The following is a 120,998-nucleotide window of genomic DNA, read 5'->3' on the forward strand; positions in this document are numbered from 1 at the left end:
AGTGTGATACGGTGGAGGGGCCCTTTACTTTGGGTTCTGTGGCCCCAGCGTCACAGTTCTGACTGCCTGAAATTGCAGAAATTTGTATGCATGTTTTTCTGGGAAAGGGTTTTTTTCCGTAGCTTTCACCAGATTCTCAGAGGGATCTGACTGCCCAAAAGGGTAAGAATCTCTGGTCAAGAGGAAAAAAAAGAGCATTGAACCAATATCTACAATAGTATAGTTCTGCCACACTATATAGTTTATAAATATTTATAATCCATTCTCCATTGCAGCCTTTAAGAAGACCAAAAACCATCTCCATTTTACATTGAGAAAATACCCAGAGCAAGAGGAATCTAGCTTTCCTGGGTCCTGGTCCATTTTCTGCCTGCCTCTTGTCAAAAGCTAGACCAAATGAAGTACTGTGGCATTTTGATAATAACCTGATAGTTGTAGCACCTCCCCCGCCCACCCGGACCTCAGGCCTCCCCACCAGCTGCTAGTCTTTACTTGATTTGTTTTTAGTTTCCTGAAACCTTCCTTAACATCTCTAAGTCTTTTGTTTTGTCTTGTTGAAACCAAAGCTTCAAAGACAAGATGATTGACTAGTGATTGGTTTGAACCTTTCATGAGACCCTCTAACCTGTTTTCCACCACATAGACATTGCAAAACAATCTTTAATTACTACAACTTTGGGTTTATTTCATTGAAATTAATTTGTTGCAGTTGAAGAGCATTACACTGGGATCTAGCGGATGTGGTATAATCTTGGGCAGATTATTTTCTCTTGTCACTCACAGAGTCCTCTCTGGGGATTGGTGGGGGATACATAGGAATGAGCCAACCTTTTTATTTTTTATTTAAATTTAATTTTTTTTATTTTGTTTTTTCAGTGTTCTAAAATTCATTGTTTGTGTACCACACTCAGTGCTCTACGCAGTATGACCCAACTTTTTAAAACCACATTTACCCCTGCCTATCTCTCCAACTAAGAAGGTAACTCTCTCATTATTTCCCCTCTCCACCCAATCATAGTCAGGGGTAGGCCATCTTTGATTTAGCAGTTGTGTGTGTTAAGACCCTCAGGTGTGCTGCAGTTGGAAAAGGTCGAGGGCTATTCTCCCAAAGCTCCCTCTTAGCTCTTCTAGCTTAACTTACTTAAAGCTCATCAAGCCTAAGTTACCCAGAGGCCAGGGTAAGAGCTGCAGATATTAACCCCCCAGTGTGTATTGGAGGATAGAGGTCACCTGGTGCTCTGAAGGCCATTGGAGATATCAGCGTACATGATTTCTTAGCTATTGGTCAAGAATCTCTATGTTTTAGTCCCTTCTTCTCATAGACCCCTGTAATGTGGAGGCCCTCCCCGGTGCAGTACAAATGTCGGCCTTCCTTGCCTGCTCTCAACACACTGTTGTTGATAAAATGCAAGAAATTGTCACAGTTAGCGAGGCTATAAAACTCAGGGACAAGAGCCAGCTCATTCTTATCATGATATCACGGCCACAGTACCTGGTTCATAGAAGCTGTTCAATCCATTTATACCCAGCAGATGACTGAATAAACAGATGAATTTGAGGGGACTTACAGCCAAAAAACTTTTCTGTTGACTTTAGCATATCCTAGTTGCTAAGTGCAAAAACAGATGGAGGAACTTCCTGGAGATCTTTCTGGGTAGCAAGAAGTGAATGGTTAAGAAACCTACAGCTGCTTTGGGATTTGATTGTGACTACCCACTTAAATTTTAACTCTCTGTAGCAAAATAAATCCGGTAGTACACTCTCTGAATGAGAATTATGCTGGAGTAATTTTTAAGTTTAATCAGAATGTTTGGGTAATGACCCATTCCATTTCTTATTTTCTGATCCACCTTTGCTTGGTTCCATTGTTGGAAAGCTCTTTAACATGAGCCCATTTTCCTGCCCAAGTAAACTTTATTTTCTTTTAAAGATTTTATTTGTTTATTTGACAGACAGAGATTACAAGTAGACAGAGAGGCAGGCAGAGAGAGAGAGGGGGAAGCAGGCTCCCTGCTGAGCAGAGAGCCCGATGCGGGACTCGATCCCAGGACCCTGGGATCATGACCCGAGCCAAGCCACCCAGGCGCCCCCAAGTAAACTTTAGTGAAAACTTTGTTACGATTTCATATTTTACAGGGTCTCAGGATTTTATCACAAAACAAATACATGGTGTATTATGGATATACTAATAGAAGACTGAGGAGATCAAGATGAAACTTGCACTCACCCTTATAAGTAGGTAGAGTAGATGGTAACCCACATGGTTTGATGTGAGAAGTCTCCTTTTTCCAGAAATAGCTCCCCTCAGGATTGTTCCAGTGCTTGAAATTCTACCATTTAGACTCTTTGGATTAAGGAATCCCCTGTGTTCAAGAATCCCCTTTCCAAAGGTAAATACTCAAAAGAGAGCTAGCTCACTATCAATCCAAATGACATCACTGGATGATAAAAGATCATGGTCACTAGACAAAAACAGGTCACAGAACCGCTGCCTTTTAAAATCAGGCGGGGGGTGGGGTGGTTGGTTGGGGAGTGTTCCTGGAGGGCCCAGTCCGTTGAACGTCCAACTCTTGATTTCAGCTCAGGTCATGAGCTCAGGGTCCTGAGATTGAGCCCCACATCCGGGCTCTGCGCTCAGCAGGGTGTCTGCTTGAAGATACTCTCCCTCTCCCCCCCCCCACTCAACCTACATTCCCTCAAATAAATAAAGAAAATCTGTAAAAAAAAAAAAAGTAAATAAAGTGGTAGCAAGGGTAGAGGTAAATCCTGAGCAATGAATGGGTGGGTTCCTGGGTGATGCAGAGCTGAGTGGATCACTGAGCTAGTAGGTACATGAGAATCCTGGGTGTTTGGAAACTAAGATGCCAGATGGCCTGGAAGGGCACTGAAAGGAGAGATCCCAAGATACCACTTCAGATTAACCCTACTTACTTCCCAGCCTTACCCAGCTAAGGTTTTTGCATGAGCAGCATGTACTCTATATTTTTAAATCTGGGCTTTCCCCTCCATTCCTGTTTGATTTTAGCTCAGCTTCCAGGCTATTGAGATCATTTTGAGTCCTACAACCTAGTAATCATTCTCCTCAGAAGGAAGGCATCCACACATTTGTTAAGTGTCCCTTCTGTGTTTTTATCTAAGTCACTAGCTCTTAATCTTGGATTCAGGGAATCTGTAATTTACCTAAAACTGTATAAGACACTTTGTGTATATAAGTGGTTTTCCTATGGAAAGGGGTCCAGAGTTTTCAACAGATTTTCAAGGTGATCCATGACCTTCAAAAAAAAGTTGAAAACCGCTAAATCCACTATTCATTAGTATTTTGACCAAAGCAATGCTGATAAGGACAGAGTTGTGTAAGATCACCAAGAGTGACTTCCTGCTCAGCACCAGTCCATCAGAAATTTGGGAGGTACAGCTATTGACTATTACATATTGGTCTCTTGTAATTCGCCTCTATTATAAAGGCAGAAGAGAAAAGTGAATTCTAGCTACTTTGATGTTCTGGTAATGGAGATTTTTACACTGCTGGTGTTTAGCTTTTAATCTTTAAATAATAGATCATTCTCAAAACCTTCATCATTTTGCTTACTGGACCCATCAGACACTGTGTATCATAATATATTTAATGTGAATGGAATTATAGATGCTTCAAAAAATCCCTATGATTCATTGAAAATTGACACATCAAAGAAAATACCTAAGTAAAAGCTTGTTACTTCTCTTCATGGCTCCACATAAGTGTAAATTAAATGTTAAGTTCTATCTACCTTAAAACCGACAAAGGTTCTACCTCAACTTCTGTGTAAGTATATTCTCTATATAAAGGGCTTTGCAACTTAAGAAAATCCCCTACATGAAAATCGGGGTGTGGTAAGTTAGAGATTCATTACTTCATTCAAAAAGGATTCACCTTGGAAAGAAGCAGACACAAAACAAGTACAGACTGTATGATCGCATTTATACAAAGGTCAAGAAAAGGCAATGGCTGACTGAGCATAATTTAAAAATAATAATAAAAAGAAAAGAAAAAGCAAAGCTAATCTCCAATGACAGAAAGCAAATCAGTGTTTGACCGGGGCTGGGGTGATGGTGGGATTGCACAAAGAGGCATCAAAAACACTTTGGATTTGGTGGTTTCATGGGCATATACATCTGTCAAAACTCATCAAATGATACACGTGAAATGGGTGTGCTTTATTGTACATGAAGTATATGTCGATAACATTAATAAAAGATTTACCTTAGGATCATTCAAATAAGATTTTATTGAGAATTTATTGAGCCTCAAAATAAGATTTAAAATCTGATTACACGAATGAGAAAGTCTACCTACAAATTTCTTCAAGTGGAATGTGGGGAAAATACAATCAATGAAAAAAACATTTTAGCATGTTAGTTAACAGTTAGCATTTATACAAAAATGGTATCAATTAATGTGGAATATCCCAACAGCGAAACAGATTAAATAATTAGTTCAGATTACCTAAAACAGATCTTAAGTGTTCATTTAGAACAGTTTCCTATTCTGGCCCTTCTAAAGTAGATAGGATCAGACAGAGTGATAACATCTCATTAGAAGCTAAACTGTACACCACCCATGATCCTAACATTTTGTGGTCATCTAAGGAACACGTCATTTGGACTTGTTTGCCTGTACCTCATCTAGCATTTAAAAATTAGGTTATTTAAAAATTTTGCTGTGCTCAAGATCTTGTAGAGCAGGGTGGTTCCTTGGGAAATCTAGTATGATAAATGAAGCACTGATTTTTTAAGACCTCGTTTGAATATGTACCCTTTACATATCCTCCTCTGGAATTTTTGAGGATTTCTCCCCCCCCTCCCATCTCTCTCAAAGAAGGCTGGCAAATTTTTGTCTTTGTGGCCATTGTGAAAATGAATTAGGGAAGCCCTGACCAACTGATCCTAGGAATAGCATTGAATCCAGTTAATGCCACCTTGTCATGTGTGCCTGCGGAATGTAACAGAGTAGCTGAAAATAGAGAAATGAGATTTTCCAAAGTCCAATGTAGATATTGCTGCAAAATGCCTTCAACTGAATTAGAAAGTCACTTGCTTTGTCATTAGTCACGCTTACATGTTAGAGTGAAAGTAACAGAGGAACCCCTGCATTTATCTTGACCTATTTATTTTGGATCAAAGGCAGGAGCACCTTGTTAGAAGAGGGCAGGTCAGAAGAGAGGGACATGGTGGGAGACTGGCTAGGGCAACTCCAAATGCCAGTAATGGGTTCCCTACTGATGAACACTGTACTTGGCTACTAGCCTATGGCTTTTTCACTCCCTTTTCCCTGTCGCACAAGGGCTCCGTTACAATCCCGGGCTCGGGATCAGACTCTGGCTCCGGCTCCAGCTCTGGCTCTGTCTCTGGCTCAGGCTCCAGCTCTGTATCCAGCTCAGGCACCGGGACAGGCTCTGGCTCCAGGACAGGCTCCGACTCTGGAACAGGCCCTAGTTCTGGGACAGGTTCTTGCTCTAGGGCAGGCTGTGGGGCTGGCTCCCAGACAGACTTAGGCTCCAGCTCCGGCTCCGGGGTCGGCTCATGATCTGGACCCAGGGTGGTAGTGGGGTCATTCTCGTGGCCAGAAGGTGGCAGAGTCGCTTCGAGCTGGAGAGCATGTTCCCCCGCCATTGCCTCGAGCTCTGTACTTTGGTTTATCTTTGTCATTGGTCTGCAGGAAGAAGGCCCAGGGAAGAACGAGTTAGGGTTCATCATTTCACGTGGAGCCCTAGGCTCTAGCTTCAGTGACCACAGGTTTCAGTCTGCTCAGGGCCTCTGTGACGTCTGGGATTCTGACTCACTGTCACACTGCACGCTTGTCTTCTCTCCCAGCCAGAGAGGTTAGGTCTCAACAAGAGAATGAGAGTCCAAGAGAGAAAAACTATGATTCCAGAGGTGGTTAAATGAGTTGATAGAGAACTTAGAGCAGAGTCTGGCACACAGTTGTCAGGAACTGGTAGCTGCTGCTACCCTTCTTCTATAGAAGCAGTGAGGGGGAGCAGAAAGGCACCCCCGTATGTCGGTCTAAAGGGGGTGCCGAGGAAGAGCTGGCTGATAGTGCAACGCCCGACAAAAGTCAACGTTCAAGTAAAGGCAACAAAGTAAGATCTTACTCAAGTTCTGTGCTGGTTTTTGAATTTCTCTTCCTTTCCTTCCCCTTTGCCTTGGCCTTGGCCTTGCTCCTTGCAAAGCACACAACAGAGGTGATGATGGCAGCACCCAACAGGGCACCCACCAGCGCCCCAACGATGATTCCAACTTCCGGATCTGGAAGAAACAAGCACCTGGTTGGTAAAGTGGAACACGCTGTCTGCCTCCCACGTGCACATTTGTGGCCCATGTGGACTATCCAGAGCCTTCATGTGGTGGGGAGCATGACTTGTAGAGGCTAGAAAGCCCCACGGTGGAGCTCACCCATTCACACAGATACACACAGACACATGTGCCAACCTGGGGAAGGGGGCACAGAGCTCACTTTCAAAATAGGGCCAAGGGAAGTGAGTCTTCAATGGGCATCTGCTTGATCCGTGAAGGAGACACCACGGAGCTACAATCTGGTAACTGGAGAAAGGACCCCTGTTACAGGCAGGGACACTTCACCAGGTTTATCCGGAGCATAGGGGAAGTAGGTCCCTAAAAAACCTCTCCCACGGATGCTGTGCTCACCAAGGAGCCTCATGTGTTCTGGCCACTGGAAGAGGTATGCCCATTTCCATATACAGGTATCTGGTCTATCCGGTCAGCCTATGGAAAAACTCAACGAATGTGCGACCATCCAGATGTGAGCGCCAGACCTTCCAATGTCCCTGGGAGACCTTGCCTGAGTTCCAGTGGGCCCGTCCCCATCCACCTCCCTTCAAACAAGGCTGGACGTCTTGTATTTTGAGATGAGAGGCTAGTTGAGTTGCCTGGTCATTCTTTCAACTTTTGATGATTAAAGGACTCTGTTGCGCACGATTTGGAAAGTCATGCGGTTCTACTAGATTTCAGGCAAGGAAGCAACAGTCCCCATCCCTGCTCCTCCCCGTCTCTGTGTCCCATTCACTAGAGGCAACCAACTCTTAATTCTTTTTCTTTCATCATCCAGTATTTGCCCCCATGTTTCTATTGTGCTTGTTTTAACCTTCCGATTTTTGTCATTATGACCTCCTACTCTGGAACAGTGGAGATTGTCTTCTCACTCCACTCCACTCACACATTCTCCAGACAGAGCCAGAGCACAAATTGTAGCATCAAAGTTTACAGGATTATGACTATGTAAATATCGTTTCACAGCTGCAGAACATAATACATCCTATGATTCTTGGTTTTTAAGAAATTTTTTAGGGGTGCCTGGGTGGCTCAGTCATTAAGTGTCTGCCTTCAGCTCAGGTCATGATCGAGGGTCTTGGGATCGAGCCCTGCATCGATCCTGCTTGCCAGGAAGCCTGCTTCGCCCTCTCCCACCTCCCTGTCTGTGTTCCCTCTCTGGCTGTCTCTATCTCCTTCAAATAAATAAACAAAATCTTAAAAAAAAAATAGAAAGAAAAATGTTTAGATTTTTTTAAATATTTTTTAAATTTTTCTAAACATATAATGTATTTTTATCCTCATGGGTACAGGTCTGTGAATCGCCAGGTTTACACACTTCACAGCACTCACCATAGCACATACCCTCCCCAATGTCCATAACCCTACACCCTCTCCTAAACCCCCTCCACCCAGCAACCCTCAGTTTGTTTTGTGAGATTAAGAGTCACTTATGATTTGTCTCCCTCCCAATCCCATCTTGTTTCATTTATTAAGAAAGAAAAATGTGCAAATAGTCTCCATGTGGAGCCTAGCTTGGGGCTTGAACTCACGTCTCGAGATCGAGACCTGAACTGAGATTAAGAGTCAGACTCTTAACTGACTGAGCCACCTAGGCGCCCCCCTCATTATGTATGATTCCTGTACATTTAAATTGTTTCTTTGATAATTAATTTGTTAATAATTGTCTCATTTGGGGATTTTTTTTTAATGTATTACTACTAATCCCCCAAATTTCCACTAAAACTGTTAAAACTCCTTTCAGTAGGTTTAAACACATCCAATAACCTTTTGGTTTCTTAAGATTTTTTTCCCTTAGAGACATCTCTTCTGGAACCCTCCATCCTCCTCCCCCATCAGGGACTGGTTGCCCTCCTAAGCCTGCTGCTGTAGTGCCATCATCTGTCAGCTGCCTTTCACCTTCATCCCTATTTTATAGATAAATGGGTTTTGCAAGTTCTTTCAAGATCCAGCTCAAATAGCACTTTGTCAATACAGCTGGCTCTGGCTTTATAAGCATAATTAATTGTTTCTTCTTTAGGGTCCTAGAGGCCCTGTACAGATTGCTAGTCTAGCATTTAACACATTTTACTGTTCGTCCCTCTAGCTAAACTGTGCATTCCTTGAGTGTAAGACATAGATCTTATTAATCTCTGTATCTGTACCACCTATGATAGTTCCTGGCATTTAGTAGATATCCAATTAAGGTTTGAAGGAGGGAGAGGAGGAGGCAGGCAGGCAGGCAGGCAAGCAAGCAGGCAACCAAATGCCAACATCATTTTAAAAGAGTATTTGAGCAGAAGCAAGGCTCAAGTACAACTCCCAAGTGTCTACAGGTACATTATGACTACTTCTGGAAAGGCAAAACGGGACTGGAGAAGATAATGGAGATCTATAGCAGAAATGATCCAGGGACTAGGGGGAGAATGAGACTATAGACGAAGACCCGAAAGACCTATCTTCACCTTTGAATAGAAATTAGGTGAATGAAGAAGCAACCTGGAAATGGAAAATGTTTGATTCCAGACAAGTGAAAGGAAGAAAGCTTAGCTTCATAGGAGAGCGATGGTCCAAGGGAACTGGCCATGTGGATATGGTATGTATTAGTCACAGATTCAACTTGAGTTAGGAATAATGAATAGATGACATGATCCTAAGTGTTATTAAGTGATCATTCAAAGGTGTGGCAAGGGGCACCTGAGTGGCTCAGTTGGTTGAGCGTGTCTGCCTTCAGCTCAGGTTGTGATCCCGGGATTCCAGGATGGAGCCTCCCCTCCTGCTGAACAGTGAGCCTGCATCTCTACCTCCCTATGCCCCCTCCCCTCCCCGACTCATGCTCGCTCTCTCCAATAAATAAAATCTTTAAAAAAACAAAAAACAAAAAAAGATGTGGCAAGGTATCCCTTGTAAGAGCTTGCCCCTGACTGGCCAAATTTGACAACTCCAGGCCCTCAAGTCTATGCTTAGTAAACTGAGCACCTTTGAACTGGAAGGTTGTGATTCAAAGCATTCTGGCTGGATGCCTGGGTGGCTCCATCAGTTAAGCATCTACCTTTGGCTCAGGTCATGATCCCAGGGGCCAGGGATTGAGCCCCACTCAGGCTCCCTGCTCAGCAGTGAGCCTGCTTCTCCCTCTGCCTGCCGCTCCCCCCTGCTTGTGCTTTCTTCCCTCCAACTCACTAACAAATAAAATCTTTAGAAAAAAAATAAAGGCATCCTCGCTCTGCCATTCACTAACTAGATGACCTTGGGCAAGTCACTTACCTCCTTGAGTTTCAATGTCCTTTTCAGTAAAATGAAGCTAACAATATATTGTGCCTCCATAAGGTGGCTAGAGGATTGAGTGAGATAATGCTCACAATACCTAGCCATTATGTGCCTGGCACACAATTTGTGCTCCACGAATATTAGCTACTGGGACTGTATGTACAGGTGTTATTTTTACTACTATTATTAGAGGCAGATCTTAGTGAATTACTGAAGAACCAGAAAGTTTGTGAGCTCCATGTCTAACACAGATTGCTGGTTTCCCCTGGATTCACCAACAGCATCACAAAGAAAATCCAGCCTTGTACTATCAGTGGGGCTGCTGTTTTATTTATTCGTTCATAATACCTACCTTTTAGAAATTTTGTGAGGGTAAAACAAACTTTTTGTAAATGTTTTAGGGCAGTGTATGGCACATATTAAGTATCATGCGAATTTTAGATATTAGGATAGTAATAATTCAGCCTGTCAACCTAGAAATAAACCACCAAAATCACCCGAGAGGCAGGAAGGCTTAAGCAGGGATCCTAATTAATTCACTTAGTTGGCAGGCCCAGGATACTTGACTTAAGGAGAAAGTGCATTAAAGTTGGATGATCGACTCACGGGAAGAAGTTAGATCAATTTCACAGGAACTGTTGCCAAGGCTGTTGCTAGCTGTGCACTGGTAATAACCTTGTTCAAAACTGGTCAGATTTCCAATAACCAAAGTCCCAGTGGCTGGGTCTGTCAAAAACAGGAAACGGACTTTTGAAATCTCTTACGGAGGGTACAGATCATGTCATGGTAAACAAATCACTCCTTGACGACCCACTTCCTCACATTGCCTCCGCCCCTTCCTTGAGCTGTCCAGGGTCCCGCTAGACCCCTCAGGACCCTTCCAAAGGTAGCCCACCGGGGACCATGCCTCTTCCCTCCATACCCACCACCTCTGAGTGAGCCAAACACTGGCTTGACCACTAGGGTTTGGGGAATAAGACCAGACCACAGTCATCTTGCTAGGAGATCTGCTTTTTCCTTCTCCGTTCCAGAAGGACTGAGTTCTAAAGACTGAGCAACCAGCCACACACACGCCATCAGCCAACCACACACACCAGGCCTTGCCAGGGGCCACGGAGGGCTGAACTTACTGAAGTTTTCTTTCACTGGGATGATGTCTTCACCTTTGAGTTTATACCAGTAATATACAGGAGAAGGTGTCCCGAGCACAGAGAGGCAGGAAAGAGATATTGGATGGCCAGTTTCTGGTACTCCTTGGATGCTACAAAAGGGCTTAGAAGGTCTGACTGTAAGGCAATGACACAGAGTAAAAATGCTGCAGGGAGAGTTGCAACCAGTCACAATTGGAGGCCACTTTCAACTGTCATTTTGTAGACTACCGCACTAGGCACTCAGTTTTGAAAGCTTTACAAATTTTGTGCAAGCGTTTTCCAATTGTACCACCAGGTGGGAGTAGAACACTTCAGGTCCAAGGACCTGCCAGGCACCAGGCCATTACAATTCTAGCAGCATCTCTTCTGTCTGCCTCCCTCCGCAGATTCATGACTGTGACTTTCCGCATTGTGTCTTAAAATATGCCTTTATTAAGACAGCCAAATGTAAGCAAACACTAAATGACTAAGGACACAGTTTACACTTTTCAAGCCCAGTTTTAAAGGAAAATAGAACGCTTAGCTACTTCGAAATTAAGTTGTTATTTATTTTTTTTTTATAACCTTTGTCTTATCAATGCCATATTTTTCCTTTCCTTTAGGAGTCACGGTTGGGCATTTAGTTCTCAAAATTAGTGGATGGTCTGAATTGGCCTGTATCCCTCATTGGTTGGGGAAGCCCATTTTGGACAAGGTGAGCTACACAAAGCTGAAATCTTTATTCATCTTTCATCCCTTCTGTATGCCCAGCACTGGACTAGGCCCTGGAAATGCCCCTGTAAGGTCTGAAGTGGGATGGGGGCAGTAGTGGGAGATGCGGCCAGAGAGCAGCAGAGGCTACAGTGTGGAAGGCTTTGTATTTCATATATTTTACGTGGTGAGCAGGACAACCATGGAAGGAATTTAAGTAGGGGAAGGATGGTGGTCATTTTTAATGCATTAGATGGGTTGCTCGCGTGCTGCGGGTGCCAGAACCAAGGGAAAGGAGGAGGCAGAGTCAAGGGGTCTCAAGGAAGTAAAATCGGTGGGACTGGTGGCCAAACAAATGAGGCATGAGGAAGAGGGCACAGGCAGTGATGGCTCCCAGGTTTCTGATTTGGACAGCTGGGTATGTGCCATCCCAAGATAAACACAGGAGGCGCAGGTTTTCTGGGATGGAGAGAGGAGGAAGAAGGGGTGATGATACCATCATCTGGGGACACACTGAGTCTCAGCTGTTTATGAAACATCTACGTGGAGGGGTCCTGTGGGCAACTGAGGATCTGAATTTCCTCATTCGTCTTACTGCTCCCACCTTGTTCTAAGCCTTGTGTTCCATATAGGTAATAATCTGAATGTCAGTACTTAGCAACTCACCTTTGCTTATCGTAACTTAGGTACAAAACCCGCCGAAGACACAGGCTAGCTATGCCTTAAATGTTCTGGACTCTGCAGCCCTACAGGTCTCACCAGAGGGAGCAGTTAAATCCACATAGACCACCGTCTGCAGCTTCACGCTAGCTGTGTTTAGACAAGTAACCTCACCCAACCAAACCTCAGCTGACTCTTCCATGTAAGTGTGAACAAGAGACTGCCTGATCTCAGGCTCATCCAAACATACCGAATTTCGATAAACGAAATGACGTCTACAGCACCTCGCATATGGAACTGCTGTTGGCCACAGGCAGGACTAATTTCTATGGCCACATTTTATAGTTTTCTACTGAAGTCAATCTTCCAGTCTCAGACTCTAACCGGCTGGGCCCAGGAGCAGGAAGACAGAGATGGCTGGAGGTCTTTGGACTGCTTCTCCATCCCTATCTTTTAAACAGGTGGTTTTAAATTTAAATAAGTATTTTTTGGGGCACCTGAGTGGCTCAGTCGGTTAAGCATCTGCTTCAGCTCAGGTCATGATCCTGGGGTCCTGGGATCAAGCCCCACATTGGGCTCCCTGCTCAGTGGGGGGGCCTGCTTCTCCTCCTTCGGCCCCTCCCCGATGCTTGCGTGCTCTCTGTCTGACAAATAAATAAAATCTTTTAAAAATCAGTATTTTTCTCTTTAGTTCTTTATTCTTTTTTCCTTACCGTTGATTTTCTCAGATGGGAACATCTCATTCGATTTGCTTCCCTGAAGCTAGCCTGTTTAACCGGAAGTCCATTGCAACTGTCACTAGATTTAGAGAATGTCCTGTTTAAAACCATGATGACTCGATGGCCTTTACACAATTTTGAACAGAAAATTAAATGAGGGTGTTTCTGGAGCCCAGAATCAATGCCAGATAGGCTTTTTTTTTTTTTTTCTGAACACAATTTCCGCCCTTTATTTTTTATTAACAAAACACTTAGTGAATCACTTTGAGCCATATCCCAAACCTATATATTTTCTAAAACTACTGAATCAGGATTGAATTGACATTTCATCTAGCTAACGTACCTGGTAGAATTTGGATGTTTTACTGGCAAAGCCATTGATCTACCATTTAGCATTATTGCTTTCAGCAAAATGAGGGTGGGAGGGAGAGGCTCACCTCAGAAAATCAATGAAAATGCTTCATTGCGTCCCCAAGCCTTCCCTAAATTCATCATTTTCTTTTTAGGTGCCAAATCACGGAAGGAATATGATGGTCATTCCAAATGCATATAAAATAATTACTCAAACGTCAACCTGGATTTTTTTTTTTCAGAGACACATTTTCCAAGGCTATCATACCTAATGGAAGCCACTCAAATGAATGATCATCCAAGCCACTTGGGCCTCTGCTCATTGTTGTTTCCTTTACCTAAGTCATGCCCTGCCCCCTCTTCTCAAAACTTTTAGAGGGCTATAGCCTATCTTTTACATCTTTCCATCTCCACTGTGTAGGACAGTAATGAGACGGGTGTTCAGGAGTTGCTGAAATGAATTTATGCATGGAGGAGTGAATGCATGGGACCTACGCCCATCACTGCGCCAGGGAATGTCTCTGGGAAATGCATTGCTGGGAAGTGTGGTTGCAAAGGAAGTATCAACACCTCTCCCCACAGCTGGCCTCCCTGACCCCCCTGTCCCATCCATGCCCCATCCCTCAGTCAGGGTAAGCAGGACAGGCACTCAAAGGCCATGGAACTTCAGAAAGGTAAACAACCTCTGCAATTTTTAGAGAAAATTATCGGTCTCAAGATTTCCAGAAAGCATGTTTTTGTACAAGACCTTAGTTCTTACCCCAATCAATAAAAATAGAATTCTTGAGAGTTCCCAAACAAGATAATCTACAGACTCTTCTGCCTTTTACCTTGCCTGGATGCTGGATGCTTAAGGAAAAGTCATGACACAGTCATTGTGGGAACAACTGACCCAAAGACTCATGGGAAAACAACTCAAAGAGAAAATGACTCTCAACTTCTTGGACTAAGGATTCTCCGAGCTTTAAATTTAAGAATATTAACCTTCCTGGGGTGACTGGGTGGCTCAGTTGTTAAGTGTCTGCCTTCGGCTCAGGTCCCGCATGGGGTCCCCGTTCAGCAGGAATCCTGCTTCAACCTCTCCCACTCCCCCGGCTTGTGTTCCTTGGCTCACAGTGTCTCTCTCTGTCAAATAAATAAATAAAATCTTTTTTTTTAAAAAAAGGGACATTAAACTTACTGTCTAACTATCTCAGAGCTTTTTGCAAGCTCAGAGATAGAGGCTTGGCTTCTTTAGGTTGTTTCTGGTCAGAAGGACAACCCAGAGCCAGGGAGCAGCAGGAAACCATGAGAGGACGAATCCCTAAATGCTTTGAATGTGGAATCTCTAATCTATCATTTGACTCATAATAAACCTGTGAAGACAGGGCAGGAATTACAGCTCTATCTCAAAATAGCCAGAGAAATGTGGACTGATATGCCCAAGGCCACTGAGTAGCCAAGTATGAACTAGAACCTAAGGCTTTGGACTCCTAGCATCTGTGCTGCACTGTTTAGTTCCCAGGTAAATGACCAGTCTTCCAAACCTGAACATCAACTCTCCTAGGAAAAGGCTTGTGTGTAATTCTCTTGTCTTCCCCCTGTACCCCAATGCCTAACATGGGGCTCAGCAAAATAAAGGCACTATTGAGCTACCCCACTCTTAAAACTCAGCTCCTGGTGACCTTTCCCCTCCTTTCCAGGTGGGCAGATGCAGTAGCACACCTCATCTGGGGCATCACCTGGGATGCAAGCTCGGACAACTCTGGATGGTTCTCCTAGGTGTGCACCTTTTACCAACTGCTGCTTTTCCAAGCCAGTCAGTTATCAAGTCACTGGTTTGATCTAGTTCCCCCTTTCCTGGGATAGATATACACAGCTTGAAAGGAACAATTACTAGATGGGCACCATTTGGGATTACTTAGAAATGGGAGAGCCCTTAGCTCAACAGGTTAATCATGGAGGGTTGACAGCCCTTTCCTTTCTCCCTTCAGTACTTCTGCAGCCCTGCAGACAAGACCTTGCTAGGCCTCCAGACAAGAGCAAAACATCCACTGTCCTTTCTGAGATCGGAAGGAGGGCTAGACATCATCAAAAACTGTTAACTCGGGCGCCTGGGTGGCTCAGTTGGTTGAGCGACTGCATTCAGCTCCGGTCATGATCCCGGACTTCCAGGATGGAGTCCTGCATTGGGCTCCGAGCTTCTTGGGGAGCCTGCTTCTCCCTCTGACCTTCGTCTCTCTCATGCTCCCTCTCACTCATTCTCTCTCAAATAAATAAATAAAATCTTTAAACAACAACAACAACAACAACTGTGAACTCTCCATGAGCTGAAACCATGCCTCCAGCATTTTAAACTTCATGGCTCCTGGCACAAAACAGGAAGCACTCAGTAAATGCTGTAAAAATGAACCCCTCCAAGTGCATTTGAAAAGCAGATAGGACTTGCCAAATGTCACATCATGAATATCTGGGTATAAATAAATTCTCAATTCTGGCTTAACCTGTGGTCCTCTTTCCAGACAATGCTAACATTTTCAAAAGGGACCCTCCTGCCTTTACTCAAAAGAATGATTTCATGGTGGGACTAGCGCGAAGGCTTAGGAGAGTTCATAACTGGACAGTTAGCTCCCCCAGGACTGGCTCTAATCTGAAGTTCCCTCCAAAGGAGTTGCTAGTGATCATTTAGTGGGGACAAGTGTGTCATCCCATCTGTCTTCATTCCACCCTTCAGAGACCCAGATCCCTGGAGGTTGGGTCATCTTCTGCTATCTGTCATTTGGCAATTATTTCAATATGTTTTGTGAGTGATTTCTTGTAGCTTGGTTGTACTCTAAGGGTTGGCTTGGTGGTGTGTCTCTATTTCCCCAACAAGAAAAGGAGTAGGGAGGATATTTATCCCTGGGACTTAGATAGCACCATTGCTTACTTCCCTGGCTCACTCAAGGTCCTAAGTTGTTCCAAGAAGAGGGAAAAAAAGAACAAAACAAAACAGAAATATTGCCCATACCTAACACATTGACTTGAAGGATGCCTTGATTATTTCCGGTGAAGTCAGGGGGGTTGTTAACATCGCAGATGTAGACACCACTATCTGCTGGTTGCATATGTGAAATGGTGATAGAGGCGTTATCTGGATCGTTAGACCCTACAAGTCGATCTTTAAATTGCCCGATGGCTACGGCTTGTCCACCTTCAGAATAGTAAATCTAGGACAGAAAGATGGCAGAAGTGAGAACTGCAGAGTGTCTGGCGCTAAGATAAGCTATCTGGAAGCACCCTCCATCTGACCTTGACCTTTGCTGGCAAGAGGCAACATTCCCACCCACCCTCTCCCACACAGAACAGATCCCATGGCAAACGGTGGTCTCAACGGAGCTGTGCACGACTGCACAGGGCTGTTTTCTCAGGGCTGTGCACAACTGCCTCCTCAGGTGTGTGCACAGCCCTTCTGTGATGTCATCTCAGGAGGGACATGTGCCGATCTTACAGATGATCAATAGCTGGAGATGACAGGTTTCAAGTGCTAAGCTTAGGCTAGATCAAGGTGCTCACCTGAGGAGCCTACCTGGAGGAAACTCACTGTATAGAACACAAATGCCTGATGGGAAAGCCAAAACCATCATTTTTACCCTGCTTTATAATTTTTTCCTTATTATTTGATTTTACTTTACTCAGTGGGACTAGAGGACTCTCAAGTTTCCCTAAGAGTTAGAATATTCGTACTCTTTTCATACACACCTACTCCTCTGGATAAACAAACTCGGGTTTATCCTGTTTCTTAGAAGAGTACCATTTCAGAGCAGAGGGGCCCCCAGGAAATCATCTGGTCCCATCCCCTCACGGTGACCTAGGAAGTGCTTTGTCAATGGCAGCTCCTCCCTTTCTCCCCATGTGGCAGGAGGCAGAACTGGAATTATTTCATTTAGACGGATAAGGGCCCTCAAATCCAGAAATATTAAATGCCTCATCCAAAGTCAAGTCACAGGCTTCATTCATTACTACTATGATTAACCACACTCGAGGAAGATCTGGGTTCTAGTCCCATCTCTGGTAAAGATCATGAATAGTTAGATCATAATGGCAACCCTAGAAGCTGCATGGTGAGGTGAAAAGAGGTCTGGTCTAGGAGTCAGTTGACCTAGGTTTTAGCCCCAGCTCTGTGTCTGACTGTGACATAGGGAAGGTAGCCTCTGGTCATGCTTCCATGGCAACATGCTTTATGATGAGAAACAACATGATTTAATCTCTCCAGCTTTTCTTTTCCACATCTGAACAAGGAGTCCAAGGAATGCCCTCCAAATTACGAGATGTATTCCCCAGGTATAAGCACATAAGCTGATTTTAGGTGGCACATAAATGAAAACTTATTAGAAAGACACATATCTCACTTATCACATCTGTGACTTCATGGGTATTATGGCTTAGGGTGACACTAAGGTAGATATTTTAAAAAACCAAATCACTATAGAAAGTGACATTAAATAATACTCCTGGTATGCACAATTATGACAAAAATCATAAAGATAAGACATAAAGGACTGAAGCTTGGAAATCACTGGACTAGGTGATCCCTGAGGTTCCTTCATCAGACATACACATCCCAAACACTTTGTCAGTTTCATATAAATGTGTGTCATTCAAGTGATGGCTTATTATTTAATAAACAGGTATCACCCTGGTCCAGTGGAACTAATTGTTTTCATAAAATCTACTAAGAGGGCCTTATTCATTTAATTCACTCTCCTCACTTTCTAGAGGAAACTGAAGCTCAGAGAGATAACACACACACACACACACACACACACACACACACACAGAGTTAACAGTGAGGAAAGGTCTAGAACCTGGTTCTTCTAACTCCTTGTCTGGTTCTCTTTACCTTAATTGGATAATGAAAGAGAAGAGGCAATCAGCAAATCAAAAGATATGGTCAAGAAAAATTCAGATATATTCCCCCTTCAAATAGAAAGCCAGGATAGTTTTAAACTAAATCAGAGAGGTTGATTCTGAGGGAAAATTCAAAGACCATATTTAAGGAGAAAAATACTTGTCTCTCTCCAGTTGTCTAACATCAACTAGCTTTCTTTCCTGCCTCAAATGAGCCATTTATAATTCAATTTGTCTATTCACACCTACTGAAATCACCAATGTTTGCCCCAAAGGGGTCCTGTTGCTTATAAACTGGAAAGCCAACTTTAACTGAAGGAATTCAAAGGGTCCAGAAGGAGTGTCAGCTAATCAGAGGTCTATTGCCTTCATCTGAGTTGACACCCAAGCTCTCAGGCTTTGCATTTCACTAGCCAGTGTTGGGCTTATTGACTTGGTAATCGACAATCTGAGGTCCTGTGGACTCTTACCTGGAACACAGCTTGCAGGCCATCCAAGCAGCCTTTTCACAGCTTGGACATCTGGCCGCTTCCCCTGCTCTCAGGAAGACTGGGGGTAAGTCAGTCTATTTTATGCTGAGTCTTGGTGACATCACAATGAGACACAACATCAGTCCTGCTTACGGCCTACAGTGAATGTCAGAGGGTCTGGGAGAAAAGACCTCGTTTCCGCCCAGAGCAGAGAGCCAAGAGAGCATGTGTTTTAGGCAAGGACTAAAACATGCAAAGAAGGCACTGTGAAAGTCTCACCTTTGGTCATGAATCCAGGTGAAATGAGCAGATAAGTTATGAGGCCCTGGACTTGTAACTTCCCTCTAAAAAGGACCCTCCCCATCCCTTCTACCCTTGCTCCTAATACCATCCCCCCCCCCATATCTCACCCTCTCACAAATAATACTGAAGGGTGTCAGGGATAAGAATGGCGCTAAGGAGGGGTAACAATGGACACCTTAAAGGGGAGGGCCTTGGCCTGAGAAGGAAAGTCCCCAGGGCTAGCCGGTGGCCAGACTCACAGATGGAGGGACTTTCTGTTAGGGGAAGTCCAAGCTGTCACACTGTCCTTGTAAAGAAAAAAAGAAAGAAATGTTTTCCTGAAACTGCTTATCTAATCACACGGGAAGTACTGAAACATGGTGCCATTTTCCACAAAAGAATAACTCTTTGAAAAATCAAAGCGGAACAATGGCCAGGACTCAGCCCATGATCCCATGGGGCTTGTACCTTTTCAAAGAAAGTATATTGTCAATTTAGAGATCAAAGCAAATGAGGTGCAGGAAAAGCCATGGATGTTCGATGGGCCACACATCCTTTGGGGGTGGGGGTGGCAAATCTGCTTAAAGAAAAATCCATCCCAGTGTTCCCTTAAGTGGTACTTGTTAATTTGTTGCCCAATTGTCCTTTGTGGCTGCCCTACTGGCCCCTACCCCCAGACCCCCTCTGCTCCTCCATGATGTTAGAGGCTGATATGTACAGTCGTAATGACACATCAGTTATAAGACCCCCTTTGAGATCACTTCATTCATGGCTTCTAAGGTTGATGACCCTTCAGGAGCCAGATGGATATTAGAAATATGGGAAATAGCTGGGAGGGGCTGGTGGGTGGTGAGAGGATCACAGAGGACAGTGGGGACCATGGTGAACAGCAAAGCCAATACAAAAAAGGCTTCCAAACTGTGGAAACAAACAAAGTACTGGGCTGGTCAGCCAACATGAATCCACTGGTCAAATCGGGCCCAGAGGCCACCAGTTTGCAACCTCCGATTCATCCTCTTCGGTAACTGAAAAGGACACCAAGGCCCCAATAGAGGAAGTGATTTGTCCAAAGCCACGTAATTTATAATCAGACCTGGAAACCAGACCTTCTGATTCTCCCCCAAATATATGAAAATTGCACTTCTAGTCCTGCCTTTGGAGGGGAGAGATGATTCCTAGGAAGTGTTTCCCTATTAGGGCCCTTCCAACTCTCTTCTAGCCAATTGCTACTATTCATTGGCATGACACTGCCCATGCCGAATGGGCCTGCCACCTGATGCCTTCAATGTTTGCCAGCTGCAACAAGAGCCTTTCCTCTCCCACGGTGCCAAGTTCCTATTCACATGAGGCCATGCAGCTGGGAGCCAGATTTGTCCAAAAAGGTCTTTTCCCCCCTCAGCTTTGTGACACTGTTCTCTAACCAGAGGCTGGGGTATAAACAAGAAGGGCTGAAAGAATTCAGTCTGCTTTCTGTTTGAGTCTGAGTTGGAATTAATAAACATATTTAGCCTTCCGAGCTGCTTTTGTGGGTTCCTTTTGGGAATGTGGAGGGTGTGGAAATCCACAGCAAAGCACCCATTCTTTCCCTTCAGCTTCTTGGTTTTCTGCACTCCTCATAGAGGGGCTAGCCGTGGGAGAGGAGGAGCGGGGGGTGGCAATGGTCTCAAGACCAGAATTTTTTCTGGAATTTTCTCAGTGGGCAGGGAGTGGGGAGCGGGGAGGAGGGGGTCTAAGACTGCACGTGGAAGGAAAAGAACACCAAAAGGAAGACATCCCTGTCTTCAAACCACTACCTTCCCAGCCTGCCATTTGCCTGAGAGCCCCCCACCACTTGAACTGCTTCTTTTGGGTGAACTTCTTGATGGCACAAGTCTACGCTTAAAAGGATTTTTTTTTTTTTTTGGAAGAGATAACTATCATCACCACTCCCTAGCCCCTCCTCATTAGATTGATTTATCAGGTTTAGCAAGAATACACACCTGAGGCCAAGGGATACAGAATAGATAAACTTTGATTGGAAGGGGGCACCTGGGTGGTTTAGTCATTAAACATCTGCCTTTGGCTCAGGTCATGATCCCAGGGTCCTGGGATGGAGCCCTGTATTGGGCTTCCTGCTCAGAGAGAAGCCTGCTTCTCCCTCTCCCACTCCCACTGCTTGTGTTCCCTCTCTCGCTGTGTCTATCTCTCTGTCAAATAAATAAACAAAATCTTTAAAAAAAAAAAAAAAAGCTTTAGCTTCCCTATGTCCCTGCAATTGCACTACTGGGTATTTACCTCAAAGATACAGGTGTAGTGAAAAGAAGGGCCATCTGTACCCCAATGTTTATAGCAGCAATGGCCACAGTCGCCAAATTGTGGAAAGAACCAAGATGCCCTTCAATGGACGAATGGATAAGGAAGATGTGGTCCATATACACTATGGAGTATTGTGCCTCCATCAGAAAGGACGAACACCCAACTTTTGTAGCAACATGGACGGGACTGGAAGAGATTATGCTGAGTGAAATAAGTCAATCAGAGAGAGTCAATTATCATATGGTTTCACTTATTTGTGGAACATAACAAATAGCATGGAGGACATGGGGAGATGGAGAGGAGAAGGGAGTTGAGGGAAATTGGAAGGGGAGATGAACCATGAGAGACTATGGATACTGAAAAACAATCTGAGGGGTTTGAAGTGGTGGGGGGTGGGAGGTTGGGGGTACCAGGTGGTGGGTATTGGAGAGGGCACAGATTGCATGGAGCACTGGGTGTGGTGCTAAAAACAAGGAATACTGTTATGTTGAAAATAAAACAAAATTTTTTAAAAAAGCTTTGATGGGAGGGGTTGGTGGGGTGGTGGGAGGGGAAGAACTTGGAGTGTTTCTCAATGGAAGTGACACTGGAATTTGGGACAGACAGTTATTTCTCCTGTGGGTTTAGTCATGTATTGTAAGTCATCTAGCATCTCTAGCCACCACCCACTAACTGCCAGCAGTGACTCCCATTTATAATAATCACACCAACATCCCCCCGTCATTTTCAAATGTATGTGAGGAGATGGTTCCCCCCCAACCCGCCAATATTTGGAAAACATTTGATAATAATGCTATCTGAGGAGGACAGGCCAGGTGGGGGAGAATCTGAATGGCCAGAGAATACAAAGACACTGGGCTCTGGAAGGAAGTTGTCTACATTAAATGTATGCTGGGGAGATGAAAATGACAACGGGTTTCATCCACTACAGATGTTCTAGAAGAGTAAATATTGTCTGCGAGACCCATGCTAAGTAGGATCAATGCCTGTTCTGTTCATGGGCAGGTGAGGTCACTTTAGTTCTACCAGTTACTGGCTGGGTGGAAGAGGAGAAAATTGGTGTGATCAGAGGAGAAAATTGGTGTGATCGGAGGGGCACAAAACCACCCAAAACTTCCGTGCTAACCTGCATGTTCTGGGGCCTAGAGTCTTCAGCTGAGAGTCTCTGCTGAGGGACTGATCATCTGAAGCTGTCCCTGTCTTCCGAGAGGAGGGCTTCTCTAAGAGGAGGGCCATGTTAATAAATATCCTGGTCTTCCTGGTCAAAAGACTTATGAGGTATTTCTGCAGTCCCCATTCAGCAAAGGAACCCCCTTGGAGGGGATAGTCAGTAAGGGATAACACCCTCCCGCAGGTATGGAGAAACATTATGGCTTGGAGTCAAAAATGATGTGGGGATAGGAGAAGAATATGAGAATATGAGAGTATGACAAGAGCTGGCCCCTGCCCTACTTGAGGTGGCAATAAGTCCCTGAGCCCTTTGGGGGAGGCTGAAAACAATCCTAGACATGGTGTGAGAAGGCAAACTCAAGACTGTCCCAGTTTTGCTGATCTAGACTGTTACCAAACTTGGACCATTCCACCCCACTCCTAAAGGCTGGTGCCATTGCCCTAGATATTCCAAACAATAAAGGGGTCCAGTAGTACACCAGTTGGTGTTCTTACCTGAGAGGTCCAGCTACATCTTCCCCGAGCGTCTCTTGCATGCGCCATATTTAGACACTGACTGACTGCCTTTTTCTCCATACCCTCAGTATTGAGGCACGGGCTGTGCTGTGTTTGAGCAGAAATGGGTGGGTCTGAGAGCTGAATGCTACATGATATACTGCCACATCAACCCAGGAGTTGAATTGAATCACTCAGTGATCAGTCTGGAAACATCATATGCCCATAAATCAGAGAATTGTCTAATAGCGTAGCAGTCTCTTTTTACCATCCCCAAAATGTTCACCAGCCATCCCTAGATTAGCATACAACATGCTCTACAGAATTCTGAATGCATGGAAGTACCCAAAGAAGAAACAAATTCGAAATTGAGGCCGAATCCCATTTTGAAAAATACCATCTCAACTGAAGATACCTACAACTTCTTTGTTGAGCAAATTTTCTGTTCAGGGACAGGACCAGCCAGAAAAGGCTAACCCCTCCCTTCAGCCACAGGAACCTGGCAGGCAGTGAAGCAGGAAACTAATCCTGGGCCAAGATTCCCCCAAGAGCTCTGTCCCAGCTGTTCAGCTGTACTAAATGTCTTTGTTGGACTGGATCCCTAGCGCCCATGATGTATGGATAGGATAGGGATTTTCAAAATCACTATTTGGTAAGTAATGATACTACTACTCGTAATAGCTCACATTCATTAAATGGCTATTACATGGAAGGCTTCCCAGTGCTTCACAAGCATAGTCTCATTTAATCTTCACAGTAAACCTATGAGGTAGGTAAGCCCCATTACACAGAAGGGAAAACTGACCCTCTGAAAGGTCAACTGACTTGTCTAAAGTAATCCCGTCAGCAAATAAGTAGCAGAGCAAGGAATAGAACTAACATCCATCGGGAAGTTTCCACTGGTGCTCCAAAACTACCCATCTGGAAAAGCAGAGAGAAGCACATGCCTGTAGGGTATGGGGAAAAATGTGAGAGCCCCCAATTCTCTGGAGGTAGAGACCTAAGGATGGTTGAATTGGGGACTTTGCTGGAGCAAGCTGAAACAAGATGGAAAGAGAGAAAGAAAGAAGAGAAAGCTTGACTTTGGGGAGTTGGTTTTCACTGTCTCTAAGCCAAGAGCTAAACCACCCTCCCGCAACCTGTCTCCTATGCGGCTAAGGCAGTGGCATAACAAAAGGTCTCGTGCATTGGGGAAACTTCCAAAATATTTTAAGATCAAGAACCTTGTTCTCACTGAACCACCGACTCAGTGTAGAGGAGCTTCTTAGATTTGGACATCCCAAAAGCCTAGATACCTTAAATTATTTGCCTTCCCTATACCTGACATTTTGAAGATTAGGTAAATGACAAGTAAATATTTAATCGGTAAATACATACTCCTTGGGGTGCCTGGGTAGCTCAGTTGTTAAGCGTCTGCCTTTGGCTCAGGTCATGATCTCAGGGTCCTGGGATCGAGTCCCACCTTGGGTTCCCTGTTCAACAAGAAGCCTGCTTCTCCCTCTCTCTCTCCCCCTGCTTTATTCCCTCTCTCACTCTCTCTCTCTCTCTTTTAAATAAATAAAATCTTAAAAAATAAATACATATTATTAATAAAGTTTCTTTCCAAAATGCCTCTAACAGATGTCCTGAGCACACCCCGTGCAATCACCTACACTTTCTGTGCATCCCCAGGTCTAGAAAAAACTCATTGCCAGTCACAAGATCCCTCTGCCCCGCATCTCTCAACTCTTAACTACATGGTTCAACCAAGAGATGGCCTTGTAAATTCCGGTGTCGGAGATGGCATAAAGAACCATTTGTATTTTTGAACTCACACTGGCCTGGCCTCATTTCCAGGCAGTTGAGGACATTTGGATTTGAGTACCACACATAAAAATAATTCAAAATATATGGGCAAGGCCTCACTAATTTCAGCCCCTTCTGGCAAAATGGGAACGGCTTCAAGCCTACAGATAAAGAAAAGACTATTCAGGAAACTGAACTTTAAAAAGGAAAAAGTTCATGTGATTATTGCTATCCATGGTTAAGAGAGCAACCTGCAAAGGATGATTGCTTGGTTGGTTGCAATATGTAGGGTCTTGGGTAAGGACATCTGGGTGACAAAAAGAGGTACAACCACTATTGTTTCTGCTACTACTGAAGATCATAAAGGGGATTACAAGGGAGAAAATGTACAGTCTATTTTTCCCAAGCATTTTCACCTGCAACATGTCAGCTGATTCCCAATGAGATATCTAGAAGAGGGTTAGCATTCCACCATGTTTTGAGGAGAGGCACAGAGTGATTCAGATGCATATCTGAAGTAACCAGTGCTGAGTAAAAATGTTGAACATTGACTAGAGGGTGGCAGTAATGAAATCACCTCTTGAATGGTGTTTTCTGCTACAAAAATGTTCAGGACCTCTGGTAAAGAGAGGACCTAGCACCTCCAAGGGCCCAGAGATGGCTGAAGCCACACTGGCCCAGGCCTGGCTCCTACAAGCTAGCCCGTCTTCTCTACCTCTGTCCTTCAACCTCCTCTAGCCGACTCAACACACTCTCCATTTTCTACTAATCAAAACCCCATTCAACTATACTCAACTATTCCAAACCATACTGATTTGTTTCTTCTCTGAACTCTTTGTTTTGGATCATACATCCTTTTGAAAATCTGATGAAAGATATAGACTTTTTCCTTTAAGGAATATGTGTTGGCAGACATGTTGCACACTCCTGCAGACCCTTGCATGCATTCTCGCTCTCTGTCTCTCTCTCTCACACACACACACACGCACACACGCACACACATACACACACTTGGAGTACACAATTTCAGTCCTTGGGCTAATTTAAAAAGGAATTATCCTTAAGGCCAGATGAAGAAAACCTGAGACTAGGCAAGCTTACAGGTTGAACATTCTCCTTTGACTTTCTAGCAACCTCTTACTCCTAACCTCAGCCTACTTGCCCTATCCTCTGCCCTTTAGCTTCTTGTTGTCCTTGATTACCCAGGGTTCATCATTACCTTGGCCCTTCTCCACCCATCTGGGAGTCTCATTTCATCAGGACTCATCTGGCATAATGAGCTAGCTTTCTTGGTGGGCAGATCCCAGATACTATATTTGACAAAGATTTGCAGATCAAGTAGGACATGTATTTGAACTGGGGTCTTCTGCAAATAATAGGGAGATTATTTGGAAAGAGGAGGAGCCCTTTCAGAACTACAGCTCATTTCACCTAGGACCACTCCTGTCTACTCTAGAATACACAATACTCCAGATGGTGACCTACTCAGATATGAGATAACAGTCTATAACTTCATATGAAGAAAGGACAAAGGCCATGTCACATACATGATGGTCTTCCCTAAACAACTATCTTCATACTCTTTGTACCTGAGACTCTGCCACTGTTATCACTGGCTTACCACTCCTTCACACACTGATCCCAACAGTTTATGTCCGAACTACCATAGGGGAATAGTTGAGGTAAAAAATCCTTACGGAAGCTGGTGGCAAGTCCTTCTTGTGAATGAATGACCACAGGATGGAGAGCTTGTCCCGGGAGGCCACAGTGCTGGTATAGGTGCAGACAAGTGTGACATCAGATCCAACAGTCACATTCACAACACTGTTTGGGATGGTTACCTGCACCATACTAACTTGACCTGAAAAAATAATCATCAAAATGAAAATGATACACTTTCACATTCTGATGACACTTTTTCATTACCAAGCACTTTCGTTGACATCTTGTTGAAAGAATCCAGGGTGAAGAGGAGGAGGAGGAGAATAAACTATACAGGAAAGCCGAGCAAGCAACTGGCATGGAGATAGCAGAGTTTCTAACAAATTATGATGTAATGAAACTCAGGTCCTATGTGATGGTGAGACAATAACACCAAACTGGGAATTCTTCTGTATGAGGATTGTCTTAAACAGATGTTCTTAAAATATTGTCCAGGGACCAAAAAAGGTCCATGAATATGGGGAACAACTAATCCAGTTTGTCCAGGACTAACAGATTTCTTTGATGTGGAACTTACAGGTTTTTTTCTTCCAAGTCTTTATTTAAATTCAAGTTAGTTAACATATTGAGTAGTATTGGTATCAGGAGTAGAATTTAGTGACTCATCACTTACGTGTAATACCCAGAGCTCATCCCAGCAAGTGCCCTCTTTAATAGCCATCAACCGTTCAACCCATCCCACCTCCCACATCCCCTCCAGCAACCCTCACTTTGTTCTCTATCATTAAGAGTCTTTTATGGTTTGCCTTCCTCTCTATTTTGATCGTATTTTATTTTCCTTCCCTTCCTCTATGTTCATCTGCTTTGTTTCTTAAATTCCACATAAGATTGAAATTATATGGTATTTTTCTTTCTCTGACTGACGGATTAACATAATACCCTCTAGTTCCATTCATGTTGCTGCAAATGGCAAGATTGCATTCTCTCTCTCTCTCTTTTTTTTTTTTTGGCTGAGTAATATTATATATATATTTATATATATAATATATTTATTTATATATACCTCAACCATCTCTCTCTCTCTCTCTCTCTCTATATATATATATATATATATATATATATGTATATATATATATATCCTCTTCTTTATCCATTCATCAGTTGATGGACATTTGGAGTCTTTCCATATTTTGGCTATTGTGGACATTGCTGCTATAAATATTGGGGTGCATGTGCCCCTTTGAATCAATATTTTTGTATCCTTTGGGTAAATATCTAGTAGTGCAATGGCTGGGTCATAGGGTAGCTCTATTTTTAACTTTCTGAGGAACCTCCATACTGTTTTCCACAGTGGCTGCACCAGTTTGCCTTCCCACCAAAAGTGTAGGGGTGTTCCCCTCTCACTGCATCCTCACCAACATCTATTGTTTCCTGACTTGTTACTTTAGCCATTCTGACAGGTGCAAGGTGGTATCTCATTGTGGTTTTGATTTGTATTTCCCTGATGATGAGTGACGTTGAGCATTTTTTTGTGTGTCTATTGGCCATTTGTATGTTTTCTTTGGAGGAACTTTCGGTTTTAAAATAGGGTTTCAGCAAACCATACTGCTTTTGTTAGGATGTCCAGTGCTTAAACCAGGAAAATCTCAGGAAAACCAGGATGAACTGGTCACCTTATCCCTACGACCATTTTGAGAAACTTTAAGATCAAAATGATATTAATAATGATATAAAAAAGTTATTTTTCTTTTTCACTCTCATCCTCTCATTAGTGTACAGTGGGGTGTTCCACTAGCTACTGATGATGGTGACATCATTGCTTTTGCAGCTAATGGAATGTGTGCTTATATATTTTTTGTTTAAATAATTTTTAGTTTTAATTTCTAATTCAATAAATATAGATAGAAATAAGTGACAGCAAAAATTCCTTGGGAATCCTCAGGTCCTTTCAATTTTTAATTGAAAATTTTATTGAGATAACAGTAGAGTCACATGCAGTTCTAAGAAACAGCACTGATATTCCATGTACACTTTACCCAGCCCCCACAATGGTAACATTTTATAAAACTATACTGTAAAATCACAGATAGGACACTGACATTGATCCACTGATCTTATTTGTATTTCTCCAGTTCTACTGGTACTCAAGTGGGTGTGTGTTCATTTAGTTTGATACACTTTTATCACATGTGTAAGTTTGTGTATCTACCATCACAATCAAGATACTGAACAGTTCCATCACTACAAATATCCCTAATGTTGGCTTTTTATAATCACACTCACCTCCCTCCTGCACCCCATCCCTGATTATAAGCATTGGAAGCCACTAATCTATCTTTCATTTATAAAATTGTCATTTTGTAATCTTTTGGGATGGGCTTCTTTCACTTACCATAATTAGGATTCTACCCAAGTTGCATCGGTAACTCACTGCCATTTGTTGCTTAGGAGTACTCAATCTGTTTAACAATTTACCTATTTAGGAACATCTAGGTTGTTTCCAGGTTTGGACTGTTGAATAAAAGTCCAATGTACAGATTTTTGTGGGAACATAAATTTCTATTTCACTGGGATAAATTCACAAGAGTGCAATTGATGGGTCTGATGATAGCGACAGGTTTAGGTTTATTAAAAGCAAAAACAGGGGTTCCTGGGTAGCTCAGTCAGTTGAGTGTCCGACTCTTGATCTCAGCTCAGGTCTTGATCTTGGGGTCATAGTTTCAAGCCCCATTTTGGGCTCTACACTGGGCATAAGACCTACTTAAACACACACACACACACACACACACACACAAGCATACTGAAAACCAGCCACATACTTTTCCAGAGTGGCTATACAAATAAACATTCTCACCAATAACATATGAGCAGTCCAGTCTCTCCACATCTTCCCCAGTCTCTAGTGTTGTCACTGTTCTCTACTTCAACCATTATAATAAGAGGGTAGTAATATATCATTGTGATTTTAATTTATCTTTCCCTGATGTAATTTAATGATGCTAAACAACTTCTTATATGCGAATTTTCCATTTGTATATCTTCCTCAGCGAAAGGTCTGTTCATATTTTTAGCCCATTTTCTAATTGGATTATTTAATTTTCAACTGGTGAATTTTGAGAGTTCCCTGTGTAATCTAGATTCCAGTCTCTTCTTGGAGAGAGAGAGGTTATTTTTTTCTTCCTTTCCAATCCATATGCTTTTTATTGCTTTTTACTACCTTATTGCAGTGACTATAACTTCCAGTACTTTACATTTACAACATGTATGTAACATAATACAAAACATGTTAGCTGTTGGTTATTTGCAGACGTTTTTTAATCAAGTTGAGGTAATTCTCCTCTGTCATGGATTGCATTGTGCACCACCAAAAGATATGTATAAGTTCTAATTCCTGATATCTGTGAATGTGACCTTATTTGGAAATAGGGTCTTTGCAATGTAATTAAGTTAAGGATCTTGAGATGAGATGATTCTGGATTTGGGGTGGGCTTTAAATCCAATGATTGTTGTCCCCCTAAGAAAAAGGAGAGGGAGATTTGACAAAGATACACAAAGAGAAAGTTCATATGAGGATAAAATCAAACACTGGAGCATTGTATATACACATAAAGGAACACCAAGAATTTCTAGAAGCCAAGTAGCAGAAAGACATGGCATAGAGAGAAACAATATTGTCAAAGCTTTACCTTCAGACTTTTGGCCTCCAGAACTGTGAGAGAATATATTTCTCTTGTTTCATGCCACCCAGTTTCTGGCAATTTGTGGCAGCTCTTCAAAATGAACACATCTTTTATTGTTTAACTTACTGAGCATCTTTATCATGAATGAGTATTGAATTTTGTCAGATGCTCTTTTTGTATCAATTGAAATAATCATTTGTTTTTTTTCTTTAGCCAGTTGATAGGATACATTACACCAAATAACTCTTGAGTGTTGAGCCAGCCTTACATATTCAAAATAAATCCTACTTAGTCATGGTGTAGAATTAGTTTCCAGAGTAGGATTCAATTTCCTAGTGCTTTTTCATGAGTTATTGAGTCAAAGTTCATGAAAGAATTTGGTCTATAGTTTTCTCTTTCTTCACTGTCTGGTTTTAGTATCAGGGTAATACTGGCCTCATAAAATGAGTTGAAAATGTCCCGTCTTCTATGTTTTGGAAAAGTCTGTGTAAAATTGTTGTTAATTATTTTTTAAATGTTTGGTAGACTTATCCAGTGAAAGTATCTAGGCCTAAGTATTTCTTTTTCAGTAGCTTTTTAAACTATGGATTCAATTTCTTTAAGAGTTTTGGGATATTCATATTATCTACTTTGTATTGAGTGAGTTTTAGTAGTTTGTTGTTTTGGGGGAATTGGTTCAAAGAACCAGATTTTTATTCATTTAATAATTTTCTTATTTTAATTTCATTGACTTCAGCTCTTTATTATTTCCTTTCTTCTCTTTGCTTTGAGTTTATTTTACTCTTTCTTCCAGTTTCTTGATGTGGAAACTTCAATTATTGACTTGACACTTTTCTTAATTTCAAATGGAAGCATTTAGTGCTATAATTTTCTCTCTCAGCACTGCTTTAGTTGCATATAACATATTTCCATATGTTATGTTTTCATTTTTATTCAGCTTTTTATATATTCTTTAAATTTCCTTTGAGATTTCCTTTTTGGTCCATAGATTATTTAGAAGTGAGTAGTATAATTACCAAGAGTTTAGGGACTTTCTTTTTCTCTTTCTGTTCTTGATTTCTAGTTTGATTCCATTGTGCTCAGAGAACAGATTCTGCATGATTTTAATTCTTTTACATTTGTGGAGGTTTTTTGTTTGCTTGTTTATTTTTAATGGATGAGCATGTACTCTATCTTGGTAAATATTCTGCAGGTACCCAGGGAAACAAGTGCATTTTGTTATGGTTGGGTGAAGTGTTTTATACAAAGAGATATGTTTTTAAACATTATGGGGACGCCTGGGTGGTGCAGTCATTTAAGCGTCTGATTCTTGGTTTTGTCTCATGTCATGATCTCAAGCCCCTTGTCAGGCTCCTTGTTCAAGATGGGGTCTGCTTAAAGATTCTCTCTCTCTCTCTCTCTGCCCCTCCCCCATCCCTCAAAAAATAAATAAATCTTTAAAAAATGTGAATTCTCACCAAGGAAGACCACATTATGGGCCTTAAAACAAATCTTAACACATTTAAAAAAATAAATCACACAATATCTGCCCCCAGACCACAGTGGAATTAAAACAGAAATAAATTAACAAAAAGATTACTAGGAAGTCCCCAAAATACATGGAGATTAAACAACACACTTCTAAAGAACACATACATCAAATAAATCTCAAGCAAAATTTTAAAATATTTTTAACTAATGAAAATGAAGGGGCGCCTGGGTGGCTCAGTGGGTTAAGCCCCTGCCTTCGGTTCAGGTCATGGTCTCAGGGTCCTGGGATCGAGCCTCGCATCGGGCTCTCTGCTCAGCGGGGAGCCTGCTTCCTCCTCTCTCTCTCTCTGCCTGTCTCTCTGCCTACTCGTGATCTCTCTCTGTCAAACAAATAAATAAAAAATCTTTAAAAAAAAAAGAAAATGAAAACACAACTTATAAGAATTTCTGGTATGCAACAAAAGCAGTGCTTAGAGGTAAATTTGCAGCATTGAATGCATATATTAGAAAACAAGAAAGATCTAAAATCAATCATGTAAGCTTACACTTTAGGAAACCAGAAAAAAAGAAAAAGTCATATCCAAAACAGAGAAAATAAATAATAAAAATTAGAGCAGAAATCAATTAAATTGAAAACAAGGCATCAATACAGAAAGCCAAAGAAACAAAAACTGGTTATTGTAAAAGACAGTAAAATTGAAAAGACTCTAACTTGGCTAAGATAAAAAATAGCGTGAACACAAATTGTTAATATCAGAAATTGAAGGGGGCATGACTATAGATACCATGGACAGTAAAAAGATGATAAAAGAATACTAGGAAAGACTTTATGCCTACAAATTTGATAACCTAGATAAAATGGACCAATTCCTTGAAAAACACAACCTACTAAAATTCACACAAGAAGTAGACAGTTTTGTCAGGTCTGTATCTACTTTGTATCTACTAAAGAAGTTGAATGAAGAGGTAATTAATAACCTCCCCAAACAGAAAGCACCAGGCCCAGATGGGTTCAATGATGAATTCTACCAAACATTTAAGGAAGAAATTCTATCAATTTTCTACACACTCTCTCAGAAGATAGAACAGGAGAAATATTTCCTAACTCATCCTATGATGTCAACATCACCCTAATACTAAAACCAGACAAAGACATCACAAGAAAACTATAGACCAATATCTCTAATGAACACAGATGCAAAAACCCTCAATACAATATTAGTAAGTCAAATCCAACAATTCATAGAGAGATTCTACACCATGGCCAAGTGGGATTTGTCTCAGGTATGCAAGGCTGGCTCAAAATTTGAAAAAGAATTTATGCAATCTATCACATGAACAGGTTTTTAAAAATCACATGATCATATCAATATATGCAGAAAAAGCATTTGCCAAAGCCTGACATCCATTTGTGATTAAAATTCTCAACTAGGAATATAAGGGAACTTATAGGAATATAAGGGAACATCTACAGAAAAAACCTGCCACTAACATCATCCTTAATGGTGAGAAATTAGAAGTTTTCCTACTAAGAGTAGGAGAAAGACAAGGGTGTTACCTTTCATCATTCCTTTTCAACCTCATTCTGAAAGCTCTACCTAATGCAATAAGATACAAAAAGGAAACAAAAAGTATACAGATTGTGAAGGAAATAACAGATGACATGATTGCCTATGTAGAAAAATCCAAAAGAATCAACAACAACGAAAACCTATGGAACTAATAGTGATTAAAGCCAGTTTTCAGGATATCAGATTAAGGCACAAAAGTTAATTGCTTTCCTATATACTGGCTGTGAACATGTGGAATTTGAAATTAAAAACACAATACCATTTACATTAGCACCCCTAAAATGAAATATCTGAGTATAAATCTAACTAATCTAATATCTGTTCAAAACCCATATGATGAAAACTAGAAAACTCTGATGAAACAAATAAAAAAAAAAACCACAAGTAAATGGACAGGTAATCTATGTTCAATAGAATAGGAAGTCTCAATATTTCCAACTTGTCGGTTCTTCCCAACTTGATCTATCAAGTCAATGTTATTACAACCAAAATCCCAGGAAGTTATTTTGTGGATATTGACAAAGTTATTCTAAAGTTTGTATGGAGAAGTAAAAGAACCATAATAGCCAATACAATATTGAAGAAGAACAAATTTGGTGGACTGACACTACTTCAAGACTTTTTATAGAGATATATAGTAATTAAGACTGTATAGTCTTGGTGAAAAAAAATAGGCAAATAGATTAATGCAACACAATAGAGAGCGCTGAAAAAGACCCACATAAAAGAGTCAACTGATTTTTGACAAAGGAAGGAGCAAAGGCAATACAATGGAACAAAGATAATCTTTTCAACAAATGGGTGCTGAAATAACTGGATGCCCATGTACAAAAAAAAAAAAATGAATCTAGCCACAAAAAAATCTCAAAATGGATCACAGATCTAAATGAAAAAGCAAAATATAAATCTCCTAGAATATAATATAGGAGAAAATCTAGATGATCTTGGTATAGTAATGAATTTTTAGATAAAACACCAAAGGCACAATCCATGAAAGAAATAATTGATAAGCTGGACTTTATTAAAACTAAAATATTCTGTTCTACAGAAGACACTGTCAAGAGAAAGAAGACTAAAGCCACAGACTAACAGAGACTATTTACAAAAGACATATTTGATAATGTTCTTCTATCCAAACTATACAAATAACTCCTAAAACTTGTTAATAAGAAAACAAACAACCATATTAAAATGGATTAAAGACCTTAGCAGACACCTCACCAAAGATTATATACAGATGGCAAATATGCATCTGGAAAGATGCTTCACATCCTATGTCATCAGGGGGATAGAAATTAAAACAATGAGATACTATTACACACCCATTAGAATGGCCAAAGTACAGAACACTGACAACACCAAATGCGGGTGAGGATGTGGAACAACAGGAATTCTCGTTTATTCATGGTGGGGGTGCAAGATGGTACAGACATTTTGAAGACAGCTTGGTGTTTATTTACAAAACTAAAACACTCTTACCATACTATCCAGCAATTATGCTCTTTGGTATTTACCCAAAAAAGCTGAAAATTTAATCCACACAAAAATCTGCGCATGAATGTTTATAGTAGTTTTGTGTATAACTGCCCAAACTTGGAAGCAACCAAGGCATCCTTCAGTAGGTGAATTGATTAGTCAACTGTGGTATATAGGGGCACCTGGGTGGCTCAGTTGGTTGAGTGTCTGACTCTTGATTTCAGCTCAGATTATGATCTTAGGGTCCTGGCATGGAACCTCACATCGGGATCCCCACTCAATGGGGAATCTGTTTGAGGATTCTCTTTCTCTCTCCCTCTGCTCCTCTCCCATGCACTCTCTTGCTCTCTCTCTCTCCCTCTAACTATAAATAAATAAATATTTTTAAAAATCCTTTTAAAAATAAATTTAAAAATATATAAACTGTGGTATGTACAAACAATGGAATATTATTCAGTGTTAAAAGAGGAGCTGTTAAGCCATGGAAAGATATGGAGTGACATTAAATATATATTACTGGGTGAAAAAAGCCAATCTGGAAAGTCATCTTGAAATCCAGATTATTTCAATCCTGATATTCTGGAAAAAGCAAAACTATGGAGACAGTATAAATATCATTGGATTCAAGGGGTTAGTGGGGAGGAAGACATGGATAGGTGGAGCAGAGAGGATTTTTAGGGCAGTGAATATATTCTATATGATAATATAATGGCAGATACATGTCATTATACACTTCTCCAAACCTGTAGACATTTTGCCTATCATGTCAGAAAACTCCCATTTAAATGTCATTTTGGCAGACAGTCTCTTTTCTTTGGTTTCATGTTTTACCCACAGGGCTCGGCCTACTTTTGTGGGCTAGGGTTCAAATGCTAGGGTTTTTTAAAGATTTTATTCATTTATTTGACAGAGAAAGAGCACAAGCAGGGAGAGCAGGCAGATGAAGAGGGAGAAGCAGGCTTCCTGCTGAGCAGGCAGCCCAGTGTGGGACTCCATCCCAGGATCCTGGGATCTTGACCTGAGTGGAAGGCAGACACTTAACTGACTGAGCCACCCAGGTGCCCCTCTAATGCTAGTTTAATTTCCAGAGTCTCTGCAGTGTTGTTTTGGTCTCTTTGGTTTATCTGCTATCACTAGGGCTTCTGTTTGTCTCTGATTCTCTAGCCTGAGTGGGTGGAAGGGTTTCCCCAGGTCAGGTTGCTGGAGGTCTCTCAGTAAGGGATCAGTATGGTGGGACACTCCTACTGGTAGCCCTGGCTACTCCTGTGTCTCGTGGGTGGGGGGAGAGTCTGAGTCCCACACCAAGAGCCTTCCAGAACTGAACATTTGCTGTGACTTCATTCTCTTGTCTGTTCTACCCTCCCACCTCAGTGTCTCTAGATCAAAGTGAGGAGTCTCAGGCCCAGTGGGGAAAAAGAATGCTTCCTTTGTCTACTCTTGTTAGTGTGGCTTCTGATGACTCGCCCAGTAGTTGGTTCACTTGATGTCAGAAGGACTCTCATTAGATCTAGTGGAAGAATAAGCTTCCCTAGGCTACCCTCTGTTGCTAGGTTGGGATGTAGAAATGCCAGAACTGGCTACCCTCCTTCTTTGGGATGCAAAGAAATAAGACACCTTGCCACTGTTATTCTCAGGGTCCCAAAACCCTTTACTTTTTCTTACCATCTTTCAGAGTTCTCCCTTGGTTGTCTCTTGCATTATTTCCAGGGAGGGTTTAGACCTGTGCTTAGCAGAAAGAAGCAAGGACAAGCAGATCTATGCTTTTTTATACAGGTCAGAAATTTTCCTCAAGTTTTAAGAGTATTAAAAGGGTCCTGAGACCACCGAATTTGAGAGCTGTTGGCTTTCCAAAAGGGTGAGCTGTCCCTATGATTTGGAGGAACAGTACTCTACCCCAAAACCCAGCCTACCACGGTGCCTGAAATTCTCAGCACCATATAAGCATCTTTCAAAAAGGCTGTGATAGGGGACAATAGTTTGAGTAACACTATTGAGGCATTGGCTAATCTGATTAACTGGTTATTACCTATTGCAAACTCAGAGTATAGAAGATCTCCAAGATGGAACATAAGACCATCAGATAGCTATTAGAAGAAAAGGCCAAGTTTAAGAGATGCTCTCTGTGCTGCAGAGGAACCCGAGTGGGAGTTCTCACTGCTTGCAGGGTTACAGACAAGGAGAAGAATGAGATACAGAAATCATGGAAAGATCAGAGGAAATACTACAGAAAGACAAATCCTGGATCCCTTCCCAATTCTGCACATCCCAAGACTCTTTTAATCAACATTTTTCTTACTTAACAACAGGCAAACATAAATCAGGGAATTGACATTTTGAAAAATTAGAAGAAAAAGCAAACTATGTACTGAGAACCCTGGTTTTACATATTCAATAGCTAAGTTCTCTGTCACAGGCAAGCCACCTGGTTCAGCTGCTTCTCTGCCAGAGGTTGACTGTTTATAGGGTAACCAATACTGTGATCAACTGAGAAAAGTGATTTAGGATAGACCCCCATGCAGCACCTTCTGACTCTGCACAGTTTCCCTCTTCCCAATGTTCTCTCCATGCTTTCCCATGTCTCATTATGCCTTTCCAAAAAAAACAGAACTGATCTACAGAAAACAGCAACTCTTTCCAGTGGAAACTTTATTGGGGAAAGCTAAGTGGCTCTCTCCTGCCCTCAAAGACCCCATCTCATTTTTCCTGGAAGTTAGACACATCTTTAGCTATGCTTAAATGATGACTTCCAAATGTCTTTAAAGTGTCCAAAATAAAAAGGACAGAATGGGGATTTGGTGGCCATTAAAGTTCCCAGAAACTTTCCCCTAAAAACAGAGACTTTGAAAGTAGTATTTGGTCATTGTTTTTGTTTTCTAGTTTATGTCCCATTGTCTGCTATGGAGTTGGCTATTGGTGGGAGCCTATGACAAAGTAATCACCCTGCCCTCACTCCCAAAATACCTTTAAAGGCTGCTCTCTGAGAAAACGCTGGAAGGCAAAGTAAGCACAGCTCCCATACAAGGCAAGCCATGGAAGAGGCAGAGTTGTCTGTCAACAAATACCTATTGAGCACCTGTTTTGTGCCACACACAGTGCTAAACATGGGGAAACAGTAATAAATAAGACAGACACAATCTCTACTCACCCTATCAACACAGCAGGAAGCCATTTAGAGCACAGACCAGAATGAGGACAAAGGAAAATTAAGGCTTTGGGAACTATAAATGTGATTAAGACATTTGCAACATTTTTAAAGATAGAAGACCTACAAATACATAAATCATTTGAGATCTGTATAAGCTCGACAATATCACTTTAGAATAAGGATGGTAACCTCCAAGTCTACTGTGAGATGGTGTTTTTTAAGACAAGGACACATTGTCCTATAAATAGGTAACAGTTGGCAAGGCAGTATCTCTAGACCATTTTCTCGCCCAGATTCCTCATACCCACAGCACAACAATCAATCCTTAAATTCTGAAGAAAGTTTTCAGAAGTTGTCCCTCCTGGAGAGAGCAACATGCTTCAGAAAACAAAGCTACATATTTCCAGATGAATTTTTTTAAATGTCACCTGATCCCATTAGTGCACATTACTTAAGCCATGAAGATTAGCCTCTAGTCCACCCAAGAGGATTTCCTGTGATGGTGTAAATGTTGTATCTCAGTACTACCATCTGATTCAGTAAGTCACTACCCACACGTGTTTGCTGAGCACATGGAATTTTGCTAGTGTGACTGAGGAACTGAATTTCTCATTTCGTTTCATTTGAATTAATTTAAATCGAGGTAGTCATTATGCAGAGAGTGAACAGCACAAATGTAACCTTAAACTGAAAGTGATTCTGTGAGTTGCCAGTTAGAAAAGAAAGCAAGAAAGAAAGAAAAGAAAGAATGAGAGAGAGAGAGAGAGAAAGGAAGGATGGAAGGAAGAAAGATAGAAAGAAAATTTCCCTCCCTTTGGATTAACTTACTTTAAATTGGGAAATTACTTTAAAATTTAAAAAATCAGAAAAATCTCTGGGTTAACAAGACAGCGAATGAATAACAACCTATAGATTAGCGCCTGATTTAAACAAAACTCAGAACGGCACTCTCCCTCAGTGTCCTGGCTGGATGAGAAAGCAAAACAAAACAACACATATGTGGTTGAAATATGTGAGATTGTTTTTAAAAAATCAGGGCTGATGATTAAAAGAAACTAATCCAAAGTATATATATAAAGCAATCAACGTTTTTTTTTTTTATTTTTTATTTTTTATTTTTTATAAACATATATTTTTATCCCCAGGGGTACAGGTCTGTGAATCACCAGGTTTACACACTTCACAGCACTCTGGAAAACAGCATGGAGGTTCCTCAAAATGTTGAAAATAGAACTGCCCTATGACCCAGCAATTGCACTATTGGGTATTTACCCTAAAGATACAAATGTAGTGATCCAAAGGGACACATGCACCCGAATGTTTATAGCAGCAATGTCCACAATAGCCAAACTATGGAAAGAACCTAGAAGTCCATCAACAGATGAATGGATCAAGAAGATGTGGTATATATACACAATGGAATACTATGCAGCCATCAAAAGAAATGAAATCTTGCCATTTGCAACAACATGGATGGAACTAGAGCGTATCATGCTTAGCGAAATAAGTCAAGCAATCAACGTTTTGCAAAGATTTTTTTTTCATGTTTTGGTAATGATTGTTCACTTGTGTACTTACTGCCTACAATATGGCAGACACGGTGCTTACGAGGGAATTATCTTAATACACCAGAGCAAAAATCTTTATCAAATAACCATATTTAACATGATGCCTTCGAAGTGATTTAATTTCCAGCAATTTCACATATAATTGCTTCGTTTTTGACTTACAGTATAACCAAATGATCACTTTTTGGATTTGACCATGAGACTAAAGCTCAAGGATATTACTGCTTTGAAATGCATAACACATAACTCCAGAAAATGAAAATAACATTAAAAAATTTTTTAACAGGTGACTAATATATATTACAAGTATCCAAATGGTATGTGTGAACATTTTGCCAAAGACATTTTTGATGGAAATAATTTTCCTGAAATGAAATGTAACCTAAGACTTCCTAAGTAGTCCTCAGAAAGATGATTTGATCATATCAACACTTATTGCAGTATAATTGACATATACAATTAGAAAGATTCTGATTAAAATCTGTCTTGCTTAATTGTATAGAAAATTGATTTTAAATATGCATGTGAAAATTATTTCTGGATGCTTGGGAAGGTAATTCATTCTTTTGTTTCTCCAGCTTTACAGACACATAATTGACAAAAAACAAAGTGTGAGTGTACAGTGTACAATGTGTTGATTTGATACACTTACATATTGTAAAATGACTACCACCAAAGTGTTAACTAACACCTCCATCACATCACATAATTACCATCTCTTTTTTGTGGTGAGAACACTTAAGGTCTACTCTCTGGCAATTTTCAGGTATATATACAGTGTTATTAACTAGAGTCATGTACATGAGATCCCCAGAATTTGCTCATCTTCTAACTGGAAATCTATACCCTTTGTCTAACACCCCTCTCTGCCCCAAGCCCCTGCTCACCATCATTCTTCTCTGTTTCTATGAGTTTGGCTTTTGTAGATTCCACTTCTAAGTGATATCCTACAGTATTCATCTTTCTCTGTCTGACTTACTTCACTTAGCATAATGCCCTCAAGGTCCATTTATGTTGTTCCAAATGGCAGCATTTCAGAAGGTAATTCATTCTTTCAACAAACATTTACTATGAGCCTACAATGTGCCAGGCACTGTGCTTGACACCAAAGAACATGACATTCTTCCTGACAAGGGAGACAAGTCCAGGTAGCACATCAAATTACGCATTGGTAAAAACATTATCATTATTTCACAGATGTATCTGGATCACCTGAGGGACACTACCAATGCCAAGTATAGATTACTGAAATCTTCCTTTCTCCGACTTCCATATGTACATAAGCATAGCCAACAATAATATATTATACCATATTTCCATTCTACCTGCTACACTGACACTACCATATTTTGCTATGGACCAGCTAGACTCTACAGATATAGAAATACAGTATAGTCTATATGCCAACAAAACCAGCCTTACAAGTCATGGAAGAACAAAGGCTCTGAAGTATTTATTGGTCACTCCGATTGGGTCTTGTTCTAAAAGTCACAATCAAGTAAGATCGTGACATTGTCTAAGTAATTTTTAAAACAATAGAAAACTGTATACAAGGTAGAGACCCAATTTTGTCATGCTATACACACACACACACACACACACACACACACGTGTGTGTGTGTGTGTGTGTGTGTGTGTATACATACTTGCAAAGAAAAAAAATATACATAAGAAATTCACCCAAAATCTCAGGGTGGTAAGAGTGCTGGTGATTTTTATTTTATTTATGTTTTCATATATTCAACTTGTCTACAATACCCATATACTACATTTGTAACCAGTTAAAATTAGTTATAGTAAAACCATTTCTTATAACTATTCCAAAACTTGTGTCAAGCATAGGCCTGCATAAGGCCTCACATAACGAAATGGTTATTGAGTACATGTGTGATTTTAGGGGCCTCATGCAGAAGGCCCAGGGGCAACCAAATTAGCTAACGACTGGAAGATCTTTGAAAGGTAACACAGACTTGCACTGTCTAAAATTAAAGTTTAAAATGAATATTCCTGGGTTGGGGGGAGGAAGAATTGTGACGTGTTCCCACCAGGACAGAAACTGAGAAAGGTGGCTTGTTCCAGTTCTAAGTCCTAGTTAAATCATGGAATAAATACAATATTGCCTTCTGGTGACTCCATAGAACATGTATGTTTAAACATGTAGAAATGAACAGTTAGAGAACCATTACTGAATACCATGCCATTTTTAAAATTCACACTTTTTAATTATGAACATAGTATAATATTCTTCGTAGAAACTCCAGAAAATAAGGAAAACCTGGGGAATAAAAAAATCATCTAGATTCCCATCACCCAGAGGCAATCACCATGAGCACTTTGGTATATAACCTCCCAGCAATTTATTCTAGTCAAATGTGTGTCTTCTTTTTCACTTAATATTTTATCTTGGACGTTTTCTTCTGCCATTAAATACACTCAGTGACCCTCCCTCTAATGACTGCCTAATATTACTGATGGCTTAACAATATCAGAATGACTGTAAGCAATATTATTGTACCTACCATAGAGTTCATATTATAAAGACAGATTCAAATGGATTTGGTATTTGAAAAAAATGAGCCAAGGGATTTTCTGAATTAGTGGTCTCTTCTGGGTCTTACCCACATCAGGACCTTGACTCTAAAAATGATTGTTTTGCTCCAATTCCTGAAAACACCCATATTGTGCACAACAATAAATCACTCACATATTTTCCAAAATATGGTCTTGGTTTTCAGTTCGGAAAACTGCAGCTGCTACAGAAATGTTGCGGAGTAAATCATAGCAGGCCCTCCAAGCCTGCTTGTCATAACAAAACAAGTGGATCATAGCAAGTTCCCTTAAAAGAAACACTAAAATGAATGAGAAAAAAACTATCCTCGGTGCAAAACTTCAGCTTCCCAGCAAATTAATCTGTTCACCTTCCAAATTTAAAAGAGAGAGAGAGAGAGAGAAAGAAAACTACTGTGATTTTCTGAGAAAATTTTAATTCAGAAGCTCCATAAAATTACATTTACAACGTGGCCTATATTTGCTAAACTAGAGGTCTGAAAACTACTTTATGCAGCAAAGTAATTATAATTCTTTTGAAGTGCAAGAGGAGAACACTCATGCAAAAATTTGCGATTTTGTCTTAAAAAAAAACTCCATCTCCAATCATCTGGGATGGTTTGGAGATCCTTTCCTTACCTGCAAGGCAGCTTAGGATCAGAAAGACCTTCCAAAATGCGAACACCATGGTGCCAGTGTTCGCGGAGCGCAGCGCCTGCCTGGGCTAAGCTGAGTCTCAAGCGCCTCCTTCAATCACACTGAGCTTTGCCAGGCTTATCTGCAGGCATCACGGAGCAAACAGCCTCTTCGGGCTTACTTATTGGGTACAGTCCTTTCTCAGAGCAGATTTGTTTCTTTGAAACACTTTTCATGGGGCGTGTTTCCTTGATATATTTGCTACTGCGTTAATAATAAACCCATGCATTTAAATTCTTCAGGCTATTTGTACACAGATTCTCTGAGCTTTAGTGTTTAAAATCAATCTTACTAAAAAGTTAAACTTGGGGGGTATACAGTGGGGAGTGAGCCTATACAAATAAAAGCCGACAAGGCTAATTAATTTCAAATATTTCCATCGAAGACTTCCAGCATGGATTCACTAACCTTCGTTTGCAAATTAGGTCAGTAAATTGGTGCTCTAAGATTTTCTCAGGAGACAGGGTTCACAGGAAGGACACAGGACTTAGACAGCAAAAAGCATGTGTTTCTGTGTGAACAAACTCTGGACACGTCACACTTTCTTGAAGCCCTTGCAGTTCTCAATCACGTTGGCAATAGAACGAATAGCATGCTTTGGTTTTCCTGGTTAGAAACCCCATAGCATTTCCCCAACTGAACGCTGCACCATCAGGTGAATGAATAAAATTTAAGACTTCCATTGTATGAGTCTGAATTTTTGCAGAATTAGGTTAATGAGTAGATGCAACAGGATTTCTTTGGAAAGAAGTTTCCCTAGGAGGGAATGGCAGGCTGCCACGGTGAAAAGCCTTCGCTTACAAGAGTTCCTGTTGTGTTCAGGTTGAGAGGCGTGAAGGCCTCCTCCAGCTCCTCCTAGGAGATCTCTAAGTCCTGCTGTTTTCACCTGTGCAATGGCGCTCAGATCTATCCTTTCACCAATCTGCTGCTTCCACCCCAGGTTTTTAGGTCCAGTGTTCCAACCTTGACCAAGTATTTTCAGTTAACACCACTATGAACTCCTTCCAACAGGACTGGAATCCTTAATCAGGATTCCCAGGCTTCCAAGACCTGACGCTCCTCTCATCTGAACTTCACCCACTGAAAAGTGCTGTTGCAATTTCCTGCCTCAGAGTGTTTGGTCACACGAAACATGGGCAAGCTGCAGTGATGTGTTTTATGAACTTTATTTATTTATTTTAGTTTTCATTGATTTAAGTAATCTTTACAACCAACGGCTGTACTCAAACTCACGACCCTGAGATCTAGAGTCACATGCTCTTCTGGCCTAGCCAGCCAGGCTCTCCCCTCTTTTAGGAACTTTAATTTATAGGAAACGTCTGAGCCCCATTCACTTTAGCCGGCCAATTTCCCACTACTTCCTGGTTCTTTCCCACAGCCTTTCCTGCCCATGCTCATGGCTAGAGCCAGACCCTGGCTCCAGGTGAATTCCAGCTCTGCTTAGAATGTTCTCCTCTATGCCCTTGCTGTCCAAGCATATTCTTAGGACAGATCAGTCATGGTGTCTTATATGAAAAGTTCTTTTTTTTTTTTTAATTTTTACCACCGCTCTCTGGGCTCTACTTTGGATAGATTTGCATTATACTTAGAACTAATACCCTACAGTTGGCACTTGATTGCTCTCCAGTAGTTTCCTATTTATTAACAGGGTCTCCTCTAAATCCAATAGCTGTAAGCCCCTCCAGGACAAAGACAAAGTCTTGTAAGGCAGCCCCCAAGTTAGGAAGGGTTATATATCAAAATGTCTTGGTAAGCCCTTTGACTGAATCCAAGAGCACACATTCCCGCCAAAGCAGGATGCTTTAAATGGAAGTCTCATTCCCAGATTTAAAAGACACATAGTCGGGGCGCCTGGGTGGCTCAGTGGGTTAAGCCTCTCTGCCTTCGGCTCAGGTCATGATCTCAGGTCCTGGGATCGAGCCCCGCATCGGGCTCTCTGCTCAGTGGGGAGCCTGCTTCCTCCTCTCTCTCTGCCTGCCTCTCTGCCTACCTGTGATCTCTGTCTGTCAAATATATAAAATCTTTAAAAATAAATAAATAAAAGACACATAGTCTACCATCAGTGTGAATTCTGGGTGCTGGGACATACAGAGCAGGGGAAGAGGAGAAGGAACAGCAGGTGGCCAAAAAAGAACCTTCCTTTCCCTTCCTATGTCATGTGTTGAGCACAAAGCAACATTCCCTCCCCCCAAATAACAGTTGTATGCATTTGACACCCACCTTCCTTTCTGGCCCCAACTCTCATGGCCCCCAGGACCCTTGAGTTCCTTGCTTGCCTTTAAGGGAGGGTCTTACTCACCAGAGTAACTCATACTCCAAGACTACCTTTTCCTTTCTAAACTTATGCCTCCCAGAAACACTCCTCCTCTGTACAAGCAGATAATCGGCTCCATATTAGGAAAGGAAAAAAAAAAAACAAACCCAAAAACAAACAAACAAGAACAATCGCGTGAACATTCCTCACCTGGTTTACACAATTGAAAATAGAATGTTTGCCTCCCCCACCCCAAATGACTCTCCCAACAGGAGTACCAGGCAATCCAATAAAGAGAAATGGTCTGAGAGAGGAGGATTTGCAGGAGGACAGTTTGGAGGGCAGCCCTCTGGAGGTCCACATCAACTCTTCTCGGCCTTGACCCTGCCTTGACCTCTGAAGTCTCCCAAAGATCCATGAAGGTAATACTGGCTTTTCCAGTGGTGAAGTGCTGGGACAGGAAAAGAAGTTTCTAAGTCTGGTGTTCATAAGCCAAGGGATTCCTGTGTCTCCTTCCATACCCCATAGGTGAACATGTAATTTGTCATTAAACCAAGGACACTTTTGAGAATGAATAGGCTGCTATTAGCATTACATGGGACAGATGGTGTAAATCATAACAGTCCCAGGTAAACTTGGATGTCTGGTCACCTGCTCATGGTGGAATGCTAAGCACAAAGCAGGGCTAAGTAAAAGCTTTCTAATTCATCTGCTACTGTGCAAGCTAGCTGGCCCTGAAATGGGTGCGGTGGAGAGTATGACTTAAGACTATTGCCAAAACCCAGAATATCTCAGACAAACACAGAACTCTCTAGAACATTTAAGTAAAATGCCTACATTATTGCTTATGTAAGGCCCAATTGGGAAAGGAAGAATTCTGTCAAAACAAATTCAAAGAGATCATCTAATTTCTCTTCTTGGTATCAAATTTGGATGTTATTGACAAAGAAGTGGGTCATTAACTAGTGCATAAAGTAATGTTAAATATCTTTCATATTTTTATATGGCTTTATGATTTTTTTTTTGTCAGAGAGAGTGAGCACAGGCAGACAGAGAGGCAGGCAGAGGCAGAGGGAGAAGCAGGCTTCCTGCTGAGCATGGAGCCCGATGTGGGACTCCATCCCAGGACGCTCGGATCATGACCTGAGCCAAAGGCAGCCGCTTAACCAAGTGAGCCACCCAGGCATCCCGGCTATATGATTTTTAAGCTGCCTTTCCTTTTTATCTTCACAACTGACTAAAATAAAGAGGGGAGGAATTATCTCCGTTCTCTGTATTAAAAAACAGAGGCTCAGAAACGTGTCTCTCCCAAGGCTACTACTTCCAAGATTCTTTGGGAACTTTCAAAAATCTGCAGCTTCTGACTTATTTCTCATTTTTGTTTACTTAAAAATTACAAAAATAACACATTTTGATTGTAATGGGGTTTCAAAGAAAAAAGAAGTATGCGGGGAATAAAAAGAAAGCCTCCGTTCTCTCACCCATGGGTGTAATCACACACCATGTACACAAGCAATGGAAGTTTCATGCTTTTCTCAGAGCTTCTGCCAATTCACACACGCACGTGCATGCGTGCACACACACACACACACACACACAGTGGTGGTTTTTTGAGTCATAAAGGTAATCATACTACACATACACATTCTCTAGTTTGTTTTCCCCTTGAAATAGCATTTTTAATTGTCTCTTTGGGTCATCTATAGAGCTACCTTATCTGTTTGAAGGCTACTTGGTATTTCACTGCACAGATGTACTGCAACTCCTTTAACCATTCTCTTGTTGGTCAAGTCTTGCATCACCTTCAGTTTTTTGCTATTATTAACACGGTGAAATGGACATCCCCTTGTCTACATCTCCACCCGCTTGCATGAGTATTTCTGTAGATTAGGTACCTAGAAATGGAACTGCTGGATCAAAGGAGACAAATGCTTTAAATTTGGGGACAGGTCTCAGTGTTGACCACTGGAAATCCTTTACAAATGGACACCTCCATTAAGAATTTATAAGAGTGCCTGTCTCTCCATAGCCTTGCCAACAATGAAAAGTATGCCATTTATTTTTACTAGTACTGAGGGTGAGAGCTGGTGTCGCATTGCTGTTTTAATTTGTAGTTCTCTAATGAGGCTGAGCCTTTTTTTATAGGTTTGCTGGCTTAATTGGTGTTCCCTTCCCTGTTAATTGCCTATTTATGGCCTTAAAACATTTTTCCATTGAATTATCAGTCTTTCGGTATCATTGAAGTGCTTTTTCTACCTTAGGAATATTAATTTCATATCCCACAGTTAGGGATTAATTCATGGACTGATAATCAAGAGTTGATTAAAATGGAATTAAGTATGGTATATATATTATAAATATTTTCTTCCATTCTCTCTTCTTAAAAAATTTTACATCTTCGACCATCAAGAAGGTTTGCATTTTTTTGTAGTTAGTCTAGCATTTTTTTTCTCTTAGCTTCTGAGTTTCATGTCTTCCTTAAGAAAGCCGTTCCCAATCAATCCAAGACTATAGAAATGTTATCATATTGTTATATAATATATATAAATATATAATATTATACTTTCTCTTAATGCTTCTTTAATTTTGTTCTGCCTTTCAGTTATGGCAACTCTTTCCTTCCAGTTGTTTAAGCCAAAAACCTTGGTGTCATCCTTAATTCCTCTCCTCCCCTTATGTACCACCTCAAAACATCAGTGAATTCTTTTGGGTCCATGTACAAAATAGACCCAGACTCCGATGACTGTCCCATACCTTCACAGCTACTGCCCTGGTCTGAACCACTACCGTCAATTACCTGGCTCACCGCAATGGCCTAACTGGTGTCCCTGTTTCTTCATTGTCCCTTACAGCCTATTCTCACCATGGCCACCGGAATGACCCTTTTATATGTAAGTCAGATCACATCTCATTTTTTGCTCAAGATCTCCCTATTGTTCTCAGTTTCTCTCACAGCAAAAGCTCAAGTCTTTAAAGTAGCTTATGGGACGGACACCTGGGTAGCTCAGTCATCTGAGTGTTCGACTCTTGGTTTCTGCTCAGGTCATTATCTCAGGGTCCTGGGATCCAGCCCCATGTCAGGCTCCACACTCACCATAGAGTGTTCTAAAGAGTTTCTCTCTTCCGCTCTGTCTGCCCTCTCTCCAATAAATAAATAAATAAATTTTTAAAGAATTTTAAGTAGCTTAGAAGACCCCATACACTCCTTCTACCACATGTCCAACCTAACTCATCTCCTATCACTCCTTCCCTCTCACCTTGCTCCAGCCAAACTATATTTACTGACCCTTGAATAAATCAGGCACATTCCCACGTTTGGGGGCATTTACACTGGTGGTTTCTTATGTCTGTGACCCTTTAAATCCAGGTATCAGCAGGTCCAACTCACATCTTCAAGTCTTTGCTCGAATGTCAGTTTTCAACAATGCCTCCCCTGATTACACAATTAAAAACTACAGATTTCTCCACTCCAGCCCTCCCAATTCCCTGCTGCCTTAGGTAGTACTCATTAACTTCTAACATACTATGCAGTGTACTTGTGGTTAGTTTTTCCACCTAGCTAGAATATAAATTTCTCCTTTTTTAAGATTTGATTTACTTATTTGAGAGAGAGAGAGAAAGCGAGAGCAGAAGTGGGGGAAGGAGCAGAGGGAGAAGCAGACTCCCCAGTTGACCAGGGAGCCTGACACTGGGTTCGATCCCAGGACCCTGGAATCATGCCCTGAGCAGAAAGCAGATGCTTAACAGACTGAGCCACACAGGTGCCCCTAGTATGTAAGTTTCAAGAGGGCAGGGATTTCTGTCTATTTCATTTACTATTTATTCCAAGGGCCTACAACAGCACCTTGCCCATAGTAGGTACTCAGTATTTGTTAAATGAATGCATTTGGGATTCTGAATTTAACCCATGCAGATTTGATTTTTGTGTATTGTGTGAGATGGGTAGAAATGTTTTTTAAAGGTTCTAGTGTCCTTAATAGGAGCAAATCATTACCCTTTGAGGGAATTTGGTCTTTGAAAATAGCTAGGTCATTTGAGACTAATTTTAATAAATAAGGTAGGTGATAAAGTTCATCCAAATGCTGTTTTGTGCCCAAGAAATGAAGCATAGGGCTCCTGGGTGGCTCAAGTGGTTAAGCATCTGTCTTTGGCTCAGGTCATGAGCCCAGAGTCCTGGAATCGAGTCCCACATTGGGCTCCCTGCATGGTGGGGATCCTGCTTCTCCCTCTCCCTGCTGCTCTCCCTGCTTGTGCTCTCTCTCTCACTCTCTCTCTCTCTCTCTGTCAAATAAATAAATAAAATCTTTTAAAAAGAAACAGGGTATAACTATAAAGTAATGAGCCTGCTGTCCTTGTGGGGCTTGGGAACCGACTCAGACAGAAGGCAGTCTTGGGTTTTCAAAAAAGACAGACTAAAGCCATTCTTATTTATGGCACCAGCATGAGATAGAGAGAGACAGAGAGACAAATTTGGGAGTAAAATTTCTCATATATATTTTTTGATCCCTGAAGTAGTCATCATGAGAAAATCAGAATTTATTGGACTTCCTCCTACATATTTTGTGGTTTTGTAAGGACTTTTAAAATTTTGAATTACGTATAGAAGGGCATAATCTAGTCAGTGCTTAGAGTCTAAAGACTTTAATTCATTCCTGTTGGAATGGTTCCAAAGAAAATATTTTAAACATTCCTTGTGCAATCACAGCACTATTGAGTCTTCACTGCTTTTTCTGACTGTCTGCCAGGCAACTCCACTTCTGTGTCCCACTGGTGTCTCAAAGGTGATGTCACATGTCATTCTCTGGTCACGAAGCCTGTGCCACTTTCCAACCACTGTTGCTGCCCCCCCCCTTAACACTTCATCGGCGTACTCTTTGACTCCTACTTTACTCACTCTGCCATTCCAGGAGTACCAGATCCTACTGGTCCTAGCTCTTCAGCCCGTCTTCTCTTTCCAACTCCTGAGGCTTTAACCAACCACAACCATTTCCCAGCAGGGAACTGGTAAAGCAAGATTAAAATGGCTGCTCACTAGGGGCACCTGGGTGGTGCAGTCAGTTATGCATCTGATTCTTGGTTTTGGCTCAGACCGTTATCTCAAGGTTGTGATCTCAGGGTTGTGAGATCAAGCCCCATGTCGGGCTCCATGCTTAGTGCAGGATACACTTGAGATTCTGTCTCTCTCTTCCTGTCCCTCCCACTCGTATGCTCTCTCTTTCTCTAAACTAATTAAATAAAAATGGCTGCTCACCAGATGTGTGCAATAAAGCATAGGGAGGGGAACAGGATCCAACAGCTACCACCCCATTAAGAGAACAGAAAACTGCCCAGCTAGATGTGAAATAGGATTCAGGTTATATGACAGGAAGAGTTGAGGTCAGCTGAAAGAGGTGAGAATGAACCCTGTCATCCTCTAATTCAATCCCCATTAGCTCTCATTGAGATGGTTGTGGCAGCCTCCTAGCCCATCTCCTGGCCTCTGATTTTCCTCCCTCTCCAGTCCATCCTAAACAATCCTGCCAGCTAAGTTTTCCTAAAGTCCAATCTAATCAGGTCATTCTCATACTCAGAAATCTTCCATGACTCCCATCGCCTTTTTGCCTAGACATAAGAATTTTTATCTAGCATTCAGTTGGTGCCCAACCTATCTTTGATGCCTATTTTCTGAGATTTGTAACACCAAAGAATGTCAGGGCTGGCCAAAGTCTTATAAGTGGTCTCCAAACAAAACTGAATACTTTCTGTTCCCCGAACATAAGCCCCACTCTCCCATCCCTGTGCTTCTACAAGGCTATTCTCTCCTCCCAGATGTACCACCTTACCAAACTGAATTGTCAAGAACCTACTCATCCTGTGAGCCTCCCCACAACTGTTAACTCCTCCAGACACTGATTCCTGATTCCCACATGTGATCTCATCATGAATCAATACCTTTTGCACAGCACCTAGGGGATAGCAGGGCTCTTACGCACTGGTCTTCTTTATACCTCTAAGAATGCAAGTTCCTAAAGAGATAAGGACCAGGGGAGCCTGGGTGGCTCAGTCCTTAAGTGTCTGCCTTCAGCTCAGGTCATGATCCCAGGGTCCTGGGATTAACCCCCATATAGGGCTCCCTGCTCAGCAGGGAGCTTGCTTCTCTCTCTCCTACTCCCCCTGATTGTGTTCCCTCTCTCACTGTGTCTCTCGCCATCAAATAAATAAAAATCTTTAAAAAAAAAAAAAGGAGGATAAGGACTGTGTTTAGGTGATTTTATACACACACACACACACACACACACACACGAGCTTGTTATTGGCCAGGCATCGTGCTAAGTGCTTTATATGCAATATCCTACTTAATATTCTTCACAGCCTTATGAGGTATGTAGTCATATTATCCCAGTGTTATAGGTGAGGAAAAAGAAGCACAGGAAAATGAAGCAATTTACACAAATCTCATTTACAGCAACATCTAGACTCAGGACTCATTCTCATCTCTCTCAATGGATCTCAACTAATCCTGCTATATAACCTGCATCCTATTTCACATATAGTTGGTTCAGTTCTCTTCACTGAGCAGTACCTAGTGGCTCCTACTCTCCCTCCCCACCATTTATTACACACAGCTAGTGAGCAGTCATTTTAATCTTGCTTTACCAGTTCCCTGTTGGGAAATGGCTGCCGATTATTCTCCTCACAGGTAAGGCTGTTATTGGTCAAAGTGTCAGTCCCTGGTAAGACCCTTAGTGCTAAAAATGAGGCTCAGAGAGAATTTTTTTGAAGACCACATAAAAGCCGGAGTCAGGGCCTCAGCTCAAGTCAGCCCTGCAGAATATGTGCTCGTGACTTACAGTATACTGTGACTTTAGGGACCCAGAGTCATTATGTTTGGTGAACTCACTTTTTCAAGTGTATGTCAGAGGGACTATTTGAAAGGGTAGCGCTCATTTGGATGTGCGTGATCTGGTATATTTGTTGAAAAACAAACCTAAGATCACATCATTAACATCAACAACAACACATTTCCTATTGTAGGTTGACACCTACTTGCTTTGCAAACGGTAAAAAGAAGACGTGGCACATAACTTTACAACTCTCCAAACCTCCAAGCTGGGAGTCCCAGACCATGGGCTCTCAAGGGAATCCTGTGATGGTGTTATGCAGTGAAAGAGTTTCCTCTCTCCCTTCCTTCTCTGGGTGTAAGGACTGGAATTTCTCTCAGTGGTTAACCTGGTGTAAAGACACAGTCCTTAAATGTGCTCTCTGGATGCCTTACTGGGTGTCCTCCAGAGAACTGCCAGAAATGGCCCTTAATAAGTCTGAGAAACAGGAGTATATGTTGTAGGTTGGACCATGGAGGTTCTAGTCTCTTAAATTTGGGAAATCTTTGTTTTCTTGTCCTGGAGGGAAAAGTCTTGCAGAAAGTTCTCCTCTGGCAAGTCATGTTTTAACAGTAAGTATGAGTCAGCTTGTGTTGAGTAGCCTAGGATTGCTTACCTAGCGATAGTAGGGAGTCTGGAAAGGGTTAGTACCAGGAACTCTATGTTAACTGATAATGTGACTCAACCTGCTGTGTACATTAAAGTGTTTGGGGAAGCCTACTCCTAGGCAATTTGTGTTGACGCACTATACAAACACATGTCATAGGCTCTGCTTTGAAAAGTTCACATGTCTGTGTAGGCACAAGCATGCGCACATCTGCCCACACAGGTACCCACCTATTCAATCCAAGGAGGTCTGAGCGCTTCCAGTTTCTTCTAATTGGGAGAAGTCAAGCTTGACTTGAACAAAAAATAAAAAACTACATTCTAATTGTACAATTGTAGGGTCCTGGGTTGTTTTCTTTTTTTTAATTCTTTTTTCTTAATTTATTATTTTTGTTATTAACATATAATGTATTATTTGTTTCAGGGGTACAGGTCTGTGAATCATCAGTCTTACACAATTCACAATACTCACCATAGCACATACCCTTCCCAATGTCCGTAACCCAACCACTCCATCCCTCTAACCCCCTCCCCTCCAGCTACCCTCAGTTTGTTTCCTGAGATTAAGAGTCTCTTATGGTTTGTCTCCCTCTCTGGTTTTGTCTTGTTTCATTTTTCCCTCCCTTTCCCTATGATCCAATGTCTTGTTTCTCAAATTCCTCACATCAGTGAGATCATACGATAATTGTCTTTCTCTCACTGACTTATTTCACTTAGCATGATACCCTCTAGTTCCATCCACATCATTGCAAATGCAAGATTTTGGGGGTTTTGATGGCTGCATAATATTCCAGTGTGTGCATGCATGTGTGTGTGTGTGTACATATATACATACACCCCACATCTTTATCCATTCATCTGTTCATGTACATCTAGGTTTTTTGTTTGTTTGTTTGTTTTTTAGCCAATCCTTTTCAACACTTCCTAACAATACCTGAGTGACATTAATCCTAAAAACCAGAGATCCTTTTGGAGTCCAGAGATTGAATACTTTCACAGCTGCCTGAGCTAATTAATGGTACCAGTGACATCGTAATAAGAGTTGTCAAATGCTAAGGCTTACTAGATGAGAGTCAGGCCCTGGGTTAAGAATTTCACATACATCATGTCTGATGATAATCTCCCAAAAGAGGTTCAGAGAGGTCAAATGAATCATCATTGGTCACACAGTTTGTAAGTGGCAAGGCCAAGGCTTGGATCCAAGGGAGAGTGCTCCAAAGCCCACACCTTTGCCGATTATGTGATGTGACTTCTTGGCACTGAAAAAGGATGGTAGAATACATAGTCAACACATCCCCTGTGTTCCTGGCTTACACTCTTGCTAGAAAGACAAGAAAAATATACAAAAAACAGGGATGAATTCTAAGAAGTATGTGACTATCGAAGATGGCATTATGCAACATAGAAACTATATGAATACAAGTACAGAAGGAGAAATGTGCACCACTGCAAGGGATGGTTGTGATTCCTCCAAATCTTCATCGCAAAATGAGTTCATGGGATCCACCTCCACCTGGCAGGAGACAGGGATTCTAGAAGGAACTGAGTAGAATTTTTCAAGGTGAAGATCAAGAATGAACCATGAAACGTGAGAGGCTGCATTTCAGAGAGCAAAACTGACGGGGCAAAGAGGCCATGTTGCTTTATGAAAGAGCTGAAAAGAAATCAGTGTTGGGAGTATCTTAAAAAGAGAGGTGTTAAGATGGGGGTCAGGCATGGGGAAGTTAACAAAGAAGACAGAAGACAAAAGCAGAAGAAAATGGCAAAGGCGCCAAATTCCATTGGATTTGGTTTAAAGCGGAGACAAGCAAATGAAGGGCTTGTTTTTGCGTCTTCTCACCTGCTTGGTTTTTGTCCTGCTCAGTGTTTTGTGTTTGCTGGGTTTTATTTGTTCATTTGCTGTTTTAATGAGGCAGCATAACAGAGCAACAAAGAGCACAGACTACAGAGTTAGGCAGCTTGACTTTAAGCCTGGCTATGCCACTTACCAGCTGAGGGATTGTCAGCAAGTTACTTAATTCCTTTGGGCCTCATTTTTCTCATCAATAAATGAGGTGGAGGAAGACATACCTCGTGAGTTTGTTATTTTTCTAAGAACTGGACAAGTTATTATTTGCAAAGTGCTTAGAACAGTGCCTGCATATAGTAAATGGTATTACACATGCCTGCTGAATTAATACAAATGTAATTCTTTTTTTTAAAAAAGATTTATTAATTTATTTGAGAGAAAGAGAACAAGGGAGGGGCAGAGAGAGAGAGAATTTCCAAGCAGACTCTCGGCTGAGTGCAGAGCCTAACTTAGGGCTCGATCCCCGACCGAGGAGATGACGACCTGAGCTGAAACCAAGAGTCAGAAGCCCAACAAACGGAGCCAACCAGGAGCCCCATACAAATGCAACTCCTTATCAACCTTGAAACATGTGGGAAACATCTAAAATCATTGTATTAAGAGCTTTCTTTTAAAAACAATTGGTAGGTTGGACCATCCAGGCAGATTTCAGCACAGCAAGCAAGGACAGCTGATGAGTGACTGCTGTCTTCAAATGGGGAGCTACCAGTCCCCACCACCAACTGCTTATACCTGGCTCACTTCACGTGATCTTGCAACTCCTGATTTAAAGTGAACAGAGATCTGGGTTCCTGATATGCCCCTATATTTACAAAGAGAGCTCATAGGGAAAACCTCTTGGCCAGGAACCCATGCCTGGCTGAGCTCATAGCACACTCTTACCCTTAGAGTCTCAGGGAAGTATCTGTTCTCCCCCAGAGGGGGTTCCTCCCTGGCCCCAGGTGTTGGGTCCCTGAACTGCAGCAGCACCTGTCTCCTCATAGCCTCCCCTACTGCTTTAAGCCTTCCTGTCTAGTTTGACACTTCTTCTTCTTCTTTTTTTTTTTTAGGATTTGACAGAGAGTGCACACACTCATGCATGTGCATAAGTTGTGGGGAGGGGCAGAAGGAGGGAGAGAAGCAGACTTCCTGCTGAACAAAAAACCCAACAATGTGAGGCTTAATCCCAGGACCCTAAGGTGATGACCTGAGCCCAAGACAGATGTTTAACCAGCTGAATCACCCAGGCGCTCCATAGTTCAGCACATCTGATGGGAAGGAGGACTAAGGGCTCCACAATCCTTTGCAATAGCAACTCTGGGGAAAGCACAGGGCTGAAATCAGCAAAGCAGGAATATGCAAGCTTCCTATGAGTTACCGTGCCTCAACAAATTGTGTCATCCTCCTTATGCTCATTTAGGGGGTTAAACTGTGCCTCAAGGTCTGAAAACAACTTAGCTCAAGAAGAATTGACTCAGCAGCTAGCCCCAAACTAAGCTACAAGGGCGACCAAGTTTTTCTTCAGAAAAGAAAAATGTTACAGCATTCCCAGGTAGTGGGCTTCCTGTGGTCCCTTGTTTTTCCTGCTCAGGTTGCTGCTCAGAGCCACTCAGCAGGGAGCCTGGCCTGAGACTTTTCCAGTGGTTTTCCAACAGTCCTGGAGGCTTGTGTCTCTCCCTCAGAAGAGATGTCCTTTCTTTCTGCACACCAAGAAGATGACTGAGTCCTGGTTGGGCAGGTTGGATGTATGGGCCTGTGGGCTTCCAGGAGTCCCCTTGGGGGATGGCCTCCCACCTTTACCCGTGAGGAATGACTAATGGCAAGAATGTCAGGGTGTGCAGGAGAGGAGAAGCTGTGGGAGATGTTTGGGAAAAGAGACCTTGGGGCTTCAGTCAAACCTCACCACTTACCACAGCTTTTGAATAGGCAGGACAGCTATGCTCATACCTGGGTGCAGCTACAAGAAGAGGCTATAGAAGACCCACTTCCAAGGCTAGAAATCAGGTGGCCCATCATGCAGAAAGAGTCAAGACCCAGATGTGGCATACAGCACTAGAATATCAAGTCTCAGTCCTCCTTTTCACAGAGCACCAAGCCTTCCCTAGCTCTCACCACCCATTGTGGAGGTCAAGCAGGAAGTAGAACATAGGTCTCCTGACTCTTCTGGTATGACTTCCTAGGAGAGAGAAAGGTGTAGAAGTGGGAAACTCAGGACTTGTTCTAAACAGCATCATATCTGATGAATAACAACTCTGGAGCCCTTTCCAACTGGGCGGAGGTGCACAGCCTGGTCCCAACCCCAACTAGCAGGAAATAACTTTGGCCAATCTCCACAGGTTCATTACCCTCCCAAGGCAAACAGGGCCAGTCTCAGGTGGGACCTGCATCTGAGAGCCTTGTGGTAAAGACTCTGGGTAGAGCGGGCACTATGAGAAGCATATATCTGTGGGAAAAGCTGTTTGGACCTATGCACATCTCCCTGGCACTGCCACCACACATCCCATCAAGACTGACATTACTCACTCCATTGTTCACCAAGGTTTGTGTTCAATAGGTGGTTGAGAGGGGTGATGATATGATGGTCTTGGTTGAGAGGGGTGATGATATGATGGTCTAACCTATTGCCTCTGTGACCTCACCTCTCACCACTCTTCCCCTTGCTCCCTCCTCTGTAGCCACTTTGGCCTCCTTGTTATACCTCAAATATGCTGATCATGCTCCCACCGCAGGGCCTTTGCACTTGTTGTTCCTTCCTTCATGCTTGTCTCCATCTATCTGTATGGTTTGCTCCCACCCTTCCCCAAAACTTTGCTCAAATGTCACCTTCCCAGAGATCCTTTCTTTAGCTACCCTATTGGAAAGTATATCTGTCGGCCTCTAAGCCCTTACCCTGCTTTTACTTTCTTTCTTAGAATTATCTTACATATTTTTGTTTAATATCTTCCCACACTAAAATATGAGATGTGTGAAGGCAGGGACTTTGTCTGGCATGTTCATTCTTATATCTCCATCACCTAGAACAGTCCCTGCCATATAATAAGAGCTCAATAAATGTTTGCTGGATAAATGGGTGAGTGGATAGAGAAGGGGACTTCTATATTTTTTTTTTTTTTGGTGCATGTTTACATATAGTGAATGACATTGCAGACATATATTCATTCCTCTTATTCATTTACCAAGCACCTATTTACCACATGCCCTTAGGTATCATGCATGATATACTCAGACTGGTGGATAAGACAGAGAAGTGGAGAAAGAATGACAATAGAGTACGGCTAATGGTTATCTAAGGTTTGGGGAAGCACAAGGAAGGAGCGAGTGAAGGCTTCTCAAAGGAGATGGCTCTCAAAGAATAGGAGCTGTTAGGAGAAGAAAATTGAAGTGGGGATATGGAAAAACATACTTCAACAACCTGTGCACCAACAGAGGTTCATCTGGACAACAGTTTTACTGTGTTGGCCTACAGAGTGGCAGGGAAGGAGATGTAGGGAAAAACAAGGCTGGAGATGAAACAGAGGTGCTAGCTGGGGAAGCGGGGAGCCTTACTTGCTCTACTAAGTATAGAGTTAAGCCTCTAAGACAGAGGAGACAAACTTGTCAACCATGAAGACAACAAGCCTACAGATGTGTATAGTTTGACCTATAAATTCATTTTTTTAATTTAATGGCCAGTATTTTAAAAAGAAAAGTACTTCACATAAAAATCCAGAACCTAGTTTTCTTGAAATTTCAGAATATCATGCCCAACTAGCCCACATGGCTATAACTACCAGCATCCAAGCAGGAGTTGTCCTTGTTAAACAGGGCTTTTGCTCTCCAATTTGTCACTCTCCATCATACCTGCTTCACTGGTTCTGTTACAGCTGATCCCAACCCCTGGTATAGCCAGGAAATAAAAAGGGTTGGAGTTTGAGTCTTTGCCCTCAAAACCCACACTCTTGCCCAGAACATGATTAATACCAGCACAAAGAAAGCCCTCCATAATACTCTATTTGAAGAATGAACAAACTCATATCATCATCTTCTACTGGAAGGTGTTCCCCTCTGACTCTACCCAGGCAAATCTTGTCCCATCACTCAAGGCCTAGCTGAGATACAACCTTCTCCGTGAAATCATCCATGATTTCAGACTCCCCACCCAATAGATATGACATTTCTCATGGCTATGGGGTAAAGGACATGAAGGCAACAAAACTGGGGTGCAGGAGATCATTGGGGAGGCACTAGGATGGTTAGAGCCAAGCTGTAGAAAGAGGGAGAAATTGGAAGTTTGAACTTGAGAATTTGTGTACCTGAGCCAAGAGTATATATAACTGGTGGAAGCTGAGAGAACTATAAGCCAAATTAAAACAAACTCCAGTTTTTTCTGGCATATGTACTATGGTGAGAAAAAAATAATAAATTTTAAAATAAAAAATAAAAATAAAAATTAATTAATTAATTAATTTTATTTTTATTTTTTTTAAAGATTTTATTTATTTATTTGACAGAGAGAGATCACAGTTAGGCAGAGAGGCAGGCAGAGAGAGAGAGAGAGAGAAGCAGGCTCCCTGCTGAGCAGAGAGCCCGATGTGGGACTCGATCCCAGGACCCTGAGATCATGACCTGAGCTGAAGGCAGCGGCTTAACCCACTGAGCCACCCAGGCGCCCTAATTAATTAATTTTTAAAAAGAATGTTATCTCTTCTATTTTTATTCCTCTTCTTGTTTTTTTCCTTTTCTAGATCTCTGTCCTCTGTACCTCAACTGGCATTAGATGGTTAACAGACAACCCACAGGCCAACAAAGACTGCTTTCAGAACTTTTCTGAGAGCAGCAGAAATGAGATTGCACCAACAATCTTGAGGGAGTTGTCATAAACTATAACAATCTCCAACCATTTCAACTGCAAGTTGTGTGGCACTTAGAGATAAAGAAAACAGCATCCTGAGGTAAGACTACAGTCCTATATGCTTCTCTTCTCACCTTATGAAAACTCCAACCTATTTCAGCTCAGGGAATTAATGATGTCATGGCATTTCCAGATGTGCCACAACAAAGTCTATAACCTCTACTTGAGGCACTGTAACTATTTTTGTCTATAATAGTCTGATGCTGTGACTCCAATTGGGTCTCGATAAGCCCCTAAACCTACTGAGATTTCAGACAAGAGCAACAGCAAGTCAAGGAATCTCTTTCTCCCTTCTTGGAGTCCCCTGTTGGTTCAAATGGTAACTCCTGTTCCCACCCATGCATTCCAGTTCTTTGTGTAGCATGAAAATCACAGGCTTTCATTCTTTGAAAGGGTTAACCTATTGTCAGACTGAAATCACTGCCTCTATTTCTTTTTGTCTTTGGGAATTCTCTGGCCCTCTATGTTCTCTGGGAGCAGAGAATGAAATCCTAAGGTAGAATGTCTTTATCTCATCTATGTTGGATCTTTTATTATGGCCTAAGTGGAATGAATTTGAAGAAGGCAATTTTGAGTTGTAAGGGTCCATTTGGGATTCTGGGAACACATCAAGACTTGTGCCTTAGAACAAAAAGGAAAGAAAATCGCTAACTAACAATGAGCAGCTTTCTTTAACTGGAAAGGTGATGCTGGGAAAAGAAAAAGGTCAGAAAGATTCCAATCTATTGAGTCTTAAAACAACATCAGTCTTCACCCTCCCTATAGAACTCCTTCTATTTAACTCTGTGTCTGCCCCTGATAACTCAACTCTCACTTGGACTTTTACCTCTCCTGAGTTCTCCATCCTTTGTTCTGTCCTCCTTCTCCTCCCCTTTCCCTTTTTCAGCTCCCTCTAACTTTTAAATCTCTACCTTCAGAACTCTCCAACCATGCAAAAACCACAGAGATAGAAAGCTGCATGGAGGAGGTGTATCTGAGCTAGGTTTTGAGAAATAGGACAGGATCTGCCTGAGCAAAGACAGAGGGAGAGATCTTCCAGGCAATTCCTGAAGGTTTTCCCCTCTTTCATTGACCGAGGAACAATCCAAACCTGTCAACAAGGGTGTGATGAGTCTGTGTCTAATTTTAGGGACCGATCATAAATCACATTTAAGAAATACTCAGAACTGGGCATCAATGTTAACACTCTGACAGCAATCTGCACACCTTTTGTTAGTGGTCTTAAGCCTGAAATATCAAATGCTATTTGGAAGCATAAAATAGGCTGGCAGACCACACCCATTCATGAGTTACAACACTTTGAGTCCAGCACTATTTAGTTCAGCATTTTGTGGGGACAAATTTATGTCATTGTAACTTAAATAGCTTAAGGGGAATAAAAATCCCTCCACAAATACAACACAGAGAGACAGGGATACTTGCAGATTTGCAGAGAAAATGACAGGGGGCTTACAACTGTCCTGCTTTGGCCAAGAAACAAAACACAATGAGGTTGCCAGATTTTGAAAATAAAAATATAGGAAATTTTGTATTTCAGATGAATGACGAGTAATGTATTAGCATGAGTATGTCTCATGAAATATCTGGGACATAGACTAAAAAATAATTCATTGTATCTGACATCTAAATTTAACTGGACATCCTGTATTTTATCTGGCAACTCTACAAAGGTTGTTGAGTCATAAATACAGTGATTCTGGAGAGAGATGCTGGGAAGATGGTGGAGTAGGAGGATCCTAAGCTCATTTCATCCCATGCATACAATGAGATAGTGTTCACACCAGTGTAAATAAACCAGAAAACAACCTGAAGACTGGCAGAACAAGCTCCACAACTCAATGTAGAGAAGAGACCACATCAAAGAGGGTAGGGAAGCTTGAGATTCAGTGGGGAACTAAACAGACACACTGGACTGTCTGTAGGAGGAAGGGAAACATGGGCACTGACAGGGAGAGAAGGAGATGATCATACCAGGGAGTCTACACTGAGAAGACAAATCCCCATGACATTTGGCTTTGAAAACCAGAAGAACCAAATTGTGTGAATTCTTACCACCAGTAGGACTTAAAATCTAGATTTTAAAAATCAGTGAGCTCAGTTCTGGAAGAGCTGGGAGTATGAGGAGAAACTGAGTCCCTACCCTTAAAGAGACGTATAACAAACAGCCCACGGAGATGCAGCAAAGAAGCAACAGTTTGAGAATCAACTGGGTCATACAGGATGGCGAGTTACTAAATTTGGAGTGTATCCTAGGTGAACAGTGATCCTTGTAAAACTCCAGGAACAAAGGATTTGGCAGGCTCCATTTCCCTCCCCTGCAGCCACGCATAAACACACAACCATCTGCAGGAACTAGTGTGATGTCAACACTTGCTACCTAAATTGCTAACACCATGTACCCAGCATCTGCATGCTTGGTGGATCCACCCTCTTCAGCCAAACCTGTTGCAGTCCTGGTGCTGCAGGTCTCCTCCTCCAGAGAATTGGCACAAACCTTGCTAACACCACACCTTCCATCCCCACACCTCCATGCTTTTCAGATCTCCCCCCTACAATCTGCCTGGCATCAGTTCAGGTGGTGGTGTCAGGTGCCCTCTTACAAAGGTCCAGCATTCAAACCTTGCTAATGAAGTATTTACCCTCCCTTCACATTTTGCAGAGCTGCCCCTCCAATATGCTTTTGGCCAGAGCCCATCCAAAGTGGTACCACAAGCTTGGCAATGTGCAAGCTGCCCTGACAGAGGCCAACACCACTTCAAAGTGACTCCTGCCCTGGGAAGAGGGAAAGATACCACACACATCAGTAAGACTGTAGCCCCAACAGTGGGGCTGGGGGCAGATGGTTGTTATGACTGCCGGCTCCATCCACCAATGAAATTTTCTCAGGGAACAAAACAGAGAAAGCACCCTGTAGTTTGGTGCTACTGCAACTCTGGAAAAATGCCTGGTCTGACCCAATTTAACCTCAAGGAGGGCCAAGTCTGGCCCACTAATACCACAGGAACCAAATACTGCCCACAACAGAAAAAGAGAGGCACTGCAAACAACTGAACTAAAGGAAAAGACTGCTCAGCCACAACAGCAGGGCACATGCAACACACAAAGGAGATACCATTGAAGCTCCAGATTCTGGTGAAGAGGGGATATTACACCGCTGGGCACTACAGGACCTCATCCTCAAAAAGCTACTGCTGAGTGAAATAAGTCAAGCAGAGAGAGTCAATTATCATATGGTTTCACTTATTTGTGGAGCATAACAAATAGCATGGAGGACATGGGGAGTTAGAGAGGAGAAGGGAGTTGGGGGAAATTGGAAGGGGAGGTGAACCATAAGAGACTATGAACTCTGAAAAACAATCTGAGGGTTTTGAAGGGGCGGGGGGTGGGAGGTCGGGGTACCAGGTGGTGGGTATTATAGAGGGCACGGATTGCATGGAGCACTGGGTGTGGTGCAAAAATAATGAATACTGTTATGCTGAAAATAAAAAATAAATTTAAAAAAGCCACTACTTTCAAGAGTAAGAGATGTAGCACACAGAAACAGACACAGAGAGGTGGACAAAATGAGGAGATACAGTAATGTGTCCCAGATGAAAGAACAGGACAAAATCATAAGAGACCTAGACAAAATTGAGATAAGTAATACACCTGATAGAAAATTTAAAGTAATGATCATAAAGATACTCGCTGAGCTTGAGAAAAGGGTGGAGGACATCAGTGAGACTTTTAACAAAGAGATTTAAAAAGAACCAGTTGGAGATGAAGAATACAATACATGAAATTAAAAATACACTAGATGGAATGAACAGCAAACTAAGGGAAGCAAAAGAATGAATTGGTGATTTAGAGGACAAAGAAATAGAAAGTAATCAAGCTGAGCAGGTGAGAGAAAAAATATGCAAAATGAAAATAGGATTAGGGAACTCATCATCACCATCAAGCATAATAAAATTCACATCATAGGGATCCCAGAAGGTGAAGAGAGACAAAGGGAGGAAAACTTATTTGAAGAAATAATAGATGAAAACTTTCCTAATCTGGGAAAGGAAGCAAGAAATCCATTTCCAGGAAGTATAGAGATCCCCCAACAAAATCAACCCAAGGAGGTCCACAACAAGACACAGTAATTAAAATGTCAGAAAGTAGTGATAAAGGGAGAATTTAAAAGCAGCAGATAAAAGAAAACAGTAACATACAAAAGCCATCAGTGAATTTTTCAGCAGAAACTTTGCAGGCCATAAAAGAGTGCCATTATATATATTCAAAGTGCTGAAAGAGAAAAAAAAATCTGCAACTAAGAATACTCTATCCACCAAGGCTATCATTCCAATTAGAAGAAGAGATAGTTTCCCAGACAAACAAAAAAGCTAAAGGAATTGATGACCACTAAACCAGCATTACAAGAAATGTTAAAGGGGACTCTGAGTATAAAGGAAATACCATAAGTAAAAGTAAGAAAAGTAGGAAGCACAAAAGCAGTAAAAATAAGTATATCTCTAAAATCTCTCAGTCAAGACACTCACAAAATAAAAGAATATTAAGGATGACACCAGGTACCTAAAACATGAAAAGAAGAAGGGTAAAGAATGGGTTCAAACTTAAGTGACCATCAACTTAGTATAGACTACTATATGCAGAAGATATTATATATAAACTGAATGGTAACCACAAATAAAAAATAAGTAATATGCATAAAATAAAAAGAAAGGAATCCAAGTATATCGCTAATGAAAGCCTAGTTCTAAAAAAAAGAGAGCTAGGGAAGAATGGAACAGAGAAAAAATACAAAACAACCATAAAACAAGTAAGAAACTGGCAATAAATACATACATATCAATAAGTACTTTGACTGTAAGTAGACTAAATGCTCAAATCAAAAGACATAGGGTAGGATGCCTAGATGGCTCAGTTGGTTAAGCATCCAACTCTTGATTTCGGCTTAGGTCATGAACTCAGGGTTATGAGATCAAGGTGCACATTGGGTTCCAAGCTGGGCCTGGAGCCTGCTTAAGATTCCTTCTCTTGCTCTGCCTGCCTCTTTTTTCTCCTCCTCTCTAAAGAAATTAAAAATTTAAAAGACATAGGGTGATGGAATGGATTAAAAAAAGACCTGTCTATATGCTACCTACAAGAGATTTATTTCAGAGCTAAAGAATCATGCAGACTGAAAGTAAAAGGATGAAGAAACATTTATCATACAAATGGTTGTGAAAAGAAAGCTGGGGTAGCAATACTTATCTCAGAAAAAAATGACCTCAAAACAAAGACTGGAACAAGACACAAAGAAGGACACTGTGAAAAAAGGGAACAATCCAACAAGAAAATATAACAATTATAAATATCTATGTATCCAACATGGGACCACCTAAATAAATAAAGTTGTTAATACCAAACATAAAGGAACTAATTGATAGTAATACAATAATGAAAGAAATCAGAGAGGAAATTGAAATATACATGGATACAGATGAAAATGAAAACACAATTGTCCCAAATCTTTGAGATGCAGGAAAAGCTGTTATAAGCATGAAGTTTAGACCAATACATACCTACCTCAAGAAGCAAGACAAATCTCAAATAAACAACCCAAAGTTGGACTTAAAAGAGCTAGAAAAAGAACAAAGAAAATCCAAAACCAGTAGAAGGAAAGAAATAATAAAGATTAGAGCAGAAATAAATGAAAAAGAATCTTAAAAAAAATAGAATAGATCAATGAAACCAGGAGCTGGTTCTATGAAAAGATCAAAAAAGTTAATAAACCTTTAGCCAGATTCATCAAGGGAGAGAGAGAGAAGAGAGAGGAAGAGAGAGGATTCAAACAAACAAAAGTGGAAGTGAAAGAGGAGAAATAACAACTGACACTTGACACTACAGGAATATAAAACGAATATTATGAAAAATTATACACCAAGTTGGAAAATCTAGAAGAAATGGATAAATTCCTAGAAACATATAACCTCCCAAACTGAATGATGAAGAAATAGAAAATTTGAACAGACCTATTGCCAGGAATGAGATTGAATCTGTAATCAAAAAATTTCCAATAAACAAAGCCCAGGACCAGATGGCTTCACAAATGATTTCTACCAAACATTTAAAGAAGAGGAAGGAAAACTTCCAAAATCATTCTATGAGGACAGCATTATACTGATACCCAAACCAGATAAAGATACTATAAAAAAGAGAACTAGAGACCATTATCTCTGATGAACATAGATGCAAAAATTCTCAGCAAAATATTACAAAACTGAATCCAGCAATACATTTAAAAAATTATTCACAACAATTAAGTGGGATTTAGCAAGAGTGATTCAATGTTTGCAAATCAATGTGATACATTACATCAATAAGAGAAAGGATAAAAACCATATGATCATTTCAGTAGATGCAGAAAAGCACTTGACAAAGTACAACATCAATTCATGATAAAAACTCTCAACAAAGTTGGTTTAGAGGGAACATACCTCAGCATAATAAAAGCCATACATGAAAAACCCACAGCTAACATCATACTCAATGGAGGAAAAACTGGGAGCTTTCCCCCTAAAAATAGGAAAAAGACAAGGATATCCAGTCTCACATTTTTATTCAGCATAGTACTGGAAGTCCTAGCCATAACAATTAGACAACCAAAAAGAATAAAAGACATTCAAATTGATAAGGAAGATGTAAAACTTTTAGTATTTGCAGGTGACAAAATATTATATATAGAAAATCCTAAAGACTCCACCAAAAAATTACTAGAACTTATAAATGAATTCAGAAAGGTTGCAGCATACAAAAGTCAATGTACACAAACCTGTTGCATTTCTAAACACTAATAATGAAGCAGCAGAAAGAAAAATTGAGAAAATAATCCCACTTAAAATTGCACCAAAAATAATAAAACACCTAGAAATAAATTTAACCAAAGAAGTGAAAGCTCTATACTCTGAAAACTATAAAACACTGATTAAAAAACTGATGACACAAACAATTAGAAAGACATTCCATGCCCATAGATTGGAAGAAGAAATATTATTAGAATGTCCATACAACCCAAAACAATCTACAAATTTAATGCAATCCCCATTAACATACCAACAGCGTTTTTCACAGAACTAGAACAAACAATCCTAAAATTTGTATGGAACTACAAAAGACCCTGAGAAGCCAAAGCAATCCTGGAAAAGAAAAACAAAGCTGGACACATCACAATTGTAGATTTAAAGTTATACTACAAAGCTCTAGTAATCAAAACATTAGGGTACTGGCACAAAAATAGACACACAGATCAAAGTAACAGAATAGAGAACATAGAAATAAACCCACAATTTTATGGTCAATTAATCTTCAACAAAGGAGGCATGAATATGAAATGTGAAAAAGATAGTCTATTCAACAAATGGTGTTGGGGAAACTCAATGCTACATGCAAAAGAATGACACTGGACTTTCTCTTACAACATACACAAAAATAAACTCAAAATGGATAAGAAATCTTGTGGTGAGCACTGGATGATATATGGTATTGTTGAATCACTATATTGTGCACCTGAAACTAATATAACACTGTATGTTACCTATACTGGAATTATAATTTTAAAAATGGATTAAGGACTTAAATGTGAGACCTGAAACCATAAAAATTCTAGAGGAGAGCACAACCAGTATTTTCTCTGACATCAGCTGTAACAATATTTTTCTAAATGTCTCCTAAGGCAAGAGAAACAAAAGCAAAAATAAACTATTGGGAGTACATCAAAATAAAAAGCTTCTGCACAGCAAGGGAAACAGTCAATAAAACTAAAAGGCAGCCTATTGAATGGGAGAAGATATTTGCAAATGCCACATCCAATGAAGGATTAGTATTCAAAATATATAAAGAACTGATACAACTTGGGATGCCTAAGTGGCTCAGTCAGTTAAGCATCTGCCTTTGGCTCAGTCATGATACCAGGATCCTGGGACTGGGTCCTGTATCAGGCTCCTTGCTCAGTGGGAAGCCTGCTTCTCCCCTTGCCTGTGCTTTTTCTCACTCTCTGACAAACACATTTTTTAAAAAAAATCTTTAAAAAAAGAAGGAACTGATGCAACTCAACCCCACCCCCAAATTATCCAATTAAAAAATGGGCAGAAGACATGAATGGACATTTCTCAAAAGACACACATATGGCCAATTGATGCATGAAAAGATGCTCAACATCACCATCATCAGCGAAATGCAAATCAGAACCATAATTAGATATCACCTCACACCTGTCAGAATGGCTAACATCAAAAACTCAAGAAACAACAAACATTGGCAAGGTTGCAGAAAAAAGGAACCCTTGTGCTCTGTTGGTAGGAATGCAAACTGATGCAACCACTGTGGAAAACAGTATGGAGATTCTTCAAAAAAATTAAAAATAGAATTATCACATGATCCAGGAATCACACTACTCAGTATTTACCCAAAGCATGTGTAAACACTAATTTGAAAGGATATATCCACTCTTACATTTATTGTAGCATTATTTATTTTTTTTATTAAATGTCTATTTTATTTACAATAATGTTTATTTAGACTACCCATAAAGCTTCATGAGACATTAGACAATGTCAATCATTATTCTTTCTTTCTGACAAATTTTACAACAGAAACAACATAAACTTATTTGACTTTTATAATATAAGCAGAATAAAAGTTTTATATTTAATGCTGATAACTATAAAGACATATCTCTTTCAATTAAACCAACAATCTTAAATTAGCTTCAATACTGAATATTTTCCCTTGATCATGGGAACTTGGAAAACATTTAGGTTAGTTTTAGAATACCAAATTCTTACAAGTGCTTGTCTTTAATCAAGCAGAACTCTTTTACAAATTAATTTTAGCAATGCCAGATGTAGAGAAAATATTTCACATCTACAACATATCTGGACACACATACAAATACACAACCAAGATGCAACCAAAATCTTATACTGGTTTTACTAATATTTGTGAAGAGGGTAGTAAAGGTCCAATTTCCAAAGACACTTTTTTTCCCCCTCAAAGAAACAGCTCTCCCTAAAATTTGGGTTTCAAAGAATGGCTCTTAGGTACTAGCAAAGCTAGGGTAGAAAATTTACATGATAAAAGCACAGATGGAGTGTCTAAGTTTTCTCCAAGGTGGATATTTAGAGCATGTCTGTCTTTTGGAGGTTATTGTAGCATTATTTAAATAGATAAATTCTGGAAGCAGGTCAAGTGCACATTGATAGATGGATGGATAAAGAAGTGGTATGTATGTATGTATGTATGTATTGAACCACAAAAATAATGAAATATTACCATTTGCAACAACATGGATCAATTTAGAGAGTTCAATGCTAAGTGAGTCAGAAAAAGACAAGTATCGCATGATTTCACTCATATGTAGAATTTAAGAAACAATACAAACGAATGAAGGGGTAAAAAGAGAAAAACCAAAAAACAGACTCTTAACTAAAGAGAACAAACTGATGGTCAGCAGAGGGGAGGTAGGTAGGGGCATGGGAGAAATAGGTGAAGGTGATTCACAGTACACTTACCTTGATGAGCACTGAGTAATATATGGAATTGTTGAATCAATATAGTGAATCTAATGAAACAGTGTTATTTAACTATAGTGTAATTAACATAAAATCAAAATTAAACATTTTTAAAAGAAACAAAGTGATTTCCCTCCCCAAAGAAAGGCATCCTCCACTTTTTCCAATTGCCTTTGGATCAGCAAAGAGAAATAACTTTATATGTTCATAAATGATCATTCAATCTAATTTTTAGTAGACACTGAGCCATACTCATTACCTTTAATTGCCTTTAGTTTCCCACTACCCTTTGCCAGCTTACTAAAAAAATCTCAGGTGGGCCATACCCATTGAACACATTTTCTCCTTCTCTTCTAACCATTTGCTTATTTCTTAGGGATGCTTAACTTCTCAATATGCCTTTTACTGCAGTCCTTCTACCCTCCCCAACCTATTGAAAATGGATCTTTGGACACAATGGGGAACTACTATTAGAGGTGTACCCAAAGGCCTTTTCTTGATCTCTTAGAGTCTGATAACTCAGCATGCCATCTTATGGTAGCTTCCGTCAACTACCGGAGTACCACTTAAAGCCTATTCCTGAGTCCCCTTAAAATTACTTCTGTTTTCTAATTTAATTTCTTCAGTACCCAATATCCTCTGGGTTCCCTCATCTACAGTCATGGGAAAATAAAGGACATAGATAGAACCTTTACAAATCAATATTGACCCCACAATGTCTCTGGTGGAATTGGCCAGTATCCCCTAAAACCTAAAGCACTAGAGGGAGAGTGACCATTTTGGCAGATTTTATTGTTAATTTAATCATTCTTTGTGCTAGTGCCTGCAAAACTCCTAACCATCCAGTAAAAGACAGACTAATGGACATAGGCACTGCTTTGTACAAGACATAAGGATTATAAATCATATAGTATTGCCCACATTTCCCTACAGTTCCCAACCCAAACACTGTCCTGGTTTCTATCCTTCAAATTTAACACACTTCAGAGTAGTAGATGTCTGTTCTGTTTTCTTTGGTGATCCTTTACATCCTGATTTCCAATACCCTTTCACCTTAATGTGGGAAAAACAGCAATACACCTGGACTTTGATGCCACAAGACCGCACTGAAGCCCCTTCATACTTATCTCGGGTTTTCAATCATAATCTCCAAGACTTACAACTTGTCTGTCCCTCTACCTTAATCCAACATGCAGCTGAGTTGCTCTTATATCCACCTGATCTAATCTCTTCTCAGGAGGGCTCTCTTTATCTCTTAGGAATGTGGTCTATGAAAGGACATACAATTTGTAAAAATAAATTACAATTTTGTTAGACTCAGATTCACTGTCTAAGCCCTGATGTATCCTGGGAGGAAAAATCCCTCTGAGTAGAAATACAGCCATTCAAAACTGCCCTCATCCTGTTACCAAAAGAAAACTTAACAGATCTAAAGGATATTGCAGGTGGTGGATCCCCAACTTTTTGGAGTTAACTTCCACCTACTATGACATGACAAAATTTGGCATCCCTGATCTCTGCCTTCAGAGGTTACTACAGAGTTAGCCTTTGATCAACTCAAAGTTACTATCCACAGCCCTATCATTCTGAGTCACCCTCAGATTATATTATTTTTTTCCTGTTTATACATAAAAGAAACAGTTCTTGGAGTTTTATCTTAGAAATATAAAGAAAGGGGCACCTCGGTGGCTCAGTGGGTTAAAGCCTCTGCCATCAGCTCAGGTCATGATCCCAGGGTCCTGGGATTGAGCCCCAAATCGGGCTCTCTCCTCAGCGGGGAGCCTACTTATCCCTCTCTCTCTGCCTGCCTCTCTGCCTGCTTGTGATCTCTCTCTCTGACAAATAAATAAACAAAATATTTTTAAAAAATCAAAAAAGAAATATAAAGAAAATCAGAGATTAATTCTCTCCACTCAGTACTTAAACATATCTCTACCCAGTTAAATATATCTCTACCTTTCTCTCTACACAGTAATTAAACATATCTCTCTTGTCTAAGGGCAGTAGCTGCAGCTACATTTGATCTTGGAGTCACCTTTCTACCTCATGGTACCTCATGCAATTCAAATTCTTTCCACAAAGCACTCAACATTTCTTTGCTTTCAGACTCACTTCCTATTAACTGCAGCTTCTCTCCTCAGCATATGTTACCATCTATAGGAGTCATACTCTTTTTAAAAATTGAGATACAGGGGCACCTGGGTGGCTCAGTGCGTTAAAGCCTCTGCTTTCAGCTCAGGTCATGATCCCAGGGTCCTGGGATCGAGCCCCGCGTCGGGCTCTCTGTTCAGCGGGGACCTTGCTTCCTCCTCTCTCTCTGCCTGCCTCCTGCCTGCTTGTGATCTCTGTCTGTAAAATGAATAAAATATAAAAAAATTGAGATACAATTGGGGTGCCTCAGTGGCTTAGTCAGTTAAGGGTCCAACTCTTGGTTTCAGCTCAAGTCATGATCTTACAGTTGTGGGATTGGGCCCCGCAAAGGGCTCTGTGTTCAGTGCAGAGTTTGTTTCAGGTTTTTTCTCCCTCTCCCTCTAAATCATTCCACTCTCTCTCTCTCAAATAAATAAACAAAATATTTTTTTAAAATGGGATACAATTCATATATCATAAAATTTATCCTCATTCAATGTATAATGCAGTGGTTTTTAGTATATTCACAAATTTGTTGCAACCATCACCACACCACTAATTCCCAAAGTTTTTCATGATCCCCAAAGCAAAGCCATACTCATTACCAGTCATTTTTTAGTCCCTCTTTCCCCTAACCATAGGCAACCATTATTCTACCTTCCATATCTATGGATTTGTATATACTGGACTTTTCATGTCAATAGAATCAAACAATACGTGGGCTTTTGTGTCTGGCTTTTTTCACCTATTATGCTTTAAGGTCATTCATGTTGTAGTATGCATCAGTATTTCATTACTTTTCTTGATAAAGAATATTCCATTGTATGCATATACCATGTTTTGTTTAGCCATTAATCAGTTGATGGACATTTAGGTTGTTTCCAACTTAACTAATATGAATAATGTTACTATAAACATTAATGCAGAAGGTTTTGTGTGGACATACATTTTTAATTCTCCTAGGTATACCCCTAGGACATGAATTGCTAGATCATATAACTCTATATTTAACCTTTTGAGAAACTACCAAACTATTCCACAGTGACTATGCCATTTTACATTCCTACCAGCAGTGTATAGGGTTTCTATTTCCACATCCTCACACTTATCCTCTTTGATTATAGCTATCCTTGTGGATGTGAAGTAGTATCTCAATGTGGTTTTGATTTGAATTTCCCTTATGACTAATGTTGTTGAGTGTCTTCATGTGTTTATTGGCCACTTGTACATTTTGGTGTCATAACTTATTTCCTCTTCCAGAGAGAAGAGAACTTCATGATTGCTTAAATTTAACCTAAGAACTTTACCTGTCTTTCTTTCTATCACTTTTTAAAATTTATTTGAGAAAGGGAGAGTACAAGTTGGGGGGGGGGGTGGAAGAGGGAGAGGGAGAAGCAGACTCCCCGATGTGTAGGGAACTTGACACAGGGCTTGATCCCAGGACCCAGGGATCATGACCTGAGCCAAAGGCACTTAACGAACTGAGCAACCCAACACCCATACCTGTCTATCTCTTATTACCTTGAAACATCTCTACAAAACACAGACTAAGAATTCTTTGTAAACAAGTCATATCTTGAGATTAACTAAGTATATTCTCAAGTTAGGTATGCTGTCACTACTTTCCAACAGCTTTTTGAATTCAATTTCCTTCCTGGGGTCAAGTTAGCATAACTAGTAAACTTACAGCCTACCAAATAGCAAGGAAGCAAAAGACTAACATATACACAAAAAAGAGATATGCCTTTGGTGTGGTTTGTTATTTGGCATGCTATACAAGCAACAGGGTTTTCTAACAGTTGCTCGTCTCCATGGAAGTGGCTGTAATTAAAGTTGAAACATACTAAGGATCGAACCCATGGAACAAAAGGAAATGCCTTGGCCAGCCAGAATGCTTAACAGAGTACTCTCACCCAAGTTTAATTGGTTCAATAAATTAAAGATTACCTGATTATTCCAGATGACCTCTATGAAACTTTGAGCAAAATGCAGTTAAAGTATCAGACTGTGAGAAAAAAAAAGGATAAGATAATGAGAGAAATCTCAATGTTCCTACTATCAAATAGGCTACAGAGATACCAAGACTGTCCTTTGGTCTCTCCAGTCTTTCTGAAATAAAGCTCGATGAGAAATTTGCAGGATATGAACCATCTAGCAAACAAACTTGAAAACTACTGAGAAACAAACTGGGAAAACATTGTTGAGAACATTTTAGTCAGATAACAGTTGATGTTGCCAGTGAATGCTTAATCTGCCAGATTCATAACTCTTGAAAAACTCTCAAGATGGGACATGAACAGGAACCATAGACTTGGGGACCCTTTGAACATTTACACCTGAACTTTGTACAACTCCCTCAGGGGGAGGGAGGGATCACAGAGATTTAAATATGTACTTTCTATTGTCGGCCTTCATTCTAGATAGCTAGAAGTTTTCCAGGTCTTGATTATTATAGATTAGAATGTTACTTGTGATCCCCAGGGCAACCTCCAAGAAAATATCTCAAAATATGTATTAAAAGAAATGACTAGGGAATTAAAATGTTACACTAGAAAATAGCTAATAAACACAAAATAATTTGGTAATATAGAAATTGATAAACAAAAACATTAATAGCAAAATGGCAGAAGGAAGTTTTTCCTTATTGGTAATTACAAATGCAAGTGGATTGAACTCGCAAAAAAACAAAGAATAACAGCATGGAAAGAAAAAAAAAAACATGTTCCAGGTATGTGCTGCCTATAAAAGACTCATTTTAACCAAACACAAGTAGGTTGAATATAAAAGATGGGAAAAGATATTCATGCAAATAATAATCCAAAGGGAGCTAGAGTGGCTATACTAATATCAAACAAATCTTATTTAAGACAAAATTGTTTTAAGAGACAAAGAAGGATATATAATGATAAAAATGTAAAACTTTTGAAAATATATAAGAATTATAAACACAACTTCCCCTAACAATAGAGTTTTGAAATATGTGAGGCAAAACTTGACAGAACTGAAATGAGAAATAGTTCTACAATAATAGTTGAAAATTTCAATACCCCACTATTAGTAATGGAGAGAATAAATTAAGAGAAGATTGTCAAGAAAATAGAAGAACTTAAGAATACTATAAACCTTGAACAATACTATAAACTACATTAACTGTCCAATTTTTTGGTGTGCATTTGTTAATAGTATTCGCTCATAATCTTTTTTAAAGATTTCTGTAAACTTGGTAGAAATGGCTTGAGTTTGATTCCTGATTTTAGTAATTTGAGTCTTTTTTCTCCCTTGGTCAGTCTAGATAAAAGTTTGTCAGTTTTGCTGTTCTTTTCAAAGAAAGAACTTTTGGTTTACTTGATTTTCTCTATTATTTCCTTTTCTTTAATTCATTTATGTCTTAATCTTTATTATTACTTTTCTTCTGCTTCCTTTGGGGTTAGATTCCTCTTGTTTTTCTATTCTCTTAAGGTAGAAAATTAGGTTATTGATTTTAGATATTTCTTTTTAAATGTAGGTATTTTAATGCTGTAAACTTCCTTCTGAGCACTGCTTTTCCTGCATCCCAGGTGTTTTCATCTTTTGTGTTTTCATTCATCTCAGAGTACTTTCTAATTTACTTTGCAATTTCTTTGACTCATTATCTACTGTGTTGTTTAGTTTCCACTTAATTGTGAATTTCCATATTTTATTCTATTATTGATTACTAATTTCATTCCATTATGGCAATAGAACATATTTTATATGATTTCAATCTCTTAAAATGTATTGAAACTTATTGTTTAATATGTGATCTATCCTGGAGAATGTTCTTTTTAAAGGATTTTATTTATTTATTTTGAAAGAGAGAGAGAAAAAGAGCAGCAGCAGGGGAGGAGCAGAGGGAAAGGGAGAAGCAGACTCCCCACTGAGTAGGGAGCCTGGCGTGGGGCTAGATTCCAGGACCCTGCTATCGTGACCTGAGCCAAAGGCTGATGCTTAACCACCTGAACCACTCAGGTACCCCTATCCTGGAGAATGTTTAATGTGCATTTAAGAAGAATATTTATTCTATTGTTGTTGGGTGGAGTGCTCTCTAGGTGTCTGTTAGATCTTATAGTATTGTTCAGGCCTTCTGTTATCTTGATGATCTTCCTTCTAGTTCTAACAGGCATCCCATGTTAATGAATTAGAAGACTTAATATTCTCAAGATGGCAATATTCACTGGATTAATCTACAGACTCAATGTAGTCATTATCAAAATTCCAAATGATTTTTCTGGAGAAATGGATAATCCGCCGTTAAAATTCACATGGAAATGCAAGGAACCCAGAATAGCAAAAACAATCTTGAAAAGGAATAAGAAAGCTGGGGACTAATACTTCCCAACTTCAAAACTTTCTACAAACCTAGAAGAATCAAAACAGTGGGTTACTGTCTTAAGGACAGACCTGTAGATTGATGGACAAAATTTAGAATCTAGAAATAAACTCATACATTTATGGGCAGCTGATTTTTAACAAGGATGCAAAGACCATTCAATGGAAAAAGAACAGTTTTCACCAAATGGTACTGGAATAGATGAATATTCACATTCAAAAAAATGATAATTTGGACCCTTACCTGACATAATATGCAAAAATTAGTTCAAAGTTAATCAAAGACCTAAATGTAAGAAGTAACACTAAAACACTCTTAGAAGAAAGCATAGGCAATATATTTCCATACTTTGAATTAGGCAGTCATTTTGTAAATAAGATACCAAAAGGACAAGCAACTGAACAAAAAATAAACTGGACTCCATTAGTGAAATGAACCCACAACTATATGGTCCATTAATCTTTGACAAAGCAGGAAAGAATATCCAGTGGGAAAAAGACAGTCTCTTCAAAAAATGGTGTTGGGAAAATTAGACAGCAACATGCAAAAGAATGAAGCTGGATCACTTTCTTAAAAACTTTTATTTTTATTTATTTTAGAGACAGAAAGATAAAGTGAGTGTTAGCAGGGGGAAGGGCGGAGGGAGAGAGAGGATTTCAAGCAGACTCTGCAATAAGTGTGGAACCTGACACAGGGCTTGATCTCACAACCCTGAGATCATGACCTGAGCCAAAATCAAGAGTCAGACATTCAATCAACTGAGCCACCAGGTGCCCCCAAACTGGACCACTTTCTTATACCATACACAAAATAAATTCAAAATGGATTAAATATGTAAATATAAGACCTGAAACCATAAAAATCCTAAAGGAGAACACAGGCAGTAACCTCTTTAACATTGGCCATAAGAACTTCTTTCTAGATAGTTCTCCTGAGACAAGAGAAACAAAAACAAAAATAAACGATTGGGACTACGTCAAAATAAAAAGTTTCTGCACAGCAAAGGAAACAATCAATAAAACCAAAAGACACTCTAGAGAATGGGAGAAGATATTTTCAAATGATATATCTGATAATGGGTTAGTATCCAAGATATATAAAGAACTTAAAAACTCAACTCCCAAAAGATGAATAATCCAATCAAAAATGGGCAGAAGATATCAGTAGACATTTTTTCAAAGAAGATATACAGATGGCCAACAGACATATGAAAAGATGCTCAACATCACTCTTCATCAGGGAAATACAAATCAGAACCATAAGGAGACACCACCTCACACCTGTTAGAATGGCCAAATCAACAACAGAAGAAACAACAGGTTTTGGTGGGGATATGGAGAAGGGGAACATTCTTGCACTGTTTTTGGAAATGCAAGCTGGTACAGCTACTCTGGAAAACAGTATGCGGTTTTCTCAAAAATGTAAAAATAGAATTATCCTACCATACAGCCATTGCACCACTATGTATTTGCTCAAAGAATATAAAAAGACTAACTTCAAGGGATACATATATCTCAGTGTTTATAACGACATTATCTACAATAGCCTAATAACGGCAACAACTCAAGTGTCCATTGACTGATGAATGGAGAAGGAAGATGTGTTATGTAGATACAATGGAATATTATTTAGCCATTAAAAATAATGAAATCTTGCCATCTGCAATGACATGGATGGAGCTAGAGAGTACTATGCTCAGTGAAATAGGTCAGTGAGAGAAAGAAAAGAACCACATGATTTCACTCATGTCTAATTTAAGAAACAAGACAAATGAACACAGGGAAGAGAGAGAGAGAGAGAGAGGAATCAAGAAACAGACTCTTAAATACAGAGAACAAACTGACGGTAACAGAAGGGAGGTATGTGGGGGGATGGAGTGAAATAGGTGATGGGGATTAAGGAGTACAGTTGTCATGATGAGCACCAGGTGTTGTATGGAGGTGTAGAATCACTATATTGTATGCCTGAAACTAGTATTACACTGAAGTTAATTATATGGAATATGGATTTTAAAAAAGAGAGAAAAAAACCTTTTCTACATCAAAGGACACCATCAAGGAAGTGAAAAGGCAACTCACTGGATTAGAGAAACTATTTACAAATCACATAGTCAGTAATGGTCTAGTATACAAAATATATTAGAACACTTGCCACTCAACAATAAATTGGCAAGCAAACTAATTTAAAAATAGACAAAAAATTTGAAAAGGCACATCTCCAAAGATGATATACAAATGAACAGTAAACACATGCAAAGATCATTAGTCATTTGGAAAACGTGAATCAATACCAAAATGAGATACATCCATTAGATTGGTTATAATAAAAGAAATGGAAAATACCAGTATATTGTCAGTGAGAATGTGGAGAAATTAGAACCCTCATACATTGCTGTTGGGAATGCAAAATGGTACAGCCACTATGGAAAAAACTTTGGCAGTTCTTCAAAAAGTGAAACATAGAGTTACCATATGACACAGCAATTCCACTCCAAGGTATACACTTAAGAGAATTGAAAAGCATATGCTCGGGAGCACCTGGGTGGTGCAGTTGATTAAGTGTCTGACTTGGTTTTGGCCCAGGTCATGATCCCAGCATCTGGCTCTGCCCTCAGCAAGGAGTCTGCTTGAGATTCTCTCTCCCTCTCCCTCTGCCCTTCCCACTCATGCTCAATAAATAAATAAATAAGTATTTTTTAAATGGTTAAAATAGTGAGATTTATCTCAAATTTTTTTAATTTAATCTTTAGAAAGAAAAAAACTGGCAAGAGTCCTCACATCAAGAAGCCAATGTAGATGTAACCAAGTAAGTTTTCTTTTAAGAGCAGCCTTTATATACACAAGACTTCTAAAAAGGGATAGAAAATTCCTAGTATTGAACACTTCCTTTTGACCAAATGTGGGAGGTTATTTTACCCTTTCTCATTTCCATTATTGGGATTTTGTAGAATGAAGAGCACTCCTTGGGTTCTGACTCTTCCACTTGTCTCATCAGGAGTCCATACTAACTCTTGTTCCAAGGCCTTTATCTGTTGTTGCCAGTGCCAGGTAGCATCTCATACAATTGGGAAAGAGGAGTCACACAAGATGCCCAGAACTCTGTGGGTCCATGATCTAAAGTTGAGGTGGCCTAGCTGGCATCCATGCGGACCAGACTTCTTGGGCCCTCATAGCTCCTCACAGCCCTTTTCACATCTGAGCTACCAGCATTCCTCCTGACCCACCAAGCCTGCACCCCAAAGGCACCATGTCCTTTGGTGGGCTGGGAGTCTGTCAGCTACAGGCATGGGCAAGACCACAGAAGCTGCTGTATCCATCAGACCACAGGAGTGGGAATGGATGGGGTCGCTACTGACTTGTGGCCAAGACCTGCAGTGGCAAGGGTTCTACCTCACTGAAACCCAAATCACTGGCCATCCCACCCTACCTCCTATGCTTGGGCCTCCAGCTCACAGGCTAGCCTAAGTAGGATCTCCCTGGTGCTGGAACTCCAATTTTACCTGTTATTGTTGTTGTTGTTGTTATAACTACTCAATCTATTTGGGTTTTAAAATTCAACTTCCTAAACTTTCTTAATACTTATAACTACTATGACCTAAGGTAGACTCATTGGCCCAAAGGAGCCCTTTCTGCTAAACATCAATTGTCACCCTTTGAATATATATATCATAGGCAGACCAGGGAGACTGGGCATTACATCCTGATTTTTGACTCCACTTTCCTGCAAGCAAATTATAAGCCAGTCCTGGAGAACACAAATGAAATATACTCGGACTTATCACCAAGAGGTTGAAACTGCCTTTCTAGGCCAGATTCCCTGCTTTCATATGAAGATTTTCACCCCTAATTGTGTACCCTGGTGTTGAGACTCCTTATAAGGGTATAAATAGAATGACTTACTGTGACTTACTTCCCTGTGGGGCAAGTCTTAATATATGATCACTCTTATCAGAGTGTAATGATTAATAGTGCCACTTTTACAGCCCACCTTGGGACAACAAACTGTAGGTTTACCATAACTACAAACCTTTTCACACCTAATACTGGTAGGATAGAGCAGAAAACTTCACAAACACATGCAGCCCCTGGTAACTGCATGACCACAGGCACTCCACCAGAAAAAGGAGACAACATGGCTGCCACAGGCTACTGCCCATGTGCACAGAGGCGTGAGGGAGGGGGGGGTGTTGTGGCAGCAACCTGTGCAAGTAGGCCCTGAGAGACATTTCCTGATCAGAGATTAGGGATGAGAGACTCAAAGTTTTGCACCTGAGTTTGCATACTTCAGGCGAAGTTGCTACAGACAAATTCCAGAGTCACTAAAACAGGCCTCTGATGTTGGGGTGCAGGGATTGGACAGACTGTAAAGCAACATGGCTGCCCATTGTAAACTGTTTTTGTGCAGTGAGAGCAGGAATGGAAGCTAACTCTTTGAGGAGATCGGAAGGCTGCTGTAGGCAGTGAGGGAGGTGGGGTGGATGAGAGTACAACAAACAGGTCTTAGGAGCCCAGGTCCCTCTGACTCCAAAGCCCATGTCCTTCTAACCAAATCCTTACTCTTAGAACCTAGCACATAGTAGTTTCCAGCTAAACACCGTTTGAGTAAATAAATTCACACCATGGCTTCTTTCTGCAAAATTCTTTCTCTTCACCTCTGGTGAAATTCTGCACTATTCCTCAAGGCCTAGCTCCAGCAGCCTCTACCATGAAGCTTTCCTTGATTTTACTCACTCTTAACCCCAACAGATGTGATCTCTCCTGCAGCTATGGAGTGGTGGGGGGATATGGGGAGACATTAGTGCTAGGAGTGCAGAAGTGTGTTGGGTGCTCTGGGAAGGGACAGAGCTGGACTGGAAGGATAATACTGACTTTTGCAGTTGGATTTTTGCACTTGAGTTTGTCTGTTGCAGGTACAGTTGACACAGGGCATTTTACTTATTTAAATCTATTACATAACAACCTTTGGAGACATGCCTAGAAATTTTTATTTTTAACAAGTAGTTCTGGTAATTTTTATAATCAGACATATTATGGAATCTGTTTTCATCTAACTCTATCAACTTGCTGATAAGGAAACTGAGGTCCAGAAAATGAAACTAAATTACCCAATGTCACATAGTCAGTTAATGACAGAACCAGGATAAAGTTTAATCAGTTATGTCTCCTAAAGCAGCCTTATATAGAGGCTCCTGGGTGCCTCAATCAGCTAAGCATCTGCCTTCAGCTCAGGTCATGATCTCAGGGTCCTGGAATTGAGCCCCATATCAGCCTCCCCGCTCAGCAGGGAGTCTGCTTCTTTCTCTTCCTCTGCCTCTCCCTGGCCCCCACTGTTGCACTTTCTCCCTCTGTCTCAAATAAATAAATAGAATATTTAATAAAATCATAAATAAATTAATTAAATAGCCTTATATTAATTCCTCAAAAACAGTGCTGTGTCTCAAACATACTAACTCACTTGACAAGTATATATATGAACTTGTTATCTGCCAGGACTCCAGGAACTGGAATACTAGACGGGTACATTTTGAAAGAAAAAAATGAAAATTTGGTCTGGAACATGAGACAGTACACAGCTATGTAAGTAAAGCAGAGAGCATGGAGAATAACATAACATATTCTGGAATTATGTTCAGAAGGTATTCTGAATAATAGTATGGAGATAGTTATGAGGTTCTATGAATCTGGACCTTTAGAGATCGAAGTCTGGTCTGGAAACAGAGACCTAAAAGTCAGCAGCTCATAGGTTGCAGTTGAAGCCATGGAACTAGTTGAGATCATGGAACTAGGGAGAGATGTTGAGAGGGGTAGAGATGAGGACAGAAGACTGAAGGGATGGATCTAAGGAATAGATACAAGAAGAAGAATTTACAAAGGAAGCAGAAGAAAAACAGCAAGAGGGGTGGAAGGCAAGCAAGCAATGAGGAGGATGGGATCAATGACCACTCTGTCACCGAAACCCCTTGTAATCTTAATCATGCCACCTCTTTCTCTAGTCCCTGTTCATCATCACTTGAATGTTCCTACAAAATGTCAGAACCGAGCTTTTAGAGGTTATTTGCGCCAGGGAATCTCAACGTTGACACTATTGACATTTGGGGCCAGGAAATTCTTTGTTGGGAGAGGCTGTCCTGTGTATTGTAGGATGTTTATCTGCATTCCCTGGCCTCTACATACTTGATTAAAATGGGACACACACCCTCCACAAGACGACCAACCATGACCACTAAAAATGACTCCTAACAAAGCAGTCCTTGGTTGATATCCACTGATCTACACAATCCTCTCATCTCTAAAATTCTGGTAGGAGACATTCAAGTGGTGAACCTCAGGCAGATGGTTAGTGGAGTCTGGAACTCAGGAGAAAGGTCTGGATGAGTGTACAGATTTGACAGTTTATCAATGTATGGTAGTAGTTAAAGCCATGAACATAGATGAGATCACCCAAGGACAGGGTTTAACGTCAGAAAAGAACAAAACCCAGGACAGAGCCCTAGAGAGCACTGACATTTAAAGGGGAACCTAGGAAGAAAATTCAGAGAAGTTAGAAGAAGAATAATTCTACTAATGCTACTATTATCACTTACTACCACTTGCCATGTACCTTGCTAACTGCTAACATGTTTCATCAGCATCAGCTCATTTAATCCTGAAAAAAACTTTATGAAGTAGGTATTATCATGCTCCGATAAGAAAACTGAACCCAAGAGACCTTAAGTCCAAGTTTATGCTGCTAGTCACTGACAGAGCCAGGATTTAAACCCAGATTTGGCTGCCTCTTCAGTTCACACCTTTGTTGCTAGGAAACCTGGGAACAGTGTGATCCTGGTACCCAAGAGATGAAGGAGTGCAAAGAAGCACAGAGTAATCCATAATATAGTACCAACCAGGCCAACAATTTGGGTAGGTCAGATACGTACAGAAAATATCCAGTAGGTTAGCAAAAAAGATGTCTTCGGTGACCTTGGTGAGAAAGGTTTCAGTAGGTGGTGGGAATTCAGGCCATATTGCAAACAATTGAGGTACTGGAGAGGGAAGAAATGGAAAGAGTGAGTAGAGACTATTCAAAAAGTTTAGATTTGAAGGAAAAAAGGAGATATAAGTTGTAGCTATGGAGAGGGAATGATCTAGTGTCTAGGAAGGTTTTTTTTTCCTTATTACAAAAATTTACATGTTTAATGTAGAAGACTTAGAAAATACTGGTGAATCAAAGGTATCTCACAAACCAGAAATAATCATGGGTAACATTTTGGCATTTCTCTCTCTGGGCCATCACTGCCTTATACAACACACATACATGTACATTTTTACAGAAATGTTATCAAACCCTTCATATTGTTCTGTAATTTGTTTTTCAATTAAAATATGTTATAAACACTTTGCCATGATAATGAATGTTCTGTGCAAACATCATTACAATAGCTGCTTGATATTCCTACAGGCTGTGGTGAAACATTATTTCCTATACTGTCAGAATCCTTCTCTCTTCTTTGCTTGTTTTCTTTTCTTGTCTTGTCTTCTCTTCTCCTTCCCTTCCATTCCTTTTCTTTTTATTAACTTCCTTTCTCTTCCTTCCTACCCGCCTCCCCACAAGTTTTTATGCAGTGGAAATGTAATTAATTCAGCTACAACAGACTTAATTTTGAATAAAATATGAGACATACATTTTCGAAAAGAGAATTTGTTTTTTTTTTTTAAAGATGAATGGTACTTGATCTACTTATACCCAGCAGTGTATGTGTGTATGGTGTGTGTGTGTGTGTGTGTGTGTGTGTGTGTGTGTGTGTGTGTGTTTGAGACAAAGAGAAGCTAGTAGAGAAGAAGAGGTTGAAGATAGAGCTGGGGGACAGGAAGGGAGGGTTTTCAACAACTTCTTAGGAAGGAAGGAGTATACAGAACATAGATGTCATGCTTACAGTTAGACAGATGCCTGTAAGTCTAGGAGGGTTGTATCAGTTTGGACAGAAGGAAGTTGAGGTTATTTCTCGTCTCTTTATTTATGGTAAAGTGGAAGTCCAGCTTATCTTCTGGGAGGCAGGAGGAAGGGGACTTAGCAAAACTGATAAAGACCCAAACTGTCTTCTTGGGTGAATGGGAGGGAATGCTGATGAAGGGCCCAGAAAAGATCCATGGCAGTGTGAAAGCCCATCTGAGACCGAAGTCCATCTCCATGCATAGGAGGCAGACATTTTGCTTTGACTTAGGTTCAGGCTTCTGCTATTATGAAAGTACAATGGATGAACTAGTGGCAAGGGAGGTTGAAAACATTAGTAAGATAGTTGTCTGGGGTGGAAATGAAGAAGACAGTGCTGATAGTTTGCATGGGAAATAATGAAAGGGCCAAAGGACTAAAGAGTTAATTGAGTTAGAAGAATAATTTCAGTGATGATAAAAACATAAAGACTAGAGAGATAGAAGGTGCTGGTCAGAAAATGTTGAATTCTCGCCACCAGAAATATCACAACTCCAGGACGCAAGGATTGAGACCTGAAGCCACCTCATCTGGGGCCGGTGACACTCCAGGCCATACCAATGCAGAAACTATAACCTCTGGCTTTGACACCATAATAGTCCAAAGAGACAGAGACTATAGCTGTTATGCTGAGGGAACTCTAGTTATTAGGCTTGATTTTTATTTTCCAAGATCTGCTCAGACTAAATCCATTAGGCCTTCATCCTGGTTATCCCTACTCTTCCTCCCCCAGTATCTATTCCACCACCATCCCCATAATGCCATGTACTTCCTTGCCCCTTATTCAGTACTCCACTCCTCCACCCCCAGAAATTTTCCTCTGTACCCACAGATTGCTTCACCATATCCAGTAAACCATCATATATACTCAGACTCTTCATTGAATCTGTTACATGGCCACTACTGCAGCCCTCTAGAGTAGGATTAATCTTCTCTATCCTCAAAGCAAGATGAAGTGTGAAACTGGTGTTCTGCTTGCTTCCCATTTCTGCTTTCAGATCATTACTTCCCTGTGCTCCTGAAACAAACCCCAAACCACAAAAAGGCCCACTTGAGGCCATTTAATTATATGCCTTCTTTCCTTCTTCACCATTCATCAATCCTTTGGGCCACTTCTTTTTATGTATTGATGACTTTGGTCCCTGATCCACAGCTTTTCTTCCCAATTTAAGCCCTAGCCCTATCCTGAGTGATTTCAGCATCTCCAAAACTAACCCAACTGACACCTCCATTCTTTAATCTCTTCATCTCAAAAGACCTTCTCTTTCCCCTTAATCACACACACCCATAGCTACACTCCAGACCTTGCTATTACCTGAAATGGTTTCATTCCCAAAGTCATGGGTTCAAGCATCCCCATCTTCAGCAGCAACCTCCTATTCCCAGTATTTTCAATTAGCACTATGAGCACTCCTCAGTTCCTAAAGTCCATAGATCCAGCTATTTCCTCCCAGTCTATCAGGGCTCTTTTTTACTTCCTTCATTACTTGGCTTAAATGCCATTGTTCATCATTTCAGTAATGTTCTTGGCAGTATTAAGCTTCCTCACCTTAAACTTGTTTCATAAAATCCCCACCCTAATAAATCCAATTCTGTTTTCTCTGTATCTTCACCTGAGCACAGTGTGTGTGTGTGTGTGTGTGTGTGTGTGTGTCTATCTTCACATCCACCCCTGTTCCCAGCAGTTCTTTCAGCATCACAGAGGAAATTATCTGCTTCCATATTATTCTCTTCTGTTACATTAGAAAAAGGTGATACCACTTCCCTCCATTGGCTATCCCTCTATGTATACTTTTGATCCCATTGTCTGCTCTCTTTCAGGAGCTTTGTGTTATTAATGATCCTTTCTCTTTCTTGTTTGTTCAATTTTTCCCTCTCCATTGGGTCCTTCCCAACAGGTTTAAACATATCCAATCTTTTCCATTAAAAAAAAAAGAAAACAAAAAATTGCTCAACTCCACACTTCACTCAAGCTACTACCATTCCTTTCTCAGCCAAACTTCTTGAAAGAGTTGTCTCTTCTTATTGTCATTGTTTTCTTGCCTCCTATTTACACCTCATCCCATTTCCATCTGGTTTCCAGCCTCTTTACTTATGGCAAAAGAGCTCCTGAGCAGGTCACAGTAACCTCCATAATGTCAAAACTGATGGGCATTTTTCTTTTCATTTTTTAAATTTATTTTTTATTTATTTTCAGCATAACAGTATTCATTATTTTTGCACCACACCCAGTGCTCCATGCAATCTGTGCCCTCTCTAATACTCACCACCTGGTTCCCCCAACTCCCTTCTCCTCTCTAACTCCCCAGGTCCTCCATGCTATTTGTTATGTTCCACAAATAAGTGAAACCATATGATACTTGACTCTCTCTGCTTGACTTATTTCACTCAGCGTAATCTCTTCCAGTCCCGTCCATGTTGCTACAAAAGTTGGGTATTCATCCTTTCTGATGGAGGCATACTACTCAATAGTATATATGGACCACATCTTCCTTATCCATTCGTCCATTGAAGGTCATCTTGGTTCTTTCCACAGTTTGGTGACCGTGGACATTGCTGCTATAAACATTGAGGTACAGATGGCCCTTCTTTTGACTAAATCTGTATCATTGGAGTAAATACCCAGTAGTGTGCAATGGCAGGGTCATAGGGAAGTTCTATTTTTAATTTCTTGAGGAATCTCCACACTGTTCTCCAAAGTGGCTGCACCAACTTGCATTCCCACCAACAGTGTAAGAGGGTTCCCCTTTCTCCACATCCTCTCCAACACATCTTGCTTCCTGTCTTGCTAATTTTGGCTATTCTAACTGGTGTAAGGTGATATCTCAATGTGGTTTTAATTTGAATCTCCCTGATGGCTAGTGATGATGAACATTTTTTCATGTGTCTGATAGCCATTTTCATGTCTTCATTGGGGAAGTGTCTGTTCATGTCTTTTGCCCATTTTTTGATATGATTGTCTGTTTTGTGTGTGTTGAGTTTGAGGAGTTCTTTATAGATCCTGGATATCAACCTTTTGTCTGTACTGTCATTTGCAAATATCCTCTCCCATTCCGTGGGTTGCCTCTTTGTTTTCTTGACTGTTTCCTTGGCTGTGCAGAAGCTTTTGATTTTGATGAAGTCCCAAAAGTTTATTTTCACATTTGTTTCCTTTGCCTTTGGAGACATATCTTGAAAGAAGTTGCTGTGGCTGATATTGAAGAGATTACTGCCTATGTTCTCCTCTAGGATTCTGATGGATTCAAGTCTCACATTGAGGTATTTTATCCATTTTGAGTTTATCTTTGTGTATGGTGTAAGACAATGGTCGAGTTTCATTCTTCTACATATAGCTGCCCAGTTTTCCCAACACCATTTATTGAAGAGACTGTCTTTTTTCCACTGTATATTTTTTCCTGTTTTGTCAAAGATTATTTGACCATAGAGTTGAGGGTCCATATCTGGGATCTCTACTCTGTTCCACTGGTCTATGTGTCTGTTTTTATGTCAGTACCATGCTGTCTTGGTGATCAAAGCTTTGTAGTAAAGCAAAGGTGGTCCTAAGGGGGAAATACATAGCCATCCAAGCCTCCCTCAAAAAACACTGAAAAATCCAGAACACAGCAGCTGTCTCTACACCTTAAAGAACTGGAGAATCAACAACAAATCAAAGCAACTCCACACATGAGAAGGGAAAACACCCAGATTAGAGCTGAGATCAATGAGGTAGAAACCAGAGATATAGTAGAACATATCAATGAAACTAGAAGCTGGTTTTTTGAAAGAATAAATAAGACTGATAAACCATTGGCCACACTAATCCAAAAGAAAAGAGAGAAAGCCCAAATTAATAAAATTATGAATGAAAAGGGAGAGATCACAACTAACACCAAGGAAGTAAAAACAATCATCAGAAGTTATTATCAACAGTTATACACCAATAAGCTAAGCAACCTAGATGAAATGGATGCACTCTTGGAAAACTATAAACTCCCAAAACTGAACCAGGAATAAATGGACAACCTGAATAGACTGATATCTAGTAACGAGATTGAAGCAGTGATCAAAAACCTCCCAAAAAGCAAGAGCCCAGGACCTTACGGATTCCCTGGGGAATTCTACCAAACTTTCAAAGAAGAAATAACACCTATTCTCCTGAAGTTGTTTCAAAAAATTGAAGCAGAAGGAAAACTTCCAGACACTTTCTATGAAGCCAGCATTACCCTGGTCCCCAAACCAGGCAAAGACCCTACCAAAAAGGAGAATTTCAGACCAATATCCCTGATGAATATGGATGCTAAGATTCTCAACAAGATCCTAGCAAACAGGATCCAACAGCACATTAAAAAGATTATCCACCATGACCAGGTGGGATACATTCCTGGGCTACAAGGATGGTTCAACATTTGCAAATCAATCAATGTGATATAACAAATTAATAAGAAAAGAGAGAAGAACCACATGGTCCTTTCAATCAATGCAGAAAAAGCATTTGACAAAATCCAGCATCCGTTCCTGATTAAAACGCTTCAAAGTATAGGGATAGAGGGAACATTCCTGAACTTCATCAAATCTATGAAAGACCCATAGCAAATATCATCCTCAATGGGAAAAAGTTTGCAGCCTTCCCGTTGAGATCAGGAACATGACAAGGATGCCCACTCTCACCACTCTTGTTCAACATAGTATTAGAAGTCCTAGCAACAGCAATCAGACAACAAAGAGAAATAAAAGGTATCCAAATAGGCAAAGAAGAAGTCAAACTCTCTCTCTTCACAGATGACATGATTCTTTATATGGAAAATCCAAAAGACTCCACCCCCAAACTACTAGAACTCATACAGCAATTCAGTAATGCGGCAGGATACAAAGTCAATGTACAGAAATCAGTGGCTTTCTTTTACACTAACAATGAAAATACAGAAAGGGAAATTAAAGAATCGATTCCATTTACTATAGCACCAAGAACCATAAGATACCTGGAAATAAACCTAACCAAAGAGGTAAAGGATCTGTACTCAAGGAACTACAGAACACTCATGAAAGAAATTGAAGAAGACACAAAAAGATGGAAGACCATTCCATGCTCTTGGATCGGAAGAATAAACATTGTTAAAATGTCTATACTGCCTAGAGCAATCTATACTTTTAATGCCCTTCTTTTTTTTAAAATTTTTTCAATTTATTTATTTTCAGAAAAACAGTATTCATTATTTTTTCACCACACCCAGTGCTCTATGCAATCTGTGCCCTCTATAATACCCACCACCTGGTACCCCACCCTCCCACACCCCCGCCACTTCAAACCCCTCAGATTGTTTTTCAGAGTCCATAGTCTCTTATGATTCACCTCCCCCTACCAATTTACCCCATCTCCTTTCTCCCCTCTAACACCCCTTGTCCTCCATCATATTTGTTATGCTCCACAAATAAGTGAAACCAAAATTCCACGGGTATTCTTTAAAGAGCTGGAGCAAATAATCCAAAAATTTGTATGGAATCAGAAGAGACCCCAAATCACTAAGGAAATGTTGAAAAACAAAAATAAAACTGGGGGCATCAGGTTACCTGATTTCAAGGCATTTTTCATTTCTTATCTTTCTAGACTTCTTGGCAGCATTTGACCAGAAAATCACTCCCTCCTTCTTGAAATGTTCACTTTCCTTGGTGTTTTAAAAATTGAACTATTATGATTATAGATTCAACTGTGGTTGTAAAACTAAGACCGAGATCTCACCCTTCACCCAGCTTTTCCCAGCAGTAACATCCTGCAAAACTGTATTGTAACATTCTAACCAGAATATTGACAATAACAGTCAGAATACAGAACAGTTCCGTTACTGAGAGGATCTCTTATGGTGGTTTTTATAGTCATAGCCACTTCTAAGTGCTCCCTGACCCTTGCTCTCCCCCATCCCTGCCCTTAGCTACTAATATGCCCTCCATTTCTAAATTTTGTTGTTTTAAGAATGTTATATGAACAGAATCATAAAGTATGTAATCTTTTGAGATTTGCTTTTTTTCCAGTCACAATAGTTACCTGAAGATTCATCCAGGTCATCGCATGTATCAATCAATATTTCTCTTTATTGTTGAGTAGTATTCCAGGCTATGGTTGTACCATATTTTTAAAACCTATTTATCTCTTCTCTAGTCATCTGTTGAAGAACATTTGAGTGGTTTCCAGTAGGGATTTATTAGGAATAAATTTCCAATGAATGCCTCTGTATAGGTTTTTGTGGGAATGTAAATTCCCATTTCTCTGGGATAAATGCCCAGGAGTACAATTACTGGGTTATATAGTAGTGGTATGTTTAGTTTTATAAGAAACCAACAACCTGTTTTCTCCAGTGGCTATACCATTTTATATTTCTACCAGTAATGTAAGCAATGTATGAGTGACTGTTTCTCTGCACCATTATCAGCACTTAGTGTTATTACTGTTTTTATTTTTTCCATTTTGGCAGGTGAGTGGTGGTATTTTATTGTGGTTTTATTTGCATCTCTATAATGCTTAATAATGTTTAACATTGTTTCATGTGCTTATTTGACATCTGTATATCCTCTTCAGTAAAATGTCTGTTCATGTATTTTGCTCATTTTCTAATTAAATTGTCTGATCATTTTCTTTTGAGTTCTGAGAATTCTTTATACATTTTTAAAATTTTTTCTTTTCAGCATAACAGTATTCATTGTTTTTGCACCGCACCCAGTGTTCCATGCAATCCATGCCCTCTCTAATACCCACTACCTGGTTCCCCCAACCCCCCACCCCCCGCCCTTCCAAAACCCTCAGATTGTTTTTCAGAGTCCATAGTCTCTCATGGTTCACCTCCCCTTCCAATTTCCCTCAAATCCCTTCTCCTCTCCATCTCCCCTTGTCCTCCATGCTATTTGTTATGCTCCACAAATAAGTGAAACCATATGATAACTGACTCTCTCTCCTTGACTTATTTCACTCAGCATAATCTCTTCCAGTCCCGTCCATGTTGCTACAAAAGATGGGTATTCATCCTTTCTGATGGAGGCATAATACTCCATAGTGTATATTAATTTTGGGGACTTCATCAAGATCAAAAGCTTCTGCACAGCAAAGGAAACAGTTAAGAAAACAAAGAGGCAACCCACGGAATGGGAGAAGATATTTGCAAATGACAGTACAGACAAAAGGTTGATATCCAGGATCTATAAAGAACTCCTCAAACTCAACACACACAAAACAGACAATCATATTAAAAAATGGGCAGAAGATATGAACAGACACTTCCCCAATGAAGACATGAAAATGGCTATCAGACACATGAAAAAATGTTCATCATCACTAGCCATCAGGGAGATTCAAATTAAAACCACATTGAGATATCACCTTACACCAGTTAGAATAGCCAAAATTAGCAAGACAGGAAGCAAGATGTGTTGGAGAGGATGTGGAGAAAGGGGAACCCTCTTACACTGTTGGTGGGAATGCAAGTTGGTGCAGCCACTTTGGAGAACAGTGTGGAGATTCCTCAAGAAATTAAAAATAGAACTTCCCTATGACCCTGCCATTGCACTACTGGGTATTTACTCCAATGATACAGATTTAGTGAAAAGAAGGGCCATCTGTACCCCAATGTTTATAGCAGCAATGTCCACGGTCACCAAACTGTGGAAAGAACCAAGATGCCCTTCAACGGATGAATGGATAAGGAAGATGTGGTCCATATACACTGTGGAGTATTATGAGAATTCTTTATACATTTTAGATATGAGTCCTTTGTTAGATACATAGTTTATAAACGTTTTTTCCTGGTTTCTAGCTTGTCTTTTCATCCTCTTAACAGAATCTTTTGTAGAGCAAAAGTTTTAAATTAATTTTTAAGTTTATGTAGTGCTAGATTCAGAAGATTTTCTCCTATACATATTCTAAAGTTTTATCATTTTGCACTTTATATTTACATCTGCAGTTCATCTTAATTATTATAAAAGGTGTGAACTTTAGGCTGAGGTTCATATGTTCTTTTTTGTGTGTGCCTGTGAATATCAAATTGCTTATCAAATTTGCTGTTTGTTAAAAACACTATCATTCCTATATTGAACAGCTATGTAAAAACAAAAATTTTGAGCATATTTGTGGGTTTATTTCTAAGTTCTCTATTCTGTTCTAATGACCTGTGTGTCTTTCCCTCTTCCAATGCCACACTGTCTTCATTACTATAGTTGTATAGTAAACCTTAATAAGCAATACTTGTTTTGTTCACCATTGTATCCTCAGCCCCTTGAACAGTGCCTAGCAAATTGTAAACACACAACATTTTAAAATATTGTTGAGGTGGAGCTGTTCTGGGTGAGAATGACATTATGAGTTATGTTATCTAATAGAAATTTCTCCAATGATAAAAATTTTCTCTATCTGCATTATCTAATATGGCAGTCACTAGCCACATGTGGCTTTTGAGCCCTTGAAATGTGGCTAGTGTAACTGAGGAGCTGATTCACAATTTTTATTTAATCTTAGTTCATTAAAGTGTAAATAGCCACCTGTGGGTAGTGGTTACTGTTTGGATTGCACAGGTCTAGAGGGTAGCCATGAAAGAGGGTAACTAAAATGGAGACATTAATAAATCATTAGGTTTTAAAAAGTAAGGAACTGCTAGGCCAAAGTTTCGGATGTGTCAGCCAAGTGAACAGTGATACTCCCAGGAATACAACATGAATATTGGCAAGAATGGTTATGTGTTAGGGAGTGCCTGGGTGGCTCAGTTGATTAAGTGTCTGCCTTTAGCTAGTCATGATCCCAGGATCCTGGAATCGAGCCCCATGTTGGGCTCCCTGCTCAGGGCAAGGCTGTATCTCCCTTCCCCTCTATCCCCCTCCCTGCTCATGCTCGCTCTCTCTCTCTCTCTCTCTGAAAAAAATAAATAATTTTTTTTTAAAGAAAGAAATGAAAAACTATGTGTTAGAGGCTAAAAGGCCAGGATTACTTCGAGGGTATGACCAGTACCTAGGCAACAGAAACAAGGTATGGTAAGTGATTGATTTTGCTGGAAGGTGTCTTAGCATTGTATTTCCAGGAGGGCAGAGGAACAAAGGCCTGGAAGCTTTCTCAGAAAAGCAGGAGGAGGGGCACCTGGGTGGCTCAGTGGATTAAGCCTCGGCTTTTGGCTCGGCTCGGGTCACAATCTCAAGGTCCTGGGTTTGAGCTCCGCATGGGACTCTCAGATCAGCAGGTAGCCTGCTTCCCCTTCTCTGTCTGCCTCTCTGCCTACTTGTGATCTCTCTCTTTCTGTGTCAAATAATTTCTTTAAAAAAATAAAGAAAAAAAAAAAGCAGGAGGATGCAAGTCCCTCTTTCAGTCCCTAGAGATGAATGTCCTTAGCAAAATTCCAGAGTCAACCAGGGCAAGGAGGAGCAAGTAGCATTTGGTGAGCCGGAGAAGGAACACATAGGAGAGCTTCTTTCTCATTAACAAAGGATACGGTGGACACAGTGGACATCTTTGGGAAGGAAGGGTGTCATGGGAAGAAAAGCTGGGGAGAAGTAGCACAAAGTAATATGAGAATATGAGAGGTGACTGCAGTAAGGTTGCCTGCCCTCCAAAATGCTGAGGAGGAGGCAGAGCTGGTCTCTTGGGAAAAGGTTCTGTTGCCCTGACTACCAACAGCATAATAGAGTATTTAGCTTTTGAACCTTTTTTGAAGAAAAGTGAATTTTTGTAATCGATGTATGTAACCATACATACATTGTATGTATACAATGTTTCATATATATGAATTAATCGTTAAACACTACATCAAAAACTAATGATGTACTATATGGTTGCTAACTGAACTGGATTTAAGAAAAAAAAGTTACCCTTCAAAAAAAAGTCAACATTTCATGTAATAGATTTTTTTTATTGTGGTAAAATGTGCCATTTTAACCATTTGAAAGTGTACAGTTCAGGGGCACTTGGTACAATCATAATGAATAATATTATTTATTTATTTATTCATTTATGTATTTATTTTGCATGATAAATTGGATATATGATCCGTTTTTATTTTGGGGTTTTGATTTTTTTTAATTTAAATTCAATTAGCCAAGGTACAGGGCATCATTAGCTTTTGATATAATGTTCAACAATTCATTAGTTGAGTATATCACAAAGTGTGCATGATATGATGAATACATAATTTTAAACAAGAAAATGGGGGGGTGCACCTATGATGATGGCCAGTAATGGGAACCTGGTGGCTTTCACTGTTCTCACAGTTCCAAATGCAGTGAAAATATAGGGTTGGGCTGCTTCAGACTAGGTGCTGGCTGAGGTACATGTGATCTTGAAGCATCTGGTGGCTCTTGTTTTTAGGCTCTGAGTTGGGTGCCCATCCTTTTAGTTCACTTAAAGAGGAAGCATAAGTCAATGTCAGTCTAATTCCTTCCTTCTGCCTCTGAAGAGGCCAATAACATACTATTCTGAGCCACAGAAGTTAATGCAGCCACTACTAGCCTTGTTTCCCAAACTAGAAAATGAAGTAATGACTCTGGGACTATTACTATTACCATATATCATATATATATATATATATATATATATATATATATATATATATGTGTGTGTGTGTGTGTGTGTGTGTGTGTGTGTGTGTGTAACATATTTGCATACTGCCTGGCACATAGTATCCTCTCAATAATTGGTTGTAATTATCATTATTATGTATGGTCCTGATCCAACTATGCCTTCTATTAGATCTATTAGAATGGAGGATGTATCCCTTCTGTTCAATTGTAATCATGTTAAGTGCAAGGACTGTGGGTATTCATTTTTTTGTATCCTATAGGTCCAGCACCTAATAGGAAGTGCATATGCATTTGTTGAATGAAATAATTGTTCTTTTATGTCTACTTCCTTCTTTCTCCAACCCTAGACTGAGTCTACATGAAGAAGTATGTTTGTTAACACAAGTTTTGGTGTTAGACAGGTTTGAATTTTGGTTCTGCCATTTACTACCTCTGGGACCTTTAGCAAATTACTTGACACTCAGCATCTCATATATAACATGAAGAAAATAAATATATACTTCACAGAATTAAACAAGAAAATATAATGCATAGAAAACCCTAAATAGTCCATCAGAAAACCATTTGAAGTAACAAGTTCAGTGAAGTTGCAGGATACAAAATTAATACACAGAAATCTGTTGCATTACTGTACTAATAACAAAGTGGGAAAATAAATTAAGAAAACAATCTACAGTTGCACCAAAAATATTAAAACATCCAGGAATAAACTTAACTAAGAAGGTTAAAAACATGTATTCTGAAATCTATAAATACTGATGGAAGAAATCGGAGACAACACAAACAAAATGGGAAAGCATACAATCCTCGTGGATTAAAAGAATTAAATTGTTAAAATGTCCACACTACCCAAAGTAATCTACAGATTCAAGGCAATCCTTATTAAAATAGCAGTAGTATTTTTCATAGAACTAAAACAAATACTATTAAATTTTCTAGGAAACCACAAAAGACTCTAAATACCCAAAGCAATCATGAGGAAGAACAAAGCTGGAAGTATCATAGTCCCAGATATCAAACTCTACTACAAAGCTGTAGTAATCAAAAGTGTATGGTACTGGCACAAAAACAGACAACTGGATCAATGAAACAAAATCGATAGTCCAGAATAAACTCATGCCTAGATGGTCAACTAATCTATGACAAAGGAAGCAAAAATATACAATGGGAAAAAAAAGAGACAGTATCTTCAATAAATGATCTTGGGAAAACTGGAAGCTATATGCAAAAGAAAGAAACAGGACCCCTTTCTCGCACCATACACAAAAATAAACTCAAAATGGATTATGGACCTAAATGCCGAGATATGAATCATAAAAGTCATAGAAGAAAACATAGTAATCTGACTTCAGCCTTAGCAACATTTGCCTAGATAGGGAAAAAGGGAAAAAATAAGCAAAAATAAACTCTTGGGACTATACTAAAATAAAAATCTTTGCACAGTGAAGGAAAGCATGAACAAAATTAAAAAGCAAACTACTGAATAGTAGAAGATATTTGCAAATGATAAGTCTGATAAGGAGTTAATATTCAAAATATACAAAGAACTTACACAACTGAACACACACACAAAAACAAACAATCTGATGAACAAATGGGCAAAGAAACTGAATAAACCTCTTTTCCAAAGAAGACGTGCAGATGGCCAATAGACACATGAATATATGCTCAACATCACTCATCATTAGAGAAATGCAAATCAAAACCACAAAGAGAGGGGTGCCTGGGTGGCTCAGTCTGTTAAGCATCTGACTTCAGCTCAGGTCATGATCTCAGTGTCCTGGCATCTGGCCTGTGCTAGGCTCTACACTAAGCAGGGTGTCTGCTCATCCCTCTCCCTCTGTACCTCCCTCCACTTGTGCTCATGTGCTCTGTCTCTCAAATAAATAAATAAAATCTTAAAAAAAAAAAAACCACAATGTGATACCACCTTACACCTGTCAGAATGGCTAGGATCGAAAATATAAGAAATAACAAATGTTGATGAGGATGTGGAGAAAAAGGAACCCTTGTGCTCTACTGGGAGAATGTAAATTGATACAGCCACTTTGGAAAACACTATCAAGTTTCCTCAAAATATTAGAAATGGAAATATCACACAATCAAGTAATGCTACTACTGGATATTTATCCAAAGAAAACAAAAACCTTAATTTGAAAGATACATGCAGCCCTATATTTATTTCAGCATTATTTACAATAGCCAAGATATGGAAGCAACCTAAAAGTCAGTCCATAGATAAGTGGATAAAGAAGATATGGTAATACACACACGCGTGCGCACATGCGCGCGCACACACACACACAACTGATTATCACTAAACCATAAAAGAATGAGATCTTGCCATCTGCAAACAACATGGGTGAAACTAGAGGATATTATGCTAGGTGAAATAAGTCATACAGAGAAAGACATACACTGTATGATTTCACTTATATGTGGAATCTAAAAAACAAACAAAAAAGCAGAAACAGACCCATATATACAGAGAACAAACTGATGATTGCCAGAGGGCAGGGGGATGGGAAGGATGGAGAAAATGGGTTAAAGGTAGTGGGAGGTACAAGCTTCCAGGTATGAAATGAATAAGTCATTGGGATGAAAGATACAGCACAGGGAATCTTGTCAGTGGTGTACTGGTGTTGTATGATGGCAGGTGGTAGCTACATCTGTAAGCACAGCATAAGATGTGGAGTCACCGTGAAACTAACCTGAAACTAACATAACATTTTGTGTCAACTCTACTTCCATAACAAAGAGTAAAGAGCAAAAGAAAATACAGTAAAACTGCCTGTCACAACTAAGTGCTTGAACAGTAATAATTTCTACTACTACTATTATTACTATTATTAATTATTATCTGTTTCTTTTGGGAAAGGAGCCATACCTCCCTGACCCCTTCTGATGATGATTACAGAATGGCTTGGTGAGGAGTGTGACATATTCACACAGGGAATGAGACTTTTTCAAGGAAGATTTCCAGGCGTTGGAAAAGCAAGAATGAGACAAGTGGGCAAAAGAAACTGAATCGACCTTAAATACAACTGGGAAGCATGTGACATTTGTTTGTGGTGTTGCCCTTCCTTGCCCAGGTCATTACCACCAATTTAGGCTTTTACTCATATGCCCAGACCAGGGCTGGCATGTTATTTGACAATGCTCCAGAACCTTCCCCTTTCCTTTTCTCACCACCAAAGCTCACTTGCTCTGTATGTTCTAGACTCTGGGGAACAAATCAGAAACTAATCTACTAATCTGAGGTCAAATGTTAATGGGCTGCTTCCAGGTTCTTGTTTTTTCATGAAAGAGACTGACTTTGGTGAAAATTACAGGTCTGAGGGGGGTAGGTAGGGAAGAATCGGGCAGATCTTTAGTCAGAGAAAACTTTCCCATGCTGCATAGGACAACTGTTTGCTCAGCCCTTGGATGGAGTGAGCCTTGAACAGAAGAAAAGTAAAACCAAGTGGAATGGGCACATCCTTCCCAGTAAACTCCTTTGATGTCCTCAAAGGGCTAAGAAGCACTTCAAACACTTTGAAGTAAACACTTCAAAGTTGCATCCATTCCCTTTAGCATTCACACCCATTATCACAGTCTTTTTTTAAACCCTTCTGAGGCTTCTCCAACCCCTGCCTGCCTCAGATCCAGAGTCTGTTTCCACCTATAGTTGCCATCAGCTGGTAGACCAAACTCTACAGCTCCCACCATCTTTTGGCCTCCATTTGAATTGTAGGCCTGCCTCTCTCCAATCACCTACCACCAGTGGGCATTTCTCAATCACTTACTGTATATAAGATTTGTCATTCCTCCTAGCTACTATTTAGATTATGTAATGTGTGGGCTTTTATGCACTGTGCCACTAGTTATCTCACAGAAAGAGATCTATTTGGGCTATTTACCCTCAAAAAGAGATATTTTTCAATTGATTTACACACCTGGTTCCTTTTTCTTTTTTAAATGTGCAAACACTAGAATGATCAACCATTCTTGCTTTCCCAGGACTGAGGAGTTCCCTGGGATGTTCAGGAATCAAAAGTATAGACAAACTGGGAGGGCTGATTACCCTTAAACATTTATTGCCTGCCCACAGTTTACCTACAATGACCTTGGGCACTGATGGTTTGTCTTCTGGGTCAGCCTTAAATGAATTCCAGGGCAAGTAATGATTCAAGGCAGATAACTGCTGCTTAAATGTTTAACAACCTGATCTCTGGTGGGAGTGGGGAGAGCTCTATATGTTTCATTTGCTGAGTTCTGTGGTATAAACACTGCCACCGTAGCCAATTTCAAGCCACAAAGGTGATGTTATTGAACATGTACTAGAGAAGAGAAGCAGAGTACAAGACCATCATTTAACATTTCCACCACAAGCTTCTGAGGAGCAAGATGGCAGAGGAGTAGGAGACCTAAATATCCTCAGGTCCCAGGAATTTGGTTAGATAGTTATCAAACCATTCTATACACTTACAAATTCAACAGGAGCTCAAAAGGAATAAGAACCACAATTCTAGGAACAGAAAATCGACCACCTTCCAGAAGGTAGGACAGGCAGAGAAGTGAATCCGAGGTGATATACGGGAAGATAAACCGCAGGGGGAGGGGCTGGCTCCCAGCAAGTGGTAGAGCAGTGGAGCACAAAATCAGAACTTTTAGAAATCTGCTCCACTGAGGAACATCACTCCAGAGCCTAAGCAGTGGGTGGAGCCCTCCCAGAGACAGTGTGGTCTCAGGACCCACAGGGTCATAGAAAGATCAGGGGTGCCTGAGTGCAGCAGAGACCCCAGGTATCAGAGTGAGGAAACCAGCTGCAGGGATGGAGCTGAGGAGGGGCTCCCAGCTCGGGGTTACCTTAAACTGTGATCCGTGGCACAATTGGACCACTGCTTTTTGAGCAAGGACCCCACAAGCAGCAGATATGGTGAGACTCATCTTCCTTCTCCAAAGGGAGTGGTGCAGGAGCATGACATGACTCTGCTGGGTTTGGAGACTCCAAGTGGGGCCGTGCGCCAGAGATAGAAATGCTCGGTCACAGCCTGGGTGACCTCGGAGTGCAGTGGTAGACCAGGGAGAGAGAAGGGATTGACCACTTTCTCTGAGGGTTTGCTGAGGAGTGGGGCCCCAAGTTCTTGGCTTTTATGGGGCTGGAGATTGGGAGACTGTCATTTTCAATCCTGTCCTCCAAAGCTGTACAGAAAGAATTCAGGGAACAAAAGCTCCCAAGAGTGAACCCAAGTAAATTGCTAAGCCTGGCCCCTGGCAAGGGTGGTGCAATTCTGCCTCAGGCAAAGACATTTGAGAATCACTGCAACAGGCCCCTCCCCCAGAAGATTAGCAAGAACATCCAGCCAAGACGAAGTTCACCGATCAATGAGAACTGTAAAACCTCAGAAAAACGGGAATACAGCAGCTGGAACTCATGGCTTTTTTCCATGATTCTTTAGTCTTTCAAAGTTAAATTTTTTTTTAATTTTTAATTTTTTATAAACATATATTTTTATCCCCAGGGGTACAGGTCTGTGAATCACCAGGTTTACACACTTCACAGCACTCACCAAAGCACATACCCTCCCCAATGCCCATAATCCCACCCCCTTCTCCCAACCCCCCTCCCCCCAGCAACCCTCAGTTTGTTTTGTGAGATTAAGAGTCACTTATGGTCTGTCTCCCTCCCAATCCCATCTTGTTTCATTGATTCTTCTTCTACCCACTTAAGCCCCCATGTTGCATCATCACTTCCTCATATCAGGGAGATCATATGATAGTTGTCTTTCTCTGCTTGACTTATGCTTAGCGAAATAAGTCAAAGTTAAATTTTTTTAATTTTTTTTCTTATTCTATTTTTTATGTTTCCTCTTTCCTATTTTAACCTTTTTAATTATTTTATCTTATCAATACCTTTTTAAAAATCTTTTTAAAATTTTCATTACTATACTCATACTCTATCTCTTCATTGTATTTAATCTTCTTTTTTGTATACATACAGGTTTTTCTTTCTTTAAAGTTTTGGGACACAGTTTCTTCTAATAGATCAAAATATACCCGAAATCTAGCATAAGGCTTTGTTCTAGTCTCCAGCCTGATCAAATTTTTTCTTCTTTTTTTTCTTTTTTCAACCAACTTCTTTTTTTTTTTAATTTTTTTAATTTTTTATAAACATATATTTTTATCCCCAGGGGTACAGGTCTGTGAATTGCCAGGTTTACACACTTCACAGCACTCACCAAAGCACATACCCTCCCCAATGTCCATAACCCCACCCCCCTTCTGCCAACCCCCCTCCCCCCAGCAACCCTCAGTTTGTTTTGTGAGATTAAGAGTCACTTATGGTCTGTCTCCCTCCCAATCCCATCTTGTTTCATTGATTCTTCTCCTACCCACTTAAGCCCCCATGTTGCATCACCACTTCCTCATATCAAGGAGATCATAGGATAGTTGTCTTTCTCTGCTTGACTTATTTCACTAAGCATGATACGCTCTAGTTCCATCCATGTTGTCGCAAATGGCAAGATTTATTTTGATGGCTGCATAGTATTCCATTGTGTATATATACCACATCTTCTTTATCCATTCATCTGTTGATGGACATCTAGGTTCTTTCCATAGTTTGGCTATTGTGGACATTGCTGCTATAAACATTCGGGTGCACGTGCCCCTTTGGATCACTACTTTTGTATCTTTAGGGTAAATACCCAGTAGTGCAATTGCTGGGTCATAGGGCAGTTCTATTTTCAACATTTTGAGGAAACTCCATGCTGTTTTCCAGAGTGGTTGCACCAGCTTGCATTCCCACCAACAGTGTAGGAGGGTTCCCCTTTCTCTGCATCCTCGCCAGCATCTGCCATTTCCTGACTTGTTGATTTTAGCCATTCTGACTGGTGTGAGGTGATATCTCATTGTGGTTTTGATTTGTATTTCCCTGATGCCGAGTGATATGGAGCACTTTTTCATGTGTCTCTTGGCCATCTGGATGTCTTCTTTGCAGAAATGTCTGTTCATGTCCTCTGCCCATTTCTTGATTGGATTATTTGTTCTTTGGGTGTTGAGTTTGCTAAGTTCTTTATAGATTCTGGACACTAGTCCTTTATCTGATATGTCGTTTGCAAATATCTTCTCCCATTCTGTCAGTTGTCTTTTGATTTTGTTAACTGTTTCCTTTGCTGTGCAAAAGCTTTTGATCTTGATGAAATCCCAATAGTTCATTTTTGCCCTTGCTTCCCTTGCCTTTGGCAATGTTCCTAGGAAGATGTTGCTGTGGCTGAGGTCGAAGAGGTTGCTGCCTGTGTTCTCCTCAAGGATTTTGATGGATTCCTTTCTGAAATAGAGGTCCTTCATCCATTTTGAGTCTATTTTCATGTGTGGTGTAAGGAAATGGTCCAATTTCATTTTTATGCATGTGGCTGTCCAATTTTCCCAACACCATTTATTGAAGAGGCTGTCTTTTTTCCATTGGACATTCTTTCCTGCTTTGTCGAAGATTAGTTGACCATAGAGTTGAGGGTCTATTTCTGGGCTCTCTATTCTGTTCCATTGATCTATGTGTCTGTTTTTGTGCCAGTAACATGCTGTCTTGATGATGACAGCTTTGTAATAGAGCTTGAAGTCCGGAATTGTGATGCCACCAACTTTGGCTTTCTTTTTCAATATCCCTTTGGCTATTCAAGGTCTTTTCTGGTTCCATATAAATTTTAGAATTATTTGTTCCATTTCTTTGAAAAAGATGGATGGTACTTTGATAGGAATTGCATTAAATGTATAGATTGCTTTAGGTAGCATAGACATTTTCACAATATTTATTCTTCCAATCCAGGAGCATGGAACATTTTTCCATTTCTTTGTGTCTTCCTCAATTTCTTTCATGAGTACTCTATAGTTTTCTGAATATAGATTCTGTGCCTCTTTGGTTAGGTTTATTCCTAGGTATCTTATGGTTTGGGGTGTAATTGTAAATGGGATTGACTCCTTAATTTCTCTTTCTTCTGTCTTGTTGTTGGTGTAGAGAAATGCAACTGATTTCTGTGCATTGATTTTATATCCTGACACTTTACTGAATTCCTGTACAAGTTCTAGCAGTTTTGGAGTGGAGTCTTTTGGGTTTTCCACATATAGTGTAATATCATCTGTGAAGAGTGATAATTTGACTTCTTCTTTGCCAATTTGGATGCCTTTAATTTCCTTTTGTTGTCTGATTGCTGAGGCTAGGACTTCTAGTACTATGTTGAATAGCAGTGGTGATAACGGACATCCCTGCCGTGTTCCTGACCTTAGCGGAAAAGCTTTCAGTTTTTCTCCATTGAGAATGATATTTGCGGTGGGTTTTTCATAGATGGCTTTGATGATATTGAGGTATGTGCCCTCTATCCCTACACTTTGAGGAGTTTTGATCAGGAAGGGATGCTGTACTTTGTCAAATGCTTTTTCAGCATCTATTGAGAGTATCATATGGTTCTTGTTCTTTCTTTTATTGATGTTTTTCAACCAACTTCTTACCAATTCCTTTTTTGGAATCTTACCCTTTATCCTGTTTACCCTTATTTTTGTGTGTGTGTATATATATTTATATATTTTTTTTCTTTCTTTAAAATTTTGGGAGGTAGTTTCTTCTAATACACCAAAATACACCCAAAATCAAGTGTGTGGTTCTGTTCTATTCACAAGTTTTTTTTTCTTTTTTCCCCTTTTCTTCTCCCCCTGGTTACAGGTTTCTTCTGATTTGGTTAGTGTATATTTTTCTGGGGTCATTGCTACTTTTTAGTATTTTGTTCTCTCATTCATCTCTTCTTATCTGGATAAAATGACAAGGCAGGAAAACTCCCACAGAAAGAAGAACAAGAGGTAGTACCTGGGGCACCTGGGTGGCTCAGTGGGTTAAAGCCTCTGCCTTCGGCTCAGGTCATGATCCCAGGGTCCTGGGATTGAGCCCCGTGTTGGGCTCTCTGCTCAGCAGGGAGCCTGCTTCCCCCTCTCTCTTTGCTTCCCTCTCTGCCTATTGGTGATTTCTGTCTGTCAAATAAATAAATAAAATCTTTAAAAAAAAAAGAGGTAGTACCTATGACTAGGAACCTAAACAATATGGAAATTACTAATATGTTAGAACTAGAGTTCAGAATGATGATTATCAAGGTGTTAGCTGGACTTGAAGAAAGCATGGAAGATAATAGAGAATCCCTTTCTGGAAAAATAAAATCCCTTTTTGGAGAAATAAAAGAATAAAGATGAAATTTTTAAAAAGCTATTAATAAGGTGCAATTAAAAATGGAGGCTCTTACAAGGATAAATGAGGCAGAAAAAAGAATTAGTGATATAGAAGACCAAATGATGGAGAATAAAGAAGTTGAGAAAAAGAGAGATAAACAACTACTAGACCACAAGAGAAGAATTCGAGAGATAAGTGATACCATAAGACAAAACAATATTAGAATAATTGGCATCCCAGAAGAAGAAGAAAGAGAGAGAGGGGAGGAAGGTATATTGGAGAAAATTATAACAGAGAAGTTCCCTAATTTGGCAAAGGGAATAAGCATCAAAATCCAGGAGGCACAGAGAACCACCCTCAAAATAAATAAAATAGGTCCACACCCTGTCATATAATAGTAAAACTTACAAGTCTCAGAGACAAAGAGAAAATCCTGAAAACAGCTCTGGACAAGAGGTCTGTGACATACAATGGTAGAAATATTAGATTGGCAGTAGAACTATCCACAGAGACCTGGCAGGCCAGAAAGGACTGGTATGATATATTCAGAGAACTAAATGAGAAAAATATGCAGCCAAGAATATTATATCTAGCTAGGCTGTTCATTGAAAATAGAAGGAGAAATAAAAAGCTCCCAGGACTAACAAAATTTAAAAGAATTTGTGAGCATCAAACCAACTCTAAGGAAATATTGAAAGGGGACCTCTAGGCAAAGAGAGAGCCTAAAAGTAACAGACCAGAAAGGAACAGAGACAATATTCAGTAACAGTCACCTTACAGAAAATACAATGACACTAAATTCATATCTTTCAATAGTTACCCTGAATGTAAATGGGCCAAATGCCTCAATAAAAAGACATAGCATATCAGAATGGATAAAAAGACAAGAGTCATGGTATACTGTCTGCAAGAAACTCATTTTAGACCAAAAGACACTTCCAGATTTAAAGTGAGAGGGTAAAAAACAATTTACCATGCTAATGGACATCAAAAGAAAGCTGGGGTGGCAAACCTTATATCAGATCAATTATTTTAAGCCAAAAACTATAATAAGAGATGAGGAAGGACACTATATCATACTCAAAGGGTCTGTCCAATAAGAAGATATAAGAATTTTAAATATCTATGCCCCTAACATGGGAGCAGCCAATTATATAAACCAATTAATAACAAAATCAAAGAAACACATCAACAACAATACAATAATAGTAGGGGACCTTAACATCCCCCTCACTGAAATGGACAGATCATCTAATTAAAAGATTAGCAAGGGAATAAAGGCTTTAAATGATACACTGGACCAGAGGGACATCACAATATATTTAGAACATTCCGTCCAAAAGCAATAGAATACACATTCTTCTCTAGTTCACATGGAACAATCTCCAGAATAGATCACATCCTGAGTCACAAATCAGGTCTCAACTGGTACCAAAGGATTGGTAACATTCCCTGCATATTTTCAGACCACAATGCTTTGAAACTAGAACTCAACCACAAGAGGAAAATTGGAAAGAACTCAAATGAGCAGCATGGAGGCTAAAGAGCATCCTATTAAGAATGAATGAGGTGACTAGGAAATTAAAGAAGAATTTTTAAAATTCATAGAAACAAATGAAAATGAAAACACAACAGTTCAAAATCTTTGGGATACAGCAAAGGTGGTACTGAGAGAAAAGTATATAGCAATACAAACCTTTCTCAAGAAACAAGAAAGGCCTCAAGTACACAGCTTAACCCTACACCTAAAGAAGTTGGAGAAAGAATAGCAAAGAAAGCCTAAACCCAGCAGGAGAAGGGAAATAATAAAGATTAAAGCAGAAATCAATGAACTAGAAACCAAAAGAACAGTTGAAAAAATCAAAGAAACTAGGAGCTGGTTCTTTGAAAGAATTAATAAGATTGATAAACTGCTGGCCAGACTTATCAAAAAGAAAAGAGAAAGGACCCAAATTAATAAAATCATGAATGAAAGAGGAAAGATCACAACCAACACACAAGAAATACAAACAATTATAAGAACATATTATAAGCAAGTATATACCAGCAAATTTGACAATCTGGAAGAAACAGGTGCATTCCTAGCTACCAAAACTAAACTACCAAAACTGAACCAGGAAGAAACAGAAAACCTGAACATACCCATAACTAATAAGGAGATTGAAGAAGTCATTGAAAATCCCCCAACAAACAAGAGCCCAGGGCCAGACCATTTAAAGAAGAATTAATACCTATTCTCCTGAAACTGTTCCAAAAAATAAAAATGGAAGGGAAACTTCCAAACCCATTTTATGAGGCCAGCATTACCTTGATCCTAAAATCACACAAAGACCCCATCAAAAAGGACAATTACTGACCAATATCCTTGAAGAACACAGATGCAAAAATTCTCTCATCCAATGGTACATTTAAAGGATTATTCATCACGACCAAGTGGGATTTATTCCTGGGCTGCAAGGTTGGTTCAACATCTACAATCAATCAATGTGATACAATACATTGATAAAAGAGAGAGCAAGAACCATATCATACTTTCAATAGATGCTGAAATAGTATTTGACAAAGTACAGCATCCTTTCTTGATCAAAATTCTTCACAGGGTAGGGACAGCAGGAACATACCTCAGTATCATAAAAAGCCATCTATGAAAAACCCACACTGAATATCATTCTCAATGGGGAAAAACTGAGAGCTTTTCCCCTAAGGTCAAGAATACAGCAAGGATATCCACTATCACCACTGTTATTCCACATAGTACTAGAAGTCCTAGCCTCAGCAATCAGACAATAAAAAGAAATAAAAGTCATCCAAATCAGCAAAGAAGTCAAACTCTTTTTGCAGATGATATGATACTTTATGTGGAACACCCAAAAGACACCACTCCAAAACTGCTAGAACTCATAAGGAATTCAGTAAAGTGTCAGGATATAAAATCAATGCACAGAAATCAGTTGCATTTCCATATACCAACAACAAGACAGAAGAAAGAGAAATTAAGGAGTCAATCCATTTATAACTGCACCCCAAACCATAAGATACCTAGGAATAAACCTAACCAAAGAGGCAAAGAATCCATACTCAGAAAACTATAGAGTACTCATGAGAGAAATTGAGGAAGACACAAAGAAATGGAAAAGTGTTCCATGCTCATGGATTGCAAGAACAAATATTGTGAAAATGTCTATGCTACTCAAAGCAATCTACACGTTTAATGCAATCCCTATCAAAATACCACCAATTTTTTTCAAAGAAATGGAACAAATAATCCCCAAATTTATATGGAACTAGAAAAGACCCCGAATAGCCAAAGGAATGTTGAAAAAGAAAGCCAAAGTTGGCGGCATCACAATTCCAGACTTCAAACTCTATTACAAAGCTGTAATCGTCAAGACAGTACGGTGCTGGCACAAAAAGAAACATATATGTGATCAATGGAACAGAATAGAGAGGCCAGAAATAGACCCTCAACTCTATGGTCAACTAATCTTTGACAAAGCAGGAAAGACTGTCCAATGGAAAAGAGACAGTCACTTCAACAAATGGTGTTGGTAAAATTGGACAGTGACATGCAGAAGAATGAAACTGGGCCATTTCCTTACACCACATAAAAAGTAGACTCAAAATGGATAAAAGACCACAATGTGAGACAGGAATCCATCAAAATTCTTGAGAAGAACACAGGCAGTAACCTCTTTGACCTCAGCCATGGCAACTTCTTCCTAGAAATATTGCCAAAGACAAGGGAAGCAAGGGCAAAAATGAACTATTGGAACTTCATCAAGATCAAAAGCTTTTGCACAGCAAAGGAAACAGTTAACAAAACCAAAAAAAAACAACCAACAGAATGGGAGAAGATATTTGCAAATGACATATCAGATAAATGGCTAGTATCCAAAATCTATAAAGAACTTATCAAACTCAACACCCCAAAAACACATAATCCAATCAAGAAATGGGCAGAAGACATGAACAGACATTTCTGCAAAAAAGACATCCAAATGGCCAACAGACACATGAAAAAGTGCTCAACGTCACTCGCCATCAGAGAAATATAAATCAAAACCACAATGAGATACCACCTTACACCAGTCAGAATGACTAAAATTAACAAGTCAGGAAATGACATGTTGGTGAGGATGCCCAACATACAACAGAAGTGAAAACCTCAAGAGCACAGATAGTAAAATGTAGCAAAATAATTAGGAAGTGGTGTGTTCAGCATATTTATGATCATTATTTTAATACAAATTTATTTAATTGCAAGTTTATATCATTTAATTTCTAATAATGGCTTTAATAACTGACTTTCAAACTTTCTGAAAATGTAACCACCAATATTCATGAGTCAGTACAAACCAGTTCCAGCATGTCATTGAAAGAATCCTAGGGAAGTCACTCCTTTTCACCATGTCCATGTCTCTTTCCCAGGGGTATGCCACAAATGATTGAAAATCCACCATTTACTTTATTCCTTTAATCTGACTTCTGCCTTTGATATACTAAGAAAAGCACTACATGGATTAAAGATACTTAAACTCTAATACCAGTCTTATGAATTTGCTCTGTGATCTTGCCCTCTTTGGACCCCAGGTTCCTTATCCATACAAGAAGGGGGTCAAACAACTGATCTTCTTAAATAAGTCTTTCAGACATGCTTGTGTGTGTGTGTCTGTGTGTGTGTATGAGCACATACATATGCATGTGTGTGTTTACAGCTCTATTAAATAAATATCTATTCACATAAAATAAGCTAAATATATTTAAAAAGAAAAATTTGATGAATTTTGACTGAAATCACCGCCACAAACAAGATAATGAACATATCCATCACCTCCAAATATTTTTGTGCTCCTTTGTAATGCATCCCTTCCTCTACCCAACTCTGTTGCTGGGTAACCACTACTCTGATATTATAATACTTTGAATTTTCTAGAACTTTATAAAAAACAGAATCATATAGTATATGTGTATTCGTTCTTATATTTATTATTTCATATCTTCTGCTTGTTTTGAATTAAAATTTTTCTTTTTTAAGTTTCTTATTGAGGAAGCTGAAGTCATTGATTTAAGATCTTTCTTTTCTAATATAGTCGTTTGGCGCTATAAATGTCCCTCTAAGCACTGTTCTAGCTATATTCTACAAATTTGTATGTCTCATATTTTCATATCACTCAGTTTAAAATACTTTCAAATTTTTCTTTTAGACTTACTCTTGAGAGATAGATTATTTAGAAATATGTTATTTTCCAAATATTCAGAGAATTTCCCATATCTCTTTCTTTTACCGATTTTTAATTTAACACCGTTGTGGTCAGAGAACACATTTCATATGACTTGAATCCTTTAACTTTATTGAGACTTATTATACAGCAGAGATATGGTCTGTCTTGGTAAATGTTCAACGTGGGTTTGTAAAGAATATGTTTTCTGTTGTTGGTGGGCTGAGTGTTGTGTAGGTGTCAATTAGGTCAAATTTATTACTTGTGTTATTCAAATCATCTACATATTTTTGCTTATTTTCTGTCTCCTTGGTTTGTCAATTAGTGAGAAAGATGTTGAAGTCTCTAAAATTGTGGATTTGTCTGTTTTTCTTTGCTCAGTCAGTTTTTGCTTCATGTATTTTGAATGTGTTATTTAGGTTCATATATTTTTGGGTTTGTCATGTCCTAATGACAAATTAACCACTTTATTGTTATAAAATAGCCCTCTGTATTTCTGATAATATTCTTTGCTGGCAATCTGATTTATCCAATAATATAGTCACTCCAGCTTTTTAAAAATCAGTGTTAACATGGTGTATCTTTTCCCTACCTTTTCTGTTTAACCTATTTGTGTTTTTATTTAAAGTGGGTTTCCTATAGCCAGCATATCGTTGTGGGTTTTTTTTTTAATTTTGTATTCTACCAATCTCAGCCTTTTAATTGGGTTGCTGTGAGACCATTAACTTTAATATGATTATTGATATGGTTCTGTTTAAAGCTACCATCTTGCTGTTTGTTTTTTATTTTTACCAACTCTGCTTGTTATCCAATATCTGAAAATGGCCATTTCATATATTTTGCCCATTTCTGAGTTGTTAATGTGGGAAGATGAATCCATTCACTGTTACTTCATCATTGCTGGAAGTAGAAGTCCGTCATGTTTTGTTTTTCATAGATTTGTTATTTATATGTGTGCCAAATATGTTCTTCCAGCTAATCACTAGTCTTTTCATTTTATTTATGGATTTTTCTTGTAAAGATTTTTTTTTTAATTTTGATGTCAAATCTTGTATTCTTTTCCTTTAGGCTTCTGTCATGCTTATATAAGCCTGCCCTGTATTTTATTCTAAATTGTCACATTTTGAAAAGAAGAAAAATAACTTCTTGGTATAAATCAGTTTTATTTTTAATATCAAGTTTATTAATTTTAAATTAATGCATGCACATGGTAAAAACATCAAGTAGAACAGAGGGTTATAGGTAAAAACAGAAATTCCTTTTCTCTCACTGCTCCTGCTCATCAAATTCCTCTTGACAGAGATAACTCTAGTTAGCAATTTATTGCATACATTACTCCACACATATTCTGGACATATACATACACATGTATATTTATTTTTGGATACAAACAAGACACACACAAACATACACACAGAGAGAGTTCTGCAATCTTTCATTCAATATTATATCCTTAAGTTCTTAATGTGACTGAATTTTACCAGATGTTTGTTTACTAGACTGACAGAGGGACCAGGGCAGTTAGAGAAGATGGCAGGGGATGTGCACAGGAAAAGGCATATTCGTCTCTGTAAAGCCAAGATTTAGCACAACACCTGGAACATAATAATTCTCAATAAATAAGTCTTAAATAACGAAAGGGAAAGAACTTAAACAAAGTCTTGACCATTCTTCTCAGTCCAGATGTGGTCTCCTGACTGAAAGTTATCATCTCCCAGGGTAGCCAGGAACAACACGTGATGATGGATGAGGACATGGAACAGCTGGACCTCTCACTTCCAGTAACTACTCACTACGTGTCCCTTCTCCTGTTAGCTTTACTATCTCTGGCACACACATTTCGTTCTAATGCACAGTTAACGCTGACTACACAGCAGGAAAATCTGGGAGCTCAAACACAGCTGTTATATTGCATTTATACCCTCCTACAAATAGCCACCATTCCAGTACCTACTGTGCGTGTGTTGGCACCATGTTGGGAACAACCGCCCTGCAAGGTTAATGTCAATTTACCCCCATTTTGAAGATGAGAAAATAGAAACTGTAAGAGTCTGTGTGACTTATTTAGGGTCCCAGCGCTAGTCAAGTAGCTTCCAGAGACAACGCTACACCTTAATCAAGTCAGCCTACCTTTCTGTCCAGCCCACACCACGTTCACCTATTTCATGGACTTCGTGCTGTTTTCTTTGCCTGGCATTCCCTCCCTCCACTCGTCTCATCTGGTGTTCTGTGGAAGCTAGGCAGAGAGAGAAGAATGGGGTCCTGTAGGAGTCGTGCTAGGCTATGTGATATGCTGCCAGGGGTGAAGAGGGAGTTGGCTATAGGAGTGCATGAATAAGAACAAACACATGAAGTAGGTATTAAAAGTTCAGAAAGGGAGCTGAACCTGGGAACTGGAGAGAACCCTTAGGAGCCTAGGGTACAGATACTGCTGCAGCTCAGGGAAACCTACTGCCAACATTTGTCTCTCGCTAGGCACTTTTAGTGAGCTGCTCACAAACATAGCCCTGTTGCCTACAGTCTTACAGCCTTGAGGCAATCTATCTCCCCTGTCTCAGTTCTGCTCATTCTCAAGGCCCACATCAAGTTGCACTTCCAGGAAGCCTTTCCCTATCAACCTGACTCATTCCTCTCTCTCTCTCTCTCTGGTGAATTATAGTTTTACTTAAAATCAGCACCATAAGACAGAACATGTGTTCATGTACCCTCTTGCCCTTTAGTCATTTCAAGTATCTTCTTTCTTCAAGTTGACTCACTCACATCTTTTTTTCTATTGTTTCCCTGCCTGGTCTGGGCATTGTAAATCCTGGCTAGATTCCAGTCCCAGTTTTCTCACTAATGAGCAGTGTGACCCACAGCTAGTCACAACCCCTCTGAGCCTCATCTTCTTACCTTTGAGGATTTCTGTGGAAACAAAGTAAACTTTATAACACAATATATGAATGTAAGGTATTATTGCTGAAAACATTTGAACTAAAGTGCATCTGCCTTTCACATCCTACTTAGTGGATGATTCTATGTAACAAATAGCTATCACTGCCACTTGATTCACACTAGGGTCCTCAGCAATGATTAACAGGATTTGAACAAGAATATTGCACAACTGTTAAAGATGGTGCCAGATTAGGGGGTGGGGGTCTATAGGCAGCCGATTCAGGGGCTCTCCTTGGAAACTACCAGGTGATTCCAGGCTTGTTCTTTTTTTTTTTTTAAGATTTTATTTATATACTTGACAGAGAGAGAGATCACAAGTAGGCAGAGAGGCAGGCAGAAAGAGAGAGGGAAGCAGGCTCCCCGCCAAGCAGAGAGCCCAATGCAGGGCCCGATCCTAGGACCCTGAGATCATGACCTGAGCTGAAGACAGAGGCTTAACCCACTGAGCCACCCATGCACCCCAGGCTTGTTCATTTTTAAAGCATCCATCTTTCTGAATGTTTCTTCACGTAAATGATCTGTGTCAATGCTATGAAAAATGAAAAGTCCTGTGTCAAGTCAAGCCAACAGATGCCTTCACTAGTTTTCCTGTCCTCGGGGATAAGACTCCCATTCTACTTGCTCCCAGCACCACTCAGTTACTTCACCTGCTCAGCCAGCTACCTCCTCCCTCAGCCTTGGCTGCTCTCCTTGAGAAAATGCTTTGCTTCCTCTTGGACTCTCACTCTCGTCCCACACTGCCTTTGTCCAAGGCCCTCCTGCATTAGCCCATTAGTTCCTGCTCCTGTATATGTAACCTCTTCCTCTCTACTGGCTCCTTTCATTCAGCCTATACATCTCCCTATCCTCAACAAATCCAAGAAGGAAAAAGAACAACTCCCTCCTTCCTGCAGTTCCACAAGTCCTCCCAGCTACAGCCCCACATCTCTCCTCCTTTTCACAAATTCATTTATTTTTTTGTTTGTCTATGAGAGTGAGTGAGCAAGCACAAGCAAGGGGAACAGACTTCCCACAGCAGGGAGCCTGATCCTAGGACCCTGAGATCATGACCTAAGCCAAAGACAGATGTTTAGCCAACTGAGCCTCCCAGCTGTCCCCTTTTTGCGAACTTCTAGTCTCTGCTCCTTCTCCCCTTCCTCATCTCCAGTCTCTTCAAGTCATGGCAGTCTGGTTTGCAGCCCCACCACACCACTGATACAGCCCTCGGCAGAATCACCTGCAGCCCCACCACACCACTGATACAGCCCTCGGCAGAATCACCTATGGCCTCCTAATGACTAAATCCAATGGATATAGGTTTCAGCACTCATCCTTTTGGCCCTCTCTGCTGCATTTGACACTGTTGAGCAATTCTTCATTGAAACTCACTTTTCCCATAGCTTCCAGAACATCGTTTCTCTCCTGGGCTTTCCTTTCCATACCCACCTCTTAAAAGTTGGTATTGCCCAGGGCTAATTCCCCAGAGATGTTCCTCAGAGGTTCTTCTCTTCTCACTCTCCCTAGAGGATCTCATTCATTGTCATGGCTTCAGCTATCATCTCCAGGGCATGCTCCTATATCCAACTGCCCAGCTACTAGAAAACTTCCTACAGTGTCCAGCAGGCACTTCAAGCCTCACATGTATTTCCACAGTTAAAACCCACTGACTACAAAAGAAGGTACAAGCTCTTTCAAGTGTGCATTGAGATAAAGATTTTAGTTTTTAGTGCATAGAAGCTAATCTTTACTTAGCAAAGTAAAATGAGTAACCTTGGTAATTATAGAATTATAGGGTAAGTAGACATTTAATGTCATGGAAGTGTAACAAGACCTTGAGAATTTTTTTTTTTTGAGTGATGTAGCAAAAGCTGTCTAACCTCTTGATGTGTAAAGCTCACTGTTGGGAAGAAGTGAGTCAATATGCTTAGGAAGCCCAGAGATCTTCTGGGAGTTAAGAGACCAGTTACTCTCAACACTTTCTTTCCAAATTTAGAATTAGGGACATGCATCAAGGACCTTTATCCAAGGTCCAGTGCCTGGGAAAGGCAACAGGCCAATAAAATAAAATTATCTTGAAGAAAGAAAAAGGTTCAAGTGGGGACCCTGACTCAACTCAGGGGCCCACCCACACCTTTGTGGGACAAGGGCAGGTCTCCTATATATATATACACCTGTGGCTGATTCCAGAAGTTCCTCTAGACCCAACCACCCTGACACATGCAATACTTTAGAGAACAATGGCTGCATGTTTGCATGTGGATTAATGGATTTGTAATCTCAGAGCCCCAGTATGATGGCACTGCAGGGCTAGCAGGGATCCAGACCAGACAGCATATCAGTGTCTAGTAACCAAATTTCTGTGGGACTGGTTAGGGTCCGTTCTTAACATCAGCCCCCTGTGGCAGTGAGAAACAGAGAAGCAGGGGGAAAAACTGGCTCTATCATAGTGACCAGTTTTGAAAAGGTGAAGAGAGGACTCAAAAGGCACTACTACTAGAGTATGCGAGAGAAAGAGAGCAATGACTGAGTTGGCACTCAGAGCTCTGCTAACAGGTCTTACTAACCACAGATGGCATACAAGGCCTTGCCTACCCCACCTCCCAGTCTCACTTCTTGACACGTTCTGTTTTGTACTTTATGCTCCACCAAGAGCAAATTCCTTCCCATCCCTTTCCCCATCAATTATCATAAACCATGCAGTTTATTGTCTGGCTACCTTGTTCAAGCTATTTCCTGAGCATGGGCCACCCTTCTTTATCCTTACCCTCATTTCTCCAGGCAATAGTCCTGAGACTTAACTCAGGTAGTCTTTCCTCCAAGAAGCTTTCCCTGACCCTCTTGGACTAGGTGAGTTGTCTCCTGCCAGGACTCTCTTAAGACCACATGATCACCCTATTATATTCTTCAGTTTATGTGCCTATCTCTACCACTAAACCCCCTGGCCCCTGAAGAGCATAGACTATGTCTTGTGTCTTATTCACTCTTGTCTCCTAGCACCTGGCACATGTGTCTAGCACATAGCAGATATTTAGCAAGTACCTGTGGAATGAATGAAGATGAGCTCTGCCACTCTAAGGCCACAGCCTCTTTTGTTCCTTGACCTGAATGTCTAGACACGTAGCCTTTATTGAACATGTCATTAACTGTCCCCTTTCCTTGCCTCCAGATGCTCTAAATTACTAACTGGTCTTCTGTATGTATTTATATATGCAAAGCTAAGCCAGGAACATTATGGGTCAGGAGAGAATACAATGAGGAAAAAGATTCAGCCCCACACCCAAGGAGCTCTTAGAAAATAACCTTCTTCCTCCAGTCTTTGTAATTTACAGCTGAGACCCCCCCTTTTAGAAGGATCTCCTGGAATGATACCCCCTTTCAATCCCACCACAACATTAAATCATCCATAATTTCCTTTTACCTTGCTTGGTAAGTAAATATTTCCATTAATTACAGTGTTGTTTATCTTACATATACTCTAAAAATCAAAATTGATTTGAGGTAAGTGAATGGTGTCTATTCTGTGAGTGTGTGTGCATGTATGTCCTTTATTTTGTATTCTGAGCCATTACTGCACATTGTTATCAACTTGTCGGCTGACAAATTATAAGGGTTTGAAGGATGCCCCCAAAACAGAATGGAAGCACATTGGTTAAAAGGCAAAGAGCAAGAAATACAGGAAACAGTGTAATAATTTACAATAGAAAGCAAATAATGGCATCCCATCCTAAAATAATTTCTCGTCACTGCCACTTAAGACCTTTGCTGAAGCATACACACTACGGAGTGCTACCACATTAAATTACTCAGTACTTGAAAAAACACTAGGATTGTTCATTAAGCTTATTCCAACCTGTTGACAACATAGACTGCAGTCACCTCTTTTGAGAAAGACACCATGGAATGGAGGTCCCTAAATCTCTGAGGCTCATCGTGTTGTGAATGATTCTCTCTTTCTGGGCAGTAATCACCGTGCTTTCAAGCCTTTGAAACTAACACACTTCACTTTGCTAGTAGAGAACCAGCTTCTGTTTCAGCCAGATTTGTAATCAGGCCTTTATGTTGTTTTCATTTACACTTCAATCCGTCAAATTGGCTTTGAAATGTGGAATTTTTGCACTCGGCCTTTATTTTCCACTATGTGTTCCAGTTCTGAATGCCAGAAATGAATGGCCATTTGGTCACTGGTTAGCTGCCAACACAGCATAGCTGTATCCTAATTAAGAGTGACTTTGTGTGTCATGCCAGCCTGCTGAGCTGGCAGATGGGCATTGACCAGAAAGAATCAAGACCTCCGCTTCATATAACTGCATCATTACAGCTTCATTTCCTTGAGTCTTGAAAACTCTCAAATGTAAATATTTAAGATCCCTGGCAAGTATAAGAAGAGTAAAAGGGAAAGAATCTAACACTTATGGAGTACCACCTATGTGCCAATGGTTGTAATTGGTACATTTATAATTAACATTTCACTTCATTCAAGACTCCTGTTAACACCAGATAGCCAGGTACTAGTATTAGCTCCCTTTTACAGACATGGATACTAAAGTTCAGGGAGGTTAAGTAAGCATGGTCATATAGCTAGTGAATGCTAAACCCAGTATTTAAGCCAGACCTAACAGAATCTAGATATGGTACTCTTTTTCCTATGCCATGCTGCTTCTCATAGTAGTGAGATCCAGTGCTGTCCAGTGCTGCCTGTTCTCTGCCTTGAGCCCTGTCCCTGTGTCCAAGGAGGAGGCCTACTTCTCATTTCACTTACTCTGATATTTTGCCTAGGCATGGCTTGCCCTCAGTTTTTCTTCTTTCCTCACTTCGATGGGCTATGATCAAACCCAACATGTCTTTCTTGACCCCCTTCCTTCTACCTCCCTCCCACTCACCATAGTAACTTACTAGAATGTCTGTAGTTTACATATTGGCTGAATCAGTGCATCACACAGCATTTGCATTCCAAAATCTTAAGGTGGTTTCCACTTAGGTCTAGCAATGTTAGGTTTCATTTCTGTTGACAGAGACAAGGGCTCCACAGCACACAACTGTGAGATGACAGTGTGATAACTTATGAAGAATTGTGGATTCAAGAAAGAAATCAGTTTTACCCCGAGTTCCACAATGAACCTCCATTTCATACAGAGCTGGGAATGAGAGCCCAGGGACCAAAGAGTTGCTGTGCACTTACCACAAGGTCTGCAGTTTGCAGGAGGGGTCTTTCAGCCCTTCACATCGCACCTGCATGCCCTCATCCCCTGAGGCATTATCACTGAGGTCAAGGTCTCTTAAGTACTCATTAGTGTAGAGCACATTGCACAGATCCTGACAAAACTCTCCAGTCAGGTGGCAGGTCCACAGTCTGCCAGGAAATAAAGCAGAGAAGGCTGGCATCAGTTCATCTGCACGGAGTTACTTTAGGAATTCTGTTTGCGCACTAGAAAAACACAGTAGAAACTCAGAGTATCGTGTTTAAAAAAATCCCTTGGGCCAGGACCAAGCAGAGATTGTGGAGTGGGAAACATTTATTATTTGGTTCTTCATTTATTGCTTCCTTGGAGATTCAATCACCAGGCCAAAAAATACTCATTTAATTTTAAGATTTGCTGAAACATCAAGAAATTCTGCCTGTGGCTATAGTCCATGATACTTACGCCAGATCCTTTAACTGACAGTCAGGCTGTTTTAATCCTTTGCACAGCAATTTCAGTCCCAAATCTTCAATTTTGTTATTAATTAGAAGCAGCCTTGTCAGGCGCCAGGTGGAGCTCAGGACTTGGGCAAGGGACTCACAGCTAGCTGCAGAAAGGGAACATTCAGAAAGTCTGAAGGAATGGGGATACCAGGGCGGCTGTTAACCATAGAGTCCTACTGAACCTCAAGTGCCAAGGTCTGTGAGAACAAGGATAATCAGACACTTACACAAGATTCTGGAGAATAGTCTTTGCATGCTGCAGACCTTCACAGAGAAGCTGTACTCCTGTGTCCCCTACGGCATTGGCAAACGCAAACAGCTCTTTTAAAGTCTGACTCACATGCAAGAAAGAAGAGAGCTCCATACAGCTAGCATCTGGTAGGTAACATGTGCTCAAGCTACCAAGAGAAAAAGAAGAAAAACCAGCCACTGCTGTCTAAGTTTTCTGTTTTCCTAGTCTTCCTTCAAGTTCCAGCTCCTGGCACACCTCCTTTACAAAGCCACCTCCTGAGGTCTCCAGCCCACAGTGGCCTCCTACCTTTTCCTGGGCTCATCTGGCATTTTTAAATTATTCCAGTGTTGGGCACTTCATTACACAATTGTACACAACATAAATTTAAAATTCTATCTCAGAGCTTCTTTCAAATCCCATGGGGGAAATGGTATATCTTTAATAAGCTTTATAGTCAAAAGATCTAAAATTCCATTATTTATAAATTTTCCATCCTAGAGACCCAGCCCACCATCATCAACCATGTAATATTCCTTCTTTGAGATGAAGAGAGGTTTTTTACCAATCTTCCTGTCTTCTCAATCTTTGTTTCTCCATATTAAATAGCACAATTTCTTGAAACCGATCAACTTATTTTCCCATTACTTTCAGGAATTTCTATGATATATATTATAATCTTTGAGTCCTCAATTTTCTCTTGAGTTAACCAGGCTCCAACCTTAGCCTTCCAGAAGGCTCATAGGTACACATGTCTATATCTCCTCAATTTAGAATTTTAAAAAGAGGTATTTTGGTGGGGTAAAAAAGGGGTTTCAAAGTAGATTTTAGAAAACTTCAATGTTAAAGAGCTTTTGCTTTTAAAACCCCACACATAGGGGTGCCTGGGTGGTTCAGTTGGCTAAGCATCTGACTCTTGATCTTTGTTCAGGTCTTGATCTCAGAGTCATGAGTTAAAAGCCTGAATTGGGCTCCACACTGGGTATGAAGTCTACTTTAAAAAATATAAATAAACCCACATATATATTGATATGTTAGTGATAGTTAATTGTGTCACATTGGCTAGGTTATACATCTAGATATTTGGTCAAAATTATTCTAGATGTATCTGGGAAGGTACTTTTTAGATGAGATTAACATTTAAATCAGTAGACTTTGAGTAATTTACCCTCCATAACTTGGGTTGGCCTCACCTAATCAGTTGAAAGTTTTTATAGAAACAGACTGACCTCCCTGGGGAAGAGGAGAGAATTCTCCCAGCAGAATGCCTTCAGACTTGAAATGTAATATGAGCTTTTCCCTGTGTCTCCAGCATGTTGGCCTACCTTGCAAATATTGAACTTGACAGCCATCCTAATCCTTATGAGTCAATTCCTTAAAATAAATCTCAATACAGTTGGCCCCTGAACACAGGTTTGAAGTCATGGGTTCACTTAAACACCAATTTTTTAATAAATATACTCCAGTGCTATAAATGTATTTTCCCTTCCTCGTGATTTTCTTAGTTAACATCTTTTCCCCAGCTTACTTTCTTGTAACAATACATATATAAAACATATCACATACAGAGTATGTGTCAATCAACTGTTCATGATTTGGCTTCCAGTCAAAAGCAGGCTATTAGCAGTTAAGCTTTTGGAGGGTCAAAAGTTATAAGTGGAGGCACCTGGGTGGCTCAGTGGATTAAAGCCTCTGCCTTCGGCTCAAGTCATGATCTCAGGGTCCTGGGATCAAGCCCCACATTGGGCTCTCTGCTCAGTAGGGAGCCTGCTTCCTCCTCTCTCTCTGCCAACTTGTGATCTCTGTCAAATAAATAAATAAAATCTTTAAAAAAATAGTTATACAATCTGAGGGGTTTGAAGTGGCAGGGGGGTGGGAGGTTGGGGGTACCAGGTGGTGGGTATTATAGAGGGCACGGATTGCATGGAGCACTGGGTGTGGTGAAAAAATAATGAATACTGTTATGCTGAAAATTTTAAAAAACTCAATAAATGCAAAAACATTTTAAAAAAGTTATAAGTGGATTTCTAACTGTGGGGTGTGGGGACGCTAACCCTCTATGTGGTTCAAGAGTCAACTGTATATTCAGATACATCTTATTTGTTCTGTTTCTCTGGAGAACCCAAATACTAAAATCTAAAAGTTTATAAGATAGGGCGCCTGGATGGCTCAGTGGCCTAAGCCTCTGCCTTCAGCTCAGGTCATGGTCTTGGGGTCCTGGGATCAAGTCCCACATCAGGCTCTCTGCTCAGCAGGGAACCTGATTCCCCCTATCTTTCTCTGCCTGCCTCTCTCCCTACTTGTGATCATCTCTCTGTGTCAAATAAATAAATAAAATCTTAAAAAAATAAAAATAAATAAAAGTTTATAAGATAAACTTTTTCATTAAAATCATTATCATGGACTTTGAAGTCAGATACATGAGGGTTCTGAACTGTGCCTTTGCCATGTTACTTGGTCTTATGACCCTTGGGTTCCCATTTCCTCATCACTAAAATGGAGATAATAATCTGAAACTTCTCAGAACTGTTGTACAATTAAAGGAAATCATAGATACAAAGCAGTCAGCACAATGCTTAGCACAAAGTGATTGTTCAGTAAGTGTGGGTTATTATTATAACCATTGATGTTATTGTCACTTACAATGAAAATTCTTTTCCTAAACTTCTTGCATAAGAACAATTTTAGGGACTGTCACTTTTATTCTTCCTCTCCATGATTCCTTGAAATGTGTTTTGATCACAAAACATCCATCTTGAGTTGCATATTTAAATTTTTTTTTCTTGCAGCAAGGAAACTAATAGTTACAGCTTACTTGAACTTCCGTAATTTGCAGTTTGGATCTTTTAAGCCTTCACAAAGCAATTTCAAAGCTGAAGCTTCCAATCTGGTTTCACTAAATTCCAGATCAGTGAGCCACTGACTGGTACTGAGAATAGCTGCCAGTACCCCACAAGAAGCAGGAGAGATAAGGCATCGGTACAACCTTCAGAGAAGAGAAGAATGACTTCATTATCATTATCAATATCATTGCTCTCTCCCCATGCAAATAGAAATTGACCAAAAATGATACAAACACAGACAACAAATTGTCCTGCTATCAGTTACCTCAATGTCCATAAGATACAGTTTGGCTGTTTTAATCCTTCACACAGAAGCTTCGTTCCTGAATCTTCCAGGGTATTTTTTTTTTTTTTTTACAAACTCGAAATCTGTAAAATACTGGTTAGTTTCAAATACTGAAGAGAGATCCCTACCACAAGAAGCTGTGAAGTGGCAGAAAATCAGTATGTGTGGAGAAAAAGACATTTTAGAGAAGAAAGAAAATAGGTATCTGTACCTTACTAATGCAGTGAATTCTTTCAGTCATTGGGTGCTTACCACTGTTCCAGATGCTGAAAACACAAAAATAATTAAAACCCAGACCTGGCCTTGAAAAGTACTGCAAGTGGAATGCACAAGGTATTATGGGGACACAGAAAGGTGGCACAATTCAGCCCAGCTTGGAGTGGGAGCTAGAAGACCAAGAAATACAAGAGAAAGAAATACTTGAGTGCTGTTGTGAAAGGGGAAGAGGGATTGAACAGCAGTTAGGTGGAGGAAAAGAATGGGAGCAGGGATAACAGGAGGAGCACAGGGACAAAACACTTATGGAGCAGCCTGGGCAAAGGCCAGAAGACAAGTGAGAGGGAGGATTCTTTGTTTGAGAAACTGCCAATTACAGCTGACCCTTGAGCAACTCAGGGGGCTAGGGGCTCCGGCCTCCACACAGTTGAAAATCTGCCTATAACTTCTGATTTCCCCAAAACTTAACAACTAATAGCCTACTGTTGACCAGAAGCTTTAACAATAAAATAGTCAACTAACACGTATTTGTATGTTATATGTATTACCTACTGCATCTTACAATAAAATAAGCTAGAGAAAAGAATGTTTTTTAATTAAGAAAATTATAACGAAGAGAAAATATATTTATAGTACTGTACTGAATTTATTTTTAAAAAATCCACACAGTTCAAATCCTGTGTTGTTCAAGGGTCAACTGCATTTGCTATGGCCTATATTAAAAGACTAGAAGGAGAAATATATATATATATATATCTCAAACTATTAATATTAGTTATCTTCTAGGTTATGGAACAGTGAGATTATAGGGACACATTTACATTATAGATATTTAAAAATTATTTACACTGATCACAAGTTATAAAAATAGTTTAAACTTTTTTAAAAAAACACATGATTATTATAAATAATTTCTACAATAGAGAAAAATACAAAGTTTTTTAAAGTATTATATTCCTACCATTCCAAAATAACCACTGTTAACATTTTGGTATGTGACTTTCCAGATTTTTAATGCATGCATGCATATAGAAGTAAATGTTCTTTGTAACAAATGAAATCATAGAAAGATGTATTTTATTTTAAGATTTTATTTATTTGAGAGAGAGAGAGAGACCATGAGAGGTGAGAAGGTAAGAGGGAGAAGCA

The 120,998-nt window shown here is 40.1% G+C and overlaps 1 protein-coding gene across 1 annotated transcript; it reads right to left on the bottom strand.

Annotated features, from left to right (window-relative positions):
• Positions 1-3,956: 3,956 nt before the first annotated feature.
• VSIG1 (V-set and immunoglobulin domain containing 1) lies at positions 3,957-115,893 on the bottom strand. Its single transcript, XM_045068303.1, has 7 exons — positions 115,772-115,893; positions 26,208-26,371; positions 16,134-16,332; positions 10,704-10,859; positions 10,180-10,299; positions 6,132-6,285; positions 3,957-5,689 (listed from the first exon to the last, which is right to left on the bottom strand). Exons 2-7 carry the CDS (start codon positions 26,358-26,360, stop codon positions 5,284-5,286), a joined length of 1,188 nt encoding a protein of 395 aa, XP_044924238.1. The 5' UTR covers positions 26,361-26,371; positions 115,772-115,893; the 3' UTR covers positions 3,957-5,283.
• Positions 115,894-120,998: the final 5,105 nt, after the last annotated feature.

The sequence above is a fragment of the Mustela putorius genome, unplaced genomic scaffold (genome assembly GCF_011764305.1).
Source record: "Mustela putorius furo isolate JIRA1106 unplaced genomic scaffold, ASM1176430v1.1 tig00003901_pilon_pilon_pilon, whole genome shotgun sequence".
In the NCBI taxonomy this organism is placed as follows: domain Eukaryota; kingdom Metazoa; phylum Chordata; class Mammalia; order Carnivora; family Mustelidae; genus Mustela; species Mustela putorius.

Coding starts and splice junctions, on each gene's coding strand:
- VSIG1 (XM_045068303.1), bottom strand. CDS start 26,360: ATGGTGCAGGTAACCATCCCAAACAGTGTTGTGAATGTGACTGTTGGA. Junction 6,286..10,179: donor AATTGATCTAACTTCTTCCC/GTGAGTCGATCA, acceptor TGTTTCTTCCAG/ATCCGGAAGTTGGAATCATC. Junction 5,690..6,131: donor AAAACCAGCACAGAACTTGA/GTAAGATCTTAC, acceptor TTCTTCCTGCAG/ACCAATGACAAAGATAAACC.